Source organism: Globicephala melas, chromosome 2 (genome assembly GCF_963455315.2).
Source record: "Globicephala melas chromosome 2, mGloMel1.2, whole genome shotgun sequence".
NCBI lineage: Eukaryota > Metazoa > Chordata > Mammalia > Artiodactyla > Delphinidae > Globicephala > Globicephala melas.
In genome coordinates this window covers 19,071,041-19,215,219 of record NC_083315.2, presented here as the reverse complement: position 1 = coordinate 19,215,219, position 144,179 = coordinate 19,071,041, and the positions used below count along the sequence as shown (strand labels likewise).

At 43.6% G+C, this 144,179-nt stretch overlaps 1 protein-coding gene and 1 pseudogene across 1 annotated transcript; one reads left to right on the top strand and one right to left on the bottom strand.

Moving 5' to 3' along the window:
- Nucleotides 1-27,583: 27,583 nt before the first annotated feature.
- LOC115842245 (coiled-coil domain-containing protein 3) lies at nt 27,584-129,187 on the bottom strand. Its single transcript, XM_030836977.3, has 3 exons — nt 128,691-129,187; nt 124,285-124,459; nt 27,584-29,493 (listed from the first exon to the last, which is right to left on the bottom strand). Exons 1-3 carry the CDS (start codon nt 129,062-129,064, stop codon nt 29,218-29,220), a joined length of 825 nt encoding a protein of 274 aa, XP_030692837.1. The 5' UTR covers nt 129,065-129,187; the 3' UTR covers nt 27,584-29,217.
- Nucleotides 103,067-103,529, top strand: LOC115842336 (large ribosomal subunit protein uL24 pseudogene; annotated as a pseudogene).
- Nucleotides 129,188-144,179: the final 14,992 nt, after the last annotated feature.

The following is a 144,179-nucleotide window of genomic DNA, read 5'->3' as shown; positions in this document are numbered from 1 at the left end:
TCTCCATTGTTTTTCCGAGGTCCTGGATCATCTTCACTATCATTATTCTGAATTCTTTTTCTGGATGGCTGCCTATCTCCACTTCCTTTAGTTGTTTTTCTGTGGTTTTCCTTGTTCCTTCATCTGGTACATAGCCCTCTGCATTTTCATCTTGTCTGTCTTTCTGTGAATGTGGTTTTTGTTCCACAGGCTGCAGGATTGTAGTTCTTCTTGTTTCTGCTGTCTGCCCTCTTGTGGATGAGGCTATCTGAGAGGCTTGTGCATGTTCCCTGATGGGAGGGACTGGTGGTGGGTAGAGCTGACTTTTGCTCTGGTGGGCAGAGCTCAGTAAAACTTTAATCTGCTTGACTGCTGATGGGTGGAACTGGGTTCCCTCCCTGTTGCTTGTTTGGCCTGAGGCAGGCCAACACTGGAGCCTACCTGGGCTGTTTGGTGGGGCTGATGGCAGACTCTGGGAGGGCTCACACCAAGGAGTACTTCCCAGAACTAATGCTGCCAGTGTCCTTGTCCCCATGGTGAGCCACAGCCACCCCCCACCTCTGCAGGAGACCCTCCAACACTAGCAGGTAGGTCTGGTTCATTCTCCCCTGGGGTCACTCCTCCTTCCCCTGGGTCCCACTGTGCACACTGCTTTGTGTGTGCCCTCCAAGAGTGCAGTCTCTGTTTCCCCCAGTCCTGTCGAAGTCCTGCAATCAGATCCCACTAGGCTTCAAAGTCTGATTCTCTAGGAATTCCTCCTTCAGTTGCCAGACCCCCAGCTTGGGAAGCCTGACCTGGGGCTCCGAACCTTCACTCCAGTCAGTGGACTTCTGTGGTATAAGTGTTCTCCAGTCTGTGAGTCACCCAGCAAGCAGTTATGGGATTAGATTTTGCTGTGATTGTGCCCCTCCTACCATCTCATTGTTGCTTCTCCTTTGTCTTTGGATGTGGGGTATCTTTTTTGGTGAGTTCCAGTGTCTTCCTGTCGATGACTGTCCAGCAGCTACTTGTGATTCTGGTGTTCTCACAAGAGGGAGTGAGAGCATGTCTTTCTACTCTGCCATCTTGGTTTAGGCCCTTTCATTTCATTTATTATTTAATTGAGTTTTTTTGAATTGGAGTATAGTTGCAGATAGCACTTTCTTGATTAGGTTATGCAAGACTGTAACTTACATCTTACTTGGGGACTTTCCCTATTGCCCTCTTGGCCTGTATGCTTTGATGAAGTAAACAGTCATTCTGGAGCAGCCCATGTGGCAAGGAATTGAGGGCAGCCAACAGTCAACTGCCAGCTAGGAACTAAGGACCTCAGGTCAACAGCCTGCAAGGAACCAATCTTACCAGTAACCCATGTGAGCTTGGAAATAAGGTTGAGCCTTCAGATAAGACCCCAGCCCTGGCCAGCTGCTCACTTGCATCCTCGTGACAGTCCCTGAAGCAGAGAATCCAGCTAAGCCATGCCCAGACACACCTGACCCATGGAAACTGCGAGATAATAAACATGTCTTGCTTTGAGGCAATGAAACGTGTATTATCTCACAGTTATTACTAAGTATGTGGTACTTTGTTACACAGCAATAGATAGCTAACATAGTCTAAGCTATTTGCATTTGGATCAGTTTACCAATATTCAGAGGTGCTCCAAGTACCTCAGTGTATATCTTCTTACCCAGGGGGCTCCCCAAGATAAAGTGTTTATTCTGAAGGTAAACAGCCTATGTTACCCTCAGAGCAGTGACTTCTCAATTCTTCCTGCATATTCTCATCATAGGGAAGGTGTTTTGTTTTGCTTTGGCTTGATTTGATGTTTTGCTTTGTTTCTAATGCCTTTGTTGCTGCCCCATTCAGGTAAGAAGGGGGCAGACTGGCAGGCATCCTTTTATTTATAGCTCCCCCGTTGTTCCTAATGGGCTGCCAGGGTTGAGAATCACTAGTTCAGACTCAGATTATATAACTGTCTGGCACTTCTAGAATGGTAGTTCTATCACTGTTTCCAGCACTCAAAGGTTCAGAAATATTGACGTTCACTCTCAGAGTGCCCAGCTACACACTTAAGCAATGTTTTTAATACAAGAAAAAGGGCATTTCAGTGTCTGGTTTGAATTTTCTCATGTTACTGGACAGGAAGAAATGAAATGCCAGGCCATCCGGTTCATGCCCGGCCATCTGGCAAATGGATATTCATCACTTAGGGACAGAGTGATGCAGCCAACTCATGATCCCTTAGTGGGGAGCAAGATTAACTGGAAAAACACAGATGATCAAAAAGTTTCATTTTGGTTTCTTTGTTCAGCCTCCTCTCTTAGCCTTTAGCAAAAGCTGAAGAAAGCAGTAGAAAAACTCACAGGACTTTACTCCTATGTTAAACCTCTACTTCCAAAGACAACAAGTTCTGTAGACATCAAGGCGGGGGCAGCAGGGTTGAAGGGGCAGGAGAGAAGCAAGGGGCTTTTTAATCCCTTTTCTGGAGAAATAGTGTCTGGATAACCCCAAAATGATTTTGCCACATGGTTATTTTCTTGTGTGTTAGTTGTATGAGGTGGCGAGCAGGTGAAGATGGTGAGAAACATACTCAAGGATGTTTCCTATGGTCCTAGAGTCCAGGATAGCTGGATGCTAGAAAGAGACTGAATCTTCTTCATGCACAGAACAGTTAGCTTTGGATAATGGCAGTTCAGCTGCTGTGGGACATTAACATGGAAGAAACTGTTCTGGAGGTAAAAAGTTTCCTTGAGGCCAGCAGCTGACAGGACCCTGGAACACATGGAGTGATTCCCGTGGTCCCTGTTGTTGGCCAAGACTGAGCAAGATGTTAGGCCCGGATGTACAGGAAGAGGAGGAAGCCTGGGTGATGAACACAGTCATCCTTTGCTTCTCTTCCTTCATGTCTCCAGTCCTTACCATTTTGGGTACAGGATTCTGTCTTCTTCAACTCTTAATTTTTCCCTCGACAAGCATTCAGTTAGTGTCACTCAGAGATGAAGTTGCCATAAGCCCTGCCCTCAGGGAGCTCACAAATTAGTGAGGGGGACAGAAACAAGAACTAACCAGAAAGAAATGTGGTCAAACCCTAGAATGGGAGTATGCCCCAAATGCTATAGGATCACAGAGGGAGGAGTGATTGATTCCAAATAGGGGGTTGGGGAAGACTTCACAAATCAGGGTTTAGTGCTGCTTAGCTATTATGCAGTGTGCATATAACTAACACTACTGAAATGTACGCTTAAAAATGGCTGAGATGGTAAATGTTACATGTGTTTTTTACCAACCTTTTAAAAATGATCTTTCCCAAAACTTTCCAGTTGAGATTAGACTGCTTAACCCAAGGTTTCTCAATAGCTACCCACTTCCACACTATAAAATTTTGAAGAATTGCAATAGTTGCTATGGGAATGAGAATCATGACAGGCTTTGAGCAGATTTTGAAACTTGAATAAGATTTTTTGAGATAGAGGGGACAAAGAGAGACCAAGGCAGAAGGCATGGGAATAGTATAAGCAAAGAGATTGGGCGCTGAGTGAATTGGATCCAGTGTGGCTTAGGATGCGGGCATATAATGAGTGTGGGCAGACAGGAGGAACTGAGATGATGATTTCTTTTTATTGAAGTAAAGTTTATGTAATGAAAAGTTCACTATTTTAACCATTGTAAGGTGTATAATTAAATGTTTCTTTAGTATATTCATAATGTGCCAACAACACCACGATCTAATTCCAGAACATTTTTACAACCCCAAAAGAAACTCCTTGCCCATTCACCCCAGCCCCTGGCAACCACTGATTTAAGTTCTGCCCTTTTAATCCTCTCCTTCTGGAATTCTCATTATGTATAAGCTTCATGGTGCCTTGCAGGCCTCTTAGACTCTGTTCATTTTTCTTCGTTCCTTTTTATTTCTGTTTCTCAGACTGGATAATCTCAATTGAACCATTTTAAGTTCACTTATTGTTTATTCCGTCTGTTCAAATCTGCTGTTGAGCCCCTCTAGTGAATTTTTTATTTCAGTTACTGTGCTTTTCAATTCCAGCATTTCCCTTTGGTTCCTTTTTATAATTTATTTATAATTTATTTTTTTGATATTCCCTATTTGGTAAGATATTGTTCTCATGGATTCTATTTTGTTTACTATTTATATCCTTTTGCATTACTTAAGAGGAGAAACTTCAAGGTTTCCTCTTGACCTTCCTTACCATACTAGCCTTAACTGCATGGTTCAGGGATCCAGTGTGGGCATCTGTCAGACACCAAGGATATCTATTCCAACTACATACTCGGGAGCTGGGGAGAATAATTGCAGAATGGGTTCGCAGACCCATGAGACTTACTGTGACATGCATTTGGGCCAGAACACCATTCTCTATGGGACCTCCCCCCACCATAAGCCTCCCCTTTGACTGTTAGCTCAGGGATAGCTCAGTGCCACTATCCAGTCCTATAAAGGTTTCAGGATTTTCCTTTCTCTGGTGCACATTTACACTAGTGAGCACCTGTAGACAACTAGGAAGATATATAGCATCCTGTAATGTTACCACAGAGTTTTCTTCAGGGTTTCTGACCACCCTCCCTCCCCTTTAATCAAGGGGTCCTGTGAACTGTCTCAGGTCTTAGAATCTCTGTTGAAGGACCATTACTAACCCATAAGTAGAGACTCGAGGCAGACCTCTGGTTGATATATATATATGTATATGTACACACACACACATACACAGCAGCGTGATGAGAATAAGGGTCGTAATAATGGGTATTTTATTTCATGTATGTGATAGTGATAGTGTGGTGGTGGCTGAGCTATAAATGAATAATATAAATATGGTAAGTGTTATTATGATATAAATTAGGTTTGGGATTGTTATACTTGGATTATACCATATAATGACTGTTTTTCATCCTATATGGGCAATTGATGTGTAAGCTATGATTTTCCGTAATTGGGTTTTGTTTAGGCTGCCTTATCCCCCAATTATAAATGATAGTAGTAGATAGTATTAAATTTAGGTTAATATTATAGTACAGATGTAGATAGTATTAAATTTAGGTGAAATTTGATATAATACTGATGGGGTGTAAGTTTTTGTCAAGTTAATAAAATTAAGCCTGCTATTAATGAGATGCCTTGTGTGACTTCAGGTACTCAGAAGTGGAATGGAGATAGTCCTAGTTTTATGATTAGGGCTACTGTTATGATTATTGATGCCATTGGGCTAAAGATTTCTGTAACAGTTCATTGGTTGGAATATAATAGATTAATGATAATAGCTATTATAAGTAATATTGATGTAGTGACTTGTGTCAAAGTATTTAGTGGATGCTTCTGTGGCTTGTGGATTAAACTTTTTTATTATGATGGAATAATGGTAGGTATATTTCAAATCTGATTCAGATAAGCAATCAGTGGGAGCTGGTTATTACAATTATGGTTCCTGAGATGATGGTTGTTAAGATAATGATAAAGGTGATAGGATTTATTAGTACGGGAAGGATACAAACCAACATTTTCGGGGGATGGGCCAGGTAGCTTATTTAGCTGACCTTACTATAGAATGTAGTGTAATGCGGTAGCATAAAGAATTTTGAATTCTTAAGGGTAGGTTCAATTCCCATGATTCTAGAAATAGGAGGGTTGAAACCTCTGTTATTTATTCTATCAAAGTAACTGTTTTATCAGACATATTTCTTATGTTGTGGGGTTATGCTTGATGTTATGATATGTGGTGAGACGTGTCGTATGCATAGGGATAGTGTTAGCCGTAGGAAATTGTTTCAAAGCAGATGTACAGTATAAGTTGATTGTATTCGAATCAAGGCTAGGATGTTCGGATTCATAGGAAAGAAATTGTTAATAATAGTGTTTTGATAATAAAGTTGGTTGTATATCCTTCTGGTGTGGGAGGGTTGTGGAATGCTCCTAGAAAAAGGATTGTTTTGAAAATATTATGATGATGTTGGCATATTCTCCTAAGAAAAATATAGCGAATGGGCCTGCATATTCTACTTTGAAGCCCAAGTTCATATTCTCCTTCTGTTAGGTCGAAGGGGGCTCGATTAGTTTCTGCTAGAGTAGAGATAAATCATATTATGGCTAGGGGTCCTGATGGGAAGATTCTTCATAAATGAGGGTTGAGAGAGTCAAGGATCCATTTATTATCAATAAAAGGACTGATAGAAGAGTAATCGCTAGTGTTAGTTCATATGAGATTGTGCTACCGCTCATAGAGCTCTGATTAGTGCATATTTTGAATTGGAAGCTCATCTGGATCATAGGATAGTATAGACAGCTAGGTTTGACACAGCTAGTATAAATAATACTCTTTAAGTTGATATTAATGAGGGGGTAAGGTAGAGGGATTCGTATGGTTAGGTCTAAAGTTAGGACTAGAATGGGTGCTATGATATATATGGAAATGGAAGATGTAGCTCGTTGTAATGGTTCTTTAATGAATGATTTGACTGCGTGGCAATAGGTTGTAATAGGTCATATGGTCCAGTGATATTTGGTCCTTTTCAAAGTTGCATGTAGCCTACAACTTTTCGTTCAATTAATGTGAGGAATGCCACAGCTAGAAGAATAGGGATAATAAATATTAAGGTGTTAATTATAAACATTTTGTTAGGGAGAGGATTTGAAACGCTGGTTATAAAGGTTTAAGTTTTATGCAATTATCAGGCTCTGCCACTCTAACAAACCCTGTTCTTGTGTAAGATTTGTATATATTAATTAAGATTATATCATTAATTGGTTTTAAGATGCTTTTATAAAGTGAGCCTCATTTATCTTTTCATCCTGGGAGAAATATATAATAGAAACCAACCTGTATTACTCGAGTCCGAGATCAGATCACGTAGGACTTTAATCATTGAACAAATGAACCTTTAATAGTGGTTACACTATTGGGGTGTCTTCATCCAACATCGAGATGGTAAACCTTTTACAACAAATACATCATCGATATGAACTCTAGAATAGGTTTGCACTGTTATACCTAGGGTAACTTGGTCTGTTGGTCAATTTTTGGAACAATAAGTGATCATATATTTTGACTAGTATGTCTAGACTTTAATCACTCAGAGACTTTTTTGTTCTCCAAGGTCACCCCAACTAAAATTGTCAACGCAGTTAGATAGCCTCATCCACCAGAGGGAAGACAGGAGAAACAAGAAGAACTATGATCCTGCAGCCTGTGGAACAAAAACCACATTCACAGAAAGACAAGATGAAAATGCAGAGGGCTATGTACCAGATGAAGGAACAAGATAAAACCCCAGAAAAACAACTAAATGAAGTGGAAATAGGCAGCCATCCAGAAAAAGAATTCAGAATAATGATAGTGAAGATGATCCAGGACCTCGGAAAAACAATGGAGACAAAGATCGAGAAGATGCAAGAAATGTTTAACAAAGAGCTAGAAGAATTAAAGGACAAACAAATGAAGATGAACAGTACAATACCTGAAATGAAAACTACACTAGAAGGAATCAATAGCAGAATAACTGAGGCAGAAGAACGGATAAGTGACCTGGAAGACAGAATAGTGGAATTCACTGCTGCGGAACAGAATAAAGAAAAAAGAATGAAAAGAAATGAAGACGGCCTAAGAGACCTCTGGGACAACATTAAATGCAATAACATTCGCATTATAGGGGTCCCAGAAGGAGAAGAGAGACAGAAAGGACCAGAGAAAATATTTTCAGAGATTATAGAAAACTTCCCCAACATGGGAAAGGAAATAGCCACCCAAGTCCAGGAAGCGCAGTGAGTCCCATACAGGATAAACCCAAGGAGAAACACACTGAGACACATAGTAATCAAATTGGCAAAAATTAAAGATAAAGAAAAATTATTGAAAGCAGCAAGGGAAAAACGACAAATAACATACAATGGAACTCCCATAAGGTTAACACTGATTTCTCAGCAGAAACTCTACAAGCCAGAAGGGAGTAGCATGATATACTTAAAGTAATGAAAGGGAAGAACCTACAACCAAGATTACTCTGCCCGGCAAGGATCTCATTCAGATTCGATGGAGAAGTCAAAAGCTTTACAGACAAGCAAAAGCTAAGAGAATTCAGCACCACCAAACCAGCTCTACAACAAATGCTAAAGGAACTTCTCTAAGTGGGAAACACAAGAGAAGAAAAGCACCTACAAAAACAAACGTAAAATAATTAAGAAAATGGTCATAGGAACATACATATCGATAATTACCTTAAACATGAATGGATTAAATGCTCCAACCAAAAGACACAAACTTGCTGAATGGATACAAAAAACAAGACCCATATATATGCTGTCTACAAGAGACCCATTTCAGACCTAGGGACACATACAGACTGAAAGTGAGGGAATGGAAAAAGATATTCCATGCAAATGGAAGTCAAAAGAAAGCTGTAGTAGCAATACTCAGATAAAATAGACTTTAAAATAAAGAATGTTACAAGAGACAAGGAAGGATACTACATAATGATCAAGGGGTCAATCCAAGAACAAGATATAACAGTTATAAATATATATGCACCCAACATAGGAGCACCTCAATACATAAGGAAACTGCTGACAGCTATAAAAGAGGAAATCGACCATAACACAGTAATAGTGGGGGACTTTAACACCTCACTTACACCAATGGACAGATCATCCAAAATGAAAATAATTAACGAAAAAGAAACTTTAAATGACACAATAGACCAGATAGATTTAATTGTTATTTATAGGACATTACATCCAGAAACAGCAGATTACACTTTCTTCTCAGGTGCGCATGGAACATTCTCCAGGATAGATCACATCTTGGATCACAAATCAAGCCGCAGTAAATTTAAGAAAATTGAAATCATATCAAGCATCTCTTCTGACCACAACGCTATGAGATTAGAAATGAATTACAGGGGAAAAAATGTAAAAAACGCAAACACATGTAGGCTTAATACTACGTTACTAAATAACCAAGAGATCACTGAAGAAATCAAGGAGGAAATCAAAAAATACCTCGAGACAAATGACAATGAAAACACGACAATGCAAAACCTATGGGATGCAGCAAAAGCAGTTCTAAGAGGGAAGTTTATAGCTATACAACCCTACCTCAAGAAACAAGAAAAATCTCAAATAATCTAACCTTACACCTAAAAGAAACTAGAGAAAGAAGAACAAACAAAACCCAAAGTTAGCAGAAGGAAAGAAATCATAAAGATCTGAGCAGAAATAAATGAAATAGAAACAAAGAAAACAATAGCAAAGATCAGTAAAACTAAAAGCTGGTTCTTTGAGAAGATAAAACTGATAAACCATTAGCCAGACTCATCAAGAAAAAGAGGGAGAGGACTCAAGTCAATAAAATTAGAAATGAAAAAGGAGAAGTTACAGCAGACACCGCAGAAATACAAAGCATCCTGAGAGACTACTACCAGCAACTCTATGCCAATAAAATGGACAACCTGGAAGAAATGGACAAATTCTTAGAAAGGTATAACCTTCCAAGACTGAACCAGGAAGAAATAGAAAATATGAACAGACCAGTCACAAGTAATGAAATTAAAACTGTGATTAAAATTCTTCCAGCAAACAAAAGTCCAGGACCAGATGGCTTCACAGGTTAATTCTATCAAACATTTAGAGAAGAGCTAACACCCATCCTTCTCAAACTGTTCTAAAATATTGTGGAGGAAGGAACACTCCCAAACTCATTCTATGAGGCCACCATCACCCTGATACCAAAACCAGACAACGATACTACAAAAAAAGAAAGTTACAGACCAACATTGCTGATGAATATAGATGCAAAAATCCTCAACAAAATACTAGCAAACAGAATCCAACAACACATTAAAAGGGTCATACACCATGGTCAAGTGGAATTTATCCCAGGGATGCAAGGATTCTTCAATATACACAAATCAATCAGTGTGATACACCATATTAACAAATTGAAGAATAAAAAGCATATGATCATCTCAATAGATGCAGAAAAAGCTTTTGACAAAATTAAACACCGATTTATGATAAAAACTCTACAGAAAGTGGGCATAGGGGGAACCTACCTCAACATAATAAAGGCCATATATGACAAACCCACAGCAAACATCATTCTCAATGGTGAAAAAATGAAAGCATTTCCTCTAAGATCAGGAACGAGACAAGGATGTCCACTGTCACCGCTATTATTCAACATAGTTTTGGAAGTCCTAGCCTCAGCATTCAGAGAAGAAAAAGAAATAAAAGGAATACAAATTGGAAAAGAAGAAGTAAAACTGTCACTGTTTGCAGATGACATGATACTGTACATAGAGAATCCTAAAAATGCCACCAGAAAACTACTAGAGCTAATCAACAGTGAATTTGGTAAAGTTGCAGGATACAAAATTAATGCACATAAATCTCTTGCATTCCTATACACTAATGATGAAAAATCTGAAAGGGATATTAAGGAAACACTCCCATTTACCACTGCAACAAAAAGAATAAAATACCTAGGAATAAACCTACCTAGGGAGACAAAAGACCTGTATACAGAAAACTATAAGACACTGATGAAAGAAATTAAACATGATACCAACAGATGGAGAGATATACCATGTTCTTGAATTTGAGGAATCAATATTGTGAAAATGAGTGTACTACCCAAAGCAATCTACAGATTCAATGCAATCCCTATCAAATTACCAATGGCATTTTTTACAGAACTAGAACAAATCATCTTGAAATTTGTATGGAGACACAAAAGACCCCGAATAGCCAAAGCAGTCTTGAGGGGAAAAAACGGAGTTGGAGGAAATCAGACTCCCTGACTTCAGACTATACTACAAAGCTACAGTAATTAAGACAATATGGTACTGGTACAAAAACAGAAACTTAGGGCTTCCCTGGTGGCGCAGTGGTTGAGAGTCCGCCTGCCGATGCAGGGGACACAGGGTCATGCCCCAGTTCGCGAAGATTCCACATGCCGCGGAGCAGCTGGGCCCGTGAGCCATGGCTGCTGAGCCTGCGCGTCCGGAGCCTGTGCTCCACAACGGGAGAGGCCACAGCAGTGAGAGGCCCGCGTACCGCAAAAAAACCCAGAAACATAGATCAGTGGAACAAGATAGAAAGCCCAGAGGTAAACCCACGCACCTATGGTCAACTAATCTATGGTAAAGGAGGCAAGGATATACAATGGAGAAAAGACAGTCTCTTCAATAAGTGGTGCTGGGGAAACTGGACAGTTACATGTAAAAGAATGAAATTAGAACACTCCCTAACACCATACATAAAATAAACTCAAACTGGATTAGAGATCTAAATGTAAGACCGGACACTATAAAACTCTTAGAGGGACACAAAGGAAGAACACTCTTTGACATAAATCACAGCATGATCTTTTTTGATCCACCTCCTAGAGTAATGGAAATAAAAACAAAAATAAACAAATGGGACCTAATGAAACTTAAAAGCTTTTGCACAGCAAAGGAAACTACAAACAAGACGAAAAGACAACCCTCAGAATGGGAGAAAATATTTGCAAACAAATCAGTGGACAAAGGATTAATCTCCAAAATATATAAACAGCTCATGCAGCTCAATATTAAAAAAACAAACAACCCAATCCAAAGATGGGCAGAAGACCTAAATTGACATTTCTCCAAAGAAGACATACAGATGGCCAAGAAGCACATGAAAAGCTGCTCAACATCACTAATTATTAGAGAAATGCAAATCAAAACTACAATGAGGTATCACCTCACACCAGTTAGAATGGGCATCATCAGAAAATCTACAAACAACAAATGCTGGAGCGGGTGAGGAGAAAAGGGAGAAAAGTGCAACTCACTTGCGCTGTTGGTGGGAATGTAAACTGATACAGCCACTATGGTGAACAGTATGGAGGTTCCTTAAAAAACTAAAAATAGAATTACCATATGATCCAGCAATCCCACTACTGGGCATATACCCAGAGAAAACAACAATTCAAACGACACATGCACCCTAATGTTCATTGCAGCACTATTTACAATAGCCAGATCATGGAAGCAATGTAAATGCCCATCGACAGACAAATGGATAAGGAAGATGTGGTACATATATACAATGGAATATTACTCAGCCATAAAAAGGAATAAAATTGGATCATTTGTTGAGACATGGATGGATCTAGAGACTGTCATACAGAGTGAAGTAAGTTAGAAAGAGAAAAAAATATCAGATATTATTGCATATATGTGGAACCTAGAAAAGTGGTACAGATGAACCGATTTGCAGGGCAGAAATTGAGACACAGATGTAGAGAACAAACATATGGATACCAAGAGGGGAAAGTGGCAGGGGAGGGTGTGTGTGTGATGAATTGGGCAATTGGGATCGATATGTATACACTAATGTGTATAAAATTGATGACTAATAACCTGCTGTATAAAAAAAATAGAAAAAAACTATTTGTTAAAAAAAAATTGTCGGGCTTCCCTGGTGGCGCAGTGGTTGAGAGTCCGCCTGCCAATGCAGGGGACGCGGGTTCGTGCCCCGGTCCGGGAAGATCTCACATACTGTGGAGTGGCTAGGCCCGTGAGCCATGGTCGCTGAGCTGCGCGTCCAGAGCCTGTGCTCCGCAACGGGAGAGGCCACAACAGTGAGAGGCCCGCGTACCGCAAAAAAACAAAACAAAACAAAAAAAATTGTCAACCCATGTGAAAATTTTGTTATCTGTTGGGGGTTTGTTAGTTTTGGGGGGTTAATAAAGCTCCAGAAGGCCTTCCTGTCGTATTTTATTCCTGCCTCTTCGTGGGAAGGTCAGTTTCACTGATTGAAAGTAAGAGATAGTGAAACCCTTGTGTGGCCATTCATACAAGTCCTTATTTAGAGAACAGATGGTTATGCTACCCTTGCATGGTCAGGATGCTGCGGTAGCTTAACAGTTGTCACTGAGCAGGCAGTGTGCCTCTAATACTAGTTATGCTAGAGGTGATGTTTTTGGTAAACAGGCAAGGTTTGTGTTTGCTGAGTTCCTTTTACTTTTTAAAATCTTTCCTTGAGTGCATGCCTATGTTAGGTTAACAGTGTACTTAATAAATAATTCAATGTTGAATTGTGTTTATTTGCTGTTAGCTACAGTAACTGATGTAACCTTATGCGAGGAGAAATGGTTCTTGTTATTCATGTTAACATTATTGCTTCTATTGGTTAATAGATTATGTCAGTGTAAAACTAGGGGTTGATTTGTTTATTGTTGATATTAAGATAAAGTTATCGTTGAGTTTGAACACTTTTTAATTGGTGGATGATTTTAAGCCAACTATTGTGTTGTTTATTTTTACTCTCTAGATAAGGTTGTGCCCATTTCTATAAACTGTACCTCTGTAAAAATACCGTAAAATTTATAATTTGGGGTAATTTTTTAAAGTTGAACTAAGATTCTTTTCTTGGACAACCAGCTATCACCAGGCTCATTAGGCTTATCATCTCTACTTATAAATCTTCTCACCATTTTGCTACATTGATGAGCTTGTTCTAATAAACTGTTCATAAGTAGTTCGTTGGTTTCTGGGTATTTAACTTAATTTCTCTTTGTTAAATGTTTACTAGTTAAATCCTTGTGCAACAGGTAAAAGGGTAAACTTTGCTTTTCATTCCCTTATGGTACTTTCTCTGTAGCACCAAAGGTTGTTTTAAATTTCTGTCTTCTATACTTTGAATGTTGAGTGAATGATTTATTTAATTTGCTTGTGGTAGTGTGTGTGTGTGTGTGTGTGTGTGTGTGTACAACTGATTTTTGTGTATTGATTTTTGTATCCTACAACTTTACTGTCTATTCTAACATTTTTGGTGTGGTCTTTAGGGTTTTCTATATATAATAGCATGACATCTGCAAATAGAGACATTTTACTTCTTCATTGCTGATTTGGATGCCTTTTATTTCTTGTGTAATTGCCAGGTTAGTATTTCCAGGTTAGTATTTCCAGTTGAATAAAAGTGATCAGAGTGGGTGTCCTCGTCTTGTTCTTGATCTTGGAAGATAAGCTTTCAGCTTTTTACCAGTGAGTGTGCTCTTGGCTGTGGACTTGTCACACAAGGCTTTTATTATGTTGAGTTTCAGTCACTCTGTATCCACTTCATTGAGAGTTTCTATCATGAATGGATGTTCAATTTTGTCCAGTACTCTTTTTTTTTTTTCTTTTTTTGTGGTACGCGGGCCTCTCACTGTTGTGGCCTCTCCCGTTGCAGAGCATAGGCTCCGGATGCGCAGGCTCAGCGGCCATGGCTCACGGGCCCAGCCGCTCCACGGCATGTGGGATCTTCCCAGACCAGGGCACGAACCCGTGTCCCCTGCATCGGCAGGCGGACTCTCAACCACTGCGCCACCAGAGAAGCCCAGTCCAGTACTCTTTTATGCATTATTGCGATGGTCATATTTATCTTTGATTTTGTTAATGTGGTGTATTACATTGATTTGTGGGTGTTGAACCATGCTTGTATCCCTGAAATAAATCCCACGTGATCATGCTGTATGATCCCATTAATGTATTGTTGTATTTGGTTGAATATTGAATATTGTTGATTTTTGAGGCTTGTTGCATGTATTTTCATCTGGGATATTGGCCTGTAATTTTCTTTTCTTGTAGTGTCCTTGTCTGGTTTTGGTATCAGGGTAATTCTGGCCTAGTAAAATGTGTTTACAAGTATTCTCTGCTTTTCTCTTTTTTTTTTTTTGGAAGAGTTTGAGAAGAATTTGTATTAGTTCTTCTTAAATGTTTGGAAGAATACACAAGCAAAGCCATCTGGTACTGGACTTTCACTGTTTGGGAGCTTTTTGATTACTTATGCAATCTCCTTGCTTTGTCACATTTTCTATTTCTTCATGATTCAGTCTTGGTAGGTTTTATGTTTGTAAGAATATATGCATTTATTAAAAATTGTCCAATTTGTTGGCATATAATTGTACATAATAATCTCTTATGATCCTTTGTATTTCTGTGATATCTGTTGTAAATTTCTGTTGTAAAATTTCATCTTTTATTTCTGATTTTATTTATTTGAGTCCTCTCTCTTTTTCTCTTGTTGGGTATAGTTAAAGATATGTTTAATTTTTTTTACCTCTTGAAAGATCAGCTCTTAGTTTCATTGATCTTTTGTCATTTTAGTCTCTGTTTCATTTATTTCTGCTCTGATATTTGTTATTTCCTTCCTTCTACTAACTTTGGACTTACTTTGTTCTTTTTCTGATTCCTTGCAGTAGAGAGTTGTTTATTTGAGTTGTTTATTTGTTTATATTTCTTGTTTCTTAATGTAAGCATTTATCACTTGAACATCTCTCCCATAACTGCTTTTGCTGCACCCCTTAAGTTTTAGTATGTTGTGTTTCCATTTTCATTTGTCTTGTGTTATTTTTTTATTTCTCTTAAAATTTCTTTGACCCATTGATTGTTCACTAGTGTATTTTTTAACCTCCACATATCTGTGACTTTTCCAGTATTTTCTTGTAATTGATTTCTAGTTTCATACCATTATGATTGGAAAAGATGCCTGATATAATTTCAGTCCTCTTAAATTTATTGACTTGTTTTGTGACCTAATGTATGGCCTATCCTGAATAATGTTCCGTGTGCACTTGACAAGAATGTGTAGTCTGCTGCTATTGGATGGGATGTTCTTAAATGTCTGCCAAGTTTATCTGGTCTAACATGTCAGTTAAGTCCAGTGTTTTCTTTTCTTTTCTTTTTTAAAGATTTTTTTTCCTTTTCTTTGGATATGGACCATTCTCCAAAGTCTTTATTGAATTTGTGACGACACCACTTCTGTCCCATGCTTTGGCTCTTTGGCTCTGAGTCATGTGGGATCCCAGCTCCCAAACCAGGGATCGGACCCACACCCCCTACATTGGAAGGTGAAGTCCCAACCACTGGACCACCAGGGAAGTCCCAAGTCCAGTGTTTTCTTATTGATTTTCTCTCTAGATGATTGACCCATTGATGAGAGTAGAGTCAGTAGAAAAATAGTCCCTACTATTATTGTATAGCAGTCTGTTTCTTCCTCTAGGGCTGTAAATATTTGTTTTATATATTTAGGTTCTTCTATGCTGGGTGCATAAATATTTACAAATGTTGTATCTTATTGTTGGATTGGCCCCTTTATTGTTACATAATTACCATCTTTGTCTCTTATTGCAACCTTTGTCTTAAGGTCTATTTTATCTAATATAGATATAGCTACCCAAGCCTTTTTTGGGTTTCTGTTAATATGAAAGATCTTTTTTCCATTCCTTCACTTTTACTTTGTGTGTGTTCTTAAAGACAAAGTGAATCTCTTCTAAGCAGCGTACGGATGGGTCTTGTTTTTTTTTTTTTAACATCTTTATTGGAGTATAATTGCTTTACAATGGTGTGTTACTTTCTGCTGTAGAACAAGTGAATCAGCTATATGTATACATATATCCCCATATCCCCTCCCTCTTGCATCTCCCTCCCACCCTCCCTATCCCACCCCTCTAGGGGGTTACACCGCATGGAGCGGATCTCCCTGTGCGATGCAGCTGCTTCCCACTAGCTATCTATTTTACATTTGGTAGAGTATATATCTCAATGATACTCTCTCACTTCGTCCCAGCTTACCCTTCCCCCTCCCCATGTCCTCAAGTCCATTCTCTACGTCTGCATCTTTATTCCTGTCCTGCCCCTAGGTTCTTCAGAACCATTTTTTTTTAAGGTTCCATATATATATGTTAGCATACGGTATTTGTTTTTCTCTTTCTGACTTACTTCACTCTGTATGACATTCTCTAGGTCCATCCACCTCACTACAAATAACTCAATTTCATTTCTTTTTATGGCTGAGTAATATTCCATTCTATATATGTGCCACATCATCTTTATCCATTCATCTGTCGATGGACACTTAGGTTGCTTCCATGTCCTGGCTATTGTAAATAGTGCTGCAATGAATATTGTGGTACATGACTCTCTTTGAATTATGGTTATCTCAGGGTATGCCCAGTGGTGGGATTGCTGGGTCATAAGGTAGTTCTATTTTTAGTTTTTTAAGGACCCTCCATACTGTTCTCCATAGTGGCTGTATCAACTTACATTCCAGCCAACAGAGCAAGAGTGTTCCCTTTTCTCCACACCCTCTCCAGCATTTATCATTTGTAGGTTTTTTGATGATGGCCATTCTGACCGGTGTGAGATGATACCTCATTGTAGTTTTTGATTTTCATCTCTCTAATGATTAGCAATGTTGAGCATCCTTTAATGTGTTTGTTGGCAAGCTGTATATATTCTTTGGAGAAATGTCTATTTAGGTCTTCTGCCCAATTTTGGATTGGGTTGTTTGCTTTTTTGATATTGAGCTGCATGAGCTACTTGTGTATTTTGGAGATTGATCCTTTGTCAGTTGCTTCATTTGCAAATATTTTCTGCCATTCTAAGGGTTGTCTTTTTGTTTTTGGTTTCCTTTGCTGTGCAAAAGCTTTTAAGTTTCATTAAGTCCCGTTTCTCTAAGAGGTGGGTCAAAAAGGATCTTGCTGTGATTTATGTCATAGTGTTCTGCCTATGTTTTCCTCTAAGAATTTTATAGTATCTGGCCTTATATTTAGGACTTTAATCCATTTACAGTTTATTTTTCTGTATAGTGTTAGGGAGTGTTCTAATTTCATTCGTTCACATGTAGCTGTCCAGTTTTCCCAGTACCACTTATTGAAGAGGCTGTCTTTTCTCTATTGTATGTTCTTGCCTCCTTTATCAAAGATACGGTGACCATATGTGCATGGGTTTATCTCTGGCCTTTCTGTCCTGTTCCATTGATCTATATTTGTTTTTGTGCCAGTGCCATATTGTCTTGATTACTGTAGCTTTGTAGTATAGTCTGAAGTCAGGGAGCCTGATTACTCCAGCTCCGTTTTTCTTTCTCAAGATTGCTTCGGTTATTCAGGATCTTTTGTGTTTCCATACAAATTGTGAAATTTTTTGTTCTAGTCCTGTGAAAAATGCCACTAGCAGTTTGATAGGGATTGCATGGAATCTGTAGATTGCTTTGGGTGGTGTAGTCATTTTCACAATGTTGATTCTTACAATCCAAGACAATCGTATATCTCTCCATCTGTTTATATTGTCTTTAATTTCTTTCATCAGTGTCTTATAGTTTTCTGTATACAGGTCTTTTGTCTCCTTAGGTCGGTTTATCCGTAGGTATTTTATCTTTCTCTTGTAATGGTAAATGGAAGTGTTTCCTTAATTTCTCTTTCAGATTTTTCATCATTAGTATATAGGAATGCAAGAGATTGCTGTGCGTTAATTTTGTATTCTGCTACTTTACCAGATTCATTGATTAGCTCTCGTAGTTTTGTGGTAGCGTCTTTAGGATTCTCTATGTATAGTATCATGTCATCTGCAAATAGTGACAATTTTACTTCTTCTTTTCCAATTTGGATTCCTTTTATTTCTTTTTCTTCTCCGATTGCTGTGGCTAAAACTTCCAAAACTATGTTGAATAAGAGTGGTGAGAGTGGGCAGCCTTGTCTTGTTCCTGATCTTAGAGGAAGTGGTTTCCATTTTTCACCATTGAGAACGATGTTGACTGTGGGTTTGTCATATATGGCCTTTATTATGTTGAGGTAGGTTCCCTCTATGCCTGTTTTCTGTAGAGTTTTTAATCATAAATGGGTGTTGAATTTTGTCGAAAGCGTTTTCTGCATCTATTGAGATTATCATATGGTTTCTAGCCTTCAATTTGTTAATATGGTGTATCACATTGATTGATTTGTGTATATTGAAGAATCCTTGCATTACTGGGGTAAATCCCACTTGATCATGGTGTATGATCCTTTTAATGTGCTGTTGGATTCTGTTTGCTAGTATTTTGTCAAGGATTTTTGCATCTATGTTCATCAGTGATATTGACCTGTAGTTTTCTTTTTTTGTGACATCTTCATCGGGTTTTGGTATTAGGGTGATGGTGGCCTCATAGAATGAGTTTGAGAGTGTTCCTCCCTCTGCTATATTTAGGAAGATTTTAAGAAGGATAGGTGTTAGCTCTTCTCTAAATGTTTGATAGAATTGGCCTGTGAAGCCATCTGGTTCCAGGCTTTTGTTTGTTGGAAGACTTTTAATCACAGTCCATTTCAGTGCTTGTGATTGGTCTGTTCATATTTTCTATTTCTTCGTGGTTCAGTCTTGGCAGGTTGTACTTTTCTAAGAATTTGTCCATTTCTTCCAGGTTGTCCATTTTATTGGCGTATAGTTGCTTGTAGTAGTCTCTCATGGTTGTTTGTATTTCTGCAGTGTCAGTTGTTACTTCTCCTTTTTCGTTTCTAATTCTGTTGATTTGAGTCTTCTCCCTTTTTTTCTTGATGTGTCTGACTAATGGTTTATCAATTTTGTTTATCGTCTCAAAGAACCAGCTTTTAGTTTTATTGATCTTTGCAGTTATTTCCTTCATTTCTTTTTCATTTATTTCTGATCTGATCTTTATGATTTCATTCCTTCTGCTAACTTTGGGGGATTTTTGTTCTTCTTTCTCTAATTGCTTTAGGTGTAAGGTTAGGTTGTTTAATTGAGATATTTCTTGTTTCTTGAGATGGGATTGTATTGCTATAACTTCCCTCTTAGAACTGCTTTTGCTGTATCCCATAGGTTTTGGGTCATCATGTTTTCATTGTCATTTGTTTCTAGGTATTTTTTGATTTCCTCTTTGATTTCTTCAGTGATCTCTTGGTTATTTAGTGGCATATTGTTTAGCCTCCATGTGTTTGTATTTTTTACAGTTTTTTCCTGTAATTGATATCTAGTTGTATAGCGTTGTGGTTGGAAATGATACTTGATACGATTTCAGTTTTCTTAAATTTACCAAGGCTTGATATGTGACCCAAGATATGATCTATCCTGGGTAATGTTCCATGAGCACTTGAGAAGAAAGTGTATTCTGTTGTTTTGGATGGAATGTCCTATAAATATCAATTAAGTCCATCTGGTCTAATGTGTCATTTAAAGCTTGTGTTTCCTTATTTATTTTCTGTTTGGATAATCTGTCCATTGGTGAAAGTGGGGTGTTAAAGTCCCTTACTATTATTGTGTTACTGTCGATTTCCCCTTTTATGGCTGTTAGCACTTGCCTTATGTATTGAGGTGCCCCTATGTTGGGTGCATAAATATTTACAAGTGTTATATCTTCTTGGATTGATCCCTTGATCATTATGTAGTGTCCTTCTTTGTCCCTTGTAGTAGTCTTTATTTTAAAGTCTATTTTGTCTGACATGAGAATTGCTACTCCAACTTTTGATTTCCATTTTCATGGAATATCTTTTTCCATCCCCTCACTTTCAGTCTGTATGTGTCCCTAGATCTGAACTGGGTCTCTTGTAGACAGCATATATACAGGTCTTGTTTTTGTATCTATTCAGCCAATCTGTGTCTTTGGTTGGATCATTTATTCCATTTACATTTAAGGTAATTATCAATATGTAAGTTCCTATTACCATTTTCTTAATGGCTTTGGGTTTGTTTTTGTAGGTCTTTTCCTTCTCTTGTGTTTCCTGCCTAGAGAAGTTTCTTTAGCATTTGTTGTAAAGCTAGTTTGTGGTTGCTGAATTCTCTTAACTTTTGCTTGTCTGTAAACATTTTAATTTCTCTGTCAAATCTGAATGAGATCCTTGCTGGGTAGAGTAATCTTGGTTGTAGGTTTTTCCCTTTCATCACTTTAAATATATTGTGCCACTCGCTTCTGGCTTGCAGAGTTTCTGCTGAAAGATCAGCTGTTAATGTTATGGGGGTTCCCTTGTATGTTATTGGTTGCTTTTCCTTGCTGCTTTTAATATTTTTTCTTTGTATTTAATATTTGATAGTTTGAATAATATGTCTTGGCGTGTTTCTCCTTAGTTTTATCCTGTATGGGACTCTCTGCTTCCTGGACTTGACTATTTCCTGGCCCATGTTAGGGAAGTTTTTGACTATAATTTCCTCAAATATTTTCTCAGATGCTTTCTTTTTCTCTTCTTCTGAGACCCCTAAAATTCAAATGTTGGTGTGTTTAATGTTGTCCCAGAAGTCTCTGAGACTGTCCTCAATTCTTTTCATTCTTTTTTTCTTTATTCTGCTCTGTGGTATTTATTCCCACTATTTTATCTTCCAGGTCACTTCTCCGTTCTTCTGCCTCAGTTATTCTGCTGTTGATTCCTTCTAGAGAATTTTTCATTTCATTTATTGTGTTGTTCATCATTGTTTGTTTGCTCTTTAGTTCTTCTAGGCCCTTGTTAAATGTTTCTTGTATTTTCTCCATTCTGTTTCCAAAATTTTGGATCATCTTTACTATCATTACTCTGAATTCTTTTTCAGGTCGACTGCCTATTTCATCTTCATTTGTTTGGTCTGGTGGGCTTTTTCCTTGCTCCTTCATCTGCTGCATATTTCTCTGTCTTCTCATTTTGTTTAACTTACTGTGTTTGGGGTCTCCTTTTTGCAGGCTGCAGGTTCGTAGTTCCTTTTGTTTTAGGTATCTGTCCCCAGTGGATGAGGTTGGTTCAGTGGCTTGTGTAGGCTTAGTGGTTGAGGGGACTGGTGCCCATGTTCTGGTTGGTGGGGCTGGATCTTGTCTCTCTGGTGGGCAGGGCCACGTCCGATGGTGTGTTTTGAGGTGTTTGTGAACTTAATATGATTTTGGGCAGTCTCTCTGCTAATGGGTGGGGTTGTGTTCCTGTCTTACTAGTTGTTTGGCCTGCGATGTCCAGCACTGGAGCTTGCTGGCTGTTGGGTGGAGCTGGGTGTTAGCATTGAGACGGAGATCTCTGGGGGAGCTCTCGCTGATTTATATTACATGGGGCCGGGAGGTTTCTGGTGGTCCAATGTCCTAACCTTGCCTCTCCCACCTCAGTGGCTCAGGCCTGACACCAGGCCAGAGCACCAAGACCCTGTCAGCCACACAGGTGGAAATACATTTGCTTTTGATTCTTGCATGTTCCTGGCCTGTGAACGTAAGAGTCTTGTCTCCTGCAGCTGTTAAGATGAGTAGTTCTCTGCACCTGCCCACCAGAATCTTAAAAGTTTATATAGAGGCCGGTTTCAGTCGCATATTCAGTGCCGATGGTCTCAACCCTGCCTTACTCTCTCAAAAGTTGCATCCTTGGAAAAGCTATATTTGTTTGTTTTTTGTTTTTTAATCCATCCAGCCACTGTATATCTTTTTGTTGGAGAATGTAGTTCACTTACATTTAATGTAGTTATTAATAGATATGGACTTATTGAAATTTTGTTAATTGTTTTCTGGATGTTTTGTAATTCCTCTGTTCCTTTCTTTTCTTGTTCTTTTCCCTTGTGATTTGATGGTTTTTCTGAGTGGTATGCTTAGATTTCTTTATCTTTTGTGTGTTTTCTGTAGGGTTTTGCTTTGTGATTACCATGAGGCTTACATAAAACATCTAAGAGTTATAACAGTTTATTTTAAGCTGATGACAACTTAAGTTTGAATGATTCTAAAACTCTACATTTTTACTCTCCCCTCCCAGCACATTTTATGATTTTGATGTCACATTTGCATCTTTTTATCTTTAGTATCCATTAACAAATTATTGTAGTTATAGCTATTTTTACTATTTTGCCTTTTAACCTTTATATTAGTTATATAAGTGATTAACCCACCACCATTGCATTAGATTATTCTGAATTTGACTACATGTTTACCTTTATCAGCAAGATTTATACTTTTACATATGTTTCCTGTTACTGATTAGTGCCGTTTTATTCCAGCTTAAAAAAATCTTTTTAACAGTTCTTGTAGGGTTAGTCTATTGGTGCTGAACTCCTTCAGTTTTTGCCTGTCTGGAAAACTCTCTCTCCTTCAATTCTGATTGGTGTATATAGATTTTGCATCCTGCAACTTTACTAAATTTGTTTATTAGTTCTAAGAGCTTTTTCTGGTGGAGTCTTTAGGGTTTTGTATATATAATATGTTCTCCTTCAAATCTGAAGGACAACTTTGCTGGGTAGGTTATTCTTGGTTGGTAGATTTTTTTTTCTTTCAGGAGTTTGAATACATATCCCAGTCCCTTCTGGCCTGCAAAGTTTCTGCTAAAATAATCTGATAATTTTGTGTGTGTTCTCTTGTATATAACAAGTTGTCTTTCTCTTGCTGCTTTTAAGATTTTCTCCTTGTCTTTATCTTTTGACAGTTTAATTATAATGTGTCTCAGCGTGAGTCTCTTTGTATTCATCCTTTTTGAAAATCTGGGCTTCCTGGATCTCGATGCCTGTTTCTTTCTCCAGGTTAGGGAAGTTTCAGCCATTATTTCTTTGAATTAGCTTTCTGCCCTTTCTCCTTCTCTTCTTCTGGCACCCCTATAAATGTGTATATTGGTCTGTTGGATAGTGTCCCATAAATCCCTTAAGTTCTCTTCAATCTTTTGTCTTTTGCTCCTGTGATTAGATAAATTCTACTGTCTTATCTCAAGTTTATGGATCTTTATGATTGATCTAGTCTGCTGTTGAAACCCTCTATTGAATTTTTCAGTTCACTTATTATACTCTTCAGCCTTGTGATCTGATGGGTACTCTTTAATATTTTCTATCTCTTTGTTGAAATTCTCACTTTGTTCATGCAAATGATGATGGAGCAAAGATGCTTCTGACCACACTGAGCATCTTTATGTCTGTTAGTTGAAGTCTGTTAGATAACTTACTAACCTCTGTTTTATTAAGATCTGTGTCTGGAGTTTTGTCTTGGTCTCTAGTTTGGAATATATTCTTCTGTTTCTTCATTTTCCATGACTCTGTGTTTGTTTTTGCACATTAGATAAAGCCGTCTCCTCTCCCAGTCTTGCTAGAGTGGTCTTGTGTAGGAGATGAACCTTATCTATCAGGCTGGCTCATGCTCCTGTAACCTTGGTGATTGTCCAAGCCACCTTTTTTGTTCCTAGTACCTCCCAGTAGTTGAAGGTGTGCCAACTTGACAGGGTTCCAAAGGAAATGATCACAGCACCTACGTGAAGGCTGGTTGGTAGCTGGGCCCTCAGGCAGCAGCTGGGAAAGTATGTAGATAGGCATCTTCCAGAAAGAAATGGGAGCTGGGTGTTTTGGCCTACTCCCTCTGCACTGGGCCCAGGTGTATAGCTTTGTGGCCAGGGTGTGCTCTTGAGCCTTTTAAGAACTTCTTTGTTTGCTACATGAATGTAAGTCCTGTTTGCTATCAGAACCAAGCAATTTGGGTGCCTGCCCCTGAGGTGGCAGCCACAAAAGCTGGGGCACAGATATGTATACAAGTTCCTTCCAGGGAGATAACTAGCAACCTGGAGCAGGCTAGAAAAAGAGGGAGGAAGAGGTGTCTTCGGGCTTCCCTGGTCTTTGGAGAGGATCAGGGAGTCAGGCCCTAGGTGCATAGTACATTAGAATGCTGACCCTCAGGCGGAAACTTTTGAAGTATGCAAAGAGACCCCTTTCAGGGAAAGACTGGGAGCCTGGGCATTTCTCTTTGCTCCTTCTATGCTGATCCCTGGGGTGATGGCCAGTTTAAAACTGCCTCTGTTTTCTGTAGTCCTATGGGACTTGTACATGGAAGCACTGGTGACTGTCAGAGCCAGGTGATCTGGGGACCCATCAGCTACCAGCAGCCACAAAAGCTGGGGTGCAGACTTGTGTACAAGTTTCTTTCAGGGAGATTCTGGCAACTTGGAGCAGGTCAGAGAGAGAGGACAGGGGTGGTGTCCACTGGCTTCCCTGGTCTTTGGGGAGGATGGCAGTCAGCCCCTAGATATGGGCTCAATTAGAAGCCTGACCCCCAGGCAGCAGCTTTTAAAGTATCCAAGTAGACCCCATTCAGGGAAAGACTGGGAGGTGAGTGTTTTTTCCCTGCTCCCTCTGCACTGACCCCGAGGTGATGGCTGAAGTGAGTGCTTGTGCCCTTTAACAACTGCTTCTTCTTTTGCTATAGTCTGTGGATCTCATGGACGCAAACCCCATTGGCTTTCAGAGCTAGGTGTTTGGAGGCCCACCCCTCGGGTAGGAGTCTTAAAACCTGGGGGATGTAGATGTGGGGTCCAAACCCTTCACCCCTCAAGGAGAAGCTAGCATTCAGGGATTTCCTTCCACAAACTGTACAGTCTGTGCCAGGGCTGGGGTTTATGGCAACAGCATGTCTCAGCCTTTCCTACTCATACATAGGAAAGACGTAGGTGTTTTCTTGGTCCCTCATTGTATAAGAAGTCCTTAGCCAGTTTGAGTTTCTTTCAGAGGGAGTTGCTCTGTGTGTAGCTGTTCACTAGGTGTGTCCGTTGGAGGAGGGGGCGTCCAGGAGCCTTCTGTGTCACCATCTTTAAACACAGCTTCAATACTTTCTAAACTGTTTTGTTTTTTCCTGGGATGGATAAATCTGAGCATGGCTGGAGGATAAGGGCAGGATTCCCCAACGAAGAAAAGATTTATGATAAAAGAGGGAACATTGGTGGAGCCGGGTTTTGAGAGGAGCGATATGAACTCAGGATAACAGGGCAGGGGTTTGACCCTGGATGTGGCCCAGAGGGATGAGCCTTCGAGTTGGAAGGGAGGAGAGAAGGGGGGCAAACTAGACAGTGTGAGTGACAAGCTAGTATGGATGAAGAATGTCCTCTGCCATATCAGTAAACAAAGGATGTTGCGGCCACCAAGCTAGCAGCCACTGCAGCGGCGCTGACTGTGCACCCTGAGGGGATTCAGGATGGAGAAAAACAGGACACTGGCCCTAGCTAGTTAAGGTGCATATCAAAGGAATGACTTCAATAAGCCCCGACTCTCGCATCTTCCCATATGTAGAAAATTTGTGAACTTGCGATGTCTTTTTTTTTTTCTTTAATTGACCGCCATCTTTCAGTGTTTTATGTGGTTGTGTTTTGCTTTGTTTCTGCAAAAGCTCCCGCGTACCCTGGCTCCTCGCTCACCTCTTCAGAGCGACCTGAGAGGCACCTCCCGGGCTGAAGTCCTCAGTATGTCCACCGAGTAAAACGCAATGCTCAACCTTTAGCTTTTTTTTTTTTTGCGGTACGTGGGCCTCTCACTGTCGTCTCTTCCATCGCGGAGCACAGGCTCTGGACGTGCAGGCTCAGCGGCCATGGCTCACGGGCCCAGCTGCTCAGCGGCATGTGGGATCTTCCTGGACCGGGGGCACGAACCCGCGTCCCGTGCATCGGCAGGCGGACTCTTAACCACTGTGCCACCCGGGAAGCCCTAGGCTGTGCATTCTTTAATTCGACCCTAAGAAGGTGAGCAAACACATTTCTGATGGACTATATTTTCTTGGTAAATTTGCAGGAACAACCCACGACTGAATGTGAAAGAAAAGGAGGTAGTTCAGAAATAAGGAAAATGGAAAGGAGCTGGAGTATTGTACGGCAGTTGGACGGGAAAATGACATGGAATCCCACCAGACACTCTTATTTCTGACATGCATTGGGCTTTTCTGGTGAGTATTTATCACTATAATATAGATGATGATTGTGAGTAATATTATTGAGTACGTGTGGGGTGTCAGGTATCATGCTAAGCATCTCCTCACAGCCTTTACAGTAGGAGTGATTATCCCCATTCTACAGGTGAGCTCGTGCAAAGAGAAAAGAAGATAGGGTTGGAGGTCTGACTGGCCACCTGTCCTAGTTGTGTACACGGGGCAGGTTAATCTGTTGAAGCCCCAGATTCCTCTTGGAAAATGGCGATCAGAATCACTATTATGAAATTGTTAGGAATATTAAGTGAGATGTGTGTGCGAGAGCCTAAAGCATTCTGTGTACTTAGTTTTGTTTTTTTAAACGATCATAGAATGTGGACGTTGCTGAGCCAACAGCTGATCCATAGTCCTTGTGATTGGATTTTGCGTTCTCCCTCCCCGAAGGAAGGTGAGGATTTGCACCCCAGAAGTGGGAATCCCTGTTAACTTCTGCTGCCAGGCAGGTACCACAAATGCATGATGTGTGTTAAAAAAGAAACAAAAAAAACAAAAAAACCCAAACGGGGGTGGGTGCGATAGTAGCAGAGACAGCGGCCTGAACCGTAGTCCAGTGAAGGTTGACATTCAAACACAGAAACCTCATCCCCACGTGAGGTGTGGCCCACATGCCACCAGTTTGTAACTCCTGGGGACCCTGGTTTAAAGATGCTAGATTCTGTCAGCCTCTTGCTTATTATGTAACTTTGACAAAGTCACTTAGCCTCCTTGAACCGCTGAGTGGAACTCAACCATGGCCCACAGCTCAGAGATAGTGCTACGACAGGTCGGCCAATGTGTGTCAAGTTCTGAGCAATTCTTGGGTTTTTCTTGCATGAACAACTCCTACTAGTACGACGAGCGGGTGGCGAGGGCTGCCGTAAGATGACGACGTAGCAGATAATGGGGACCTGGGAGTTCCTGTTGGCACAGATCCTAATGTACCTTTGAAGACACTGATTAATGAAGCTGTGTGTCCCGCGTGAGGTGAGGTCAGGATAACACTGCTTGTCTGCAGGTGTGTTGAGAGATGGGAACCTGGGGAGAGACAGGGTTAGCCTCATCCCAACGGGGAAAGCAGAGGCGGCTTCAGCTTAATCTCCTAAATGCCTCAGGTGTGACCCACAGATGCTTCCCCGAGGATCTAAATGGCCTTTTCAGGCCAAAGCTGGAAATCCTGCAGGCCCCCTGCTCCAAAAGATACACGCATTGCTCTACTGCTGTGGCTGAACTACTGGCTCACGTTTATTGAAAAGGCAGAACATAATGCATCCGAAGAGATCCAGCTTCCACAGTTCTCCAAACGCTGGCTGTAAATCACCGTTAGGCTTGTCATTCCCTTGGGTGGCAGCAAAACTGCTGTAATGAAACGTCCCTGGGAAGAATAAACCACAAGACGTGCCTTCTATTGTACAAGACCATGCAGATTACAGCTGATACAGTGCTGGCAGAAGCTTAGCGGTAAAGAGCCCTTGAGCAAAAGTCCCCATGCTGTGCAGTCCAGGGCGTTGGCTTCTCCTCTGAGGCCATCGCCTACCATCAAGACCCAAGTGTCACAAGGCTCATGCCCCAGGCACGCTGCCAGAGCAAGAAGGACATGGTTTTTCTAAAGACAGGGGATGGAAATCTGACCCTAACTGCCATTTCCAATGGAGAGGACGGCATTGTCGGGCCCTCCTGTATCTGGGGTGGTAAAGGGGCAGCTTCTACCTAAAACAGTGGGGAAGGGATACTGGTTGGTTTGGAGAACCATCATCAGAAGATAACCAAGGGATGGGCGCTTCTTAGTCACACAGCTGGGACGCGATCACATGTGGCTAAGTGAAGGGCTCAAGTGTTAGGTATTGTGACTATCTTTTACTTGCAATACTCTCTCTAGAGGTTTCTTCCCAAAGAAGGTGAAGCGATCGTACAGAGGATCTAATGCAGTGAGAAGCGGGCTGATGTGCAAACACTACTCCCAGGGTCTGTCTGGACAGTCCAGGTGGGTGCAAAGCATTTGCATAAAGAAGCCAAGATCGGAACGCCCTCAACAAGCCCTTTTGGGAGCAGAGCAACGAGGCAAGGTCCCCAGACCCCAGTAGGTAAGGAGGTGTCTTTGCACAACAGAAATTCACAACATACTGGGTCAGCTCACCTCGAATTCAGAGAAGTTGGAAGTAATCACTGAGCAAACAGTAAGTCAGAATTTAGTAGGGGGCTGAGATACTGTTCGAGCTCCTCCAACTTAGAAATGTGCTTTCATGAAACAGGACAGGACCATAAAGGCAATTCCCCTTTAAAGTGGCCCATGGGAAACCTCTGTAACTCTGGATAGCTGAGGTTGGAAATCAGGTATAATTCTTCTTACTTAATTACCTGCCACCTCTAGCTCCACTCCCTGACTTGTGATGAGCTCCGTAAGTCTTAATGACACCAGAAGATTCCACGACCTATCATTCCTTCAAACCAACGGTTGTCCTGCTGCTGAGAGCTGGGACCACACTCCCTTTCTTCGGAAATGGAGGCTGAACCCCTTGAGTTCTGTACCTCTAGAGATTCTAAAATGTTCTTTCTTTCCCCAATAAGTGCACTTTTTCCAAGCTGCTCCTGGAAGCCAGGGACAGGCCCCAGGCAAGCATATGGCACTGCTGGCATCAGAGCACTGGGTCTGGGACAAGGGAAGGGCAGGAGGCCGGCAGCCAAGAAGATAGGAGACTTGCCCTGTAAACCAACTAGACGCTACCCAATGCACAGTAAAAATATCATCATCTACAAGAGTTCTTGAGCTACGTGCACGTCTAAACCCAGTGTCCTTTTCCACTCCCCGTGAGAGGCCTCAGCGGGTACCAGGTGAGGCCAAGGCTCCATCCCTGCTACCCCCGCAGGTAGGCGGCGCCCGCGGGCTCGCGGCCCAGCGCGTTGATGTGCGGGAGCGCGCCTGCCGCGGCCGCCAGCTTCTCGCTCAGCTTCTGGTTCAGCAGCTCCAGGTGGCGGCCATTCTTCCGCGCCTGCCGCAGGGACCTCTTGACCTTCTTCACCCGGTCCCGCAGCTGCTTGTTCCGCTTCTCTAGGGTGGCCACCTTCTGCTGCAGCTTCTTGACGTGGTCCTCCTCCTCAAACAGGGCCTTCTGCACCGAGGAACACATAAGCTGGGGAGGAAACACCAGGAGACGCAGGTGAGTTTCAGAAAACCTCCCCAGGTAAGCTTCCTGGTGCTGCCAGCCCGGCAACACAGACCCCGATGTCACCAATGGCCCCAACCCGGGATAAGGACAGTCCTCATGCCCCCTTCTTGTTTTCACCCTGTGGACCCCAAATGCAGAACACCCCTCTTTTGCTTTCTGTGTTTGGGTACCCTAGATAATTTTGTTTTCAAAAGATACTCCATGGTTTTGTCTTCTTACGTGCCTACCGATTTGCATCCTGTTGAGTCCCTGTTGGATCAGGTCACTCTTCCCTTTTTGCTCTCATTCAGCAGTTTCGCCTGTTCAATTCTAATCTGACTCTAGAACATTTTACAGTAAAGCCCAAGCTTGAGGACCACCCACTTGGAAGCGAAACTGGATCCACTGAGGGCCTTCAGCGTATTTCCACGAAAGGGCTTTGCCTGTGCTGAGGTGCAAATACCCTCATTCTGGAAACATTTCTAGTCATCGTGGGATGGGCTGGAAGTGAGTGTCTCTTTTGAAAAACTGAGTTTTTGTTTCTTACCTAAGCCCCCTTGGTTTCTTACAGAAAAAAAAGATATTCTAAATATGTCACTCTAGCAAGGACAGAGAGCTCTGGTGACCCAAGAAGTAAGAGAACAAAACCCGAAACAGAAAGATGCACAGAGTATATGAATAGTCTACAGGAAGGTAACATACAAGTATCTCTTAATCTCTTATAGGAAAAACTTAATAAGAGAAATGCAAACTAGATCCACAATGGATTGCTTTTCTTTTAACAAAATGAAATTTTGATTTTACCCTTTGGTAAAATCAGAATCAGCATTTGGGGAAATAGGCATTCTCCTGTAGGCATTCTCATATACTGCGGGTAGAGTGTAAACTTCTATAAAGAACGATCTGTGTCAAAATGAAAACTGCTTATACCCTTTGATCTAGTCATTCTGATAGAAACACTCCCATATGTGCAAATGTATATTTATATATTATATATAATAATATAATTGTATTTTATTTATACACACACACACACACACACACACACACACACACACATAAAACAACTATAAGAAGGTTGAGGAATGACATTAGCATCATGGCCATATGAGACATCCCTCTTCCCACCCCCAACAAAAATGGCATCATGAACAAAAGTGACTTTAAGAGAACTGTGGGATCCACCAAGGGACCCAGGAGGAGTCTTGCCCACGCATGGCATCTGTGCATGCCTGTCCTTCTGATTGCTTGCCTGTCTCTAGTATTCTATTGTGTCCACAGAACCTATTTTTCCCTGTATATGCAAATTGTATGTTTATAAGTGAAAATGTTAATACATTAAATGATTGTTCATTTTGAAGCATAAGAAAAAAAGACGAACATCAGTCCTGGCTGTGGACCCTTCAGTGGTCCGCGAGCTTCCTCCAGCCCCTCTCAGGCAAAGAACCTCAACAGATATTCCTCAAAGGAGATATACAAATGGCCAACGAGTATATGAGAAGGTGCTAGACATCACCAGTCATCAGGAAAATACAAATCAAAACCACAGTGAGGAGCAGGCAAGCAAAGGAACCTGTTGTTTGTTCTCCCTGCCCCCCACCCCTGCTCTGCTGCAGCAGGGGTCCCAATAAAGCCCTGACTGAACTTGGCCTCTGATCAATTTCTATTGATTAAGGAGGCCAAGAACCCTAGTTGGTAACAGATTTTGTGGTGCCCAACGCGGGGCTTGTCCCTGCTGCAGGAGAGGATCTGGGCACCTCCGGGACCACCTAACGCAGCTTCCCCGCGGGTGACAAGCGGCCACCTGAACCTCCTGTTTCAGCATCACCTCGTCTGGTAAGTCTGCCTTTCTGGCCCCCGAGGGGCCTCAGTACCCTCATTCAGGCAACGCTTCTCCCCTCCCCTTTGTCCCTCACCATTTTCCCTCTCCTGAAATCTCTCTGCTTCTCTCTCTGTCCTCTCCTCCTTCTGTCCTTCCGAGAGAGTGGACGTCGGGCAAGCTACAGCTCCCTGTGGCCGGCAGTGGCTCACCGTGACGGGCGACAAGCGGAGGAGGGAGAGGCTCCCTTCACACCTTGCAGACCTTGGTCCAGCGGGCTCTCCCTGACTGACTGGAGATTTATGAGTGATAGAGGTTCAAACCTCATATCGTGTAGTGGGCTGTAAGTCCGATCATCCCCATATTCTCACCTTTATTTTCCTGCCGCCAAGAGAAGTCCCGTTGGGAACGAGCTGAAGCGGCAGATTTCTATATACTGGTGCATGCGTGGGTGAGAGTCCCACCTGTGGGTCGGGGACCCACAGACGACATACAACTGGCTGGTTTCCGGGCTTGATCACCACGATGGGCAGTGGACAGGGTGCTCCCTCCTTCACTGGCCCTTTCTGGAAGCATGCAGATTGGTACCTGAATAGACAGCCACAGGGGGCGGGCTGAAAAGGCAACCTCTCTGTCTCTTTCTCATTTTCAGTCTTTTCTGTCCCTCCTCCCTTTACTTCTCCCTTGGTCCTTACCCCTACCCTCCCATCCCCTTAATCCTGAAAACTTCTTGTTTGTGTCTTTAAGTTTTGCGATTGCTTTCTTTGTGATGTAGTTTTTGTCTGTCCAGCTGTTCCTGGAAGTCACTGCCGACATTGTGAGCACATACAAACACAGCCCGCATTGCCTGAGACTCCAGCCTTGGGTTACTTAGTGGGATTTCAAAGAACAAAAAGAAAAGACAGGGGCTTGCATCTCTCTCCTCTGCCTTTGCGATGTAACTCTTCTGCCTGAGCTCTCAGGAACTACCTGATTCATCTGTAGTCCCCCAGACTGAGGGGGGAAAAAAAAGGCCATTTTAAATTCAAGCAGGAAAACTATGAGATCTCTGCTTCTACAGAAATTAACTTGTCTAGCTTAAGCTATGGGTTTAATTAATACAGCCCCATCTTTGGAGTCATCAACATAAAGTACAATACTTTCATTGTATCTAGGGTTACTGGAAGTCAATAAGTGCATATTGTTCCTGTTGTAAAAATCTGTCAACAGGGACAATAACCTGATATGATTAAATTTTTAAGTAAATGTAACTGGGATAAGAACTTTTTGCTAAGCTACATAGGAATAATTATGTTTTGGAAACGTCCATCTAAGAAGCTAAAGTAATTAAGATAGGAATTAATTGTATCTGCAGGCCATTTCAAATAAGATAAACTATTGGAACATTAATTGCTAAACAGGTCTAAATTTACCTGCTTTTGTCTTCTTGTGAGAGAGAAATTAAGCTGTTTGGTGCCACCTTGAGATGTTCGCTACCCATTTATGGAATGCTAACGTGAAAGACAGTTCATGGTGGCTTAAGGAAAGTAGGATGCGTTAAGAAAAGAAGGTACGAGGAATGGGAATATATTTTGTTGAAAGGAAAAAGGATGACTTTGTCCTACAGCTGGCTGTTTCTGAAAGGGGAAAGAATAAGGGACAAGTATGGCTACAGAAAGTTGCAGGTTTGCGGAAGAGGAAAATTAGGAACTTTGGTCAGGATTTTCTAAGGTTGGATTAAATTTAATTAGGTAAATGGATTTTATTAAGAGTAGGTTGATGCAAGACTGGGCTTGGTTTCTCTCTCTCGTAAAAAAACAAAGTTTTCCCGGGATCGGGTTCAAAGTCAGCCCCCACCTTTCCCCCCTTCGGGAAGTAGCGATGGCAACAGAGGGATTATTAGAGTGCACAGCCCCTTCTCAATGGGAGACTTAGGAAACCCATAAGGCAGGTTCTCAGAGAACCCTGACAAGTTTAGGGATGAATTTATCAGGCTGGATTGACATTCTCTCTCACCTGGCAGGACATCATGGATTATTCTGGCCCACTGTTGTACCCCAGATGAAAAGGAGCGTATACTGAGAAAGCCCAGGGAACACGCAGATGGCCTACTGGCCACCAGTCCACATGGCCAAGTTTATCAGGTAGGTGGGACGCAATCCCAGAACATGACCCACGCTGGACTGTGAAGATTGTGTAGGCCAAGCTAGGATGAGACATTAGATTACTTGTGTGTCAGAAAGAATGAAAAGGTGTGTGGTGAAGCCAGTAAATTACGATAAGGTCTGAGAGGTTACACAGGAAAAAGATGAAAGCCCAGCAGGCTTCCTGAGCCGGGTGACAGAGGCATTCAGGAAGGACACCAACACAGACCCTGAGTCCGCAGAAGGGAGGACACTCTGGGCCATGCATTTTATCACCAAAGCTACTCCTGATATCTGGAGACAGTTCCAGAAGCTTGCGGCTGGGCCCCAAGCCCCGCTGTCAACCCTGAGGAGGCCTTCAAGGTCTGTAACAACCGAGATTAACAGAGGAGGCCAATGAGGATAAGAGGCTAAATAAAGAAAACGCAGCCTCTGGCCGCTCTGATCCACCCACCACCTCGAGGGGACCCTGGAGGGCCGAGAAGGCTGGACAGACCACCATGAAGCCCCTTGGGCCCAAACCAGTGTGCCTTTTGTCGGAAAGGGGGGCACTGGGAGGTGGAATGTCCTGGGCGCCCTCCTGTGGGATGCCCGAGCGCCTCCCCGGCTCCAGATCCATCCTCGTGACTGCAGCAGAGCCTCGGGTCACCCTCGATGTGGCAGGTAGGAGAACTCTTGTAGACGCTGGAAACGCCTGCTCTGCTCTGACTTGGCCAGCTGGCCCCCTCTCCAGCCATGACTGTGCTGTGATGCGAGTCGATGGACAGCCAAAGGAAAGGCGATTTACCATCCCCTCTTGCCTGTGGAATCGGGTCCATTATTATTATTCACTCCTTTTTGTACATGACAGAATGCCCTGTCCCTTTCCTCAGGAGAGATTTGCTAAATAAGTTAGGAGCTAGTATATTCTTAGGTCAGGGTGAATCCAAGAAGGTAATCCGAACGGAGAATGCATCTATTAGTCCCAGATGACCCACCTGTTGGGCATCAAAATATGCCCCAAGACATCCCCCAAGAAATTACAGAACAGGTAGATCCTGCAGTTTGGGATACCTCGGTGCCAGGAAGGGCAAAACGTGTTCCCCCAATAAAAATAAGGTTAAGGCCTGGGGAAAAATACCCCTGGAAGACACAATATCCTTTAAAGCCTGAGGCCCTGAGGGGAATCCAACCACTGCTCAGCAGATTACTGAGACACGGACTCATTAGGCGCTGCCAATCCCCTTGCAGCGCCCCGAACCTCCCCGTACAGAAGCCTAACGGGGAGTGTCGGTTTGTGCAAGACTTACGAGCATTAATGAGAGCTTTGCAATTAGGGAAGGATAAGAAATTAAATATTTTCACTGACTCTAAATATGGGTTCACACGTGCTACATGCTCATGTTGCCAGATGGAAAGAAAGAGGAATGTTAACCACTAGAAGTTCCCCATAAAACATAAAGATCTGATTCTGGTCTGTTTGTTAGAAGCAGTGTAGCTTCCTACCCGGGTAGCAGTAATGCACTGCAGGGGCCATCAGAGGGATGGATCTTTTGTGATCTTTTGCGAGCCAAGGGAACAGCAAAGCTGATCAAATTGCAAAACAGGGTGCACAACTGCAGGAACCTGAACAAGGTAAGGCTCTAGTGATTGGCCCCCCCTGAACTCCTAGCCTTCCCCAGTTCTCCCCCCAGGAACAAGAAAATGCTGAGAAATGGAGCTCTGAGAAGGGAAGCACAGGCTGGCATCAAAAGGAGGATGTTTCTAATCCCTGAAGCCCAACAATGGAGACTCACCAAGAGCTTACATGACGCCACCCACTATGGGAGGGATGCACTATGGGACTTGAGGCAAAAGGCTTTTTCAGGAAAGGGGCTTGAAAGAACAATAAAACAAGGAACGCTTGCCTCGCCTGTAATAACCCGCAGGCCCATCCAATCCCCCCTTCGTTACTCAGGCCAATTCAACGCCGAGGGACATACCCGGGGGACGCCTGGCAGTTAGATTTCACCCAAATGCCCCCACGATCAGGATATAAATATCTTATGGTGTTTGTTGATACTTTTACAGGATGGGTTAAAGCCTTCCCCACCCGATCTGAAAACGCCCTGCAAGTCTGTAAGTCCCTTTTAAAAGAAATAATTCCTCGGTTTGGACTTCCAAAGTCCCTGCAGAGCAATAACGGGCCCTCTTTTTATAGCCAAAATCACAGAGGGGCTCACAACAGCCCTAGGGCTAGACTACAAGCTACACACCTCTTGGCACCCCCAGTCTTCAGGGAAGGTAGAGAAAATGAACCATCCATTAAAGAAAACCTTAGCAAAGCTCTGCCCAGAGACTCATGCACCCTGGACCAACCTGCCTCTTATTGCTCTCCTCAGGGTCCGTGTAGCCCCCAGGAGTGGTCTGAAACTTTGTCCCCTTGAAATGACCTACGGGAGGCATTTTCTTACTACTGACATTCTACTGGATGAGGAAGTGAACCAGACCCTGAGATATATTATTCTAGGACAAGTTCAGAAAGCAATCCAGGACTATGCCTACAAGGCACTGCCAGCTCCCACTAAAAATACAGAGGAAGGAGCAGTTCCTTCACAAATAAACCCCGGGGACCCAAGTTCTTCTCAACATCTGGAAAGAGAGCTCCCCCAAAGGCCAACTATTGCCAACTATTACTGTAAAGTAATTTTAACCACCCCCACTGCTGTCAAACTGCAAGGCGTATCCGTTGGGTTCATCTGTCCAGACTAAAGCTTTTACTTCCAGAAACCCCACGGGTCACAACAGAAGAACAATGCACCCGTGAGCTAGCGGAAGATCTGAGATGCCTATTCCAAAGACAGGTACCATCAACAGGTAAGTAAAATGATGTAGTGGGTTGGCTCCTATCTCAAGCCTTAATGGGACCTGGGACGTCTCGTTTCCTTGGCTGATGTAGTTCTTGACAATCGTCTGGCCCTTGAGTACCTTCTGGCAGAGCAAGGCAGAGTTTGTGCGGTAACTAATACTTCCCGCTGCACTTGGATCCGTGCAACAGGACAGGTAAAAGTTGATGTTAAGGAAATATAAGCTCAGGCAGAGTGGCTTCATAATTGTGGCGGGGTGATATCGCCTTCCTTGTCTGGTGGTCAACAGTCAAGGAAGCCCAAAGTTAACCTGGTTCCTTCCCTTTCTAGGTGCTTTAATGGCAATGGTTGTTCTCCTTTTTAGCCTTTGTTTTGTTTAACCTTTTGGTTAAGTTTGTGTCTTTTAGGCTCCAACAGTTTGAAGTAAGGCTCATGATGGCTCAAGAAATTCAGCCCATTCCAGCGGAAAGTGGCCCAGGTCCCTACAGGTCCTTGGAACAGTCAGGTCCTTCTCCTCTAGGGGAGGCTGGGGTCTTTCAGAAGAAGAGACCTTCAGCCTCTTACCCCTTAATAAATGTGTCGAGTCTCTCGGGGGAAGGAGACAGGCTGGGACCTGGGAGCCTGTGCTGCAGGGCTGCAATGCTTGCACCTGGACACACCTCTCCTCAAGCAACAAATTAAAAGAAACTGTATGGGACTGAAAATTACTCTGTGCATGCTCAGTTGGGGCAAATTCTAGACAGAAGATACAAAGAGACCAAAAAAACCCAGCTGCCATTTTGAGGAGCCTGGAGCAAAAGCAGGGCACTGCGCATGCCCCCGGCACACAACACCACCTAAGGGGTGGGCAAAACACCTAAGCTACCCCTTCGGCCCAACCCCTGGACACACCCCTACCCTCACCCCATATAAGGAACAAGCTCGCCCCCTCTCAGGGCGTGGGCAAGCAAGGGAACCTGTTGTTTGTTCTCACTCCCCCCTGCCGCAGCAGGGGCCCCAATAAAGCCTTGCCTGAAAAAACAAACAAAACCCACAATGAGGTGTCACTCACACCTGTCATCAAAAAGACAAGAAATACGGTTCCAGTTCAAGATGGTGACATAAGAGGATTCTGAGCTCACCTCCCACCATGGACACACCGACTCTACAGCTACATACAGAACATCTTCCCCTGAAAGAAACCCCAAAACTACGAGTGACCCCTACATACCAGGCAACCGAGAAAAAAACGCACATTGAAGCAGGTAGGAGAGGCTGAGACAATCTCATCCTAAACCCGGTGCAGCAACCTGCAATCAACAGGGAACTGACAACTGAGCTTATCCCCGAGGAGCAAAGGGGTTGAACCCCACATCTGGCACCCCAACTTTTAAGACCTGCACCTGAGAGACGAGCCCCCAAAACTTCCAGGTTTGAAAGCCACTAGGGCTTCTTGGACAATCAATCACAAAGGTTTGAGAGATATCCAAGAGCTAGGGCAGAGTTGAACGATAAGGTTCATCTCCTACACAAAGCCACTCCTTCAAGACTGGAAGAGGTAGTTGTTTCATCTAACGCATATAAGCCATAGACTGTCAAGGAAAAATGAAGAAACAGAGGAATATTTCCAAAGGAAAGAATAAGATCAAACCTCAGAAAAAGACCTTAATGAAATGGAGATGAGTAATTTACCTGATAAAGAGCTCAAAAGAATGGTGATAAAGAAGCTCACAGAGCTCAGGAGGAAAATGCATGCATAAAATGAGAATTTCAACAGATCAAAAATATAAGGAAGTACCAAATAGAAGTGACAGAGCTGAAGAATAACTGAACTGAAAAATACAGTAGAGGTGTTCAACAGCAGACCGGATGAAACAGAAAAAAAGGATCACTGAACTCAGAGACAGGGCAGTGGAACTCATCCAATCAGAACAGCAAAAAGAAAAGAGAATGAAGAAGAGTGAAGACAGCCTAACGAGACAACATCAAGCAAAAGGGGTCCCTAAAGAGGACGAGAGAAAGGGGCAGAAAACTTAATTGAAGAAATAATGGCTGAAAACTTCTCTAACCTAGATCCAGATCCAGGAAACCCAGAGAGTATTAAATAAGATGAACCCAAAGAGACCCACACCAAGATACATTGTAATTCAAGTATCAACAGTTAAAAGACAAGGAGAGAATCTTAAAAGCAACAAGTGAAAAATAACTTATGTACAAGGGGAACCTACAAGACTATCAGCAGGTTTTTCAGCAGAAACTTTGCAGGTCAGAGGGAGTGGCGTGATATACAGATATAAAGAGCTGAAAAAAAAAAAAAAACTGCCAACTGAGAATACTCTACCCTGGAAAACTGTCCTTCAGAACTGAAGGAGAGAGAAAGAATTTTCTAGACAAGCAAAAGCAAAAGAATTTCATCACCACTAGACCAGCCTTACAAGAAATGTTAAAGGGAGTTATTCAAGCTGAATAGAGAAGGTGCTAATTCGTAACAAGAAAACATTACAAAGTAGGCATCTCACTGGTAAAGGTAAATATACAGTAAAATTCAGAATAATCTAATGTCATAAAGGCAGTGGGTTAATCACTTGTAAAGCCAGTATGAAGGTTAAAAGATAAAAGTAGAAAAATAACTATATAATTTGTTAGTGGATACACAAGATAAAAATGTATTTGTGACATCAAAAGCATTGGAAAATAAGTTATTAACTTAAAATGGACTGTTGCAAGTTGTTTTACATAAACCTCATGGTAACTACAAAGCAAAAACCTATAGTAGATAAACAAAATATAAAGATAAAGGACTCTACCACTACAGAAAATCATCAAACAACAAAGAGCAAGAGAAGAGAAAGGAACAGAGGAACTACATAACAACCAGAAAGAAATTAACAAAATGGTAATAAGTACATACCTATAAGTAATTACGTTAAATGTAAATGGACTATCTCCAATCAAAAGACAGAGTGGCAGGACTTCCCTGGTGGCACAGTGATTAAGAATCTGCCTGCCAATGCAGGGGACACGGGTTCGAGCCCTGGTCCAGGAAGATCCCACACGCCGCGGAGCAACTAAGACCATGTGCCGCAACTACTGAAGCTTGCGTGCCACAACTAATGAAGCCCGCACGCCTAGAGCCCGTGCTCCACAACAAGAGAAGCCACCGCAATGAGAAGCCCATGCACCACAACGAAGAGTAGCCCCTGCTCGCTGCAGCTAGAAAAAGCCCGCGTGCAACAACGAAAACCCAACGCAGCCAAAAATAAATAAGTAAATAAATAAAGACAGAGTGGCTGAATGGATATAAAATATGACCCATCTATATGCTGCCTAAAAGAGACTCACTTCAGCTCTAAGGACACACAGAGACTGAAAGTAAAGGAATGGAAAACGATATTCCATGCAGATGGAAACCAAAAGCAAGCTGGGGTAGCTGTACTTATACTATAAGACAAACTATAATAAGAAACAAAGGTCATTAATATAATGATAAAGGGATCAATTAATTCATCAAGAGGATATAACATTTGTAAATACTTATGCACTCAACATAGGAGCATCTAGATATATAAAGCAAATATTAACAGACCTAAAGGGAGAAATAGACAGCAATACAATAATAGTAGGGGACTTCAGTATCCCCCATCAATAATAAATAGATCATACAGACAGAAAAATAAGGAAACACTGGACTTCAACTACATGTTAGACCAGATAGACTTCACATTTACAGAACGTTCAATCTAAAAGCAACAGAACACAGATTCTTCTCATACGCACAGGAAACATTCTCCAGGATAGATAATATGTTCAGTTCCAAAACAAGTCTTAATAAATTAGAACGCTGAGATCTTATCAAGCAGCTTTTCTGACCACAGTGGTATAAAAGTAGAAATCAATTATAGAATAAAACTGGAAGATTCAAAAATATGTGGAGATTAAACATGCTCCTGAACAACAAATGGTCAAAAGAGAAAATCAAGAAATAAAACATACCATAACTTGCGGGAGGCAATAACATCAGTTGTAAGAGGGAAGTTCATAGTGATAAATGCCTACATGATAAAACAACAAAGATCTCAAATAAACAACCTAACTTTACACCTCAAGGACCTAGAAAAAGAAAAAATAAAGCCCAAATTTAGTAGAAGGACTAAAAGCTGGTTTTCTGAAAAAATAGTAATCTTCAGCTAGATTCAGTGAAGAAAAGAGCCGTAAATAAAATCAGAAATGAAAGGAGGTATTACACCTATTACAGCAGATCATAAGAGACTATGAACAATTATACACCACCAAACTGGACAATTTGAAGAAATGGATAAATTCCTAGAAACATACAACCTACCCACACTAAATCATAAAATAAATAGGAAATCTGAACAGACCAAGTACTAGTAAAGAGATTGAATCAGTAATCAAAAACTTCCCAAGAAACAGAAGTCCAGGACCATATGGCTTCAGTGGTCTTTCTTTCTTCGTTTAAAGAAAAATTAATAGCAATCCTTCTCAAACTCTTCCAAAAAATAGAAGAGAGAACACTTCCAAACTCATTTTACAAGGCCAGTATTACCTTTAATACCAAAACCAGACAAGGACACCACAGAAATCAGAAGCCAGTATCCCTGATGAATACAGATGCAAAGATCCTCAACAAAACATTAACCAGCTCTTTTCAACAATATATTAATAGAACCATATACCATAATCAAGTCGCATTTATTCCAGGGGTGCAAAGACGGTTCAACATCTGCAAATCCGTTAATGTGCTACACCACATTAATAAAATGAAGGATAAAAATACTATCGATAAATGCAGAAAAAGCATTTGACAAAATTCAACATCCATTTATGACAGAAACTTTGGTGGGGGATTAGGCCTCGAGGGCAGAGCTCTCATGAATGGGATTAACGTCCTTATAAAGGAGGCCTGAGAGCTCCCTTGCCCCCTCTGCCACGTGAAGATACAAGAAGTCTGTGACCTGCAAGAGGGCCCTCGCCTGTCCACGCCGGCTCCCTGACCTTGGACTTCCAGCCTCTAGAACCTTGAGAAAAAAATTTCTGTTGTTTATAAGTCCCCCAGTAGGTGGAATTTTGTTATGGCAGCCCAAACAGACTAAGACCCCCTGGTACATAGTAAATGTCCACTAAATGTTGGTCATTATTATGGTATAGAGTTCAATCTCTTAAAACCCTTAAGACCTTTGTGACTGGACCCAGCCTGCATCTCCAGTCTTACTTATCATCCTTCTGTTCACACACTTTATGCCCAAAGCAACCTGGCTCTAGTTGTTCACCAGTATGTCTTGTTCTTTCCCATCTCGGCCTCTGCGTGCTCTTCCTTCCTCCGGGAGGGCTGGTCGACCCCAGCTCTGTCTGGCAGTCCTAGAACCATTCTGCAGGTGCACCCCCACGACACTTTCCATAGGTGTCTCTCCAATTACACACAACGTTTCCTACTCCCCCATCTCCACAGCACGCAGAGCTATTCATACAGCACACACCAAGCACCACACAGCCCCGGGGGTACGTGCACTACCCTCGTCACACCGCGAACTGCCGAAGGCCTATTTCACCATGGTCTTTGTAGCCTTGTTGCCCTGGCCATTTTAGGCATACACTAAAACATCTGAATCAAGTTTTGTGTTCCAAAAATATCTGTCATTTAACAAAGAGCTTTTGCCACTGTTAAGGGGGTTGGGGGGAGGGAACATGTGCCACACTGCACTCTTCTGGCCAAAATGAGCCCCTCGAAGAGAAGGTGCTACAGGAGACTCTAGAGAACTCATTATTTATATAGTATATGACCAGATATCATCTATATAACTTTCTGATAGTTTAATATGGCCACGTACTAGGCTCAGCACTTTATATCCACTCTCACTAAGTCACGATCATTCTCTAAGTTATGACAGATCCTTGAACCAAGAGCAAGATAAAAGAATCCAAGCAAAGTCTATTAAAAGAAGAGGACTGGGTTTCGGGGGGGGGACTGACATGTACACACTGCTGTATTTCAAATGGATAACCGGGGCTCCCCTGGTGGCGCAGTGGTTGAGAGTCCGCCTGCCGATGCAGGGGACATGGGTTCGTGCCCCGGTCCGGGAAGATCCCACATGCCGCGGAGCGGCTAGCCCCGTGAGCCATGGCCACTGAGCCTGCGCATCTGGAGCCTGTGCTCCTCAACGCAAGAGGCCACAACAGTGAGAGGCCCGCGTACCGCAAAAAAAAAAAAAAAAAAAAGATAACCAACAAGGTATTGCACAGGGAGCTCTGTTTGATATTATGTGACAACCTAAATGGGAAAAAGAATAGATACGTGTATATGTATAACTGAATCACTTTGCTGTACACCTGAAACTAACCCAACATTGTTAATCAACTATACTCCAATATAAAATGGAAAGTTAAAAAAGAGGACTGGGTTTTAATATGGCTGGCTGTTCATTTTGAAAGGACAGAATCCAATAGTGGGTTGGAACATAACATCAAAGAGAAGGCTGAGTTACATTTTATGACGTTCTTCACACGCTGCATTTTAAAATAATAAATGAGAGCAAACATGGTGGGATGCGATAAGCTCTGTGCTCTTGGTGGAACGTTAGTGCACATCTAAGACATCAACACTCTTCATAGGCATCCCTCAGACCCAGGGCCCAGCTGTTCCCTACTCTAGGGAGCTAGAGCAAGAGGAAGACCACCTTGACAATGGCCTGAAGAAACCAAGATGAAGCAAAGGGACAGCCGGAAAGTGTGTCTGCGGGGGTTGGGGGTGGGGGGGTAGTTATTAAAATGGGATGAATGGGATGACTGGAGTTCCTTGGTGAATATGTCACTCTCAATCTCTTAGCCTCTCTTTGACATGGGTAGGGTTTGAGCTGGAGCAGAAAGACATAGAAGGACTCTTGTCCAATGTCACCAATAGCAAAGCTGTGACCCAGGACCCCTTACCAAGTAGAAGGTCTTTATCTTTGTGGAAAGTGGGCTCTGCCTGCAAATGGGAAGGGCTTCGGCCCTAGGAATAAGAGGCTAACCCCATAAAATCATGAAGCCACTGTCACAAGTGCCTCAAGCAGGCCTCCTGAATCCTGGCCTTCACCTCTTGAGAAGCATGAATTTCTACACAACACCTGTGCTTTCAAATATATGCTTCCTTAAAAAACTATCCTTTCTCTGAAATGCTTTCCAAATGAAATCAATCTCTTTAGAAACTGCTTTTAAAATATACATATAAAAGGTCAACACACTTGCTCATTTAATTTTGTGTGCTTTATAAGAGGCTGAGAAGAGGAGGGGTTTAAGGCCAGACCAAGAGGAAACACGTATTGCCACGTGCTCTTTGAAGAACCAAAGAGAAGCAAATGATCATTTGGGGCAACCGCCAAGCAACTGATTGCTAATGGGCAGCCCCATCCTCAGGACCACATCATACCAGCCCTGACTGGCTACAGAGGAGAAAGCCCTTGCCTGTCAGATGTCTAAGCCCCCAGCATCCACCTGTGGCTGAGTCGCTTTTCTCTAGAAAGCTCCAGTGCTTCAGGGTGGATGGGAAGGCTGTCATAGGGGAGCCTGCCCTTTTATTCTCAGACAAAAGGTAGGCTGGGATACCCATTCTTTACCTTCTTTTTAAAGTAGCGTCTTTTTAAACTATAAAAAGCAACATACTTTATTGTACAAAAACTTTTTCAAATTGAGACCAAAAAAAGATCATCTGTAATTCTGTTGCACTGAGATAGCCGCTGCTGACATTTTAATACATCTCTTCCTAGGACTGTTTCTATTGGTATACATAAATATTTAAACGAAGTTGGACTCATGCCATTATTAGACTTTCTGATGTGATTTTTTCCCTTTGCTATTTTATCATGATTATTTTCTGGACACTTTTACACTTCCATGGAGCATTTCAATGGAAGCTGGGGGAGGGGGAGTCAGGTGGTTCTGCCCAGCTGCCGTGAACTGAAAAACTCATCACTAGTTGTTAATCTTCCTCCATCCTTATAACCACAGGTCAACAGGGAAGGATGCCAAGATGGGCGTTTTTGCATCTGTGGGGCTGAATGATCTTAGGGTGGCCTTTTGGGTGGTCACCAGCCTCCAATGACAGGACAAACCCATGAGAGTTTCTCACCTGTGCTCTACCTAAAACCTTCCCATGTTATCTCTGCTGTCCCCAGGAATCTCAGGTGCTGTGGGAAAGTTTTGCAATCAAGATCTTGAAGGGTTAAGGAACTGAAGCCATGTTACCATATAGAATCCATATACAATACAGAATCACCTCTAAATGATTAAAGACATCATTTCTAAATGGTTTCCACCTCCATATGTTCGTTCATTCCAGCAAGAAGCATTTATTATACCGTGCCTGGCACTGTACGGTGTAGAAAGTTCTCCCTGAGTTATTCCGCAATACACCACTAAGCTCTGTATCTACTTAACAAAAAGTGCATTAAAAATTACTATTTCATGGCAGCAGACGTACCAAAGGCTCCCTGAGAGGATTCTTGCCTGCACAGCTGCTTTCAATTTAAATAACCCTATACAGACAAAACAAAACGTACTTTCTGAAATGTTAAAAATGAGGCAAGTCCCAAAGTGGTAACACTGACCAACAGCTTGCCTTTTTAACACTTTGCTCCTGTTCTTGAGATTCAAAACAGAGAAAGGAAAAAAAAGGAGAGAATTAAAATCTAGAACAGAGGCCAGCACAAACTGTGGCTTGTGGACCCGATCCGGCCCACCACCTGTTTTTGCTAATAAAGTTTTATTGGAACACTGACACGTTCCTTTGTTTACATACGGTCTGTGGCTCCTTTCCCACTACAATGGCAGAGTAGTTGCAACATAGACTGTGTGGTCCAAAAAGTCTAAAATGTTTAGTACCTGGCCCCTTGTAGGAGAAAATTCTGGAACCCTCATCTTGAGAGAAGCTCAAGGCAAATGGAGATGCAAAGGCCACAGCTGACAACTGGATGAGTTTGGAGGGAAAACAGCCAATAAGGCATGGAAGAGGGCAAAGGATGAAAAAAGCATCGGGTCCCAGAGTTTGCCAAGACCCTCACTGCCCACCCTTCACCCTTTTCACACCACTTTCAAACACTGATGTGCAATCACTGCTTCGGGCTGCCAGGTCGCAGCTCAAGTTCTCAGTGATTCTTGTCAAGGAGCCTTTGACTCCCAACAGACTGCTGCCAATTTCAAACCTCCAGATGGAAGTTCACAAAAGAGCTCTTTCCAAAATGGTTATCCCACTGTTTCTAAAGTGCTTCCCCAGTGACACTGGAAATACACGCTTTCTGGAACCTACCCATGTGCACTGCCCAGGAGCAGCCAATCTCAGAGTGAGTTGCACTCTGAAGTGGGTCGCCGGTCACACAATTTGTCAGTTCTGAAAAGCTTACACTGCATGGTGCCTTCTGAGCCAGTCAAGGCCAGAGGCTAAGACTCCTTCATTCTCCGTGTGATGCAGGAACTCCTGGAGGGTTGATGGTGAGCCCAGAGGCCTCAACCCAAGTTCTTGCCAGTTCTCTCTCACCCTGTCTCTTCGTTCCACCATTGTTTTAAACCTCTTAGAGACAGAGGAATGAGGAGGCGAGCAGCAGAGTCAAGTCAAAGCAGAATGGTTTCCTAAATGATTCGACAGCAACAGTTTGGATGACACTCAGCACTACCGAGAAAACTCCCAAGCCACAGAAGTGACAACAGCGTGCTGCTTCTGCGGACTCTCTGGAGAAACAACCTGAGGTTCCTATGACTGTATTTGACTTGGCATCTGGTCCTTCCTGTGCTCCACCCAAAGTCAGAGTTGTCTCCCTGTGCCAGGAACCCAGCAGAAGCGAGAGCAGATGCCCCAGACAGGCTGTGGCTGAAGGCGAGGGGTGTGGAGGATGGGCAAGTGGAGGTGGGAGCAGGCAGGCAGGGGGTCAGGGGACAGAGCTGGGGCAGCAGCACCCTTCCTACTGGGCAGTACTGGCTCAAGGGCTCCCCCAACCCTCCCTTCCTGCTCCCTTCCCCCCACTCTCCCCAGACAAGCCAAGGCTGTCTGGCCTCCTGGGTAGGAGCCTGGGCTTCAGAAGCAGGCAAAACTGGGATTGCCTCCTGGCTGCTCCTTCACGTATGGCAGGGCCTCCTCACCTGCATCAATGAAGCTGCCTTAGTTCACTCTCTTTTTTTTTTTTTTTTTTTTTTTTTTTTTTGCGGTACGCGGGCCTCTCACTGTTGTGGCCTCTCCCGTTGCGGAGCACAGGCTCCGGACGCGCAGGCTCAGCGGCCATGGCTCACGGGCCTAGCCGCTCCGCGGCACGTGGGGTCCTCCCGGACCGGGGCACGAACCCGCGTCCCCCACATCGGCAGGCGGACTCTCAACCACTGCGCCACCAGGGAAGCCCTCACTCTCCTCATTTACACAACGGGGGTAATAATGCCTCCACCATCCACTTGCTTTGAAGATTAAAATCACATAACAGATGTAAAAGCATCTGACATAGCGCCTGACATACAGTAAACATACAGTAAATGAATCTTTGTGACTGTTCCTCACCTGAACTTGAGCTTTCCTGATTGAACTACTCCTTCATAACCACACTGGGCTCCCTCAACTATCTGTGCCTTTGCATGTGCAGTTCCTTCTGCTTAGAAAATCTCCACCAACTACCCCCCACATCCTTATCCAACTGACAAAATTCTACTTATTCTCCAAGCCTGGGTTCAAGGGTCACCTCCCCTGTGAAGCCTTCCCTGATTCCTCCAGAAAGAGCCATGTAATCTTTCCCCAATTCTATTGTCAAGTTTATCACACTGTGAGTCTGACTCTCTCCTGGACAGTCAAAGCCCCTCAAATGCAAGGGTTCCATCTTTTCATCTTTGTATCCAGTACCTGGCACTTAATCAAGGAAGGGATGCAGGTTGAAATAAAAACAAGTTCAGTGACTTAAAAATGAGCAACAGGGCTTCCCTGGTGGTGCAGCGGTTGAGAGTCCGCCTGCCGATGCAGGGGACACGGGTTCGTGCCCCGGTCCGGGAGGATCCCACATGCCGCGGAGCGGCTGGGCCTGTGAGCCATGGCCGCTGAGCCTGCGCGTCCGAAGCCTGTGCTCCGCAACGGGAGAGGCCACAGCAGTGAGAGGCCCGCGTACCGCAAAAAAAAAAAAAAAAAAAGAGCAACAAACGGAGAAGCAGGAGCCACCTTTGGAAAGTAGGTGCAGGGTTCATTGTGATCCTTGTGAAGTCCTATCCCAAGTCTGTTCTGACTCCCTGTTCTGGTAAGATCAGGAACTGGCTTTAATGATCCCTGAAGTTAATGCATTTTCTTTTCTGATTCTCTCCCAGGTCCCGGTGACTAGGTTATTTTGTGTATCCTACACCAAATCCATGAGAGCTGCAGGACATAATGGAGGTGAAAAAAGACTGAATTTTCCCGGGGAGATGCTGGGTTACAGGAAGCCCAGGTAAACTCAGGACACAGATCACGTTTCAGAAAGACTCCAGAGATGGCAGCAGAAGAGGACAGGGTCTTCAAAGGCCAGGGCTTAACTCTTGAATCGACCATGATTAAAATCAGGAGAGACTGCGCCGCCTTGGGTCCATTCTGCGCCATCACAGAAAGGGAAGTTTACCGATCACGTTCGGTTACAGAGAGATAAAGGTAAATCTTCAGATCAATGCACCGGAAAGCACTGCCAAGGTGAGGTCTACATAATGCTCATCTCACGATGCTCGCATGGGGACAAAAGGGGGTTTTTTGGTCAAAGAAAGTTCAAAAATCCTGCATATTATGTCTCCCTCTTTGATACGATACACATTAACCTATCAACCATACACGTTGGTCCTGCATTAAACCAACCTCCGTAAATGTTTTACACCCATTCTCATGTGACTGTGGCAGATCCCCCCAACAGGCAACAAGAACGGATTTCACGTGTTGGGGGGATGTCCATCTTCTTAGGCCTGGAGGCAGCCAGTCCACTCAGCTATGAGCAGCCTGCTACACGGTCCTCAGGGCTTTTTTTTTATCAATGTCCATTACAAAAATCCTTTCCTGTTATGGTTGGAAAAGGCATCATGGGTCTAGGAGTTCAGTAACTTTTAAAATAAATTTTGAAGATAATTAATGATATTTTAATTACCACTCATACATAAATGAATAAATGTCCTCATTGCATCCCACTACACACTCTCTCTCTCTATATATATCTATATAGAGATATAGACATATATCTCTATAAAGAAAGAATATTAATCACTCAATTGTATGCACGTGGACCTTGCTGATGGGAACTGAACTTGTTCCATTCTGTGACACTTGGATCTAGGTTCTAAGCGTCTCGCGGGGGAAATCTGTATCTCCCCAGGGAGTTTTGCAAACATCATTTTCCACTGTCCATGATGGGAGGATGACTGGGAAGCACTAGGTCATGGAAGACTGATTCCAACCCCCGAGGCTTTTCTAGACCTACCAAAGGAGGTAAAACTGAAACCACGGATCCTTGCGTGAGAAGGCTGCTAGCGGCTCTTATTCAGTTCCGAGCACTTTCCACGGTGCAAGGGAGAAAAGACTCCCCGGTAAGGTGGAAAGGAGGGTGTGATTTTTGTAGGTTCCCAGAAATTCATTCCACACAGTGGGCATCACAGTAGAAGGATGGGCACCTCCATCTAGTCCCAATCCTGCCACTGATGAGTTGGTGACTTTGGCAAGTCATGGTCCTCCCTGAACCTCAGTTATAGCCTCAAAGACATCTTCCGATGCCTCTGAATGTTTGGTCCAAGCCTCCTTGGGCATTTTAGTCCCTAGTTGTCCAGTTCTGGCCAGGGCTGGGATGCTCCCCCATGAAAACAGTGGGAGGAAAACAGACCCACAGTAGACTTGCCAGTGCAGGAGTTCCCTTGGGAGGCATGGGTGCTATTCATGGTCACTGGGATCTCAGGATTTTATTTAAAGAACTGACCACTGGCCTTCTGATGTGCGTGCTCAGCCTTCATGGCATCTCGGGCTATGCGAGAGGAAGAATGAAAGGGCCTGATGGTGTGGGCACCTCCAAACCCAGCAGTCAACAGATGTGCGACTACTGGCGATGGGGGCCAAGTTCATTCCTGCCCCAGCCATGGGTGTGCAGACCACTGCTGAGTGGTCTGCACAGAGCCACCGACTGGCTCCTTAAGCTCCAGGCCTCGGGTCACTGCTGCTGCCCAAGGGAAGAGCAGGCTAAGGTGAAGCTTCTCCCTCGCCCTGCGGACCTCTGAACTCAGTCCAAGGTGACCTAAAGGCAGCTCCTCTGATCTCAAGGCATCCGGGTAAGGCTGCTGAGAGTAGGAAGGCTGAACCACGGATCACGGGGGTCCCACCAGGGAGGGGAAGCCTAGAGCAGAAACTGGCCCAGAGGCAAGCCAGCCTGCTCTCCCCCTGCTCTCTCTCCAAAGGCATCACTGGCCTGACCCATCTGGGTCCGAGGCTCATTTCCCTGGGGCCTTTCACACTCACAGGTTTCAAACATTCAGTATTGTCTCCAGCCCTTCTGAAAAGGGCAGCTAAGGACCAGGCTCTACTTTTCCTCCTGATGTGTGGTGTATTTTCCTGGCATCATCCGTACTGGCTGAAAAACCCAAAGGGTTCCTGCCACCAGCCCAGCCCAACTGGGAAATGCGACAAAGATTTATAAGCTGTGAGCATGCTCCTATTTACTTCCCAGAGACTGATGACTGGTCCACGGCCACATCCAGGCTCTGACTCAGTCCAAAGTCTGTTTGCTCGGCAGAGTTCTTCAAACCCAGACACAGGATTTTCTGCTACTGAATCAAGACAGATAGCCCCGGAGCCACCTCTCCTTAGAGGAGAAAGAGCTGGGGGTGGGATTCAGTGAGAGCAACTTCAAACTTAGCTCAGGCTACGCAGCTATTTTTTCTTCTTTCAGAAAGTGGAGATACAGATAATGGTGAGACTGTGCACGGCGGTATTTGGGAAGCTGTCCATCCACTAAATGTTGACCATTATAATCACATACAGCCTCGGTCCATAACCTCATGTCCCAGAATCAGTTCTCAGCTAATATTTTAATAGGTAAAAATATTGGAAAATCCTTAAACCACAGATGACAAACAGATACTCAAGCACAGTGATGTGTTTCTGCCAACTTTCAAGGGCGTCCTTCCTGCCTTGGTATCTGGCACAAGTCCCTGCAAACTTGAAAGCTTCAATAACATGGTCAGGGCAAATTTTACATGTGAAAGGCATTAGGTTACAGAATCCTACCCACTGCATGGTTATGGCCAGATTCTATGACAAATGAAAAAGGAATATTAGCTCTGAGAAGAAAATTTAAATATGCCTTAATTATTGTCCCATTATACAAACAACCAGTTATTCCTAGCCACCTCTTTAACAATTTGCTGTTCCACCTTCCTGAAATGCTGTTCCATGACTCTGCACATCAGGCTCATTGTCGTCCTTCTGGTTCCTGTGTCACCACCTCAGATGTCTTTCCTTACCACCTTGTAAGTAGCCTCCCCTAATGACTACCTCAGCAACCTGCTCGTGCCCCTAATAGCATGATCAGTTGACTAAATAATGATTAATTATCTCTTTCTTCCATTACACTATAAAACAGGGACTCTGTTTCTCTTTTTTACTGCTATTACCCTAGTGCAGTTATTACCCTAATACAGTGCCCGGCATACAGTAAGTGCTCAGAAGAGTTTTGACTGAAATAACGAATTATAAAGCTATTACACGCTAATTATTTTAAAAATTGGAAACTACTTAAAAACAGAAAAAACAAAGTCACCACTCAAAAATGACTTCTTTTACTGGCATCATTTTTTTTTAACCTAGTTATAAACTACACTGTATTTTCAATTTTGAATTTGGCTTTCTCAAGCTTTCATTTCATAAAAACCTTACAATCTGAGAGTTTCACTATTCTGATGGCTGAATCTATTTCATTATAAGATTACTCTTTAATTTATTTAGATATATTCCTTTGGTTGGGCACACAGGCTGTTTCTAAACATTGTACTATTTTAAATATTATTCAAGACAATAACACGCCACATTTTTCTTTATCAGGATTATTTCTTTAGGGCTGACACCTGAAAGTGAAATTCTTAGGTTAATAGACTGGAAGTAATGAACATTTCTAAGAATTTTGCTCTGTGTTGCCAAATTGTTTTCTAAGAGTATTACACTGATTTAAGGTTTAAGTTTTCATATTTCTTTCTTTGATTTACCTAGAATCTATTTGGGTATATGGTATGATGTGAGTACATAAATACATTTTTTTCCAAAAAGCAAATCAATTATTCTCCCACATTTTATTAAATACTCCTCCCTTAAGCTGGGGGGGTGGGGGTGTGTGTGATGAACTGGGAGACTGGGATTGACATATATACACTAATATGTATAAAATAGGTAACTAATAAGAACCTGCTGTATAAAAAATAAAATAAAATCCAAAATAAATAAATAAATACTCCTCCCTTTCCACAGATTATATTACCTCCTTCCTCAGGATTCTAACTTATACTAAGGTCTGATTGGACCTACTTCAACCTGTTTAGCTGTGGGTTAGTACAGCAGTGTCATGGGGCTTTTATGGTCTATCATGTGATAGGATATTCCTCTTCTTTTTCAAAAAGTCCTTGGCCAAACTTTTAAAATCCAGATGGATTCTATAAGGATCTTAAAACACGGTATGAACCCATAGAGCTCTATACATATTTTGAGTGTGTCAAAAACTACAGACTAGTATTTATTACCGAACTTTAAAAACTGCTTCAAAGTATATGCTTTTCTGATCTGTCTCCCTGCCCATTATTTTTTCTTAAATACACCCTTGATTCATCTGTCTGATTTCTACTCAGGGAATAAAGCCATGAAAGTTTTATGTTTTGTTCTGGATTTAACCTATAAAAGTTATATGTTCCCCTCTTCTCATTACCCATCTAGAAAAATACGCACAGATGTTCCTAATGGGAATAAAGAAGGACGGTCACAGCAGAATTATTAATAAGATTGAAAAAGTAGCAACAACTTTCATGCCCGTCAGTAAGGGAAGGGCTAAATAAACTACAGCCTGTCCACCCAATGAAATACTATGCGAAATTAAAGGGATGAAAACGGAAAAAATCTCCGACATGTATTATCAAGCGGTAACCTTCCCCCAGTTGTAGACCCATTCATATAGTATTACACCACTTATGAAAAAAAAAAAAAAGCCCACCAAACTATATTTTAGGGTCCACATGTATGCATGTAAAACCCTGGTCTGAGGTCTGGAAGGGTCTTGACTGTTAACAAGGTTGCCTCCGGGGAGGGGCCTGGGACTCAGAGTTGTAAAGGAAGCTGTGCTTTTATCTGTAGCGCATACATTTTTATACAAATACATTTTTATACAAATACATTTTTATACAAATACCATATGCATGCGTGTTTCACTTGCGCAATTGGAAATGAGTACGTGTTTTTCAAGTCATACTCTTGGAAGGGATGATCAGCTCTTAGGTGCATTTCTCTTGCACATGCCTTGGTGCCATGAGGTTCCTTCCGTAGGTGCTCAGCACGACTTAGCCCCAGGGAGCACCCAGGGCCTCAGCCCCCAGGGATCCTCACCCAGCAGGAATCACAAAAGACTCTGCAGTTGCCATTTTAGGTAAAAAAAAAAAAAGCCACTCTCGGGCAAGGGTGGGGGGAGCTTGATGAGGATTAGCCTAGCAGCCGAGTCACGGGTGACACTCCCCAACCACAGTCATAAAGGAGCAGGTGCTAAGCATGGAACTGGCTGGGGACATCACACACGACCCATTGGATCCAGTTCCCGGCTGTGGAAGGGGGCTGTTATTTCCTTGATGCACCAAGATCCCCACACTTGGGACTTTATCACCCCTAGATTCTGGCGTTGGAGAAAGAATAATAACTACCATTTATCAAGGCATCCACGTGCCAGGCACCGTACTACCCGTTTTGGACACATTCACGTATTAAATTCTGACATTTGACCCACAAGGTAGGTTGAACTATTTGTCCCATTTTAGAGATTAGAAACACGAAGCTCAGACAGCGGAAGCAACTTGCCTAAAGCCCCATGGTACGTGATGGAACTTGAACTTGGAATCAGACCATCTCTCTTCAAAGGCTGTGTGCCCTTTGCTCTTAAGCTCTGTGACAGAGGTCTTCAAATACGGAGATTTCATCTGCAAACCAACAGCTCAAGTGGAGGTTTCTAGGGGCCTGGCTCTCCTCCCTGGCCGTTGGCAGTGCACACAAGGCCATTCCCCTCCCACCACCTTCCACCTACTCCCCACTCCTCCGCCCGCGCCCCCCCCCGCCCCCCAAAAAACCAGGCGCAAACTAAACATGACAATATTTGCCTGTGACACAGTGGTTTCAGTTACCAAAAGAGAAAACTGGGAACAAGTGTCCCAGCCGCCCGCCTCCTCACCTGCGTCCGTAACCCCACTTGCGAGCAGTCTGGATACTCAATCTAAAATGAATTAAGGAGGCAACTTTAGTGAAGAAGGACATCAGCTCAGCTTTTATTTATTTATTTATTTATTTGGCTGGGTTGGGTCTTCATTTCTGCGCGACAGCTTTCTCTAGTTGCAGCGAGCGGGGGCCATTCTTCATCGCGGTGCACGGGCCTCTCACTGTCGCGGCCTCTCTTGTTGCGGAGCACAGGCTCCAGACGCGCAGGCTCAGTAGTTGTGGCTCACAGGCCTAGTTGCTCCGCGGCATGGGGGATCCTCCCAGACCAGGGCTCGAACCCGTGTCCCCTGCATTGGCAGGTGGATTCTCAACCACTGTCCACCAGGGAAGACCCAAGCTCAGCTTTTAAAAACTCAGTTAATGAACATCAAATTCCACTCTAGTCCCTGAGAAGGTGACCTTTTGACTCATAAACTTTGTACATCCTGTGGCCAGAGCTGGAATCCTGTCCCAAAGGCTGGGCGTGTGCATCTGCTGTGAGGTCTGCCCAGAGGCCCAGGGTGGGCGGCCAGCTCCCCACTCACCCCCTCCCTGAGCTGGAAGCCAGGAAGCCCCGCCCACTGATAGACTTGACTGACCCGGGAAAAGCCAGGCCTTATGCTTTTTTCTCTTTTTATTTATCTATCTATCTATCTATTTTATTTTTGGCTGCGTTGGGTCTTTGTTGCTGCGCGCGGGCTTTCCCTAGTTGCGGCGAGCTGGGGCTACTCTTCGTTGCGGTGCGCGGGCTTCTCACTGCGGTGGCTTCTCTTGTTGCAGAGCATGGGCTCCAGGCACGCGGGCTTCAACAGTTGTGGCACGCGGGCTCAGTAGTTGTGGTGTGCTGGCTTAGTTGCTCCGTGGCATGTGGGATCTTCCCGAACCAGGGCTCGACCCCGTGTCTTCTGCATTGGCAGGTGAATTCTTAACCACTGCGCCACCAGGGAAGTCCCTCTTTTCTTCAAATCATTTTTTTTTATTGTGGTAACATACACAGAACACCATTAATGCACCATTAATGCATCCATGTTTACATGCACGGTTCCGTGGCATCACGTGCATTCCCACGGCTGTGCAGTCCCCCCTGCCATCCGTCTCCAGGCCTCACCTCTGGGCTCCCTAAGCGTTTCCACCCCACCCTACCTTGCCCTGTCATCGGCTCCGCTTCGGCCCTTACACACTGTCCTCCACTTCTCCAGATGGTCCTTTGCTTTCTGCAGCAGGGCCATTCTGGGGAATGAAGCCCGCACCACAAGCAGCCCACACAGCACAGGCTCCTGAGCGGCCCCGCTCTGATGGCCTCCGGGGCCTCCTTCCAGACCCGGGCTGGACCTCACTGCCCAGACGGCTCAGGACCTGCCCCCTGAGCGGACCCCCGAGCCTCCCCCTTGGACAGCCCTGCATCCACCCGCTCCTCCCTCCAGGCTTCTCCGTGTCAGGAGATGCTTTGGAACCCTGGCACCTCCTTGGGCAGCTAGGTGACCCTGGGCAAGTGGCCGAACCTCAAGGAGACAAAACACCCCTCTACAAAATGGAGCCCCTGTATCTAACTGCTACAATGGATGTGAGGACTAAAAAAGAGTCTTGTCAAGGGCCCAGGATGTGGAAAGCTCTGTTAGATGCTGACAGGCTCCTTCTATAAGATGATACTGACTCCTACTGATTCCTACTTCAGCTCCCTCTGTCTCTCCATCACCCTCCTCCTCAGTTCTCACTTCCCTCTTCCCACAACACCCCTGTCCGCCCACTCCTCACTCTCTGCCTTTGGTGGGAACCCAGAAGGTTGCTGTTATCCCAGCATGTGGTAGGCTCCCTGCTGTCTGAATCCCAAGGAGCTTCTGTTTCTAACCTCTTCCCTCGGCTGAGTCTGGCAGAAAACATGCCCACTTAGATGTCACATCTCATAGGAGGGAATGTACAGAAAGAGACAATTCCCCAAATGCCAATTTACAGCCTGGAAAGGGAGCCCAGAGCCTTCTGGGCTCGGAAAACATACCCTTGCTCTGATGCTTGCCAAATGTTCGATATACGAACACAGGACATCCTTTCCTTCCCTTCTACTCTGTGAGCGAGATAAAGACAATCCCTTGATAGATTTGAAGAATAAATTACTTATTTCTAAAAGTCACTGGGGGGAAGGAGACCATCTGGATGCTCTGAGAGCCTTAAACACGGGAAAGAAACCAAGTAGACAAAACCAGATTGGAATGGGCTTCTACAGACATCCCCTGGGCCTGTCTGTAACTTTAATCTCCTAGAAGAGAAAGTAATATGATTGTTCCCCTGCAACCCCCTGCTTGTGCCAGGGCACTTGTATTACATCACTTCTCTGCTCAGAAACCTTCAAAGGCAACCAGAGCCCATCAGGAGGTGGTCCTCACTTGGCTTCCCTATTTGACATCATAACTCTTTTCACAAGCACTAAATTACAAGCACCCTTTACTAGTCTTGCTGTTTCCCAAACATACCCCAACCGTCACTTGTAGAGTCTTTATTACCGATGCGTTCTCCACCTGGCATGTCTCCCCACCCCCACCCACTTAAAAGGCACCCTCTCCAAGGCCAGCCTCTGATGCCACCTTCACAAAGCCTTTCCTGGGTCCCTCGGCTGCATGTAATCCACCCCCTTTGGCCTCCCATGGTGCCTGGAACCTCCCTTTTTGCATTTATCTTGCGGAGGCAAGAATTAAAACCCATTATGTGACATCTTATCATAAGGTACATAGATAGGTTCACCCCAGGGATACATCACGGTCATGTACACACTTGTCTTTACCTCTGTGCTTGATGATGAATCTTGGGAGGCAACACCTGTGTCTGCCTCCTGGTCTCCATCACTCAGCACCCCTGCTCCATGCCTGGAACTCTCCGGGTACTCAGTAAACATTAGTCTATTAAGCTTTACAAGTTGATAACACTTCTCTAAGCATACAGCCTGTGGACACAACCTCCACTGCCATGTGGATCTTGGAACTGTTTATAAGGAGCCTGAACTCAGCAGTGCACATATCCCCATGGAACAGCTGTACTTTGCAGCGAAACCAAGGGAAAGTGGAATTCCCTCCCTTTGATAGGTTGATGACACACTAGGTCTGGTCTGAGATTCATCTATGAGCTCAGTTCTGCACCTTGAAGGAGACTGGTTTCAGATGCGACAGAATGATCATCCCCTCAATTTCCATACCAGCTTAGGCTATGCAAATTTCCAGGTGAAGCTCTGAGTTTTTAGAGCCCTTCCCAATCTCCCGGAAAGCTGTGAAGCAAAGAGCTTAACATTCCCTATTTCCCTATTCTTGAAACCACCTTCCCACACAGTGTGGCTTAAGACACAAAAATCATTGCATTAGGCTGCAGACTTGCGAGCACAAACGAGCTCGTTAGGTTCTCCTGACCTGTTTCAGGAAATCCTACACTTGCGGGTTGAAGTAGAAATCCTAGAATGCCTTCTGAACTGGAAATTCATTGCCGAAAGGGAACTTATAACTGTGTTGCCATGGCAGCCAACCTGTCACATTTCACTCAGCCTAAGAATATCTAAACCCTGATGGTTCTGAGAACAGGCTAAGTGGAACGGCCAGAGGCGATCTCCACAGGGACCTGGGGTAAGAGCCATTTTCCTGGTCTTAACCCACTGTGCCTCTCTGTGGATCTCTAAATGCCCCGACTTCCTCTGAGTGTCACTGTGGGGATCCAGGCTATAGCTCCTGCTTCTCCATCACGTTCTGTATGTACACATGTGTGAATGTGAGACTCCCCAGAAAACACGGTCAATGTGGGTCTCCGGAGTGTGAGGCACCATGGAGAACAGTGCGAGAGAACAGACAAAGAGAAGCTAGAGATTTTCAAGGGAGACTGGCAGTTCCCCAAGGTGGGAACCGGATGTGACGTGGCGAGCAGCCCCCGGGGATCACTGAGCCCAGGTGGAGGGGATGCAGTAAGCCTGAAGTTCTAGAAGCTTCTGTGTGCTGAAGGAGAGGGCACCACCCATAACTGTTCAGGGGGAAGGCAGATTTGGGAGGCAGAGATGGTCCGAATGAAACACAGGGTCCCAGGAGAGCCCAACTGGGGAGCAACAGACCTCGGTCAGACCAGTGGGTCTCCATCAGGAAGCAGGTAGGTGGGAAGGGGATTCCAGAGAGGAGGATAGGCAGCAAGGCCTGAAGGGATGCCTCGAGGTGCTGAGAAATCCCGCCAGTGGGAGTGCTGTTGAGGTCACCAAACTAGGGTGTCCTCTTTGCCTCACTGGCTCACATTCAATAGGTTACTACTGATCCTAGTCAAAAAGTCATCCAGTCACCTTTCCCCTCCTTAAAATCCCTGGTGGCCCACTATTAATCAAGAATAATTTCAAAGTTCAGAGCCGCTGAATCACATTTCGAGGTCCTGCAGGCAACCTCTCACCCAGTGAAGGCAAACACTTCTGACAAGTGGCCACTGGGGAAAGACACTCTGACCACACCTGGCACCCAGCTCACTTTTTTTTTTCTAGCACAACTACCTATCCCAAAGGTAAACATACTTACATACCTTATAGCAAAATATAACATAAATGGTTTCAATTCTTGCTCTGGAGTCACGCAGAATAAAACCATTTCCTCTTCTCCAAGGTAGCATGCCAAAGGTTTGCATATACAGAATCACGCCTTCTTTAAGTCCTCTCCATCCCAGGGTAAATATCGCCAGCTCCCTGGACCATTTCTCACGTTACATTTTTCAAGACTCCCTCATGGTCTAAACTCTACATCTCAAGAAACCCTCCAATCGATCCATCCATCCACGCATCCACCCATTCTACCTAATGTGGTGTCCAGAGCTGAGCACTGTGCTTAAGGGATGGTCTGATCAGGGCTGTTAAAGCCCAAACCTTATGTATGAGGCAAGAAGGAGCAGGGAGGGGTAGAGTTGGAACTCCCATACAGCCAGCTCACTAAGGTGGGATAGGCCTGCGGAGGCCTTACCGAGCTGTAGAGGGAGACTCTGCAGATGCAGTGGGGTATTTGAGGTGCTGTGCCCAGGAGTAGAGAAGGACAGCTGGGCACCCAGTGATACATCTGGAGTGCTGGACAGTGTTCCAGTCCTGGGTGGGGTCTATGACACTGGGTAGGGTGGAAACGGCTGGACAGTCAGGAGTAGAAGCCAAAACAACAATCAATACCAATCCTTGCTATGGACTGGGGAACACAGGTGGAGTGTGAAGACAGCTGTAAATTAGTGATAATAGGCTGGTCTCTGCTCCATACACCGGGCTGTGTGCAACAGGTAGTGATCATCAAATTCTGAGCCTAAGAAACGGACATAACCCTAAGATCCACTGGATGGGGTACCAAAGCCATGTACTTAAAGCCATTAATGTATTTCTCATATATGCCAAGAACTGTGGCTAAATGGAAAAGGATGGCAGGCAACAGTAGCCTTAGCTATGAGGCCCAATGAAAGGATGGCAGGACAGACATGCTGCCCTGGCTCCAGGATGCCTCATTCATGATGTATTGGAACTGTGATCCAGCAGCACTCTTTTCAAGATTGTGATGTGAATGATCACACAGAGAGGGCCTACCTTCTTTGCTCTGCATTCTGTTTTTCTATTAAGGTGGAAACAAAGATCGAATAACAGGTAAGACATAGAAAATGATAAATAGCAAGATGGTACACTTAAACTCAACCATTAAATATGGTTGGACTAAACACTAATTAAAAGGACAGAGATGATCTAACTGGATAGAAAAGCAAGACCCACTACATGCTATTTATAAGAAATGGACTTTAAATACACAGACACAGATATATCATGGAAACATGCAGCACAAGAAAGCTGGTGTGGCTACACTGATATCAGGCAAAGGAGACTTCAGCACATGGAGTCTATTACTCGAGATAACAGAGGACACTTCATCAAGGGTCAATTCATCATGAAAACATTATGATTATATATATATTTACCCCTAAGAACAAAAAATGTAGGAAGTAAACTAGGGGAATATTTCTTTAATGCTGTGAGCATTAAAAAGATAAATAAGATACAGCCACTGCCCCCAAATAACTTCCATCTTGTAAATAAACAAGTATTTAAAGATTTTCAGAGTACAGCAGGAATTCTGTCCTCTGACCACCATTCCATCCCTGGAGCAGCAACTGGGAAGTCAGTCCCTTTTGTGTAGCAAGTTCTGATGTGGCAAAAGGCTCTTGTTCCACTGAAGACATGTCTAGTCCCCCAACATCCAAAGTGAGGGGACAGAAAGGTCTCTATCACAGGACTGTTGGCAAGACCAGCTTTGCAGACACCTGGTTGACCTCAAGTGGAGATGACTGTGATGATTAATTTTATGTGTCAACTTGACCAGGCTAAGGGATGCCCAGAGAGCTGGTAAAACATTTCTGGGTGTGGCTTTGCGGGTGTTTCTGGAAGAGATTAGCATTTAGTTCGTAGACTGAGTAAAGACGATCCCCCTCCCCAATGTGGGTGGGCATCATCCAATCCCTTGAGGGATAGAACAGTAAGGTGGAGGAAGGGTGAATTCTCACTCTGCTTGAGCTGGAATATCTGTCTTCTCCTGCCCCCAGATATCAGCACTCCTGGTTCTTAGGCCTTCAGACTCAGGGCAAGACTTACACCATTGGACCCCTGGTTCTCTGGCCTTTGGGTTGGGACTGGAACCATACCACTGTCTTTCCTGGACCTCCAGCTTGCAGATGGCAGATGGTATGAGCCAATCCCTCATAAGAAGTCTTTCTGTTTTCCTACATTTATCCTCTTGGTTCTGTTTCTCTGACTGATACAGTGAAGATCCAGGTCATCTGGGGCCATCAGACTAAAAGATGACATCTATTGGAGTGTAATTGGTTTACAATTGGTGTGTTAGTTTCTGCTTTATAACAAAGTGAATCAGCTCTACGTATACATATATCCCCATATCTTCTCCCTCTTGTGTCTCCCTCCCACCCTCCCTGTCCCACCCCTGTAGGTGATCACAAAGCACTGAGCTGATCTCCCTGTGCTATGTTTCATTATGTTTAAAATGAAAGTCCTGATGCCAGTCTGATAGAATTGGGGATTACCATCATGCATGAAGACGTATACGGAAGGTCTTTGTAAACTATAAAATGCTATACAAAAGCAAGCTAAGAAGTCAAAGTGGGAGGGGGTACAGTCCTATCCTGCAGGGCACAATAACAGAAATCCTAGAATGAGAAAGAATTTTCTGGGCTTGCTTTAGCCACTGAAATTTCTTTTTGTAGTAAGTAGATGAAAGGTGAAGGGTATTATAAGGTAGTCCGCAAACATAAAATGGGAAAGACGTGACAATTAACAGCTGTGTACTGTTTTAAAGTAAAAGTACTGTTTACGCATCTATATGTTATAATGGGAGATGCTAACTTGGGAGCAAGTTATGATGATGGTTTTTAAAAAATTAACGTATTTATTTTTGGCTGCGTTGGGTCTTCGTTGCTGCCCACGGGCTTGCTCTAGCTGCGGTGAGCGGGGGCTACTCCTCGTTGCGGTGCACAGGCTTCTCATTGAGGTGGCTTCTCTTGTTGCTGAGCACGGGCTCTAGGCGTGCAGGCTTCAGTAGTTGCAGCACGCGGGCTCAGTAGTTGTGGCATGTGGGCCCTAGAGCACATGGGCTTCAGTAGTTGCGTCACGCGGGCCCTAGGGCGCAGACTCAGGAGTTGTGGCGCACGGGCTTGTTTGCTCCACGGGATATGGGATCTTCCCAGACCAGGGCTCAAACCCGTGTCCCCTGCATTGGCAGGCGGATTCTTAACCACTGCGCCCCCAGGGAAGCTCCAGTGATGATTTTTTTCGTTCATTTTTTTCCTTTCATAATTGCACAGTTGGAACAGAATTCCAGATGTCATCAAGCTCATGCCCCGGGCAGAACCTCAGCCAAATCACTTTCATCAAATAGGTCTCTAATCCTTTTGAACAAGCTTCCCAGGAGAAGAGACTGTGAAGCTTCTCTGTGAATGGCTTAACGTTTTTCACTTTCTCTTCTAATCAGTGATAATGGGTCACCGATTTGCAATGTGCCCTCAGAAAGCATATGTGTCACAAAAGCAATCTGTAGACATTTAGCAGAGCGGTGAGTATACTTAGATATTATTTTGAGGGAAAGTATTACCCAGTTTCTAGTGGCAAATATTGTGAGCAATGGAAAATGTTCTCTTCCCATGACTGGGATGAGAGTTCCCTGCAGTGTGTGAATGTTTCTCTGTATTATTGGTAAGAGGTCAACCTGACACTGAGGGGACAGGATGCCGTTTTGATATGTGAGGTAGGGTTGCCCTCCTGTGCAACGGACAATGGCCGCAGCAGACAGTGGCTGCTACTATTGGGTTAACAGCTGAGACCACATTCTAGAGCAATTGTTCTCAAATGGGGTTGGGGGCATTTTACCTCCCAGGGGACATTTGACAGTGTTTGTAGACATTTTGCTTGTCGTGACTTAGGAGATAATACTACTGCCATCAGTGGACAGAGGGGGCGGGGATGCTGCCAAACATCTCACAACGCCCAGGACAGGCCCCCTCAACAGAGAAGTATCCATCCCGAAACGTCAACAGTGCTATGGTTGAGAAAGGCCGTTCTAGAAGGAGACCTGGAGCACAGAGCACAGGAGGGGCTTGTAAGGATGGGGCTTCAGTGGGAGCTCCAATGACATGTGTCTGTCCCAGGCTCTGGTCCAGACCTGACTCTACACAGTGAGGGGCACAAATCCATTTAAAGCTCTGACAAGTGTACTGTGTTCACAAACCTTTATGAGTGAGGTCCACGCATGAGTACAACAATTATCAACTTTTTTAGGCAGACATGGTGGAATGGGAAAAGCCAGAAGTCCTAAACTGTCTGCATTTTAAGAATTGGGTCCTATGTGTACGTTTCTTCTATGGGGGTTCTTATTCAGGGGTTCCCACCTGCCAAAGGTCTGTGAGTAGAATTCAGAGGCTCTGTGGATTTGGGTGGGAAAATATTACATGTTTATTTTCACTAATTTCTAACTGAAACATAGCATTTTGCTCTATTCTGAATTCAGTCAACAAGCCACAGCAGTATTAGCAACACCTGACGTTCTGTCACTGGTGGAAATCAGACACCTTCATCTCACCTTATATCTCAATAAATTACTGATGCTCATCATTACTTTGAAATTATAAATGTTATGAGACTTGCAGCTAGTTCTTATTCTATAATGTGTCAACAATAGAGCATGTGTATTTCGATATCACAAATTTGTTTTTTTATATTCTGATAACTTACGTACATAAAACTGGCTGCCTTTGTAACTCTGGGCATCTTATTTTCTGCCTTTAAAAATATTACTCTGAAAAGGGGTCCATAAGCTTCACCAGACTGTCATAGAGCTCTACGGCACAGAAGAAGTTTAAGAATCCCTCTTGGTGATATAGTGAACAGACCTGTGGTTGCCAAGTGAGAGGAGGGGTAGGGAGGAAAGGAATGGGAGTTTGGGATTAGCAGAGGCAAACTACTATATATAGGATGGATAAACAATAAGGTCCTACTGTACAGCAGAGGGAACTATATTCAATATCCTGCGACAAACCATAATGGAAAAGAATATGAAAAAGAATATCTATCTATATAACTGAGTCACTTTGCTGTATGGAAGAAATTAATACAACATTGTAAATCAACTATACTTCAATGAATTTAAAAAATAGAAGACTCCCCCTTGGATAGGGACAGACTATGACTCAGAATAAGCCCATTCACAAATTGTTGCCACGGCTAAAGGAAAGCTGATGGTCTGTAGAAAGCATGTTCATTGGCCTGGCTCTGATGGAAGGCCAACCTGGGCCCTTTGGACAGTGGTCACAACCTGGGGCCTTGGCCGGCTGGAGGTCCATGCAACTCCACACCAGGGCTCCACTTGGACCCCTGAAGGCAAACAGTCCGCCCCGGTCTGTCATCACCCAAAATGTTGGCCCCTTCCATCTCCCATCGGCCCTGCTCTCACTCCAACTTTCTCTGTGTTGTTATGCTTTGATCCAGGCTGCCCACACCCTCCTCCCTCCCAAGTCGCTGGAACTCTGCAGTATAGAAAATAAATCCTCAAACATCTTCATCTCACGGGGAGAATCCTCCTTCCATCTGCCTGCCTGGTTGAAGCCTCGCTCTTCCCCAAGAACACAGCTTCCCAGTCCCTCAGGCTGCAAGGGTGGGAGGAGGGATTCGCTTTTTCCTCCAACAATGGCATTTCCAAGCTATTCCTCCTCCACTCACATATAATAACCCTGGAGCTTTCGGACTCAGGCCATCCGATTGTATCACAATCTCCACCTCTTCATTTGTCATCCACTGGTCTTCTAATCACCTGCCTACACTCATCAATGCTTTTAGCCCAGACTTCTCTCCCACCAGGAATCCCACGGATAATGTACCCTTGAGCTTGCCTCCAGTGACCTTCACCCACACCAGGCTTTAGCCACTTTCTCCTACGGATGTCTCCAGTAGTGAGTCATCACCTGGAACCACCCCACCCTTAACATTCTGCACCCATTATGCACCACAACTTCCTAGAGGCAGTATAAGTACAATGTGGAAAGCTTAGGCTTTGATGCTAGACCATCTGGGTTCAAATTCCAGTTCTGTACTAGTGGGGAGACTTTGGACAAGTTACTTAATCTCTCCATGCTTGTAAAATGTGAAAAATAATAGTCCTTTCTCATACGGTTGCTGTGAGAGTTAAATGAGTTAATTTGCACCAAGAATCTAGAATGATGCCTGGACACACAGAGAGCTATTTATACACCGGCTTCCACTCTCATCCTTCCAGATTGCTCATGCCATTGCTTCCTTTGTTGGCCCTTGACTTCCTGAGGTTTCTCATCTCCTGACCTCTCCATTTTCTCCAAAAGTATCCATTTACTCTTGTCTTCACCTCCTTCCCTATCCAGCCACCCTCTCTCCCATGGTTGCTTCATAAATATTTGCTTAATGGAAGCATTAATCAATGATCCATAACTTCAACTATGTTCTCGTCCATACCCTCAGCCCCGCTGCCTTCTTGTCCTTTTAATAAACACCCCAACAATACACCAGCCCCGGATCTAACCAAAGATCTAACTTCTCCCCTCCTACCCCCCGGATGTTGACTGCTTCCACTACAAATTTAGCATCTCCAGCTTCAACTCTGCCCAGTTCTTCCTTTATGTGTCTCAAGTCAACTCTCTTTGCTATCGCTCACAACAGTGATGCCAGCCTTCAGTGCTCCCTCAAAGCCCTCTTCTCCTACCACCTCCTTCTTCACTCCTGGCAGATGACTGCTTCCTGCTTTATAGAGAAATAAAGACTTCCGTGCGTGCGTGTGTGTGTGCGCACACGCTCACGTGTGTATGAGAGAGAAAGGAAGAAATGAAGTGGGGCAGAAGAAAGGTTCCTCAACTTTCTTCCCCATTCCTTAAACATATCTGCATCTTCTAATCTGCCGTTCCAGGAGAAAAGCTGCCCTTCTTTGGAGTCAAAGCTAAATTCCTACTCCAGTGCTCAACTTCCATCCAACCCATCCAACTGTAGCTTTTAAGCTGCCTGAGAAGGAAGCTTTATATTTTATAATGAAGATCACTACTAGGTAATAAATGGTAGAAATGGATCAATCCTGTCCAGATATCAGCTGGCCTCTAAGAATAAATTAGACACTCTGGGAAGGTCAGCTTTCTCACATGGGGCCATACAGAGACATACTGGAGATACCAACCAAATCATGAGAATTACCTAAAAGAACTATGAAATCAAAGCCTGAGCAATCCCATTAAGAGTGACCCAAATCAGTAACTTTTTACAGTCAGTGACTTAATACAGATCTTAACTAATTGGTAAACCCAAAGAACTTCCTGAAAACAGACTTAGGTACCAGCAGAGTTCGGCAACGTGCGATTGCAGGCCTTTAAAGATGGGATACACCTGGCTCAGATGGAGCAAATGCCCATTCAGGGCCTTCCCCGTCTCCAAGTTTACTTCTGTGTTAACATTATCAGACCTAAATATCTGAAAACAGGCTGTTTTTTTCCGACAAAGCAGAGAACCCTGCTGGCAGCTGTTTCACAGAGAAAAGAAAATAGCTTAAAATACATCAGACTATTTCAGTTAAAGAAGCAATGACACAAAAAGAAAAAATAAGGCATCTGGAAAAAGAGTAATTGAAAGAATTTTTTCCCCTTAAGCCAAACCCCAGTACACTGTTTCTCCTGGGAATGAAATTTTACAGTTGGGAAACATGATGTGCGGATAACTGCTACATTTCAAATATATTACTGGTGCACAGAAGGCTGCAATGAAATGGTCAGCAAGGATTTCAAAATTGTATAACCCTTTGAGAGTTACGCTAATAAGATCCATGTTATGAACGAGCTAGATGTCTGCAGAAGTCACCTTTGGGTCTCATCCCTATTCAAAGGGATGAGAATCAGATGTGGCTTAAGGAAGGAAGGTAATATACATACATGATGGAGGAAAGGGCCACCTTCAGCCCACATCCCTTCTTTCTCTCTCTCTCTACTTGCAGGACTTTTCCTAGAATAGCAGGTCTCTCTCTTCAACCCTAATTTGAAGGTCATTGTTGGACAGGATTTGCCCTTCTTAGATCCTAGGTCCAATGCCTTAAATCACTGGGAGCACTAAATAAATACCTGGTGACCAACTGAAGACCAACAGGTCTGGTCAGAACTCAAGTCCTTGTCCTTAGGCCCGTTCACATATATCTTGTGACATTATGAGAATATCTGGGAAGCTGTGGGGCTGTGAGCAGACTGCGACATCACATTTGATTTTTAGGGCCCCTGGAAGACTCTTTTGGTTATTTAAATAGCAGAGGAGCCAAACACCACTGCCAACGGTCCCTCGATATGGGTTCTCTCTTTTCCTCAGTAACAGAATCCTACGAGAACTGTGTAACCGGGCACTGGGTTGCCCAGGTGAGAACCCAAGTTTCCCAGCCTGCCTTGAGCCAACTGCAGCCATGTGAACAAGTTCTGACCACGGAATATGAGTAGAAGTGGTAGGTAGAGTAGTATAATGTACAACTTCTAGGAAGTGCTTCATAAAGGTAAAAGCATGTCCTTCTCTTACCCTTTTTTCCTTCCTGCTGGCTGGACTGCAGATGTGATGGCTGGAGCTGGAATGGACATTTTGGGCCATGAGTTGAAGTTAGTCACAGAGGCCATGCACAGGGGAGTAACCAGATGGAAGAACCAGACCCCAGGGCACTCCATTCCAGTCTGGCCTGCCTACGTGACTTTCACACGAGTGAGAAACAAACCTCTACCTAAGCCTCTTGGGTTTTCTGATCCTTGACCTGAAACTAACCCTAGGAATACATACTGATTTATATAACACGGCAGGACTGGGCTAGTTGTCATGCTCACTGGGAAAGAAGGTATAAAACAGACTCGTGCTTCTAACTCCATGGAAGTAATAACCTGGCAGGACTCTGAGGAGGTCACATCAGATTCTTGGACAAAGACTCTTCCTTTAATACCAACATATCTGGGTTTTCTGACCAGGGGAACCATGGACTTCCCTGGCTGTATATCACTATGAGTGCAGCCTGTCAAGCAGTCAGGTGCTGACGTTAGGCTGAGGTTGTACACACGTGGTGACTGTGCAGGCCCATCGGAATGGCGGGACATCCAATGGAACGGACATCCATTGGAATGGCTGGGCATCGCACTGTTACCTTTTTCTGAGCACACTTTAGGGGCACACACCTGTGCTCTCTCCTGGCTACTGCTACCCCTCACCCCTCATGCACCATCACGTCCTGCGCTCCCCTGGCTGTCTCCTCTCCAGGGCAGCCCCCTTCCCACATCCACCATTCTCCTTACGACACAGATCCAGCCCCACCCCCTCCTGGAAGCTGGTCCTTTCTTCCTCCAGCTCTTACCTGCACACTGACTAACGCAAGGGCTCCCCCTGACAGGTCAGGGCTCAAAACATACGTATTGAATGAATAAATAAACTAAGTATGTTCAATAAGGCTCAGGCCTGAGAGTTCAACCTAACAGGAAACTCTCCAAAGCAATCCCCAGAAGCCAGAAAGCAGTGCATATTTAAAAGAAAGAGAATCAGCCTGAGTCACCACTAGGCTGCTCTGTCCACAGGATTGTTTCACTTGAAAAAAAGAGGGGACAGTGCCTGCTGGAATGCTAAGCAAGACTCTATGGCGCCCGAGATCAGCTTCGGAGCAAACAGAATGAGGTGAATTGTTCTCTATTAAAATAAACAACATGGGGGGCTGCCCCGGTGGCACAATGGATACGAATCTGCCTGCCAATGCAGGAGACACAGGTTCGAGCCCTGGTCCAGGAAGATCCCACACGCTGCAGAGCAACTAAGCCCGTGTGCCACAACTACTGAGCCTGTGCTCTAGAGCCGGCGAGCCACAACTACTGAATCCCACGCACCTAGAGCCCGTGCTCTGCAACAAGAGAAGCCACCGCAATGAGAAGCCTGCATGCCGCAACGAAGAGTAGCCCCCGCTCGCTGCAACTAGAGAAAGCCCGAGCGCAGCAATGAAGACCCAACGCAGCCAAAAATAAATAAATAATTTAAAAATAATAGTAAAATAAAATAAACAACATGAAATGCTTTAACACGCTGGGGTTGGTGAACCTCAGAGAAACATGCATTTGATTGACATTTTCTCCCCTTATCCTGGATTTTCTGGCTAAATCTCCTGTACGCCATTAGAAAAGAGAAGATAAACATTTCTCAACTTCCCACCTCATCGCCCACATCTGAAACCCTTAGAAGAAACCACACACCCCAAGCAGAGCCAACTGCACAAGTTCAGACCCGCAGTCCTGCCCAGGGAAGATGTCGGCCATGATCGTTTTTTCACAGCTGACAGCGAGATCCTCTATAAGGAAGGGTCTGACTCCATTTAATGCCCAACTGGAGTAATTAGGACCAGGCAGCCTGGGTCACCTCAGGAGGGGCAAGACGTGCAGGGGGCATGTATGGCGGGGCTGCCTCGGTAACACAAAGACTGAGTGATCTACGGCTCAGTTTGTGCGCAGTTGCTTGGATATCAAAGGCCAAGGAGGAGCTGAAACAATCCATCAACAAGTACTTAGTGAGAATTGGGAGAAATAAAGACAGTTGAAAACCCTGCGTCAGCCAGCAAGGAATGTTCACCTTGACACACTGATTCTTAGCCTGGAGGCCATGACCCAGTCACGGTGGGTTGTGAAATCAATTTAGCGGGTCTCTACCTACATTTGTAAATAAATCAGGACAGAATAGGAAGTATCAGGGCAACACTTTCATAACTGTGTGAAACTTCTGTTTTGGTTCTAAAATGTTCTTCTTGGTGGGAGCTCCAGCCAAAAATGTGTGGGAGCCACTGCCTGAATAAACGATGAATAGTTCACGTTCTTGTGGGAACTCCTCTTTTATGTCTCGTGCACTCGCCTTCCGTGGAATTCGACCCCATCTGCACAACCCCCAATATCGTTCTTCCAGTGTGTTCGAAGATGGCCACAATTATACCCTTTAATCAGATAATGGATGCAGGTGCAAAACAGAAAATGACTTCCAGTGGCCACTCAGAGGACACGGCCACAATGGCTGTGGCCAAGTCACGTAAGACCCAAAGGCAGGCTTGTGCGGTCCTCCCCAAACCTCCTAAGTAGCCAGCCGAACAATGAACGGCTGCAAGTAGCTAGTGGGCGCCAGCTAGAGCAATTCGCTGCTCCGTCCCCAGTCCTGGAAACAGTCCCTGGCACAAAGCTGGCCCTCAATAAATATTAGCTGAATGAATAACTCAATGAAGGAATGAATTAGGACAATCCCCAAAGCTCAAAAATCATGATGTAGTGACATGGACATTTACCTAACCCTGCAAAGAAATCGTGTTTCACTGAGGTGCAATAAAGATACTCAGCTAGACTTAGAGAACTGAGTTAGAACCAAGATTATTTAACTCCAGCTTGAAATGCTCTGATGGCATCATTTGGACTGAACACTAACCTGGCCTGGGGCATCACTTCATACCCGAGCTCCCTCCTAGCTTTCTAGCTACAGATTCTTCTTCGCTCTCAGCCCATCTTGAAACTTCTTCTTTAGCAATAATGAACTAATTGAAATTCTCCGTCTCATGGGACTGTTTTATGATTTGGTGACATTGCATGTTCAGTGTCCTTTGCCTGAAATGCTAGTCGTCTTTGAGAGCCCAGCCAAATCGTCCCATCCTCCTTTAAGTCCCAGGTCAGGTATGATCTCCTCAAAGCCTGCCCTGATCACGTGCCCTTAACCCCAGCCTCTGCAGAGTAAACCAAGCTCTCATCCACGCTACCTCTGTACTGCAGACAAATCCCGTACAATCGTTGTTTGGCTAATATCCTGTTGCAATTTACCTGGTTAGGTGTTTTACTCCCGGACTGGATTCTGAGCTCCCTGAGGTCTGCAGCGGCTCTTATTCAGTAAGTGTTTAATGGAGGTATAAATGAATACACGAATGAATGAGTAAACCAGTCAGTCCTCCTGGACCCCTCTTGCCCACCTTCAGCCCATCTCATCCTATCCTCATAAATTACGAGAAAATTAAAAAGATGAAAATATGTACATGCAAATAAAATACTGCTATGGCCCGAAGCAAAAGAAAAATAAAATTTAAAAAAAAAAAAAAAACGGCTAATGGTGTTTTCACAGGTAGACCACGGAGAAGTCACTGGTCTGTGACTCTCGCACCACCTGCTTGAACGTGGGCAGGGAACATTCTCTCCCGAGCCCCGCTGCTCACTCGCTGAGGGACAAGCTGAGACGGTGGCTCGCTCAGGTTTAACCCTGTGGAATTGCGACTTAGGAAGAGCCTGGGGGGCTCGTGGGTACTCAGCCCAGGGAACGCGGACCCCGAGAGGAAGGACCTCTCACGTGGAAAGAAAAAAACAAGGGAAGTCATGAAAGGGTCCAGGGCAGGGGACGACAATCATTTTTGATAAAAGGCCAGTGAATAGGTAGTTGGGGCTTTGGGAACCACACGGCCTGGGACAACACTCATCCAGGCCATTGTAGCCCAGAAGCAACCACACACAATCCCTGACACCGACCAAGGCTGTGAGCCACTAAAACTTTATTTATACACGCTGAAATGAGAATTTCGTGCAATTCTCATGTCGCAAAATATATATATATATATATATTTTACATGTGAAAACCATACTTAGCTCAGGAGCCATACAAAAACAGGCAGTGGGCCGGAGGTGACCAGCTAACCAGATGTGGTCTGAGGGCCGAAGTTTGCCGAGCTCTGGCCTAGTGTGGAGAAGTCGTGCTAGGTAATAACGTCTGCAAATCTTCACTCAGAAAACAAACACTGCTATGTATATGCATAACTGAATCACTTTGCTGTACACCTGAAGCTAACACAATATTGTAAATCAACTACATTCTAATATAAAATAAAAATTAAATTAAAAAAAGAAAAAGAAAACAAATACTGTTGTAGTTTAACCCAGAATGCCCGTGATCTGACCTATGCCAAATTATCAGTATCTCCAGAATTTCTATATTTTAAGTCCAAACAAACATGATGCTCATAAGAGACTTCATCCAACTCAAATGTTTTTGATTTTGAATGAGCTTATGCTTCATGACACAGATTACTGAATGGGGTACTTACTATATATTCGCCCCATTAGAATCCAACACTCCAAAAAAATGAATATAACCCATGAAAGCAAATAAGGGACCCAGACAATCACAATGCATGTGTCACCTGGGAGACTCCCAGGAGAGCCCTGCAGACGTCCATCGCCTTCTGCCTTCCCGTCTTCAGCGCGTGGACCAGCCCACCTAGACATCACCAGCTGTCACTCACAGCCCAGCACTTCACGCAGTCACCACACACTGCCCACAGCAGCAACCTGTGCTTCAATTGTTTTCGATGACTCATCATCTATTTTTTAAACGTTTAGAATAAGTGTATTTTTGTTCAGACACATCTGATATTTAGACTCCTCAGTTGGTATACCAAAGGGAGTTACATGTTCCCACAATTGTGTACTTTCACTTCCCTAAAGAGTCACTGTAAGATTTCGTTAAATACTAAGCTCTCCTAATTCAAATAAAATATAACTTTTCAAGGACACCTCTGTTAGGCAACCTGTAGAATTTCACTTAAGAAAATCTTACTACCCGCCCTCTGATTGGGATTCCATACCCCCCGCCCCCAATCCTACTCCATCCATCACTTCATTCCTGTCTGAAAACACCACCTTTCTGAGGCAAAGCCCAGTTATTTCTAAGCCTGTCCACGGTTATTACAGGGCAGGACGTTGGGAGTGAAGAGGGAGAAAAGTTTCAAGGGAGACCCTGTGGATCATCTGGTTTGTAACCAAGATGCAGATTCAATACCTTCATCCTTGTTTCTGTGACTTGTGACCACTACATGTTGCTGTTCTGCCAGACCACCACAATCAGAAAGAAAACGTCCTCATCCATCATTCTATGCCTCTCAAGATATCCTGAGCTATTCGTAAAACTCAGTATTATACTCTTCAGGCCAAGTTTCCTCCATCAAGCCTGTCTATGGAGCAGGAATATGGTTAAGATGGACATTAACGGGCCCTCCACCCAGCACAGCTGGGGAGTCAGCACCCAGACCCAGCGGCAGACCCGAAAGCCACTCCTCACCCCCTTTTTCCTGCCCATGGAACCCTGATTTTATTCACCTTCCTCCTGGTTCCAGGCTCAGAGAAAAGGGATTTCCCACCTCCAGGAGATGTACCTTGATGAGTCTAAGGTTAGACTCTCCACTAACAGGGGAAATTACACTTCTTTTGCCACAGTAGAAGCCTGGAGCTTCCGGTGGATTGATTATCACGGGCCAAGAACACAATTCTGGCCAAGGAAATGACAAAGACCTCTTCTTGACGAAGCTTTAGTCAAGTTCCTCGGAGTCTTCTTCTCCACCAGGCCTCAACCTTGTGCTGAAAGGACTATGACCCTCGGCACAAACGATCTTACCCACTGCACCCCACTAAGGGGCTCAAACAAACTCACACGGCTTCGAGCAGCCTGTGGTCATGGCCCTGGGTTGAACCAGTGCCCTGTGAGTTCCCACCAGAAAACACCTCAAAGCTGCCAAATCAATTTACCATTTGTTCCAGCCAACAGCCTGATGGGCCCCTGACTCCCTTTTCTTAAAGCATTTATTTAAAAAACAAAACAAAAAACCTTACAATTGTAAATCCTTCTTCTGTCCCTTTGAGATGTATATGTGTCTTTCTCAAGGACCTGAGAGCCATTCCTTTCAAATGTAATCATCAGGAAAGATAGCACCCCCCCCCCACACACACACACACACCGTCCCAGGTCTTCCGGGCTCTATGGGAGGCAGGAGCCTAACTTCTATTAGCACCAGTCAGTAAACCCACATGGCCTCATCACACTGACTAACCAGCGTGCTTTTTGTGATTTTTCTGCCTCTCTGTCTGTGCTTGAGCCTCTGCTCATTCTCCTCTTAAAACTCACAGCCACCTCTACCCGGATCAGAGTTCAGCCCAGCTCTCCACGTCCTCAAGTCTCTTTCTCCTACTGCCACAGTACTGCGTGAAATCTGTCTTTACCTCCTTTACCTAGTGTCAGGCTCTGTCTTCCTTTACCAGAAGCATAAGGAAAGCCTGCTAAAGAGCTGCTACAAACTCCTTCTTTCTGATCAAAAACAAAATGAAACCAAACCAAATGAAACAAAAACAAACAAACAAAAAACCCCCAACCATCCGAGACTCTGAAGGAATCTGGAGAAAAATTTCCATTTGGGATAAAGCAGCTGTGTGAGGAGGTGATTCCTAAGGCGACAACCTTGAACCACAAGGGGACAAATTCAAAGGCCAGGCTGAGAGCCACAGGTGCCAAGACCCTGACAGCCTGAGCCTCCCATGACACTAGATACCAACCCTGGACCTGCACGGCCCTGGGCTTCTTGTTACAGGAGACTGATAAACGCCCTAGCATTTAGACTGCTTTGGGGACAACCCTGAAGTCAAACACATCCTAACTGATTCAATCCACAGGGTCTGCTGCCCAGAGGGTGCGGCAGAAACACAGCAGTGCCCAAAGAGCAATGGTGATCATGACAATTACAGGTAACACGAATGCAGCCCAAAGCTCCAGTAGGGAAAAAGGAGTCTTTGGTCTATGAAACTGACAAGTCCAAGACTCACTCTAGGTCCTGGCAGAGCTGGACTCAGGTATGCTGACGATGCCATCGGGAGGCTTTCCTGTCTCCTCTGCTCTGCTCTCCCCGGCATCAACCTCATCCTCAGGAGCTTCGCCCCATGTCGTGGGGAAGATGCCAACAGCATCAGGTGTACATTCTTCCTATCGGTAACCCCAAAGGGAACGGGGAGCCTTTGTCCTTACAGTTCCCGCAAACGTCTCATTAGCCTGGCTTAGGTGTCTGCCCATTTCTTAAACACGGACCATGGCCAGGGGAGATGAAATCTACTGGACCAGGCCTAGATCACAGGGATGCAATCAGTTCAATGAGAAAGGGTGGCCACGGGAAGGTCAGGATGCCACTGCCAAAAGCGAGAGTCAGGCCGAAGCAGCAGGTAGCCAAAGATGACAGGATTGAAAGTTAAACCTTAGACTCTGACCTGCCCGGCTAGCTTAGTCTCTTAAATCTTAGACTCTGATAACTACCCTACAACTGCCCTAATTCACTGTAACCTGGGAAGGGCTACCACTGCCATCTCACCCACGTTAGTAGTAGTATACAAGCTACAAAGAGTAGGACCATGCCTTATTATTCCTTAGCACAGTGCCTGGCTTGTAATAGACACTCAGATACTAGTTACCCAAGTGTTCTATCATTTGCATATACAGGGGTCAGGGTTAGCCCAGGACCAGCCCATAGGAAACCGTCTTTATGGACTTAGTATCTCCTCCACTCAAAAAATAGGATGCCAGGGCTTCCCTGGTGGCGCAGTGGTTGAGAGTCCGCCTGCGGATGCAGGGGCCGCGGAGCGGCTGGGCCCGTGAGCCATGGCCGCTGAGCCTGTGCGTCCGGAGCCTGTGCTCCGCAACGGGAGAGGCCGCAACAGTGAGAGGCCCGCGTACCGCAAAAAACAAAAAAACAAAAAAAAGCCCCACAAAAAAATAGGATGTCAGAGCTGAAAGACACCTTCTAAATCATCTAGTCCAAACCCCTAGGATTACAGTCAAAACACCTGAGCCTCAGACAAGGTTAGTGGTGTGGCCTAGATCTCAAGGCTGGTCAGGGTCAAGGTCAGGGCTAGGGCCTCTTGCCAGCCTGGTGTTTACCATTGCACCACAGACTACCCAAAACACTTACAGGTGAGTCTTCAGGAAAATTAAAATGTTCCCTCCTTTCTTAAGGGTTTTCTCAGCATAACGGTACTGTCCTTGAGAGGGCAAAGCAATGAAAATAACAGACATAAGATTTCTGAATATCTGTTGTGTTTTTATCCTCCAGTTCCACAGACCTTTGGGATTACTGTATTGTTTTTTAGTGTTTCATTTGCGTGTGTGTGGAAAGAGCGGGGTGGGGGTGGGGGGGAAGAGCCAGGATAAAGAAAGATCACTGGGAGCGAGAAAGATGTGTCTGGGTCCTGGTGCAGCAGAGGATGGAAATTCCCTAACCTTAGGTTCAAGACTTGTCTGCTTATTGGCCCGGAGAAGGCAGCTGCCAGGCGCGGCAGATTTATGTGACATTCCAGCCCTGATCTCTGTGGAAGAAACAGGCCAAAGCCCACAGTACTCAGTGTACGTCTGGTGCTTTTGTACTGAGCTCAACATCTTTTCCCCACAATGGCAAACTATGCGGAGTGGAAACACAGGGTGGGCGGGGGGAGCTGCGCAGCGGGGAGAGGTGAGAATTGTGGGAGATGACGCTGAGGCCCCTGAAGGGGGCAAGGCTGCACAACCCTCCCTACACCCAAGGGCGTGGAGAAGGCCACACCTTTCCAGAGTAACTGTGCTGCCCGAACTCCGCCCGCCACATCCCAAGCTCGGGATTTCTGCCCTGACACCCAGAAGCAGCCCTGCTGACCAAACCAATCAGGATGGAAAATGGAAAGTTTTCTATGGGGTATAAAGCTCTGTGCAGAAACGCAGGAGAGATCTTAGTGGTCTTCAGGCTTGGTCTGCTTAGAATGTGACATCTCAGTGGAAGAAAAGTAGGCAGGAGGGGGGACAGAAGTGCCTAACAGCAGGGAGGAGCCCACAAATAGCACCACCACACCCTCGGCAATACGGATGCCCCCTAAGGTGCTGGCAGAGAGCGTCACCATCCTGAAACAGCTCTGCGGTAAGCACGGGCTTGGGATCCCCTACACCCAGGCCCTGGCCCAGACTCTGCCCTCACCAGCTCGGTGGTTTCAACAAGTGGCTTCAGCCCACCCTGTCTCAGTGTCCACGTCTATGACAGGAGAGTCCTAAGAGTACACACGTCGCAGGGCTGTTGTGAAAACCTAGTGTCACCAGAGCCTGCCGAGTGACTGTCACCCACTTTATCTACTGTTCCCAAAAATGAGTTAGGAAAGGAAACGGCAGGTGGATCGACTCCTTGCTGAAGACCAGTATTTCCTTCAAAGCAAAGAAGAACCATAAGGCCAAAGAGCATGAAATGTGCAGAGAGGGAAGACGCTTCCATCAGTCTTAAATTATCCGAGCTACAGTCTATGTAGCAAATCTATTCATAGAAATGGTCCTTGTGAATGTCGGGAAAGGCGTTGGCATACATAATTGGGGTGTTTTTTCTGTTGCTTCTTCCTCAAGGCTCTGGGACTACCATACACCTGTAGCCTAGCTCCCCGCTCCGTGTTTGCTCTAAAGCCTGGAGCAACTCAGGACAAAGGAGGGCTTTGCATTAGGAAGTTAATGGAAGCACCTAGGCTCAGAGAGCTGGGGACGCACAAAGATCTGCCACTCCAAAGAAATCAGCTGAAATCAGTACAGTTTCCATTTCAACGTTGGTGATCCAGGTTTGCTCTAAAGACCTCCTTAGGAGGCTTCCAAATAGTTACTTGCGGTCTCAACTTCAAAGAAAATACTCCCGCCACGTAGAGGAAGACCCTCTGACCCCTCTTTGAGGGCATGAGCGTAAGGAAACAGCTTCTGAGAAAGAAATGACTATTTGGATTTGTGGATGCTAAGTGTCAGACCAGATAGATTGACAAACATCAGACTTCAGGAGGTTGATGATAAATAATGGAACATAGCTTTCTGAGATTCAAAGTCAAATTTGATAAAAGCCCAAGAAGAAAGAAAACAGAAACTGCTGTTTTCACACCAGAGTAAGAGCTCCAAAATTTCTCCCTGCCTTCTTTGGCTTCCCTGAAGTGGAAGGATTTGATATGACAGGTTCTACTGTCAGATGGACACCTATCCTTTAAAGAGATTTGCTTTGGATCTAACAAAAATACCGAACCATCAGCAAACCCCCCAAATCTCTTCCAGCTGTAAGAATGAAATGATGCATTAACGTGAGTGAGCTTTCCCATTTAGAACTGGTTCTTCCTTTCTTCTTCTAAAGACCTGTAGCTTTGCAGTTGTCACCTGTTACATCTAAAATGCCATATCAAGTGGCCAGCACAAAAGCCTCAGTCCCAAATGACATAAAACATCATCAGATACAACAGGGAGTTTAAGTCACATAGTGTGAAAATGAACTCCAGAATCGTTTGGAATACACAGAATAAATTTTTTCTTGAGTAATGTATCAAACATGGACTAGGAAGAATATTTTTAGTTCTAGTTAAAAGCTTCAAGAAGCCAAGATTTTTCTTTTCCTTTTTCTTGGCTAGAATTGCCATAGCTTTTATATGTTTCTTACAAGTGTATGTGTATGCTTTTCATAAATTTACACACAGATACACAACACACTATTTTCCAACTCCATTCTCCCATCAAGAGTAATGGAATCTAAGCTTTTTATTTGGTTAAGAGACCTCCAGCTATGTTAAGAATACTTCTGCAGTTAAATACCACTTTCAACTAGTGAAGGAAAATAGCTGTGGGAAAGAGGAGACTTCTGAGACTGGAATTCATTAACACATTGGACAATAGTATTTTTCCTTTATTTAGAAAGCTGCTCTAACTCCTCCCAAGATAAAGACGATGACCAAATATAGGCCAAGGGCTCACTCTGTCTCCTCTTTGGCTCTGAGCACCAACTAGATTTCCTTTCTTGTTTACCTTCGGCTCTCTCTCTTCGTTTACCTCTAACAAAACAATACCATTCATAATGCTACTTTTTACTGGTATGGCACTCAGACTCATCACATTCATATATTCAGCACAATAAGCAAACACACACAGAGTGGTGCCCACGTCCTAAGCACTGTTCGAAGAGTTTCGTATGTGCTTCACTCATCAAACCACGTTACGTCAACATTCCTCACGATAATCTTACAGGCTTCATGGTGATGGCTACCCAAATCCTTCCTCCCTTCCCGTTAAATCCCAACTTTGTTAAAGTTCCACCCTTTTTCACATGGCCATTACTTCAGGAGGGTGTCCTAGGGGGTGGGTCCTTACTGGTCTAAGTTAAGTGGCCCACTGGGTACAGGTCTGTGACACACTTCTGGCCAAAGACACACGAGAGAAAGTCTGCCGGCTTGTGGGGAGGGGAAGTTCATGAGGATAATTTTTTTGTTCTTAATAAAAGCGACACAGGAAGAGAGAATGCCTCCCTCTTTTGGATCTTGCTGGGCCTGGAGTTGATGCCTTGAACTGCTGCAGCCTTCTTGCAACCGTGAGGAAAGCTAGCCTGAGGACAAAGGCACCACAGAGAGAAGGCCAAGCCAAGAGAGTCACCCAGAGGGGTCCGAGAGCCCCGACCGTACTGTTTCCGCAGCTGCCATAGCTTTTGATTTCTTGTCTCATGTGATGAGACATTTCCTCATTGTTTTATTCTTCTATAAAGTATTTAATCTAGTATTAATTTTTTATTATTATTTTAACATTTATTTATTTTTGGCTGCGTTGGGTCTCCATTGCTGCACGCAGGCTTTCTTCGTTGCGGTATGTGGGCTTCTCATTGCAGTGGCTTCTCTTGTTGTAGAGCACAGGCTCTAGGCACGTGGGCTTCAGTAGTTGTGGCACGTGGGCTCAGTAGTTGTGGCTCGTGGGCTCTAGAGCGCAGGCTCAGTAGTTGTGGCACACGGGCTTAGTTGTTCCGCGGCATGTGGGATCTTCCCGGACCAGGGATTGAACCCATGTCCCCTGCATTGGCAGGCGGATTCTTAAGCACTGTGCCACCAGGGAAGTCCCTTTCCTCATTGTTTTAAATTAGCTGAGTCCAGAGTTCTCTCTTACTTGTAGCCAAAGGCATCCTTAATTGTAAATTAAGAGATGAAGAAAGAAATAAAGAGTAAGAGGGCAAGTGACTTACCTAAAATCACACTGCTAGTAAATGTCCTGAGAACATGCAGGCACTAAGGGACTACGGTTTATACACAAAACCTAAGAAAAAGGGCTAAGAGAAAGACTTCCAAATACCAATGTTTTATAAATTATATGTACATATACTTTCATAATCACACACACACACACACACACACACACACAGTCTTTCTCTCTCCCACACACAAGCACATCACAACTAATCTTGAAATTATGGTTAGCAAGTTCATTAACTAGAGCTCAATATATATCTCTGACTCCTATCCCCAAAGATTATTAGATTTTGATGTTGGGTGAGAAAGAGATTATAGGTGTAAGTCACTGACAGTGTCACAGGCACACAAGAAGGCAAATATATTCTTTTTATTAAACTCCAATGGTTTTGACTCTTGACAGTTTATCTTAGTAAAATCAAGGGATTAGCCACCATAGTCTAAGAATATAAACCAGGCAGTGATCTGTTGCTCACTGTTAATGCTTCTTTTCTCCCGTGATCCTGAGTTACTGACTCCTGGATGCTAGCTGTGTGGGGATTTCGGCTAGAAGGAGGCATCATGCAAAAGAGAGCCCAACGCTGGCTCTCCCCAGGGAGAAAGCTTCATTACTACAGATGCCATAGAATGACACATGGAAAAGGCAGACTCCACACAAGCGGGACTCGGCATAGAATTCACTCTGGATGATAAACCACTGAATTCTATGAAGCAAATTATGAGTTCACTCTTGGGCTTCCCTGGTGGCGCAGTGGTTGGGAGTCCGCCTGCCGATGCGGGGGACGCGGGTTCGTGCCCCGGTCCGGGAGGATCCCACATGCCGCGGAGCGGCTGGGCCCGTGGGCCGTGGCCGCTGGGCCTGCGCGTCCGGAGCCTGTGCTCCGCAACGGGAGAGGCCACAGCGGTGAGAGGCCCGCGTACCGCGAAGAAAAAAAAAAGAGTTCATTCTTAGTGACTGCCCATCAGTAAGAGTCCCCAGCACAGAAAGCGAACCCTCCACGCAGGCATCAGACTTCCAGGTCCTTTGTAAGCCTTTCCCCAGAGCCTCCTAAGGCGATGTCTCAATAAATCTGTCATGGTCTGTGAACAAGAAGCCTCTGGGAGCGAGGTAAAAAAGCGCTAATGAATTCAAAGCCCACAGCATTAGTTCTGGGACGAGTTACTTCTAAATGCTAGTATCTGTTGGGAGGAGTCTCCTTCCCTGCTGTCTAGTTTCTGTGTAGAGGGTCCTTCAGTGGAGGTACGTTCCTGGTCTATCCAGGGCTCCTCACTCACGCCCCCCCAGGGGCGGGGAGTAAATTCTGATTGGTTTATTTGAGAACGGAAACTGCGCCTGCCTCTCTTGGTCCCACCCTCTCCCCTTACCCTTTCGGGAACTAGTTGACCACAGGGGACTCCCTGTCCAGTCTTCTTATCAAAGTTGAAAACAGTAGGGCACCACAGCCCACAGACACAGGCTGGGGTTTTCCAGAGCCATCTGTGCCTGACTGGGTGGGCAAGTCCATCGAATCCTAAACTGGGGAGACAGCCCTCTCACCTGCAGGTAGGATCACATTTTCCTACACCATCTTGATCCGTTAAAGAAAAAGCAATCTTCAACTCAATCTAGAACATGGCTGACGAAGCTGGCGGCTCTTTATGGAGCACACTCCGACCCCGACATTTTCCAAAAGGCTTCACCACCCTTGACTGTGTGTGTATAGTGCCTCATGGCGTTAGAAGCACTCTCCCATATCCTCTCTCTTTGGGCCTTTTCAACAAACCGGGGAGGAAGACAGCGTTTATCATCCCAAGTGGGCTCCAGTGTGGAAACAGGGACTCGCAAATTTTAAGTGATCTGTCCAGAGTCCACAGCTCTGCACAACGTCCCAGATCGCTAGCTCCAGGCTTCTGTGCTTTGCGGAATACCTTTCCCTCCCAGCTTTCTCCAAGGCTCTAAGAACCATGAGCTGCAGCATGGGGCAGCAGCAGACGGGGCAGGATGTAGACCAGGCCTCTCTCCACCTCCCCCGACGTGGCAGTCCTGCCTTTTAAAGGCTGCTTCAGTACACCACCATTTATTGATGTGGGTTCTGTTTAATAGAGAACTTAATTTACAGGAAGCCCCAACTTTAAATTTTTCCTCGCTTCAGAGGCTTCGACCGGGCACAGAAGATAATTAGATGAATTCTTCTGTTATTTCAGGGACCTATTTTTCATTCTGACAAAGAGCGTGTCTCTCCCCAGATTAGAGGCTCTTAAAAACTTCCTTAAAAGCCACTCCACAAACTAATAAACTAAGCAACTAGAAAGCACTCTGTAAAGGCAGGCGCGTCATCAAACCGTCTACTTCTCAGGGTCTACACCCTAAAGCGGGAGCCTGTCTACTTACAGGTGCAGTGTCAAGGCAGGTAATCACTCTAGCACATACACCTGCAAAGTTGTAGTATTCTGAAGGGAAGAAAAGTCCTTGACTGTCATGATGTGGAATCAGATCCCGAGCCCATCAGCTGCCCTCGGAAGCCTCCCTCCCTCCCTCTCTGTCCCGGGGGACTCACAGACTACACTTACACGGTGCAGCAAAACTCTGCCTCACGGAAGCTGGCAGGAGAGGAGCCTTGGCTGTCAGCCGAACCAAGGCCTGAGCAGAAAACACCATGGCTGTTACCCTTCCTCCCATGACCAACGATGTTTTCTTGCCTTAACTGGTCCTGCACAGTGAACACAAGTGACTCTGAGGACCTCAGGTCTCCCACTCAGAGCACAACTTCCCAACGTCGAGCATGGTAGGCGGCAACGTGGATGAGCAGGAATGGACACGCTGCAGTCCTACAGGAACCTCTTTCTTGCCAAATCCAGCATCTTTCCGCCCCTTGAACTTCAGCCCTTGGCACCGCTGCCCTCCTGGTTGTCTCTGCGAGAGGGTCCCGCCACACTGCAGTCTCCTGCTCTCCCACCCACATTCCTCATGGCTGGTGGTCTGTCCGCCGGGCTGAGTCTTGTCCCTCTGTCCTCCCTCAACTGCAGCCAAGCCCCAAGGCGTGGTTCTCAACCTCAGTTCTCTCCTGTCTCCTCCGAGGTGGCCTCATTCTGCCTTGTGGCTGCAACCATCACCTCCCAGGCCAGGCACATCAACTTCTCTCTGCCTCTCATCCCACTGCCTACAGGACAATAATCCTCACTGTCAAACCATGACCTCGCGCCATCCACAACCCAGACCACCCCCTACCCAAGCAAGGCCTCCAGTGCAACCTCTCTCCCCAACTCTGCTTGTGGTTTTGCTTGTGTTATTCTATTTTTGTCATGATACTCGCAGTCAAGCAGGCTTCACCTCCAAGAATGCACAGCATCCTTGGACCTCACTGGCACCTCACCCCCAATTTCTAAAGCTGGCCAGAGGCAAGCATCCCCTTACCTCAGCCACAGGTCCAGGCCATACAGTTAGTTGGTTTCTGCCATGTCTCCAGTCTGGCATCCTGGGTTTCCTGCTGGACCAGACCTCCTACCCTAAGCCACATCCCATTCTAAGCTGGAGTCCTGATACGTTCCTAGTTCCTGCCAAGTCGCCATCCACCAGGGCTGGGGGATGCCCTCTAGATCACATTCCAGATGCCTCTAAACCTCCAGTATGGAGGTTCCTTAAAAAACTAAAAATAGAACTACCATCTGATCCAGCAATCCCACTCCTGGGCATATATCTGGAGAAAACCATAATCCGAAAGGATACACGCATCCCAAAGTTCACTGCAGCACTATTCACAATACCCAAGACATGGAAGCAACCTAAGGGTCCATCGACGGAGGAATGGATAAAGAAGATGTGGTACATATATACAATGGAATATTACTCGGTCATTAAAAAGAATGAAATAATGCCACTTGCAGCAACATGGATGGACCTAGAGATTATCATACTAAGTGAAGTAAGGTCAGACAGAGAAAGACAAATATCATACGATATCACTCTTATGTGGAATCTAATTTTTTAAAAAATTAAACAAATGAACTTATTTACAAAAGAGAAACAGATTTACAGATATCAAAAACAAACTTATGGTTACCAAAGGGGAAACGTGGAAGGGAGAGATAAATCAGGAGCTTGGGATGGACAAACACACACTACTATATATAAGACAGGTAACCAACAAGGACCTACTATACAGCACAGGCAACTCGATTCAATATTCTGTAATAACCTATATGGGAAAAGAATCTAAAAATGAATGAATATATGTATAACTGAATCACTTTGCTCTACACCTGAAACTAACACAACATCATAAATTAACTATACTGCAATAAAATTAAAATTTTTTACAAAATAAAAATGAGGAATTCCAGAAGACAGCTTGGTTTGGGGTAAACAGCAGAGCAGAGGGAAGTAGGGTGGTATAGTAGAAAGAATCCCAACTTTGGGTGCGGACAGGCCTGGGTTTGAATCCCACCAACTCACCAACTGTGACTAGGCAGCCTTCTCCTCTAAGCCTGGACCCTTCACTGTGAGGTGGGGACACCACCACCTGGTTTTTGGAATTGTCATGAGGAATAAAGAAGTTCAGAAGAACAATGACAGGAGCTACCATTTATGGAGTCTTCAGGGGAAGGAGACCAGATGAGACCAGCCCTTAGGGCTGCAAGAAACAGAACATTCACACTCCATCTTGCGAGAGCACCAGAATCACAACTAACTGCTAAACAGTCATGACAGGAAGACACTGGATCTCACCAAAAAAGATACCCCACGTCCAAAGACAAAGGAGAAGCCACAATGAGACAGCAGGAGGGGCACAATCACAATAAAATCAAATCCCATAATTGCTGGGTGGGTGACTCACAAACTGGAGAACAATTACACCACAGAAGTCCACCCATTGGAGTGAAGGTTCTGAGCCCCGCGTCAGGCTTCCCAACCTGGGGGTCCAGCAACTGGAAGAGGAATTCCTAGAGAATCAGACTTTGAAGGCTAGCGGGATTTGATTGCAGGACTTCGACAGGACTGGGGGAAACAGAGACTCCACTCTTGGCGGGCACACACAAGGTAGTGTGCACATCAGGACCCAGGGGAAGGAGCAGTGACCCCATAGGAGACTGAACCAGACCTACCTGCTAGTGTTAGAGGGTCTCCTGCAGAGGTGGGGAGTGGCTGTGGCTCACCATAGGGACAAGGACACTGGCAGCAGAAGTTTGGGAAGTACTCCTTGGCGTGAGCCCTCCCAGAATCCGCTATTAGCCCCACCAAAGAGTCCAGGTAGGCTCCAGTGTTGGGTCGCCTCAGGCCAAACAAGCAACAGGGAGGGAACCCAGCCCCACCCATCAACAGTCAAGGGGATTAAAGTTTTACGGCGCTCTGCCCACCAGAGCAACAGCCAGCTCTACCCACCACCAGTCCCTCCCATGAGGAAACCTGCACAAGCCTCTCAGATAGCCTCATCCACCAGAGGGCAGACAGCAGAAGCAAGAAGAACTACAATCCTGCAGCCTGTGGAACAAAAAAGACACAGGCTTACTGAATAGATACGAAAACAAGACCCATATATATACTGTCTACAAGAGTCCCACTTCAGACCTAGGGACACATACAGACTGAAAGTGAGGGGATGGAAAAAGAGACTCCATGCAAATGGAAATCAAAAGAAAGCTGGAGTAGCAATACTCATATCAGATAAAATAGACTTTAAAATAAAGAATGTTACAAGAGACAAGGAAGGACACTACATAATGATCAAGGGATCAATCCAAGAAGAAGATATAACAATTATAAATATATATGTACCCAACATAGGAACACCTCAATACATAAGGCAACTGCTAACAGCTATAAAAGAGGAAATCAACAGTAACACAATAAGAGTAGGGGACTTTAACACCTCACTTACACCAATGAACAGATCATCCAGGCAGAAAATTAATGAGGAAACACAAGCTTTAAATGACACAAGAGACCAGATAGATTTAATTGATATTTATAGGACATTCCATCCAAAACCAGCAGATTACACTTTCTTCTCAAGTGCACATGGAACATTCTCCAGGATAGAGCACATCTTGGATCACAAATCAAGCCTCAGTAAATTTAAAAAACTGAAAGCATATCAAGCATCTTTTCTGACCACAATGCTATGAGATTAGAAATGAATTACAGGGAAAAAAAACATTAAAAAACGAACACATGGAGGCTAAACAATACATTACTAAGTAACCAAGAGATCACTGAAGAAATCAAAGAGAAAATCAAAAAATACCTAGACACAGATTACAATGAAAACACAACGATCCAAAACCTATGGGATGCAGCAAAAGCAGTTCTAAGAGAGAAGTTTATAGCAATACAAGCCTACCTCAAGAAACAAGAAAAATCTCAAATAAACAATCTAACCTTACACCTAAAGGAACTAGAGAAAGAAGAACAAACAAAACCCAAAGTTAGCAGAAGGAAAGAAATCATAAAGATCAGAGCAGAAATAAATGAAACAGAAACACAGAAAACAATAGCAAAGATCAATAAAACTAAAAGCTGGTTCTTTGAGAAGATAAACAAAATTGATAAACCATTAGCCAGACTCATCAAAAAAAAGGAGAGGACTCAAGTCAATAAAATTAGAAATGAAAAAGAAGTTACAACAGACACCACAGAAATACAAACCATCCTAAGAGACTACTACCTGCAACTCTATGCCAATAAAATGGACAAACTGGAAGAAATGGACAAATTCTTAGAAAGGTATAACCTTCCAAAACTGAACCAGGAAGAAATAGAAAATATCAACAGACCAATCACAAGTAATGAAATTGAAACTGTGATTAAAAATCTTCCAACAAACAAAAGTCCAGGACCAGATGGCTTCACAGGTGACTTCTATCAAACACTTAGAGAAGAGCTAACACCCATCCTTCTCAAACTCTTCCAAAAAATTGCAGAGGAAGGAACACTCCCAAACTCATTCTGAGGCCACCATCACCCTGATACGAAAACCAGACAAAGATACTACAAAAAAAGAAAATTACAGACCAATATCACTGATGAAAATAGATGCAAAAATCGTCAACAAAATACTAGCAAACAGAATCCAACAACACATTAAAAGGATCATACACCACGATCAAGTGGGATTTATCCCAGGGATGCAAGGATTATTCAATATACACAAGTCAATGTGCTATACTATATTAACAAATTGAAGAATAAAAACCATATGATAATCTCAATAGATGCAGAAAAAGCTTTTGACAAAATTCAACACCCATTTATGATAAAAACTCTCCAGAAAGTGGGCACAGAGGGAACCTACCTCAACATAATAAAGGCCATATATGACAAACCCACAGCAAACATCATTCTCAATGGTGAAAAACTGAAAGCATTTCCTCTAAGATCAGGAACAAGACAAGAATGTCCACTCTCACCATTATTCAACATAGTTTTGGAAGTCCTAGCTACGGCAATCAGAGAAGAAAAAGAAATAAAAGGAATACAAAATGGAAAAGAAGAAGCAAAACTGTCACTGTTTGCAGATGACATGATACTATACATAGAGAATCCTAAAGATGCCACCAGAAAACTACTAGAGCTAATCAATGAATTGGGTAAAGTTGCAGGATACAAAATTAATGTACAGAAATCTCCTGCATTCCTATACACTAATGATGAAAGATCTGAAAGAGAAATTAAGGAAACTCTCCCATTTACCACTGCAACAAAAAGAATAAAATACCTAGGAATAAACCTACCTAGGGAGACAAAAGATCTGTATGCAGAAAACTATAAGACACTGATGAAAGAAATTAAGGATGATACAAACAGATGGAGAGATATACCATGTTCTTGTACTGGAAGAATCAATATTGTGAAAATGACTCTACTACCCAAAGCAATCTACAGATTCAATGCAATCCCTATCAAATTCCCAATGGCATTTTTTACAGAACTAGAACAAAAAATCTTAAAATTTGTATGGAGACACAAAAACCCCATATAGTCAAAGCAGTCTTGAGGGAAAAAAACGGAGCTGGAGGAATCAGACTCCCTGACTTCAGGCTATACTACAAAGCTACAGTAATCAAGAGAATATGGTACTGGCCCAAAAACAGAAATATAGATCAATGGAACAGGATAGAAAGCCCAGAGATAAACCCACGCACCTATGGTCAACTAATCTATGACAAAGGAGGCAAGGATATACAATGGAGAAAAGACAGTCTCTTCAATAAGTGGTGCTGGGAAAACTGGACAACTACATGTAAAAGAATGAAATTAGAACACTCCCTAACACCATACACAAAAATAAACTCAAAATGGATTAGAGACCTAAATGTAAGACCGGACACTATAAATCTCTTAGAGGAAAACGTAGGAAGAACACTCTTCGACATAAATCACAGAAAGATCTTTTTTGATCCACCTCCTAGAGTAATGGAAATAAAAACAAAAATAAGCAAATGGGACCTAATGAAACTTAAAAGCTTTTGCAAAGCAAAGGAAACTACAAACAAAATGAAAAGACAACCCTCAGAATGGGAGAAAATATTTGCGAACAAATCAGTGGACAAAGGATTAATCTCCAAAATCTGTAAACAGCTCATGCAGCTCAATATTAAAAAAACAAACAACCCAATCCAAAAATGGGCAGAAGACCTAAACAGACATTTCTCCAAAGAAGACATACAGATGGGCAAGAAGCACATGAAAAGCTGCTCAACATCACTAATTATTAGAGGAATGCAAATCAAAACTACAATGAGGTATCACCTCACACCAGTTAAAATGGGCATCATCAGAAAATCTACGAACAACAAATGCTGGAGAGGGTATGGAGAAAAGGGAACCCTCTTGCACTGTTGGTGGGAATGTAAACTGATACGGCCACTATGTGGAACAGTATGGAGGTTCCTTTAAAAACTAAAAGTAGAATTACCATATGACCCAGCAATCCCACTACTGGGCATATACCCAGAGAAAACCACAATTCAAAAAGACACATGCACCCCAATATTCTTGCAGCACTATTTACAATAGCCAGGTCATGGAAGCAACCTAAATGCCCACAGACAGATGAATGGATAAAGAAGAATGGACAATGGAATATTACTCAGCCATATTAAGGAATGAAATTTGGTCATTTATAGAGACATGGATGCATCTAGCGACTGTATACAGAGTGAAGGAAGTCAGAAAGCGAAAGACAAATATCTCATATTAATGCATATATGTGGAACCTAGAAAAATGGTACAGATTAACCGGTTTGCAGGGCAGAAATTGAGACACAGATGGAGAGAACAAACGTATGGACACCAAGGGGGATAGCGGCGGGGGAGGGGGAGTGGTGGTGGTGTGATGAATTGGGAGATTGGGATTGACATATATATACTAATATTTATAAAATGGATAACTAATAAGAACCTGCTGTATAAAAAATAAAATAAAATAAAAAAGAAAGAAACAGAACATCCTAGCACAGTGCAAGTCCCTCTGCCAATTATGAGTCCTGATACAGGGCCACTACAGCTGCCCACCCTACGGGGTAAGTCTCCAGGATAAAGGGAAGAAGGAGGAGGCCCTGGAGAGAGTCCAACCAAGGCGGGAGGCCTGAGCCATGGAAGAAGGCAGGGAGGCAACCTGGCCTCACGCCTGAGTCCTTGGGGGATGCCGCCGGCTCTCACCTGTGTAGACCAGCACTGTCCACCTCTGGGAAGGGTTGGGGGAGACAACCATGCTCTTCCAATGTGACCTCCAAGAGGTCAGAGGCCGAGATTATTTGCTGGGTTCCCAGCGTCACCAGAAGGCCATTGCTGCCTCCGAGTCAGTGAGAAGGGGTAAGTTTCCCTCTCGCTCATGCACGTTACCCAATTTCCACTGCACTTAGGGCTTCCAGGTAAACCCAACCCCAGTCCCACACCCCCAAGGCCTCTTGCATATAACCCCAGCTTTTCTCCCGGGAGCACGATGTAGTTTTAAACAAAAGTCACTACACCAGACATTTGGGGACCTGAATTATTTTCCTACCTGCTAACAACCTCTGTGACTTTGCATTGGTCACTTACCCACCCCCCGCCACGTTCTCATCTGTAATGACATCTGTGGTTGTGAAAATGACATGAGAAATAAAAGCATCCCCAAACTAGGCAGCACTAGAGAAAGGTCCAAGATGATCTTTGGAAAGGTCAAAGACATAGACAGTAGCCCCTTTAATGGTAGGAGATTTAAGGGGCGATGGACAGCGTCCCAAATCTGAGATACCTAGGCCTCCATGATGAAACACATTGGATAGGAAATACCTGCTGGGTACAGTGAGAAAAGCCTCATCCCATGCAGAAACCATGGCCAGGTTTTCAAACTTCCTGTCTGGACTTTCCATTTATGAGACAGGCTGCTTTCAGAACCTGGCCAAGCCAGCGTGTTCCATACGTCATCAGCAGAGCACAGGAACAGGGCAGTTCGGTGCAGGCCAGAGGTCTCCACTGCCACCAAAATGATGATCCTGCTGGCAGGGACTGGCCACATGCCTCTCCTCCTGTTTTCCTCTCAAAGTGTGTTTTTATAGCTGTTATCTTTATCAGCAGAGGGGACGGAACTGCCTGATGGTAGATTGATATACTGAAGTGATAGCAATTATATAGAATTTGGAAATCATGCATGTGGCTCTTTTATCCACCTCACCTCGGCCTCAGAATACCCTACAGAAGGGGAGGGAGGGGTGGGATGGAAAGGGAATTACGGCCCAGACAGAACACGAGGTACTGGGAAGCAGAGGGCATGGGGCTGAAGGCTGAGTGAGCTCTGACTATGAGTCACAGTGGAGCTGGGAGCCGAGCTCAGTCAGGAGACCCAAGGTGCGCTGGACCCCCAGGCCAACAGGACACCCCCGTCTTTCTAGGAGAAAGGAGAGGTGGGTGAGTGGATCAAAAAGAGACCTCATGTTTCCCAGTGACGTCATCTGCATCCTTAATCCCAGAAAAGGGATCAGGAGGGCGTTTTATGAGAGTCCTCTGTGCAGCCCAGAGAAGCCCCACGGTCTGCTCACTTCCTCTCTGTCCGGAGGCCCATCCTTCAAGGTCGGATGAGGACACTCTCTCGCCAGCTGCTGCAATGGTAGGAACCAACCTTACTCAGAGAAAGACCCGATTTCTGCCAGGCGCAAGGGAAGAAAACAGGGCTGACTCAACCCATCCGAATGGAAGTGGGTGGGAGGAGGCGGGTAGGATGAACCCAGCTTCTCAAGACAGTCCCGACAATCCCCTGCCCTTCCTGGAAACTTCTTGGAACCCAAATCAAAGGCAGGAGACGGAAAGAGAGGCTGGAGGTGTAGGAGGAGAAGATGGAATACAGAATAATCACAGTAAGAACGACAGAACCAATATTTATCGGGGCTTTACTCTAAGCGTATGAAGTATATTAACATGAGTTAATACATTTAACTCCTAACAACCCTATGAAGTCAAGTCTATTATTGTCCTATTTTTTTTCATGAGGAAACTGATCCCACAGCTGTTACTGTTCACTTTCATGCCAGGTGTTTGAAAAATGTCCCGAAGGCCTTTAAGACACGAGTTAACCGTCACTCCGAGTAGCCAAGCAGCAAAGGGCAGCATGGCTGGGAAACGCCGTTCCACGTGGCGAAACAGGAGTGTGGCGTCCTGTTGTCGAGAGCTTTTGTGAGAGTGTAGGGAAGAGAAACAGACGCAGCTCTCGGAGCCCTGGACGCTGACCCACCGGCAGAGGCACCCGCCTTTCTGAGCAGCTGGGTCCTTGCTGCCGGCTCCACGGGGGGCTTCCACCCCCCTCCCAGGTCACTGCCTAACTGTGGGGTGGGGGGGCAGGGCTCTGTGAAGCTTTGTCCCTTCAACATCTCGAATTCTTCAATGGGTCTTATTTGAATCGCATCCAGGGATGAAGGTGGATGGCCAGATCTGGATCTCCTCAGGAGAGCTCTAATAATGTGTTCTCCCAGTTTAACAGTTACCATTTTTTGAACACCTACTGTGTCAGAGACGTGTAGTAGCTAGGGTTTTATATACATTATCTCCTGAAATCTTGACCTCTTCAAGGTAAGTAATGCCTACCCTGTACATTGTGCCATGACAAATGAAGAATCTGAGACCACCCTCCTGCCACCACCTCCACGATACAGGGATTCCCAAAGGTCAAATGTCCGGTGAGGCCAGGAGTCAAATCCATGCCTGACTGACTGAGCTCATGTCATCATGTGGGCTTCTCTGGCCTTCATTATTAGGTCTAAATTGTTTTAACACCATGGACTTCGACCCTGCCATCTACACCCTCTTCCCAAGCCCCTGACCCAAGCAGGGAGCAGAGGCATCTCTCCCTCGTAAATGTCCTCCACCACACACACACACACACACACACACACACACACACACACACGCATGCACGCGCACACACACACTCACTCTCTCTCTCCCTCTCTCTGTCTCTCTCTCTGTCTGTCTGTCTCTCTCTCTTTCTGTCTCTCCCTCACCCTCTCTCTCTCTCTCCTGGCCTCCCACACCTTCCTTTTGGGCCTAGCTCCCAGCCCAAGTTCTCAACAGACAGGAACCTTCCCATGTTGTACTCAATTCCAACCCCACCTACTGCACACAGGTCAGCCTTGTAAGAGAAGAACTTGAGTTTCAGCAGCCTTTCACAAGAAAGGCTGCAAGTAAAAACTCCACCAAGCCAATTCACCCCTAGTTGTTTTTCCAACTAGAAGAGAGATGGGCAAATCAATACTCAACAACCCCTCCCACGGCCTACAGCACTCAAGTCTCTCTTTGTGCACAAGGCAAGGCCTGCAGCCAAGGGCTCTCAACAAGCAGCTGCCCACCTGCTGAGCATTGGGGGACAAGTCCTGCTAACAGTCCTTCTGTTGCCAGCGCCCTCAGTCACACAAGGGATGCCCCTGGCAAGTGACAAGAAATGGACACACTGTGCATGTAACCAGCAACTCTTACAGACAGCCTTGAAGCATTTCACTCTTATCAACCTTTAACCTTGTTGCCAAGGGTGGTAGAGTTATCCCAACCCCAGTTTGCAGGTGCTAACCTTCATTTCCCCAGGTTTCAATGAATTGAGTCAGGCTAGAAATTCAGGACACAGCACAGTCATGGGACCCTGCGCCCCAAGATGCACCCTTCCACATTGCATCCTACTGACTTAAAGACAGGAGGTGAGAATCCCTGCAGGGGTAAGATGGCTGTTATTCGCATCTCAGCCTCCAGGTCTCCCCAGATGGGGTCCAGACAGTGGAGCAAGGCCACCTCAACCAGCCACAAGCCCGGGCTTGGTGAGAAGCATGTCTCTGGAGACCAAGGTCTCTGCCCCATTTCCCTCAGTTGGATGAGTAGAAAGATGAGCAGTAGCAGCGGTGTAAGTGAGGGACAGGTGGTCAGCAGAAGCTCCTGGACCAGCATAAATGAAAGGAAGTGGTGTTTCTGGAGCTGGTACTTGAGCATTCATTCTCCCATTCGCTGAGCAATTTCTGTGTGTTAAGCTACAAGGATGATGAAGACATGGTCCCTACCCTCAGAGTAGCGGGTATAATGGAGAAGCATAGGGATGGGGAACAGGGGTAGCCAAGAATTCTAAGTGAATTCCACCACATAAGATTGAATTGTCAGGACACGAATCCACAACCACAAAGAAATGTATGTTATAGAATTTATTTTTCTACATCTGATCCTAACCTGCTTCTAACTTACGATCTTATGATATAAGTAGATAAAAACAGACGCGTGCACCTCTACACATGCCCTGTCCCATATGCAAAATAATGTAATTCTCACTGAAAATCCAGTAAGACTAGCGGGGAGGGAGGTATGAATTGGCAGAGCACGAGGGAATCTCAGGGCGGCGAGACTACCCTATATGACACTCTAATGGTGCACACATGTCATTATGCATCTGTACAAACACATAGTACGTACAACACCAAGAGTGAACCCGAAAGTAAACCGTGGACTGGGCGATTATGATGTATCAACGTAGGTTCATCAATTGCAAGAAATGTACCATCTGGAGAAGGATGTTGATAGTGGGGAAGGCCATGCATGTGTTGAGGCAGCGAGTGTATGGGAAATCTTTCTATCTTCCCCTCAATTTTGCTGTGAACCTGAGACTACTCTAAAAAATAAAGTATTTAAAAAATAGTTCGATAAGACCACCACCAGATCATAATATAGACGGGTATTTAGTCCAGTCGGGCTGCTAAAACAAAGTACTATAGACTGGGTGACTTGCACATAACAGAAATTTACTTCTCACAGTTCTAGAGGCTAAGAAGTCCATCAAGACACTGGCAGATTCGGTGTCAGGTGAGGGCAGCTTCCTGGTCCACAAGCAGCCATCTTCTTCGCTATGCCCTCACATGGAGGGACAGGGATCTCACTGAGGTCTCTTCTATAAGGGCACTAATCCCATCCATAAGGCTCCACCCTCATGACCTAATCACCTCCCAATCCCATCGCACTGGGGGTTAAGGTTTCAAGATATGAATGGGGGGAAGGGCACATAAACATTCAGTCTGCGGCAACAAGAGCCCTGGGCAGCCAGCCAGCCTACCCACCCTGAGCCCTCTCTCTGCTCACAGCCTTCTCCATGGCAGCAACCAAAATGAGACATTATGCAGTATGCCAGGCATTTTGAGCCTCTATGGCCACCCTTTAGGGTCCAAGATTTAAAGAGACGTCCATTTGGAAGCCCAGATTTCTCAGTCTGCAAGCTCTGCCTTCACACACCATCCTGAGATAGAAGTTCAGTGGGCCAAAATGCAAACCATTCGGGGATTTGCCAAATTACAGAGCTCCATACAGCAGCTAGCCACTTCTTAATCTGTGCCAGAGTCTCTGCATACATAGCTCATTTAAATCTTAAAATAGCCCTGTGCAAAGAGATCATTATCCCACTTTTACAGATAAAGCAGCAGAGACTCAGAGAGGTTGAACGTCTTACCCACAGTCACAGAATGAGTTTGGAGCAGTCCCAGGATTCAGCCCCCAGGTCTCCCCAGGCCAACACTCAAAATGGTATCCACCACTTTTTAGTGTCCAGAGGAGAGTAAGCAGTGCCTTTGACATATTTCCTTGGTGTCCCTAAATGACTGTAGATACCAGCGTTGATGAAGCCTTTCAAGGGAAAAGAGCAAACCTGCCACCCCTGCAGAGTTAGTAAGCTGATTGCAATGCTGACAATGACAGCATCTCAAGCAAATTTCCTTGGATAGGTCTCTCCAGAAAGCATTCAATTCCAGCCATGAGAGCAACATGTTTGCAACATGAATTGACTAAAGGGAGAAGAAATGCCCTTCACTTAAGGGTTTCAGTTAGTGTTTCTCATAACAAAATCCAAGTCCTCAAAGGGCCTTTCCAATAAGGCCTTGTAAATGGTTTTCTAACCCTAAGAAAGACTTACTGCTGACTCCTTCAGGCTTATTAATATTTCATCATTAACAGATACATATTAAGTTCCTATTGTTCATGAAAAGAATTGGATTTAAACGAGAGGATTCCTTCTCATTAGTAGCTTATGATCTTATTACAGACAGATAAAAACTTACAAAAGACACGTCAGGGGACTTCCCTGGTGGCGCAGTGGTTAAGAATCTGCCTGCCAATGCAGGGCACACGGGTTTGAGCCCTGGTCTGGGAATATCCCACATGCCGCTGAGCAACTAAGCCTGTGCGCCACAACTACTGAGCTTGCGCTCTAGAGCCCACGAGCCACAAATACTGGGCCCTCGTGCCACAACAACTTAAGCCCGCATGCCTAAAGCCCGTGCTCCGCAACAAGAGAAGCCACCGCCATGAGAAGCCTGCACACCGCAACGAAGAGTAGCCCCTGCTCGCCGCAATTAGAGAAAGCTTGTGAGCAGCAACGAAGACCCAATGCAGCCAAAAAATAAATTAAATTAATAAATTAATAATAATAATAAAAAAGACACATCTGGAATAAAGGAGGTTTAATCTTCCTTAGGAACAACTGGACAGAGGAACGAACTCAGGCCCGGGCTTGTTCATGGTTGGTGTCTGGATGGTATCAACTGTGTGGTTTGAGTGACCCAATGTATTGTCTAGAAAAGAAAAGCTATTTTCCCACTCTTGCTTGAGTACCCTGTTCCACTCATTTTTTTTTCAACTGAAGTATAGTTGATTTATAACATTATATTAGTTGCAGGTTTACAACACAGTGATTTAATATTTTTATACAGTATACTCCATTTAAAGTTATTATAAAATATTGGCTATATTCCTGTGAACATTACATCCTTGTATCTTTTTATTTTATACATCTCTATTGGAGTATAATTGCTTCACAATACTCTGTTAGTTTCTGTTGTCCAACAAAGTGAATCAGCCGTATGCACACATATATCCCCATATCTCCTCCTTCTTGTGTCTCCCTTCTACCCTCTCTATCCCACCCCTCTAGGTCTCCACAAAGCACCGATCTGATCTCCCTGTGCTGTGCTGCTGCTTCCCACTAGCTATGTATTTTACATTTGGTAGTGTATATATGTCAATGCTACTCTCACTTTGTCCCAGCTTCCCCTTTCCCCCCACCCCATGTCCTCAGTTTCATTCTCTATATCTGTGTCCTTATTCTGTCCTGCCACTAGGTTCATCAGTACCATTTTTTTTAGATTCCATATATATGCATTAGCTTACAGTATTTGTTTTTCCCTTTCTGACTTACTTCACTCTGTATGACAGACTCTAGGTCCATCCACCTCACCACAAATAACTCAATTTCATTTCTTTTTATGGCTGAGTAATATTCCATTGTATATATGTACTACATCTTCTTTATCCATTCATCTGTCGATGGACATTTAGGTTGCTTCCATGTCCTGGCTATTGTAAATAGAGCTGCAGTGAACATTGTGGTACATGTCTCTTTTTGAATTATGGTTTTCTCAGGGTATATGCCCAGTAGTGGGATTGCTGGGTCGTATGGTAGTTCTGTTTTTAGTTTTTTAAATATCCTTGTATCTTATTTTATACCTAGTAGTTAATACCTCTTAATCCCCTTCCACTATCATGTCCCTCCCCACTCCCCTTGACTCATTTTTGTTTTTAAGAATTAAAGGATCTAAAGCTTTAAAATGTCAATGTTTACGGAAGGCAATAAATAATGCCACTCATCTCTCTTACCACTTTACCCTGAATTAGTCTATGAGATCAGCTTCAACTGTCTAGCAGAGCCTTGGGGTTACACAACACAGGCAGGCAAAGGACAGGTTGGGCAGAAGAAATCTCTGGGGTCTGGAGAATGGGACTCTAAGAAAGAGACAAGGTGGGAGCCATGGGCACCAGGCAGGTGGCCAACAGGGGTCTGCAGGGAGAGCCCAGAGATGAAAACAAAAAGACAAACAGCACATAGAGACTAACCCTGGTCTCCAGATGCAACTACGACCATTTCCCAGAAAACTGAGAAACCAACCCTTCTCTCTGGCCACAGAATAAGGAAATGAAAAAAAGGGCCCTTTTCTCAAAGCAAACAAATAGAAATGATTTAGAAAGCACCTACAGGCTTGCCACCTGACACTGTGCAAAAATGTCCTTCCTTTACTTTTTATGTATGTATGTATGTATTTATGCACACAGGCATTGGTTTATTATATTCCTTTGACCTGTACTTATGACCATTTTGCTTTACTACAAAGCTACGACAGAGGCTACACACTTTTGGAACCCTACGCTAGCTTCTACTAATATTTTAATAGTTTTAGGGTTGGAATTACAGTTACCGTATTTAAAATCAAAACAGCATCACTCGGCCACATGGTAAGAGCTGTAGCTGTGGGGTGGGTCTTTGTTTTCCTATAAAATTCTTCCGCGATGTTGCATTAAGGGGTTGACTAGATGACTCTTCAGCTCCCTTCTAGCACCGACATTCTTCTCCTTGTGTCTGTGCAGAGTAAATGGACTGGCCTTGAGTGCACCCCGGGGACAGAACAGGCTGGCAGCATCTGGGTTTGCCTAGGCCCCCAGGGGAAGCATGGCTCTGCCAGGTGTCACAGCTGATTTAACTAAAAGAAAGATAAAAACCAGCCATGGGAACTGAAGCTTGACAGCATTCCCTGAGGGTCTGGTGAGTGAGAACCAGAGAAGTATGGAAGAGACTAGAGGAATCTCCTCTGGCCCAAGACTCCCAGGCAATGTTTGCTCTAACGACTGAGATCCATCCCCAGAAATGTCCCCAGCTGTGTGCAAAACCACAGCGCCTGCTGAGGAAGGTGAGAGCTGAAGCTGCTAGTCAACTCCTGGGATAGGATGATGCAGAAGCAAAGGGCCAACTGGGAGAAGGGGATGTGGGGAAGAAAAAAGGATAAAGGCAAAGATACGTTTTCCGGTCTGCATGAGCTAATATCTCCACAGGGAGAGCTCAGATGGTGGCAGATTTTTTGTTTCCAAGACAAGAAGGGGATAAATGATCACCCTGTCTTATTTAAGACCACAGCTTGATGGCCAGAGATTTCTCTTCCAAATTTCTCATGCTGCTTTGTAAAGGACAAGGACAGTCAATACATTCAGCCTCCGTGTCCACATGGGAACAATGAAACACCGAGAAAGAATGTAATGAAGAAAGCAACTGCAGTAGGCTTTGGGAACAGACGTCAGAACGTCCACTTCCTAGCCTGCAAGACTCTCAGAATGCTTTATTTCCTTTCCTCCTAGTACCAGAGCACATTTCTATAGCAACTCCCAGAGAACTGGGTGCCTCATGGGGCCAGGTGGAGGATGGCTTAAAGATCCTCTTCTTTGGGGGCACAGAAGACCCTTAACGAGAACTAGATCCCTTGTTGGATCCTCCCCTTTCAATTTCAGGATATATGTGCTGAGATACTCTGGAATGATTTGGGGATTAAAGGGTGAACATTATGCAAGAAGAGAAATTAAAAATTAATGAAGAAATGAGGTCACTCAGTGAAGCCTCTTCAACAAACCAGGATGAGAACCTTCTGCTCACTTCTGACTTTTTGGCGAAGACACATAACTGCCACCTGTGAGGCGGTCCACAGGATGAGAGTATGGATTACTCACAAAGCTCTGAGTTTAGTTACCAAGTTCTATGCCACTATGACCTACTGTTATCCCTTTTGCAGAGGGAGAAACTGAGTCATGGTGAGATCACATGGTTATTAATGAGATAAAAATGAGCACTGGCCTCGCATGGATCCAAATCTACAGCTTGGCAGCTCTATTCACAACAGTCAAGACGTGGAAACAACCTAAATGTCCATCAACAGATGAATGGATGAAGAAGATGTGGTGTATATATACAACGGAATATTACTCAGCCATAAAAAAAAGAATGAAGTAATGCCATTTACCACAACATGGATGGACCAAGAGATTATCATACTAAGTGAAGTAAGTCAGAAAGAGAAAGACAAATACCATATGATATCACTTATATGTGGAATCTAAAATATGACACAAATGGGGGATTCCCTGGCAATCCAGTGGTTAGGACTCTGCACGCTCACTGCCGAGGGCCCAGGTTCAAACCCTGGCCGGGGAACTAAGGTCCCACAGGCCACGCAGCATGGCCAAAAAATAATAATAATTTAAAAAATGACACAAATGAACTTATCTATGAAACAGAAACAGACTCACAGACATAGAGAACAGACTTGTGGTTGCCAAGGGGTGGGGTGGAGAGATGGATTGGGAGTTTGGGGTTAGCACATGCCAACTATTATGCATAAAATGGATAAACAACAAGGTCCTACTGTACAGCACAGGGAACTATATTCAATATCCTGGGATCAACCATAATAGAAAAGAATAAGAAAAAGAATGTATATATATGCATAACTGAATCACTTTACTGTACGGGAGAAATTAACACAACACTGTAAATCAGCTATATTTCAATAAATTTTTTAAAAAATCTACAGCTATGGTCATATACTACAACATGGATGAACCTTGAGGACACTACGCTAAGTGAAACAAGGCAGTCACAGAATGACAAATAATGCATGATTCCACTCATTTAAGGTATCTAAAGCAGTCAATCTCACAGAAGCAAAAAGCATAACGGTAGTTGCCAGTGGCAGCGATATGTGGGGAATGGGGAGTTACTATTCAATGGGTCTAGAGTTTCAGTTTGTGCAAAATGACAAAGTCTTAGAAATCTGCTTTCAACATGTGTATAGTTAATATTTGCACTATACACCTAATGGTTGAGGGTAAATTCCATGTTGTGTTTTTTAATCACAATTTAAAAGATCTATAGCTATGAGCAGCTTAACAGCTGCGTCTCATGCATCTTAGTGCTGCTGCAAAGAAGAGTTTGAAGACATATATACTATAAAGGAAAATGTCTACAGCCATAGCTCTAGTAAGAGGAATGACAAACATGGGCAAAAGATATGAATAGACATTTCACCAAAGAGGCCATACAGATGGTAAACCTGCAGATGAAAAGACGACCAACACTGGCAGTCATTAGGGAAATAGAAATTTAAACTACAGTGACAAGACAGACCACAGAATGGGAGAAAATATTTGCAAATCATATACCTAATAAGGGCCTAGTATCTAAACTATGTAAGGAACTGTTACAACTCAACAATAAAAAGACAACCCAATTGAAAACTGGGCAAAAGCTTGAATAGACATTTCTCCAAAGAAGCTACGCAAATGGCCAATAAACACATGAGAAGATGCTCAAATCATAACTCGTCAGGGAAATGAAAAATCAAAACCACAATGAAAGACCACTTCACTCCCAGCAGGATGGCTAGAATCAACAAGACAGATAATAACAAGTGTTGACAAAGATGTAGGGAAACTGGAACCCTCATACACTGCTGGTGAGAAGGTAAAATGGCACAGCTGCTTTGGAAATCAGTTTGGCAGTTCCTCAAAAGGCTAAACATAGAATTACCATACGACCCAGCAATTCAACTCTCAGGAAAATACCCAAAAGAAAACACACATACATACATACAAAAACTTGTACAAAAACGTTGTTAGAAATATTATTCATAACAGGCAAAAGTGGAAACAATCCAAATGTCCATCAACTGATGGATAAACAAAATGTGGTAATCATACGATAGAATATTATTCAGCCATACAAAGGAATGAAGTGCTGACTCATATTACAACATGGATGAACCCGCGAAACATTATGCTTAGTGAAAGAAGCCAGTCACAAAGGGCCATATATTATAAGATTTCATTTCTATGGGCAAATCCATAGAGACAGAGGATAGTAGTTGCCGGGGGCTGGGAAGAAGGCTGAATTGGGAGTGACTGGTAATGGGTACCTGTCACTCTTTTTGGAGGGATGAAAATGCTTTGGAAATACAGATAATGACGATAGTTGCACCTACATGAGAATATACTAAAAACCATTGAATTATATACTTTAAAAGGTTGAGTTTTATGGTGTGTGAATTACATCTAAAAAAAATTTGAACACAATGAGAACACACCTATCAGAATGGATAAAATTAAAAATAGTGATAAGAGCAAAGAGTAATGATGCAAAAAACTGGATCACTCATACATTGTTGGTGGGAATGTAACTGATTCAGCCACTTCAGAAAACAGTTTGCAAGTTTCCTTTAAAATGACAAATGAACTCATCAGATGACCCGGCATATGACACTCTTGGCCATTTACTGTAGAGAAATGAAAACTTTTTTTTTTTTTTTAAGTGGCATACCCTTTTTTTTTTAATTTATTTTTTATTTTTGGCTGCAATGGGTCTTCGTTGCTGCACACGGGCTTTCTCTAGTTGAGGCAAGCAGGGGTTACTCTTCCTTGCGGTGCTCGGGCTTCTCATTGCGGTGGCTTCCTTTGTTGCGGAGCACGGGCTCTAGGTGCACGGGCTTCAGTAGTTGTGGCACGCGGGCTCAGTAGTTGTAGCTCGCGGGCTCTAGAGCACAAGCTCAGTAGTTGTGGGGCATGGGCCTAGTGGCTCCGTGGCATGTGGGATCTTCCTGGACCAGGGCTCAAACCCGTGTCCCCTGAATTGGCAGGCGGATTCTTAACCACTGTGTCACCAGGGAAGTCACCTTTTTTTTTTTTAAATTTATTTTTGGCTGCACTGAGTCTTCGTTGCTGCGCGTGGGCTTTTCACTGCGGTGGCTTCTCTTGTTGTGGAGCACGGGCTCTAGGCGTGCAGCCTTCAGTAGTTGTGGCGCACGGGCTTAGTTGCTCTGTGGCATGTGGGATCTGCCCGGACCGGGGCTCGAACACGTGCCCCCTGCACTGGCAGGCAGATTCTTAACTACTGCGCCACCAGGGAAGTCCAAGAAATGACAACTTCTGTCCACTCAAAAACCTATGCATGAATGTTCAGAGCAGTTTTCATTATAGCTGATAACTCAAAACCAACCAATGTCCTTCAGTGAGTGAATAGTTAACCAAATGATGGTCCACCATACCATGGAGTATTACTCAGCAATAAAAAGAAAAACAACTTTGGATGAACCTCAGGGAAGTTATGCTGAGAGAAAGAAAATAATCTCAGCAAGTTCCTTAAACTGTATGGTTCTACTGATATAACACTTGAAATAAAATTCTGGAGATAGAGAACAGATGAGTGGCCACCAGGGTTTGGGAATGGACAATGGAGAAGTTGTAGCTATAAGGAGTACCACGAGGGAGCCCGAGGTGATGGGACGGTTCTGTATCTTGACTGTGCTGATAGCAACAGGAAGCTACACACACACAAACAAGTGCATTATGTATAACTGGGGACTCAGCTCTGTGCATTTTACCAGTGTCATTACCCGGTTTTGCTATTGCACTAGTTATACAACATGTTCAACTGGGACGAATGGGTGAGGGGTACCAAAGACTTCTCTCCATTTCTTTGCAACAGCCAGCGAATCTATATTTATTCCAAAATAAGAAGTGTGTGGGGTTTTTAAAGTAACTACATGGGGTATTAGTCAATGCTTAAAAGTAATGACTGTGTTTCAATAAAGGTCAGAATTGAAGGCAGGAGTCAAGAAGAAATGACAGCCTGCACAGTACGGCCACAAACCATCACCTCTACAACATGTCAGGGGAATCCTCCTTTTAGTGTGAACTGCATACACCTGAGAACAAGTCAGGAACTTCCGGTGCAGACCCACTAACTTGTGTGTTCTCACTTGTCCTCTAATCCCCCGCGTGCAGCTCTGCTATCCTAACCTACCCTCATCCTCATCTCCGGGCTTCCATTCATGCTCTTTCCTATCTGAATTCATCTTCTCTCCACTTATCCAAATCCTTCCCACTGGGTCATAAGGCCCTGCAGCAGTATCCATCTTTCCACATGGGTTAATTGTATCTCTCTAACTAGATGCTTGAGTTCAGACACCAGGTCATCTTCCTCTACCATATCCTCCATAATACACCATACAATGCTGAGAACGTAAGGAGTATCAAAGATCTCTGTTGATGGAATAAAGGCCTGCCTGCCTCAAGATCTTTTATTATCACTCTTGCAAGCTAGGTGATGGAGAACGGGTACACACAGGGGCATGAAAGCCAAGACAACGTTTCACACGTAATTGCAACTGTGTACTTTTAAAATCATCATCTCAGTTGCTTTTTTTTTTTTTTGCGGTACGCGGGCCTCTCACTGTTGTGGCCTCTCCTGTTGCAGAGCACAGGCTCCGGGACGCACGGGCTCAGCGGCCATGGCTCACGGACCCAGCCGGTCTGCGGCATGTGGGATCTTCCCAGACCGGGGCACGAACCCGCATCCCCTGCATCGGCAGGCGGACTCTCAACCACTGCGCCACCGGGGAAGCCCCTCAGTTGCTTTTTATTACAGGGCTATGAATGATGCATAGGAGGCATAATCTGATCCATTTTACGGATAAGGAAACTTAGTTCAGAGTGGCTAAGTGATATACAAAATCACAATTGGTACCGAGTCAGTTAGAAACCAAGACTCATCCTAAAACCTTAACGAGACGCAAATTGCCACTTTAAACTTTGTTTTTAAAAATTACTGCTCTCTTCCCTTTTGCGGCCATTGCTGAAGCACCAGCGGCCAAAATGAAGTGCAATCCCTTTGTGACTTCTGACCCAAGCGAGAACAGGAAAAGGCATTTCAATGCGCCTTCCCACATTCGCAGGAAGATTATGTCTTCCCGTTTCTAAAGAGCTGAGACAGAGATACAATGTCCGATCCATGCCCATCCGAAAGGACGATGAAGTTCATGTTGTACAAGGGCACTACAGAGGGCAGCAAATTGGCAAAGCAGTCCAGGTTTACAGGAAGAAATATGTCATCTACGTTGAACGAGTGCAGTGGGAGAACGCTAACAGCACGACTGCGCATGTGGGCATTCACCCCAGCCAGGTGGTTATCACCAGACTAAAACTGGAGGAAGACCGCAAAAAGATCCTCGAACGTAAAGCCAAGTCTCACCAAGTAGGAAAGGAAAAGGGCAAATATAAGGAAGAAACAATTGAGAAGATGCAGGAATACAGTAATCTTGAATACAACTTTCATTAAAAACTGTTAAAAATGAAAAAAAGGGCAAATTATTAGTAAATTAAGATGCAAATATTCCCAAAATGAAGTGTAACTTTTGCAACCCAAAATATGGTACTTAGCCGACACCTTGGGGTGGCTGAGGCCCTATATGAAGAGGAAAAAGGAAAAGCCTTAAAAAGCGGGGATAGAAGAGCAGACTGTGATCAGGGAACAATTGGAGGAACACAGGAAAAGCCCCACTTCCAAACATATCCTGAATCCAGCCATACCTCTCCAGCACCACCGCTGTCCCCTAGACCCTGCCTCCATCACTCAGAGCACATCACTCCACTCAACAGCTCCCCGAAGCATAACGATCTAAACTTGACCTTGCTTAGAAAGCTCTAAATAGTCCGGGTCCTGCTCACCTCTCTAGACTCATCTCATTCCATTCGTCCCCACCAACAATGCTCCCTTCACACCTTTCCATCCCTCAAGCATGCCTAGCGGGGTCTTGCACAGCGGCACTGGCTTCTTCTCCTGCCTGGAATGCTTTGCCACCTGACCTTTGTACAGCTTGCCCTGTCATTCAGACTTCAGTGTAGGTGTCACCCCCTCAGCCTAAAGTAGTTGCTAATTCCTCTTTGTCACTTACCACCCTCTTAATTCTTTGCCAAACATCATTAACTGACATGTTTCTTATTGACTGATGTATTGATCGTCTCTCCCTCATCCCACTACAGTGTAAGCTCTAGGAGGGCAGGGAACTCTTTTCTCTTTTTTTTCTTTTGTATTCCCAGTGCCTGACATATAGCAGGTATTCAATAAATATGTGTACAGTGAAGGTCTGAATGAACGAATGAATGAAAAAGACCACCACCCTACCTCCTTCACAGTTCTGGTTCTACCTGGCCAATGAATGACCTATTAATGGCAATCTAAAAGTTACTAACATTCAACTAGAGGATAGGTAAATAGCATGACCCTTGATATCACAAAAGGTACTTTGAAAACAGTAAACCGCTGACCCTTGAACAACACGGGGGTTAATCCACGTATAACATAGTTGGCCCTGTGCATCCTCAGACTCAACTAACCATGGACCATGTAGTACTGTATTTACTACTGAAGAATATCTGCATATAAATGGACCCGTGCAGTTCAAACCTGTGTCATTCAAGGGTCAACTGTATTACAGATCATCTTACAAGGTCCAGATCAAGCCCCCTCTCTTCTCTGAAATCTTCCTGGGATACTCAAGCCCCATTGATCTCCCCTTTCTCTGACTTCCTAAAGCTTTTACTGCCTACACGACTCATGTGATACTTTACAACCCTCTTCTTCTTTTTCTTTTTTTTTTTTTTTGCGGTACGTGGGCCTCTCACTGCTGTGGCCTCACCCATTGCGGAGCACAAGCTCCGGACGCGCAGGCTCAGCGGCCATGGCTCACGGGCCCAGCCGCTCCGCGGCATGTGGGATCTTCCCGGACCGGGGCACGAACCCGCGTCCCCTGCATCGGCAGGCGGACTCTCAACCACTGCGCCACCAGGGAAGCCCTACAACCCTCTTCTGTATTTTGGTACCCATGCCTACCATGTGAGGGAACCATGCTAGGTCCTGGGAATACAACAACCAGTAAAAAGGAGTTTATACCCCGGTTGGGGGACATGAATAGTGAACCAGTATTTTCATAAACCATTGTATTTGTGATAAGTGTCACACACACACACACAAAAAAGTGTGCACTAACAGCATAATCAAAGGACAAAACCAGACCAGCTGCATAAAGGAAGGATAGCAAGTAGGAAGTGCGTCAGGGAAGTAACAGTCTATGAGAAGAAAATCTCTCAGCTTTGGGAGGCAGGAGACCAGGGAGCAGGCAGGATGGAGAACATAAATAGTATGAACTTGAAGCCGGGAGACCCTGATCCCACTTCCGGCTCCATCACTGTCCACCCACATTCCTCAGTTTGTCTGAGTTTCAATTGACTCCACTGTGATAAGAACAGAATCACGTTCAGTGTTTACAGAACCCTCAGAGAAATAAAATATAACCCCTTCGTTTTCCAGAGATGAAATTATTTAATTTCAATGAACAAGATACCTATTGAGCATATATTAATTACGTGTTAAGCATAAACATCCATCAAAGTAAATGGATTTGCCCAAGATTAACATTAGTCAGTGGGCACAGACCATATTAGAATCCACATCTGCTGAATCCCAGGCCCTGAATTCTTCTCATAGGTATCCATCACCCTCCACAATCTGGTCTATGCAACTCCCACTACTCTCACTGCCAGAAGCCCATTCCAAGCTGAAATGCTGAAACCATTCCAAGCTCCATGTTGACTCCAGGCCTTCTGAAATTCTGGGCCCCTTTGCGAGGTCACACATCCCCCCTTCCCAGATCAGAATGTGAAGTGTCCCCCATCCACACTCAGTTCAGGTAACACCTCCTAGTTTGCCATTCACGTAGCTGGTCTAGAGCAGTGGTTCTCCAAGTCTGCAGATTCCTGGGGGATCCAGAGATCCTTCAGGGGAGCCCATGAAATCAAAACTATTTTCAGAACAATACTAAGATGTCTTGTTCACTGTGCTGACATTTGTACTGTTGGTGCAAAAGCAAAGGTGAGTAAAACTGCTGGCACCTAGTGCAAATCAAGGCAGCAGACCAAATGACACGAAGAGGCATTATATTTTTCAGTGCCTTGTGTGGGCAGAAAAGAAAAAGGCAGTTTAAGAATGTCCTTGATGATGGGACTTCCCTGGCGGTCCAGTGGTTAAGACTTCACCTTTCAATGCAGGGGAAGATTTGATCCCTGGTCGCAGAGCCAAGATCCCACATGCCTCAGGGCCAAAAAACCAAAACATAAAACAGGGCTTCCCTTGTGGCGCGGTGGTTGAGAGTCCGCCTGCCGATGCAGGGGACGTGGGTTCATGCCCCGGTCTGGGAGGATCCCACATGCCGCGGAGCAGCTGGGCCTTTGAGCCGTGGCTGCTGGGCCTGTGTGTCCGGAGCCTGTGCTCCGCAGTGGGAGAGGCCACGGCAGTGAGAAGCCCGCATACCACAAAAAAAAAAAAAAAAAAAAAAAAAAACCCATAAAACAGAAGCAATATTGTAACAAATTCAATAAAGACTTTAAAAATGGTCCACATCAGAAAGTCTTTAAAAAAAAAAAAAAAGAACGTCCTTGATGAAGCAGTAAAAACCATTAATTAAATCCTGGCCCTTGAGTACACACGTTTTTAATATTCTGAAGAAATTCAGAAGCACAGAAAGCACTTCTGCTGCTTATCAAAGTACAGTGGTTGTCTCAAGGAAGAGTACTTAGGTGACTGAGTTCTGAGTTGAACTAGTGGCTTTCTTTGTGAAAGACTATTTTTACTTGAAAGGATGAATGACAGAAAAACTATGGATTTGAGTATTTGATAGACATTTTCTTGAAAATGAATAAATAAGCCTCTCACTTCAAGGAAAACTAGCAGTATTTGCTGCCACTGATAAAATTTGAGCTTTCACGCAAAAATTAGAATTTCAGAAAACTTGCCACTGCATGCTTGACATTTTTCCATTGCTTCAAGACTTTCCTGATGAGATCAATGGTGATAATGATGAAAAGGGGTTTTTAATATTGTATAATTAAAAGTCTCAATGTTTTCAACATCTGTATAACTCCGAACGAGTATTTTTCACATGGTCAATTCATCATGTTACAAAAATCATGCATGGATTAAAAAAATCCATTCAAAGCACAAGAAAGACTATTGGATTTTCATGTAGGAATACAAAAAGTTCATTGATAAGGTTTCTGATTCTGCACTGTAACTAACTTTTAAGAAACTATCACTTTTTGAGTTTTGATGAGGTATCAAAGAAGACTAAATACAGAAAAAGTACTTAACTTACACTTAACAAGTCACAAATACTTGTTAAACTGACGTTATACTCCTCCATCCCTAAGGGATATCTTTGTTCTTGAACAAATAGTGTGGTAACCTAGACTGCCTAAGCAAAGTTCCAGGGACATTTTAAATCAAATACTTCTAGGGCTTTATGAAAGATTTGGATGAACTGAATTATGATTTTCTTGACCCATTTGGGCTCGAATTTCACTTTAAAAACTACAGATCCAGAGAGTGGCATGGACATATATACACTACCAAACGTAAAATAGATAGCTAGTGGGAAGCAGCCACATAGCACAGGGAGTTCAGCTCCGTGCTTTGTGACCACCTAGAGGGGTGGGATAGGGAGGGTGGGAGGGAGGGAGATGCAAGAGGGAAGAGATATGGGAACATATGTATATGTATAACTGATTCACTTTGTTATAAAGCAGAAACTAATACACCATTGTAAAGCAATTATACTCCAATAAAGATGTTTAAAAAAAAAAAGGACAATCCTCTTTCCCATTCCTATTTGCTTTTGATCATCAAGAAATAAATACTGTTCTTTCCCCCCCTGCAGTATGTCCTATGCAAGATTGACCAGATGTTCTTGATGGGCCCAGTCAAACAGGAACATCAGCTTCCAGTAGCAGTCAAGATGAAGGAAACTGCATGTAGCCTATGAGTCCTGCTGATGTCAAAATCTCTGCACATAATACACAAAGCAACTACCTGAAGACTCTGAAAACTAAACAACTAGAGGCTATGGGACTTGAATCAAAGAGGGCAGAATCATTGAACTATGCAGCAAAAACTCTAGGAGAAATCTCCTATTTCTATCTAGAACATCAAGTAAAGGAGCCCCAGTGTACTACACAGTAAGGGGGAAGTCCCTGGTTTTCTTCTCTTTTTCTTTTCCTTCCTCACCTGGCCTTGCACTACACCAACCCCAGTCTCAGATCTGCATTGCCGCGGTGGCACAAGAAAAACAGACACCCTAAAGAGTCCTATCTATTAAAGAAATTGAATGAGTAGTTTAAAACCATCCAACAAAAGAAGACTCCAGGCACAGATTATTTACTGATAAACTTTACGAAACTGTTATGGACTGAATTGTGTCCCTCCAAAATTCATATGTTGAAGCCCTAACCCCAGTACCTCAGAATGTGACTGTATTTGGAGACAGGGCCTTTAAAGCAGTCATTAAGTTAAAATGAGCCTGTTAGGGTGAGCCCTAATCCAACCTGACTGGTGTCCTTATAAGAAGGGGAGATTAGGACAAATGGAGAGCCACTAAGGATGCTGACACACAGAGCGGGGACCCTGTGAATAGGCAGCAAGAGGGAGGCCATGTGCAAGCCACAGACACCTCAGAGGAACCCAACCCTGCCAGCACACGGATCTTGGAATGCTGGCCTCCAGAACTGAGAGAGAATAAATTTCCGTTGTTTAAGCTACCCATTATGTGGTATATTGTTTTCCACAGAAAGCTAATATACAAACATTTAATGGAAAAAATACCAATTCTACACAATCTCATCCAAAAAACAGAAGAGGAAAGAATACTTCCCAACTCATTTTGTGAGGCCAATAGTATCCTGATGCCCCCTTTTTTATTATAAGAAAACTACAGGCCAATATTCCTCATGAACATACATGTATCAAATCCTCAACAAAATATTAGCAGATTAAATCCATCAATATATAAAAAATGGGATTTATCATGAGAATATAAGGGTGGCTCAAAAGTTAAAGACAAAGAGAGTTTTGAAAGCAGCAAGAGAAAAGCAACTAGTTACATAGAAGGGAACCCCATACCCACTCCAATGAGACTATCAGAGGATTTTTCATCATAAATCTTGCCAGGCAAAAGGAGTAGAATGATATATATATTTAAAATATTGAAAGAAAAAGAATTGCCAACCAAGAACACTATTCTGTCAAAATTGTCCTTCAAAATCAAAGGGGAAAAAAAGGGGTGGGGGGGAAACAAAGGGAATGTAATTGATATAACCACTGTGGAGAACAGTATGGAGGTTCCCTAAAAAAAGAACTACCATATGACCCAGCAATCCCACTATTGGGCATATACCCTGAGAAAACCATAATTCAAAAGGTCACATGTACCCCAATATTCATTGCAGCACTATTTACAATAGTCAGGACATAGAAACAACCTAAATGTCCATCGACAGATGAATGGATAAAGAAGATGTGGTACATATACACAATGGAATATTACTCAGCCATAAAAAGGAATGAAATTGGGTCATTTGTAGAGATGTGCATGGACTTAGAGACTGTCATACAGAGTGAAGTAAGCCAGAAAGAGAAAAACAAATATTGTACATTAACACATATATGTGGAATCTAGAAAAGTGGTAGAGATGAACCTATTTGCAGGGCAAGAACAGAGACACAGACGTACAGAACGGACATGTGGAGACAGTGGGAGAAGGGGAGGGTGAGACGAACTGAAAGATTAGGATTGACATATATACACTATCATGCATAAAACAGATAGCTAGTGGGAACAAGCTATAAAGCACAGGAAGCTCAGCTCGGCACTCTATGACAAGCTTACTGGGTGGGATGGGGGGAGTGGGAGGGAGGTCCGAGAGGGAGGGGATATAGGTATACTTATAGCTGATTCACTTCCTTGTACAGCAGAAAATAACACAACATTGTAAAGCAATTATACTCCAATAAAAAAACAAAGGAGAGATAAAGACTTCCTCAGACAAAGGCTAAGAAACTTTACCACCTGCTTTATAAGACATGCTAAAGGTAGTTCAAGTTGAAATGAAAGACACTAATTAGAAATATGAGAGCATAAGAAAGTGTGAAACTAGTTGATAAAGGTAAATATAGAGACAAAAACAATATTTTATTACTATATACTATAAAAGACAAAAGTATTAGAAACAACTAAAACTGAATGTTAACAAATATATAAAGGTCAAAGTAAACTGTGACATCAAGAATATATAATGTGGTGGGGAGGAGAGGGAAAAGACAAGATTTCTTGTATGCAAGTGAAGTAAAGTAGTTGTCAGCTTAAAACAGAATGTCATAACTATTCGATACACGATATATTACTTAAGCCCTTAGTAACCACAAAGAAAATATGTATAGAAGTTATACAAAAGAAAAAAGAAAGACATTTCCACTAAGATCAGGAAAAAGACAAGGTTGCCCACTCTCACTACTATTATTCAACATAGTTTTGGAAGTTTTAGCCACAGCAATCGGAGAAGAAAAAGAAATAAAAGGAATCCAAATCAGAAAAGAAGAAGTAAAACTGTCACTGTTTGCAGATGACATGATACTATACATAGAGAATCCTAAAGATGCTACCAGAAAACTACTGAAGCTAATCAATGAATCTCGTAAAGTAGCAGGATACAAAATTAATGCACAGAAATCCTTTGCATTCCTATACACTAATGATGAAAGATCTGAAAGAAAAATTAAGGAAAGACTCCCATTTATCACTGCAACAAAAGGAATAAAATACCCAGGAATAAACCTACCTAAGGAGACAAAAGACCTGTATGCAGAAAACTATAAGACACTGAGGAAAGAAATTAAAGATGATACAAACAGATGGAGAGATATACCATGTTCTTGAACTGGAAGAATCAACAGTGTGAAAATGACTATACTACCAAAAGCAATCTACAGATTCAATGCAATCTCTATCAAACTACCAATGGCATTTTTTACAGAACTAGAACAAAGAGACTGCACAATGTGTATGGAAACACAAAAGACCCGAATAGCCAAAGCAATCTTCAGAAAGAAAAACAGAGCTGGAGGAATCAGGCTCCCTGACTTCAGACTAGACTACAAAGCTACAGTAATCAAGACAGTATGGTACTGGCACAAAAACAGAAATATAGATCAATGGAACAGGATAGAAAGCTCAGAGATAAACCCACACACATATGGTCACCTTATCTTTGATAAAAGAGTCAAGAATATAATGGAGAAAAGACAGCCTCTTCAATAAGTGGTGCTGGGAAAACTGGACAGCTACATGTAAAAGAATGAAATTAGAACACTCCCTAACACCATACACAAAAGTAAACTCAAAATGGATTAAAGACCTAAATGTAAGGCCAGACACTCTAAAACTCTTAGAGGAAAACATAGGCAGAACACTCTATGACATAAATCACAGGAAGACCCTTTTTTTTTTTTTTTTTTGCATTACGCGGGCCTCTCACTATTGTGGCCTCTCCCGTTGCGGAGCACAGGCTCCAGACGTGCAGGCTCAGCGGCCATGGCTCATGGGCCCAGCCGCTCTGCAGCATGTGGGATCTTCCCGGACTGGGGCACGAACCCGTGTCCCCTGCAACGGCAGGCGGACTCTCAACCACTGCGCCACCAGGGAAGCCCGCAAGACCCTTTTTGACTCACCTCTTAGAGAAATGGAAATAAAAAGAAAAATAAACAAATGGGACCTAATGAAACTTAAAAGCTTTTGCACAGCAAAGGAAACCATAAGTAAGACGAAAAGACAACCCTCAGAATGGGAGAAAATATTTGGAAATGAAGCAACTGACAAAGGATTAATCTCCAAAATTTACAAGCAGCTCATGCAGCTCAATATCAAAAAAACAAACAAACAATCCAAAAATGGGCAGAAGGCCTAAACAGACATTTCTCCAAAGAAGATATACAGATTGCCAACAAACACATGAAAGGATGCTCAACATCACTAATCATTAGAGAAATGCAAACCAAAACTACAATGAGGTATCACCTCACACGGGTCAGAATGGCCATCATCAAAAAATCTACAAACAGTAAATGCTGGAGAGAGTGTGGAGAAAAGGGAACCTTCTTGCACTGTTGGTGGGAATGTAGACTGATACAGCCACTATGGAGAACAGTATGGAGGTTCCTCAAAAAACTAAAAATGGAACTACCATACAACCCAGCAATCCCACTACTGGGCATATACCCTGAGAAAACTGTAATTCAAGAAGAGTCATGTACTACAATGTTCACTGCAGCTCTATTTACAGTAGCCAAGACATGGAAGCAACCTAAGTGTCCATCAACAGATGAATGGATAAAGAAGATGTGGCACATATATACAATGGAGTATTAGTCATGAAAGGAAATGAAATTGAGTTATTTGTAGTGAGGTGGATGGACCTAGAGACTGTCATACAGAGTGAAGCAAGTCAGAAAGAGAAAAACAAATAACCTATGCTAACACATATATATGGAATCTAAAAAAAAAAAAAAAAAAAAGGGTTCTGAAGAACCTAGGGGCAGGACAGGAATAAAGACGCAGACATAGAGAATGGACCTGAGGATACAGGGCAAGGAAGGGTAAACTGGGATGCAGTGAGAGAGTGGCATTCACATATATACACTACCAAATGTAAAACAGATAGCTAGTGGGAAGCAGCCGCATAGCACCGGGAGATCAGCTCGGTGCTTTGTGTCCACCTAGAGGGGTGGGATAGGGAGGGTAGGAGGGAGACGCAAGAGGGAGGAGATATGGGAATGTATGTATATGTGTAGCTGATTCACTTTGTTATACAGCAGAAACTAACACACCATTGTAAAGCAATTATACTCCAATAAAGATGTTAAAAAAAAGACAAAGGAATCAAAACCTATCCATACAAAATAAAACACAGCACAAAACACTGAAGACAGCAAGAGAGAAAAACATGGGAAAAGGAACTATAAGACAAACAAAAAACAGTGAACAAAATGCCAATAGTAAATCCTTATCAATAATCACTTTAAATGTAAATGGACTAAACTCCCCAATAAGAAGACATGGGATAGCCAAATACATACAAAAATTAAGATATAATTGTATTGGGACTTCCTTGGTGGCGCAGTGGTTGAGAATCCGCCTGCCAATGCAGGGGATACGGGTTCAAGCCCTGTTCCAGGAAGATCCCAATGCTGCAGACAACTAAGCCCGTGTGCCACAACTATTGAGCCTGTGCTCTAGCTCTCGCAAGCCACAACTACAGAGCCCTCACACCACAACTACTGAAGCCCGTGCACCTAAATCCCATGCTCCGCAACAAGAGAAGCCATCGCAATGAGAAGCCCACGCACCTCAACGAAGAGTAACCCCCGCTCGCCGCAACGAGAGAAAGCCTGCATGCAGCAATGAAGACCCAACACAGCCAAAAATAAAAAAATAAATTTATTTTTAAGAAAAGAAACAATTGTATTGTATCTAGAAGAAACTCACTTTAGATTCAAAGGCACATTGACTGAAGGTGAAGGAATGGAAAAGGATATTCCATGTGAAAGATAACCAAAAGAAAGTAGGAGTGACTATCCTAATATCAGACAAAGTAGGTTTTAAAAACTGTCTCTAGAGATAAAGGTCAGTACATAATCATAAAGTGGTCAGTTCAATAGGAAGATATAATAATTGTAAATATATATGCACTCAATGTGAGAACACCTAAGTATATAAAATATTGACAAATCCAAAGGAGAAAGTGATAGAATACAATAATAGTAGAAGACTTCAGTATCCCACTTTCATAATGGAGGTAACATTTAGATGCAGAATCAATTAAGAGTGGACTTGAACAACAGTATAGACCAAAAGGACCTAACAGACATATAGAAAACTTTTCACCCAACAGCAGGAGAGTACACATTCTTTTCAAGCGCACACAGATATGCTCCAGGATATATCACATGTTACACCACATGTTAAGTAACAAACAAGTGTTAACAAATTTAAAAAGATTAAAAGTATACCAAGAGTCTTTTCTGAACACAATGGAATAATCAATAATAGAAGGAAAAGAGGGAAATTCACAAATACACCGAAATTAAACAACACACACTTGAATAACCAATGGATCAAAAGGGAATTTTTTTAAATCTTGAAACAAATGAAAATGAAAACACAACATACCAAAACTTATGGGATGCAGTAAAAGCAGTACTAAGAGAAAAGTTTATAGTGATAAATGCCTATATTATAAAAGAAGATCTCTAATAAAGAACCTAAATTTACACCTCAAGGAACTACAGAAGAACTAAACCCAAAGTTATCAGAGGAAGAAAATAATAAAGAACAGAGAAGAAATAAATCAAATAGAGACTAGAAAATAACAGAAAAGAACTAAAAGTTGATTTTTTGAAATAAATAAATAAAATCAATAAACCCTTACCTAAACTAAGAAGGAAAGAGAGGAGACTGAAATAAATACAGAAATGAAAGCAACATTACAGTAGATACCTCAGAAGTAAGAATGATCATTAGGGACTATTTATGAACAATTATGTGAACAAATTGGAAAACCTAAAAGAAATAAATTCTGAGAAACATACAAACAACCTGTCAATACTGAAACAAGAAGAAACAGAAAAATTAAACACACCAGTAACAAATAAGGAGATTCAAACAGTAATAAAAAGACTCCCAAAAGCAAAGAGCCTAGGACCAAATGGATTCAAAGCTGAATTCTACCAACATTCAAAGAAGAATTAACACCAATCCTTCTTAAACTCATCCAAAAAATAGGAGAGGGAATACTTCCAAACTCATTTTATGACAGCAGCCTCACCTTATATCATAGCTAGACAAAGACACTGCAAGAATAGAAAACTACTGACCAATATCTCTGATGCACGTAGATGCAAAAATCTTCAATAAAATACTAGCACACTGAAATCAACAATGTATCAAAAAGTTTATACACCACAACCAAATGATATTTATCCCTGGGATGGAAGGTTGGTTTAACATATGCAAATCAAGGTAATACAGCACATTAACAAAATGAACAATTTGAAACACATGATCATCTCAGTAAGCAGAAAAAGCACTTGACAAAGTTCAACACCCATTCATGACAAAAACTCTCAATAAAATAAGTATAAAAGAAATTTATACAACACAATACAGGCCATTTATGAAAAGCCCATGGCTAACATCATAATCAATGGGGAAAATGTAAAGCTTTTCCTACTCTTGCCAATTCTATTAAACATAATGCTGGAAGTACTAGCAAGAAAAGACATAAAAGGCATCTAAATTGAAACAAAGGAAGTAAAATTATCTCTGTTTGCAGATGTCATGATTCTATATGTAGAAAACCCTGAAGACTCCACACACACAAGAATTAGAATATATGAATCCAGTAAAGTTGCAGGATACAAAATCAACATATGCCAAAAAAAGCAGTTGTATTTCTTTACACCAACAACAATCTGAAAAGGAAATGAGGAAAACAATCCTATATATGATAGCACCAAAAAGAACAAAATACCTAGGAATAAATTTAACCAAGGAAGTGAAAGATCTATGCACTGAAAACTTTATAAGATTGATGACAGAAAGACAAAAAAAATCAATAGAGAGGTATCCCATATTCATGGATTGGAAGAATTAATATTGCTAAAATGCCCATATTACCCAAAGTGATGTAGAGATTCAAAGCCATCATTATCAAAATTTCAATGGCATTTTTCACAGAAATGGAAAAAACAATTCTAAAATTTGTGTAGAACTACAAAAGATCTTGAATAGTCAAAGCCATCTTGAAAAAAGAACAAGCTGGAGGCATCATGGTTGCTGATTTCAAATCATATTACAAAGCTACAGTAATTAAAACAGTATGATACAGGCATAAAAACAGACCAGTGGAATAGAATTGAGAGCCCAGAAAGAAATCCACACATGTACAGTCAACTAGTCTTCAGGAAAGATGCCAAGGACACACAAGGGGGAAGAATAGTTTCTTTAATACATTGTGGGGCTTCCCTGGTGGCGCAGTGGTTAAGAATCTGCCTGCCAATGCAGGAGACATGGGTTCAAGCCCTGGTTCAGGAAGATTGCATGTGCTGCGGAGCAACTAAGCCCGTGCACCATAACTACTGAGCCTGCGCTCTAGAGCCTGCGAACCACAACTACTGAGCCCATGCACCACAACTACTAAAGCCCACGTGCCTAGAGCCTGTGCTCCGCAACAAGAGAAGCCACCATAATGAAAAGCCCGCGCACCACAACAAAGAGTAGCCCCTGCTCGCCTCAACTAGAGAGGGCCCGCGTGCCACAACGAAGACCCAGTGTAGCCAAAAATAAACAAATAAGTTTATTTTAAAAAGATACAGTGTGTTGGGAAAACTGGATTCACATGCAGATGAATGAAATTGGACCCTTATCTCACACCATATACAAAAATTAACTCAACATAAAGACTTAAAGGTAAGACCTGAAACTAGAAAAAAAATCTTGACATTGGTGTGGGCCATAATTTTCTAGATAGGACCCCAAAAGCACAGGCAACAAAAGCAAAAATTGATAAATTGGATTGTATCAAAATAAAAAGCTTCTGTACAACAAAGGAATCAATAAAATGAAAGGGCAACCTATGGATTGGGAGAAAATAATTTGCAAACCATCTATCTGGTGCCAAATATACAAGGAACTCATACAAGTAAATAGCAAACAACCTGATTTAAAAATGGATGAAGGAATTGAACAGACATACAAATGGCCAACTAATCATCAGGGAAATGCAAACCAAAGGCATAACAGGATATCACCTCATGCCTGTCACGATGGCTAGTGTCCAAAAAATGAAAGATAACATGTGTGAGCAAGGATATAGAGAAAAGCGAACACTTGTACACTGTTGGTGGGAAGGTAAATTGATGCAGTCATTATGGGCAACAGTCCAAATGGAGGGTCCTCAAAAAATGAAAAATAGAACTACCATCCAGCAAACTCTCTTCTGAGTATATACACAAAGAAAATGAAATCAGTACCTTTAAGAAATCAGTACCACGTTCATTGAATCATTAATCACAATAGCCAAGACATGGAAACAACCTGTGTCCATCAGCAAGTGCATGAAGATACATGTGGTATATACACATAAAATGGAATATTATTCAGCCATGAGAAAGAAGGAAATCCTGCCACTTGTGACAATACAGATGGACCTTGAGAGCATCATGTTTAGTGAGATAAGTCAGAAAAAGACAAATACTGTTTGGTCTCACTTATATGTAGAATTTTTTTTAAACTCACAATGAGATAGCACCACACACCTATTAGAATATCCTCTTTTTTTTTTTAACTGACAATACCTAGTACTGATGAGAATGCAGAACAACTGGAAATCTCATACAGGGCTAATGCAAATGCAAAATGGTACACTCACCCCGGAAAACAGTTTCACATTTTCTGATAAATTTAAACATACACTTACCTTATGGTCCAGCAAACCCATCCAAGGTATTTATCCAAGAGAAACAAAAATTTATTTTCACACAGAAACCATACATCTCTATTTAGAACAGCTCCAGTAGCCTAAAACTGGAAACAACCTAAGTATCTCTAACTGCTGAATGGATAAATAAAACTGTGGTACAGCCCTATAGCAGAATATTCCTAAGCAATAAAAAAGGAGTGAACTACAGATACATAAAACATAGACAAATCTCAAGTGCTAAATAAAAGAAGCCAGGCTAAAAAAAAAAAAAAAAAAGCAACATACATGATTCTATTCACATGACTTTCTGGAAAATGCAAAACTAGTTGGAGAAGCAACCAGAGGTTCCCAGGAGTTGAGGTTGGGGAAGGGTCTGACTATATGGCAGCAGCTCAGGGGAGGGTTTTGGCAATGATGGAACTTTTCTATATTGTGGTTGTAGTTGTGATTATACAACCATGTGTATCTGTCAAAACATAACGGTACCTGAAAAAGAGTAACTTCTGCTACATGTGGATTTTAAATATTAATTTAGAAAGTAGAAATAGAGAGGGAGAAAGAGGAGGCCTCTGCTTACTAAGGCCTCAGAGCTCCCTGAATGAGACATAATACATTCAACAAATGTGTAAGACACCATAAAAACATACCAAATATACAATAGTGAATAAAACAGATATCCCTGCCCTCGAGTAGTTTAGTCTACTTGGGAAGACAGCATCTGATGACTAGGCAAACAGGGACCAAGAGGCTTTGAACAGGATGGCTGCCATCTTTATTTATTTATTTTGGATGGCCGCCATCCTTAAATACAACAGCCGCTCCCCACCCCCACCCAGCTGTTCTCCCGCCTTCGCCTGCAGCCTCATCTGTATTCAACCCTCCACAGCCAAACGTCCTGAAGGCGTTGCCCACTCCCACTATCTCCATATCCTCTTGTCCCACTCTCTCCTCACACCCCACAACCTAGATTCTCCTCCCTCACTCTATGGAACTGTCCTCATCTCTGCCACCAAAGTCGAGTGGTTATTTGACTTCATCTTACTTGACTTCTCAACAGCTTTTGGTTCTGTCGATCACTTATCCTTCCGGAGATATTCTGTGCCGTTGACTCTCCTAGTTTTCCTCGTACCGGTCTGACCGCTCCTTCTCCACCAGTGTTAGCATTCTACACCACTCAGTCCTGCCCTAGGGCTTCTGCTCTTACTCTAAGCCCTCTCCCATGGAAGTCTCATCCGTGTCCAGTTTCAGCTGATACCTAGTTATCGATCAGACACAAAGGTATATCTTCTACTCAGAGCTCTTCTCAAAGCTCCAAAGTTACAGACACAACCACCCATTCAAGATCTCACATGGATGGCTCAAGGGCACCTCAACTCAACATGTCCAACCCTAGACTCATGAATTCCCTACCACCTGTCCTGTCCCCATTTATCAGTGTTAGTCCTGGCATGCAGGCAGCCAGGAACACAGGAGTTATCTTTGACCCTCCCACCTCTTGTACCACCCAAATCCAAACCGTCATGAACATCTACTGATTTTATTTCCTAAATCTCTCTCAAGTTTGCCTACATCGCTCCACCCCCATTGCCTCCACCCTGGTCCAACACCTATCTGGTAGCTTTCTAACAACCACTACCTGTTCTTACTATATCACCTGGATCCCCTCCTATCCAGTTCCCTACTCGTGCCACTTTGGGTGGGTTTTTTTTGGTGTGTGTGTGTGTGTGTGTGTGTGTGTGTGTGTGTGTGAGAATTTGTTCCCATCACCCCTTGCTTTCAAAACATCAAGGGTTTCCCATTACTGTAGAACAAAGCCCAGTCCTCACCAGGATCTATCAATCCCTGCATGGTCTGACGCCACCTACTGCTCTGGCCTCATTCTTCTCACTCACTCCCTTTCCTCCAGCCACAGGAGCTTTCTTTGGTTTCCTCAAAGGCACCATGGACCCTGCTACCACAGAGCCTTTGCACAGATTCTTCTCCCTCTCTGGATTGCTCTCATTTCCCAGTTACCCCAACATTAACTAAGATACCTCCTCATCCATCAGATTTTAGTCTCATTATCAATTCAGCGGAAAAGGCTTTCTTTACCCCTAAGTCTAGATCAGACACCCTGATAATTTCCTTTCTTTTCCTTGGAGCATTGATTTCCATTTTAAATTATAAAGTCATTAACGTGGTCTTTTGATTGTGTCCACCATCAACACTAAGACTATAAACTTCATGAGATCAGGAACTCTCTATTTTGCTCAACACTGAAACTCTTGTATCTAACACAGCAGCTGCCTCACGGTAGGCACTCAATAAATATTTGCTAAAGTTTGGACTTGGGACTTCCCTGGTGGTCCAATGGTAAAGAATCTGCCTTACAATGGAGGGGATGCAGGTTCATTTCCTGGTCAGGGAACTAAGATCCCACATGCCACGGAGCAACTAAGCCCGAATGCCATAACTACTGAGCTCGTGCGCCTCAACTAGAGCCCACGTGCTGCAAACTAGAGAGCCCACGCACTCTGGAACCTTTGTGCCACAACTACAGAGCCCACACGCCCTGGAGCCTGCACACCACAATGAAGAGCCCGCGCGCCACAACAAAAGATCCCGCATGCCTCAACGAAGATCCCACATGCCGCAACTAAGACCTGATGCAGCCAAAAATATATAAAATAAAATAAATAAGTAAATAATAGATCTTAAAAAAAAAGGTTGGACTCAACAGTCCCACAAAATGAGGTATGTATAATGTTACACATGTCCGCGCTCTATGTAATATCAATGAATTGGAAACAGCGTAACTACCTATCGACAGGGGACTTGATTAAATATATACAGTGAGGCGTTCATACAATGGAACACTATGCCGCAATTTAAAGCAACTTACATGCATTGATATGGAAAGATTTTAAAGATCTACTTATGAATAAAACGGCACAGCAAAGTGTGCATAGTGCAGTGCCACTGGTGTCAAAGACAACAATAAATCATGTTTGAATTGTTTGTTGGATGAGAATACTCATCGAATGTTTACAAGAAACTGTTAACAGTGATTACTTGTTTGGAGGGTAGGGGGGAACTGGGTGGATGGGTGTCAGAGGTGGGAGAAAAAAACTCTACCAACTACCATTTTGTACTTTTAGATTTGGGAATCCACATGAACATGGATTATAATTCAGTAAACGATTTTTTTTAAGTGCTCCCTGGCTGGAACCCAATAAGTTCTATTGAATGAATTACAGCACACATGACAGCTTCCCTATCACTGTTCCCATCTCCAACACATATCCCTGTCACCACTGCTGCCACCACTCTGCCACTGCCCTGGGAAGAAGCAGGAAGCTTTTTTAAAGCTACATATCCTTTCAATTTTAAAGCCCTACTTTCGAATTACCAATTTACAGTCATCACTCTTTATACTTGACAAAGTGCTTTCAAACATGTGCTCTAATTAGGTCCTCATAACAACCTGAGACAGTGTATATGTTTTTCGCCCCATTTTATAGATGAGAAAACTGAGGTTGTGAGACATTAAGGGTCCTGCCTAAGGTCACGCCTCTGGAAATGGCTGAGCCAATCTCAATCTCCTGATGAAAAGTCGACGTTCCTTCTGATGCAGCTTGGAGGATGACAACTCCCCCACCATCCTTCCTGACTCCAAAATGGGAAAAAAGAAAGATGGCAGCAGGTCTTTCACAGATTTTACTTCATTCCCATGACATTCTAGAACAGTGTGGAGCCGTCTGGGTGTTGGTCCTAGGGGACAGGACTTGCTGAGAGGGGAAAACAGACAACTTCTGTTTTGATTGTTACACTCCCCCAGCAGGGAAGAAAAGAAGGAAAGTCTTCTTGGCTGGTGTGGAGAGAACCCTGCCAGAAAATGGGATGGATGCTCTCACTTGCCAAAGACATCCCCCGCGGTCCCATTAACACCATGATACTGCACCAGAGAGACGCTAAACAGGAGCAAGATTGTGTTTCTACCGTCTGAGGCATGGGTGGAACGTTTGAGGACGGAACTAGAGAATGGGAGGATCTGGCTGCTGAGGATGAGTTGCGGGTCACCCTGGGTGCGCATCACAAAAAGTTTCCCTACATAAGATTTTCCTCTGGTTCCATTTCTTAACCTCCAGATGGACCCTAGAGTCCCACATTCACGTGATGCTCCGAGTGAGTGAGAACTAGGAGAGAAAAGAAGATGTGCCCTTCACAACCAGAGCCTAGATCCACCGTTCAAGCTGACTGGGGGCGTAGAGAAGAGCAGCAGCAACAGTGGAAAGGACAAGAACTCCGTGTTCCTCCGGGATTTATCATCGTCTAAGATACAGCACGTAATTCAAGAAAGCCACGTTAACGTGTGACATCCAAGGCCGTTCATAAAGGTCTCAGAACAAAGGAAGGATTCATGTGTTCCGATTAGCAAGAGTCTAACTGGAGTAAAAAGGTGACCTGCACAGCTCCTCTGATCCCTCCTAAGACCGAGAACCCACCACCTTAGGAAAAACATAGCTTCTAATGTAATAGGCTGTGTTTATCCTGCATAGGAGAGAAAAGAGCATGCTCACCTTCAGACAGAAAAGGCAGAGAATTTTTAGCCTTTTTTGGAAGAAAGGAGCAAGTAATTGTCAATAACTCTTCATCTAACTCTCAGATCTTCAATTCACAGCTACTTTAGTCACTCCAGAGGCCATAAAAATTTCTCAAGGAGTGTCCTAAAATGTAAATGCTAACATTTACCAGAAAGCCAACTTAGTTTTAGTTTAAACCTAAATTCTCAAATGAACTAGCTAATTTAATTTAGCTCTAATGTGGTACATTTCAAAATGGACCATGGATAAAAATGGAGGGAGCCAAGGTGTTGAAAAGTACAAGGTCCATAAACGCCTTCAGCTACACAGCAGCTCAGCAATCTGGAACAATTAATTTTCCTCCCCAGAAGCTTCTGACTCTTAGAGCAAATGCACACGCCCACCCTTTGTTGTCTAAGAGACCAGGGTGATGAAAGGGAAAAGGAATTCTCCCCAAGATCAACATCTGACCACCAGAAATAGGACTGCCTTCACACTGAAACAATTCTCCGTGGTCCTATTGTTCTACTTTTTTCTAATGATGGAAAAATCTAATTCCAGGGAAATGCTAATAGCTTCATTATGTGACCACAGAGCTAATCAGTTATACAGCTAAAGAGTTTGGGGGCTAAGCTATAAGGTATTTTTGGAACAACATCTGATCTCGTGAAATAAATCTATTGTTACCAAGGATTTAGTAGTTTAAGCAAAACTCTCACAGGATGGAGACCCAAAGGACCAAGACTAAAAGGATTTCATTCGGAACATGCTAAGGACTGACCCAGGCTGGGGATTCTCAGGCTGATACGTGGTAGGTCCAGTTCAATGCAGGGTGGGTGCCGGCACGGATGAAGAGCAGAAAAACAAACTAACAAACAGGTGCTTGGAACCATGCTGGGAGCAAAATATAAGACAAGCACTCAGAAAATTCTGGCAAACCATGGAGGAAGGGTCAGAGGAGTCTAGATCTCTGTCAGTAGAGTAGGCCTAAGGAAGGAACCCTTGGTCATGTTAAGGAAGTAAGAATCAACATTTTTCCTTAGTTGGATGCACCTGCCCTTCATGAGAACAGTTTCTGGGCAAAGAACATGAAGAAAGCCTCCAGGTGCCAGGGAGCGCTGGGCAGAAGGTAAGGAGGTTTGGGCAAACAAGGCCGCTCCCCTGGCCAATTCACCAGACAAGAGAAAGTCACATCCCCCAAGGCCACCCCAGATAGGACAAAAGAAGGAAGCCACCTAACATGTGCAAATTTACCCATGAAAAAAGTCCTTGTTTCAGGGGACACCCACATCCCCACATCAGAACTCTCTCCAGTGGTCTGTCACACGGTCCTAAAAACATCTCAGATGGGAGACTGGGAGCCATGGGCCACCACCTCCCCTGACCTGGTCCCACAATCACCACAGGTCTATTGTGGCAATGCCACTGCTCTGGGAATGTGACAATCCTTAAAATGTCCCCACAACTCTGGCAACTGCCTCAGATTGAAAGATCCCTTTTATACTTTCATGCCCAAAACTACCCGACCCTTACATTCCACAATTACCTTGGTCACACTGTACCTCTACGTCTTAGCAACTATAGATAAGAATCATAGAAGTGTTAGCTATGATAATTATTTAATTCCATTTCCTTAAGGGCTTTTTCTTTCCTCTTAGAAAATTCCTTAGAGCCCTGTGCTATCAATAATAATGATAATAATAGTGGTAGTAGTCATAATAGCTCGCGTGTATTGAGCACTTACCGTGCTAAGTACTGTGCTAAGGGCTTTACACATTTCCATTTCCTGCCTAGTTAAATCATGTCCCATCAGCCCTCCGGGGTAGCTGCTACTATTGTTTCCATTTTACAGAAGCGGAAACTGAGGCACAGTGTGCCAACCTTCATCCCATCTTGTTCCCTCACTTTGTGAGGAACCCCACGCCAAACAGTAAAGCCTCAGAAATCCGAAGTTTATAAGCAGTGTTTGTTAACTGCTGGCAGGGAAGGGAGGAAAATACTCTTTGGTTTGGGTTTTTGGAAGAGGACTCTTGACTCCCTTGGTCACAAAATGCACACAAGATGCAACTCTTCTATTATTTTGCTGTAGCTCAGGGTACAGCCAATTCTTACCCTAGTGTCTTCTTGGACCTCCCAGTCACTGGAGAAAGTTGCCAGTTGCTGCCCTTGGGAACAGTTTGAAAACTGGAAAAGGCTGGAAAACATCCTTCTGTTCTCTTGAGTGTCTGGAAAGATGGCATCTTGGAAATTGACTCCATGAGGCAAGAGGTTATAATTTTCATCCATCCTAATGGAAAAAAGGAAAAAAGCAGAGCTGTAGACTGGGTCCATATGGGGTGTACCATCCTGAATCAAGAGTCAACAGAAGACTGTGACAGCCAATTTTATGACTATGTCTTTTTTTTAATTAAAGTATTGTTGATTTACACTGTTGTGCTAATTTCTGCTGTATAGCAAAGTGACTCAGTTATACACGTATATGTACTTTTAAAAATATTCTTTTCCATTATGGTTTATCCCAGGAGACTGGATATAGTTCCCTGTGCTATACAGTAGGGCCATGTTGTTTATCCGTTCTAAGTGTAATAGTTTGCATCTACTAACCCCAAACACTCAGTCCATCCCTCTCCCTTCCCCCCGTCCTCCTGGGCAACAAGAAGTCTATTCTCTTTATCTGTGACTCTGTTTCTGGTTTGTGGACAGATTCACTTGTCCCATATTTTAGATTCCACATGTAAGTGATATCATATGGTATTTGTCTTTCTCTTTCTGACTTACTTCAATTAGTATGATAATCTCTAGTTACACTCATGTTGCTGCAAATAGCATTATTTCGTTCTTTTTTATGGCTGAGTAGTATTCCATTGTATATACACCACATCTTCTTTACCCATTCATCTGTCAATGGACATTTAGGTTGTTTCTACATCTTGGCTATTGTGAATAGCGCTGCTATGAACATAGGGGTGCATGTATCTTTTTGAATTATAGTCTTGTCCATGTATATGCCCAGGAGTGGGATTGCTGGATCATACAGTAGTTCTCATTTTAGTTTTCTGAGGAACCTTCATACTGTTTTTCATAGTGGCTGTACCAACTTACATTCCCACCAACAGTGTAGGAGGGTTCCCTTCTCTCCACACATTCTCCAGCATTTGTTATTTGTAGACATTTTAATGATGGCCATTCTGACTGGCATGAGGTGGTACCTCGTTGTAGTTTTGATTTGCTTTTCTCTAATAATTAGTGACGCTCAGCATCTTTTCATGTGCCTACTGGCCATCTGCATGTCTTCTTTGGAGAAATGTCTGTTAAGGTCTTCTGCCCATTTTTTTGATTGGGTTGGTTTTTGTTGAGTTGTATGAGCTGTTTTTAGATTTTAGAGATTAAGCCCTTGTCTGTCACATCATTTACAAATATTTTTTCCCATTCCATAGGTTGTCTTTTCTTTTTTTTTTTTTTAATGGTTTCTTTTGCTGTGCAAAAGCTTGATTTTGATTAGGTCCCGTTTGTTTATATTTGTTTTTATTTCTATTGCCTTGGGAAACTGACCTAAGAAAACATTGGCACGCTTTATGTCAGAGAATGTTTTGCCTATGCTTCTAATATTATGGTGTCATGTCTTATGTTTATGAGAGAAAGTCTCATAAAGGCACAAAGTCTCTAAGCCATTTTGAGTTTATTTTTGTGCATGGTGTGAGTGTGCGTTCTAACTTCACTGATTTACATACAGCTGCCAATTATACGACAATGTCTTCCATGGCTCTCATTAGAGAAGTGACTTTGTTTCTCTGCCTCACATCACATGAGTCTATTCTTAAGGTTTTCAAAAAACGTAAGTTGGGGAGTGGGGCAGTGTGTGCGTGTGTCTGTTTGTCTATTTGTGTCTCCCCAGTGGCCTTCCTTCTCAGAGTGTTTCTTGGTGAAAGGAAAGCCAGTTGTAATGAGCCGGGATTCAAGTCCTACCATTGCTACTTATCTCCTGTCTGACACAAAGTGAATTTCTTAAATTCTCTAAGCTTCAATTTACAATCTATAAAAAGAGGGTGACAACAGCGCCTTATTATTTAATGGTGGTGTGAGGATTGCATTTTAAACAGTAAGTAAAGCATCTGGCACAGAGTGAGAACAGTATGAAAGTTAGTTAACATTTTTACAGAGCCTCACGTAAAGTACCTGTTGGCAAAATAAAGTCAAGAAAAGGAAAAGGAGAGATGGGAGTTACCCTCCAGCCCAAAGGGGGCATTTAGAGGTCACCAGGGAGTCTCCACTGCCACTTTCTCCTGTGACACTGACCAGAATCTGTTCTCTTCTCAGTGGGTCCCAGAATAACAGAAGAGGAATGATTTGTATGCGGTTGTTAACACACATCAGGGCAACACAGCCCTGAGAAATAGAAATCTGTCAGACTACCATTTGACTCTATTTCTACCCTAACGTTTTATAAACATGTCAGAGCAAAAGATGAAAGGTTGGCTGACCACCGCAGAGCCAGCAGACAAAACCGTATTTCATTATAAAATCGGAAAAGAAAATAATGTCTTCTCAAGTACTCCAGCTCTTTTTTTTTTTCTTTTTTTTTTTTTTTTTTTTTTTTGCGGTACGCGGGCCTCTCACTGTTATGGCCTCTCCCGTTGTGGAGCACAGGCTCCGGACGCGCAGGCTCAGCGGCCACGGGCCCAGCCGCTCCGCGGCATGTGGGATCTTCCCGGACCGGGGCACGAACCCGTGTCCCCTGCATCGGCAGGCGGACTCTCAACCACTGTGCCACCAGGGAAGCCCCAGCTCTTTTTTCTTGGGAAAATAAAGTTTTATTGTTGAATAGTTTTATAGCTGGGTTCCCAGTGTTTTCCCTAAATAAAGGCATGAAAAAATCTATGTGAAGTTTCTCTGTATCAAGAAGATACTGTCTCACTTCTTGCTGACTTCATTTAGAAACTGTACTTCTCAAGCAATTAAAAAAAAACTCAGCTTAATCTAGCTAAACCACTCAAGCCAACACAAAGCACGCCATGTATTCTAAACTTAGCTATTCTGGCTTCAATATGGAAAACATGTGTTGACATGAGCTTACTGACGGCCCTCTGTGGAACTTACTGTTTTCTTTCTCAGTGACATGAAATCTCGAGAGCTAAAAGTGAGTCTGCAGGCCAAGGTCATGGTCATTCCATATACCCTTACTGCTACTCCAGGGGCTGGGAAGACTGGATCTCCTGGATCCCCTGAAGATCAAGATAGCGAGTGAATCCACGGCCCATCACAGCCGTGGATTCACTCGCCATCTTGATAGATACAGAACCTCAAAATGGAATCTAACTTATCAGTCTTCTCTTTCAACTGGAGACAACCAATGCATTTAGGGTTCCACCTGCTGCTTTTTATTTCAAACTTCAGTTGAACCCATCGTCTGAATTCTTATCCACACGCATTTCATCGTGACCACAAAACCAACTTTCATGGAACTGCACGAGGTTCCAGGAATCTCCTATCACACAGGGCGTCCTACCTAATTCACCTCTGTAACTTCAAAGCCCTGTGACACCCCGCCCCGAGCCCTTACCGCCCCCCAAGTCCCTCCTCCATAAACCTTTGCTATTTCGAAGAGCCTGGCATTGAGGTCTGCTGGCAGCTGATACGAGCTAACACGAGTGAAACAAGAGGACAACAGCTGGGTTGCATTCCACACCATTCCCATCTTGGCATTTAAGCAGGTGCGCAGAATAACTGTTCGTTCCCCATCTAACCTGAACCAGGTGTTTTGCATGAGTTACTGTGTTTTAGTCTCAACCAGCCTTGTTTCTCACATTATGAAGGTGAGGCTATTGAGGTTCTGGACAAGGTCAGTAACTTGCTCAAAATCATAGGGAGAGCAGAGCCAGAATTCCAGCAACAGTCTGATTTCAAAGGGGGTTTGTTTTGACCACCGCCCAGCCCAAACTACTCCCACCGAATCCAGTTTAAAATATAGGGTCTCACCTATATTAGAGTTCCACCTAAATTAGGGTTCCACCTGTTCTTTATTTCAAACTTGAGTCGAAGCCATCACCTGAATTCTTACCCACAAGCATTTCATCTGGACCACAAACCAACTTTCATGGAACTCAATCAGAGAGGGCTCCTGCCTGATTTACCTTTATATCCTCAAAGCACTGTGACCAGGGTCTCCCCACCCACACCCCGGAGCCCCCCCGCCGCATAAACCTTTGCTCCTGGAATAGGCTGACTACTTGTTGCTGGAAACCACTTAGAGCTTTTGCCTGAAACACTCTTCTGTCCTTTAAGCGGAGGAATCATCCCTCTTTTGCCAAGTCTTAGCCAGAGGTACCCAGGATGTTGTAGACACGGCGGGAGGAGCAGGAAAGAGTCGAGTACGGGAAGGAGCCCAAGGCATCATCTAACATCGCACGCACGGCCAGGATCCCGTGGGAGGTACTGATCCGGCTCCGAATAAAGGTGACCTCGGTTGGTCACACGCAAATGGCCGAGGGGGTGGTGTGGGCGGGAGGTGGCGGGCTCACCTGAGGAAGAAGAAATAGGAGTAATCCTGGACCACGGTGTGGGAGTGACAGGAGAAGTAGCCCAGGCCGGTGAGGTTGAGCCTGGAGCCCGCGGGCACCTCGAGCATGCTGCCCCACGCCTGGTCGCACAGCATCTCGATCTCGGCCGAGTAGAAGAGCCCCGCCTCGCCGGCCTCGTACTGCCAGGGCAGGTAGTTGTACAGGCCGTGCACCTCTTGGTGCAGCGCCAGCACCTTGGCATACACGATGATCTCGGCCAGCTCGGCGCGGCAGCCCTCACTCAGAGGTCTCCACTCCGAGGGCAGCTGGCAGCTGCGGGAGGTCCCCAGCCGGCCGGCCAGGCAGAGCGCGGCGAGCAGCAGCGGGCGCAGCATGCCGGCAGCGGGGCGAGCGGCGGGACCGGCCTGGTGGGCGCTGCGCCCGAGGCGCACTAGCCGGTGCGCATGGCGGGGAGGCCCGGGGCGGAGCTGGGGCGCCGGTGGCGTCGGGGAGCCCGGAGCGGCCGGCCCACGGTGCCGCCCCGCCGGCCGGGAAGCGCAGCCCTGGGCGCTCGGCGCGCCGCTCCCTCCGCCGCCAGAATCAGCCGGCTGGCCCTAGCCCGTGACGCTTTAAAAAGGGCGCGGGGAGGGCCGACCTCCGCCTCCTCCTGCCCCCAGCGGCTGGGGCGTGGACGGCAGCGGGAGGGGCGGAGGCGGGACGCGAGCCAAGGGCGCGCGAAGCTCGGGAGACGCGGGGCGCTGGACCCGTAGCCCCGGGCCAGACGTGGTGTTTGGGGAGCGCCGGGCTCCGCGGAAAAGCCAGTGCTGGGAGGGGCGGCCCAGCCCTGTTGCAGCGCCCCGCGGACCGACTGGTCGAAGCTTTCCAGGCGCAAAGCCTGTACCAGACGTGGCGTCCGTAGAATGATCGCTGTCAATTGCCATGATTAGGCTGTATATGTTTTTGCACTTTCTGTAGTCCATTTAGAGTCAAATACACAGGAATCTAACTTTACCATCGCAGAGGTCAACTAGGAAATTCAATGTGATATAACAAACTTTTCTGGATTCATTCGTTCTCTCTCTCCCCACCCCCCTTATTATTTTATTATTATTATTATTTTTTTTTTGCGGTACGCGGGCCTCTCACTGTTGTGGCCTCTCCCGTTGCGGAGCACAGGCTCCGGACGCGCAGGCTCAGCGGCCATGGCTCACAGGCCCAGCCGCTCCGTGGCATGTGGGATCTTCCCGGACGGGGGCACGAACCCACGTCCCCTGCATCGGCAGGCGGACTCTCAACCACTGCGCCACCAGGGAAGCCCCCCCCCTTATTTTTTAATAATGCTGTTAGGAAAGCCTTAAAGATTTGAAAAGCCAAAGCCAGACTGCTCTGATTTTCCTACAGTTACATGATTTCATGTTTTACATAATTCCTACATTCAGATTCTGAATACCCTTCACCTGAGAAATAAATTCAGCAGTAAACTGCAAACAGCTTTTCACAAGTCAATGAGTGGCTGTGAGGAGACCCAAACTCCACAGTTAAATCTTTATTCCTAAACTCAGCAGTTCCTTTTATCTCCAAATTGCCTTAATTGTTCCTAATGTAGTAAGAAGAAAAAAGAGGATATTATTTATAAATATGTATTATTTTATATAGGCAATACAAAATATCATGCATATAATTTACATATATGCATATGTCATACATATTATATAATATATATTTATAATAAATTTATAAGCAAAACTGCCTTAAAATGGAAGGCTCTTTGTTCTGCGAGCATATTAACCAGGGTATCTGCACGTGTAAATCTTAGAATCCAGCTGAATTCTTCTCTGTACTGAAGGGAAGAGTTCTTAGGGAATTCTGGAAGGAAAGGTAAAGAGAAAAGAGTGTAGAGAAGCAGGAGAGAAAATTCCAAGGCTGGGCCTCACCTCCCATGATCCCCAAATCTTCTTACTGTGATCCCTGAATCTTCGGTTAAGACAACTAAATTCGTCAGTGCTTCTTGTGACGGAAGTTTTTGAATGGCAACTCTGGGGCACAGATCCAGCCAGCGTGGGACAAGGAAAGGGGAGGAAGAGTTTGTGAAAAGGGCAGCCTCAGGGAACCAGAAGACGTCTTCGGGAGGGCTTTGGCATCCCAAGAAGTGGAATGACCAGGACTCCAGCCAGCGCTGCCCAGCTCCTGAGAGAATGGAAGGCTCCAGCCAACACTGGGTCACACTAATCCAGAATCTGATCAGTGACTCAATGGACCAAATTCTTATTCCTACAAAATCATCTGTGATGGGCCTAAAAGAAGAAAGAAATCAGAGTAAGAGCTCCTCACAAATAACTAACCCCTGCATAGCTAGTAGTCAGCCTGAGGCCTCAATTAATTTTGTAGAAAAAGTAGTTATATTGAGGGAAGCAAGTGGACAGTAGTCCCGATGGTATATGACTCCTCACTGCGACCCCCCCATGGTAGGTACCAGACTTTCCCAATGGTTTGGAGGATGGCATCACATGTTGTACTTCAGGACTGCTCGTTTGTCTCTCACTGAAAATGTGAGTTAAAACATTTCATAGTCACTGTCTTAGTCTGATCAGGCTGCCATAGCAAAATACCATAGCCTGAGAGGCTTAAACGACAGATATTTATTTCTCACAGTTCTGGAGGCTGGAAGTCCAAGATCAAGGTGTCAGCAGGATTGGTTTCTGGTGTGGTTGCTCTTCCAGGCTAGTATACGGCCGCCTCCCCTCTGCGTCCTCACACGGCCTTCCTTCTGTGTACCTGCAGAGGGAGAGAGATCTCTGGTGCCTAGTCCGTCCTCCTCTTGTAAGGACACCAGTCCTATCAGATTAGATCACCACCCTTGTGAACTCATTTAACCTTAATTACTTCCCTAAAGGTCCTATCTCCAAATACAGTCTCATTGGTGGTTAAGGCTTTAAGATATGAATATAGGGCAGGGAGGAGGGGGCAGGAACAGGGGACACAATTCAATCCATAAGTTATTTAGCAGGTGTTCTGCAGGTTTGCTAGAGAAAAAGAGAGAGAGGATATAAAAGGGTTTATATTCCTGGCAAGCCGACCTAGAGCAAGCATTGCCAAATTATAATATGAACAACTGCTAACATTTACTCATCGCTTACTATGGGCCAAGCACCATTGTAAGGACTTTGCATATTGTAATGCTCCAAACAACACTTTGAAGTAGGTACTGCTTATATAGAATAGATGACTAATAAGAACCTACTGAATAGCAAAGGGAACTCTATTCACTACTCTGTAATGACCTATATGGGAACAGAATCTAAAAAAGAGTGGATATATGTGTACGTAAAACTGACTCATTTTGCTGTACAGCAGAAACAAACACAACATTGTAAGTCAACTATAGTCCAATTTAAAACAATTAATTTAAGAAAAAGCAGGTACTGCTATCATCCTCATTTTAGAGATAAGGGACTTAAGAACAGAGAGGTTAATTGACTTACTAAGATCACAGAGCTAGAAAGTGACTGAGCCAGATTTCAAACCCCAGCATCAAATTCCAGAGTCCATGCACTTAACTACAGCATTAAAATATGGACAAAACAAGCAATGTTTTAAAGGCATGAGTGGGCCCTTTATCAAGAAGTAAGTAGAGTATATGAACAATAATAACCTTCACAGGATCACCAGTGATGGTTAAATGAGGGTGTAATTGGACTAACATTAATTTTGTTTTAACCAGCAGCCCTGCTCTATAAGTTATTAAGTTTATTTTAAGTTAGTGCTATAACTTATGCAGACAAGACAATAAGGAAGTTTTTCTTTTTAATTGTATCTTCAAGTGCTTCAGAGGCCTGGAAAACATTTGTCCATTTCTACAGACCTTAAAACCCTGACTTTTCTTTCCATTCAGATGAACAAATAAATAAAAATCAGTATGCACGGCTGATGTCTCTCTTGCTGTATAAACTTGACAGAATCAAAACTCTTCCAATGCTGCCCAGAATGTATTTTCCAGACACGAGGGCCTTTGAGAGGTTGTCCTTCTCCTGGATTCTTCACAGACACATCAGTCATGCTTTTCTTCTCTGCAAAGTCTGGCAGAGGGCCTCGCTGATTGGGGTTCTTCACCTGGAGCCCTGGGTGTGAGCGTCCCCTGGTGAGCAGCTCCTCTTTGGGGACTAAGAACTCCAAACAAGCAGAGCTCAAGGTAGTTGGGATGGGAAGCAAAAACTCTATGACTGAATCCATGGGTTCAGTGGCAAACAAGCCACTTCCACCCCTGGATTCCAAGACCCGTATATTCTGGCTATGGGGGAGATAGCACCATATATGTTTGTTTCAAACGTGTACAATATCCTTCACAGCATTTACAATATCCTTTAAGATAGCATCCCATCCTTTCAGGATGTTGACTCCCATCTGACACAGGAACTGAGTCTTCATAAGCCATTACATTGTACCAGTAAGCTTTCAAAATTTGCTCAGTTGCTTCTAGGTGATGTAGTCCATGGTTAGACCAGTTAATTCCATGGCCAAGAGCCCATTGCTGCATTCGCTTTGCTGTGAGAGAAGAGATGCTATGGAAGTCACTGATCAGAAGCAATGCTACGGAAAGTACCATGACGGTGAATAAGGTGTTCTTTGCTCCATAGATAGTGCTCCTGGCAGAAGCATCGTGGGGCAGGGAAGGCGCATCCACACCTAGAATGTATCTACTCCAGTGAGGACAAGTCTCTGCTCCCTCCAAGATGGAAGAGGTCCAGTGTAGTCAACCTGCCACCAGGGCATCAGTATTGATCTCTGGTGCTGACATAGTAAGCCCTCAGCATTGGTGTTAGCAGGGTCAGCCTTAGTAAGGTAAGTTCAGAAACACGAAGTGAGCAAATACTGTTGGAAAAATCGCACAGATAGACTTGCTCAACACAGGGTTGCCACAAACCTTCAATTTGCAAAAAGACATAATATCTGTAAAGCACAGTAAAGTGAAGCATGATGAAACGATATATGCCTGTATCCTAAATATATATAAATGTAGATATATCCTAACATATATATTATATATTCTAATATATATATACATATTTCTCGTATTGGTGATACATATAATATATATATTCATCTGTTTTTCTGGTGATGCCTAACATGTATCCAATCAAACCACTATCAACTGCCCAAGAGTTGGTATCCATCTGTACTGCTGGCCATCTCTCAGTCTGGACATTGTGTACAACTAAGTATGTTGCTCAGAGCTCTACCCATGGGAATGTTTTCCCTCACCCACGTCCTTCAACATCAACCCTGAGTGGCAGGCACTGAGTGATACCAGCATACAAGACAGAACAATCTGTAAACCAGGCTTATAGTTGATTCTATAGGTGGGTCCAAGTAGCACATTCAAATGTGATATATACAGTTGACTCCTGAACAACAGGGGTTTGAACTACATTGAGCTTGAGTTTCAGTCCTCTTATAAGGGGATTTTTTTCAATGAATGTGTTATGTTTTGTGGGACCTACCTCCCACCTTCTAATTTACAGACACATTACCAAGGCCTCTGAAGTATCTGCTACTTTATGAACATCAAATCTAATCATCAAAATGTCATCAGTGAGCTTGGAGTATGATGTTTTGTGGAATGTCAAGATAATCAAGATCTGTCCAGAATAATATGACAGAAAGTAGAATTGGCATAGCCCGGAGGCAAGACTGTGAAAGTGCACTGTTAGCCCTGACGAGTAAAAGCAAACTGTTTCTGGTGGCCTTTACAACTTGGTATAGAGAAAAGGGCATACACCAGGTCAGTAGCTGCAAAGCAAGTGCTCAAGAACATGTCAATTTGCTCCCGGAAAGATACTACATCTGGGGCAGCAGGTGGAGTTTTAGTCACCACTTCATTAAGTTTATAGTAGGCATCACTCATTCTTCAAGATCAGTGTGACTTTTGCACAGGTCAAACTGGTGAGTTCAATGGAGATGTGATAAGTGTCATGTTTTGTGCAGCTTTCAGCCTATAGATAACTAATATTGTGGCTGGACCGGCCCTGTGGTTCTTATAATTGTAAGATACCCTCAGCAATAACTAATAGGAAACTGAAAAAAAAAAAGAAAATTTTATTACTTTCAAGTCCTAGCAATTACATGGTACACATAGGGTCATACAGCAAAGTCACAGGTAGAGAGAGAGAGCACAGGCCTGATGTTCTGTTATCTAACTATCTATCTATTTATATTTATCTATTTATTTAGCTAGCTGTGCCAGGTCTTGGTTGTGGCACATGGGGTCTTCGCTGCGGCATGCGGGATTTTTTGTTTTTTTTAGTTTTGGCATGTGAATCTTTAGTTGCAGCATGTACGATCTAGTTCCCTGACCAGGGATGGAACCTGGGCCCCCTGCACTAGGAGCGTGGAGTCTTACCCACTGGACCACCAGGAAGTTCCTGGAGTTCTGCTTTTATTGGGGTTGAGGGTGGGCTGCCTAGGATTTTGCAGGCTCACTATTTATTGGTGAGTTTAAAATGTAAGAGCAGGACTAATAAGAACCTGCTGTATAAAAAAATAAGTAAAATAAAATTCAAAATAAATAAATAAAATGTAAGAGCAGGAACCTAAAGCACAAGAAGAGGAAAACCAGGAGCCTAGATGGTCCGTTATCGAAATCAACCAAGATCTCTAACAAAGGAGCTGCTGGGTTGGAGTAGGGACAGCCTGGCTTTTTATCTAGTCTTGCGGCTGGCACTGTGTTTATTCAAGATAGCTGACTTTGAAGAGGATGCCTTGGCAATCAAAGCTTAAATCAGGCACTTGCACTACGAAAACTAAACAAACAAACAAACAAAAAACTGTCAGGGCCTACACTACATATCATCACCCAGATTTCTTTCAAGTCTTTGATGGTAACATTAATTTTTGCACTCCTCCCAGGGATGCAGTACTGTTTCTGATTTACTCGCTTGATATGAATGGAAACCCTAGGGGCGTCTACTTAGCCCTTCCTACCATAGTTGCCATCACCCATGGGTCAGAGACCAAATGTGGGGATTCTGCCCCTTGTCAACTATGTCTATTCCAATGACACCTTCAGCAACTGGGGAAATAACCACTAGCTGAGTCCCTGGACTCCCTAAAGTTAACAAATGAACAAAGACTCCAGCAGCTACAATTCAGAGCCATCCTACCTGAATTAGGTTCAGAACGTTCTTTCACTTTTGCCTGTTATTTTAATATTGTACACATGGAATAGGCCCAGAAAGGCTGACCAGAGACCAACAAGTTAAAAATAAAGGACGTTCTTCCCATTATATCATATTTCCCAGTTGTACGGTGTCTTTCTTGGAGGCTGTCAATGTGCTATGTAAATATTAACTCATTCTTCCTTCTGGTTCCCTTGGAAGGCAGGAAGCCAATGTTATTTCATAGATAAAGAAGCTGGAGTCCCAAGGGGTTAAAAGCCTTGCCTGGGATCACATAACTACAGGAGCTGGGGGTGCTGGGAATGGGGCTTGGGGTCAGGAATCCCTGCCGGGTGTCCCCTGACTCCCAAATAGGGCCTTCTTCTTAAGAGACAACTTTGTGTGTTAAAACTCTGTGGGAATCTTGTTCTATAAAAGGAATGTTATGGGATGCTGAGATGCGACATACATTATTCTTCCCCACATTCATGCAGAGTACATTTTCAGGAGGCAGGTTTAGGACATGTAAGTATTGTCTATAATATTGATAGTTCCAATTCATCCAATTTGAGGACTAATATTTAGCCTAAAAGACCCTTTCAGTGCTGAATCCATGACAATTCTATTAAGAGAAGATAAAAATAAGGAGGCTTAACTCTTGACAGACATCTTAATCTATGTCATTTTATGCATCTGCATTCAGAAAAAGAATGAGCTAAGTTTGGGGTTGACAAGCACCCCGTAGGAATGCATGGCTCTCTGTTAGGTTTTAAGAACCATGCTTACTTCCTCACTCCACTGTCACAATGAAGACTTGGCCAGACCCCTTTTCACAGTTGGCAAAACAGAAACAGAGAGAGAAGTTGATTTTTCAAGTAATTGAGCTGAGGCTGTAAGGATTCCTGTTGTAATTTTAAGTACATCAAACCAAATTCCCAACATCCTTTTGTGTAAGTTTTTAGATGCTAAACGGAAATACGAGGCATGGATTGAGCATCTTGACACTCTAATATCATCAGTCGACACGTGCGTTTCAACAGATAACTTTCAACATTTACGTTTCAACTACCATGTGTCAGGCACTACTCTAGGCCCTGGGGATACAGCAGTGAATAAAACAGAGACCCCGTCCCTCTTGGGGGGTACATCCACCAAAAGTCAAGTTGGTGCCATTGGTAAGCTGGGGAGAGAAAGGCTTGCCTTTGAAGACATAGCCTTTACCTGGGAAAGAATGGCTTGAAAACCTCGTTCAACATCCTCTGAAACAACTTCATTTAAATGTCCAAGTAACTGACCAGGTTAAAATTCAGCACTCTGGGTCTCAGATAAGCCTCTGAGAAGCCAAGTTCCCCTTTCTATTTCAGAGTGTAACCAACCCTCAGACTGAGAGCAAGGTGGGTTTCATTGACATTAGTGTCACATCATTTCCTTCACATCATTTCCTTTCACATCAGTGTCCTTGGAAGGAAATGAAACCAATAAGCCACAGTTGAGGAAGAGGAGTGGAGAGAGGGTATCTGTGTGATTATCCTAAAGCCGCTCTGACTTTCCCTGAGATGTGGTTCTTTCCCATAGGAAGTGAAGTCTCGTGGGGAGGTGGTAGAAACCATGGTGGGTGGAGTGGAACAAAGTTCTTAAAAGGGAAGAGCCCTCCTGCTGAAGAGAAGACACACAGCTGGGCCCACTCAACAGACTGTAAATTCACAAACTATGCGTCCTGGACCAATTTTCACCTCTCGGCACTTGCCTGTTAGTTAGCTCAGCTTATCAGTTCCTGCTCCAGGAATGTATAAAACTGATAGAATAGCATGCATGGGAAATTTTATTTAGACCCAAACATATAAACCACTGGGTGTTTTCAATTTGCTGGTTCTATGTTTTTGCCAGCTGCATAGAAGAGTTCAAATCCTGTTGAAAAGCTTGCTGGAGAAACAGGCTTTTATTCCAGAGGAAGGCTCTCATAGGATTTTGGCTTGGTGGGACATTGTGATGACCACTGAGAAATGCATAGAAAATTTGGATTTCAGGTATTCTTATGTTTACTGTGAAAGCACTGCATTAAAAGGGTGAATACATATGGCTCTGAAACATACATAAAACTAGATTGCAGCCCTTTTTTTGGCATCAGGAAGAAGTCCAACGGATTCATTTATAGCAAAACCCCAAAGGCATCACAATTAGAGTCTTTTTTTTCCCTAAGTGATTTTTTTCACTTGCATTCTGCATTTATTAACCTTTCTATCTGTGCTCTCATTGCAAAGGCATAATGTGATCAGTATTTCAGCAACTTCTACCCCTAAGGTAAAGTACTTTGCAGAAGAATATCTGCTTTTTCCAAATTTTCCATTACTGATTTTGTTCCATTTAAAAATATTAGGACTTACTGCCAGTAACCCCACTTTATACGTTATAGCCTTTAAAAATAAGTTTTCCAAACCTGTGTTAATAATGTGAGCACTACGTGTAGTGACTAGCAGTGAGCCGGCACTACTGAGTTACATGAATGAATGAGTATATATGTTCTGTGTCTATAAATGTACAACTTCAGCTGAAAGATAATCCAACACTAAAACTATTTATTCGATTTAAATGTTCCCTTATCATGTATTTAATTTTTGTGTTCGAACTAAAAACTGTGGGCTTTGGGGGTGGATTATAGCTATAATATAATATGGCTCTAAATGTTTACTCATTATTTACAAAAATGAGTTCTTTGTGGGAATGGCTAAGCTTAACACTTAGCAACAGAAGCAGATAACTCTTCTGAAATCGTTTTTTTAAAGAAACCAATTCCAAGTACAAGAGGTTCCCTTCTATCTTTCTCTTCTTCTCAATCTCAGCTTAATCTTGCACGAATCTCCAGATCTTCGCTCAAGAGCTTCTCACTCCACTTCAATCCTGCCTTGGAGTCAACTCCCTTCTACTTCTAGTAACACACTTTGGGGGAAATTGGCTTTAAAAAAATCTTACAGCTTTTTTCAGCAATAGGTTCTGAACTTCAACTTGCATGAGAGCTCATCCCTGTGACCAGCTTCTATCAGTCTGTGGCTAAAGCAATTCTGCCCAGAAGTGTGGCTTCCTTTACTCAGCTCTCTTATCTCCGTTCCACGGGGGAAAATTAAGAGAGTGATCTGCTCTCAGAGTATAACACCTACCTCCCTTCTCTGCTTTGCGACTTTCCAACCTCCCATCACCTAATGGGTAGATTCTCTCCAGTAAGATGGACACTGTAGAGGGATGGGAATCTCCGGGCCTCTCTTCCTGCTTTTCTATTTCCCTACCCCCTCCTTCCTCCAACCTCTCACAAGAGATGAGGATTTCCTAACTTTATTGGTGAGAGCCCAGGACATTCATCAGGTCACATCTGCCAGTGAGCAGGTTCATGGTGCCTTTAAGGACAACACAGGTGGGCAGACCTCTCTCATCAGCCTCCTCCTGTAGACTATGCAGAAGCTGTCTTCTCAGAGCATTCATTTCTTTTCTCCACCTCTTCCACCTCTAATGGCATGCTAAAATGGGCCAGGGGATCCAGACTTCTTTCTAGTTTTCTCCCTCCCCGAAGTTATATCTGAGTGGCTTGTGCCAAGATTTAGATTCAGGATAAAACGCAGACGATCCTCTTAGACTGTGAGCCGAAATCACATGCTTCAACTCAGTTTCACCACAGAGTCAAGCACTGTCTGGTACTAGGGCCTGTTCAGCTATAAATAGAGTGGTACAGGGGGCCTCTCATTATATGAGAATCCATTGTCTGGGTTATTTAAGAGAAGCAAAGTTTTCTTAAAGCAAACCTATTCATTAATAAACTGACAACTTATAAAATTAATGTCCAACCAAAGACCCTTTCTTTCAAGACATTAGTATCCATCCTACCAGCATTATAGCAGATAATAAATTCAAATATAGAAGAAGTGAAGAGAACTTGTAAATATTACAAAAGATGCAGGATTTCATGAAGTTGATGAAAGCAATATTGCAAAACTGCTTGAAATATATGTCAAGCCAATAATAAACGGGGAGGCTTCCCTGGTGGCAGAGTGGTTGAGAATCCGCCTGCCAATGCAGGGGACACGGGTTCAATCTCTGGTCCGGGAAGGTCCCACATGCTGCAGAGCAACTAAGCCTGTGCGCCACAACTACTGAGCCTGCGCTCTAGAGCCCGTGAGCCACAACTACTGAAGCCTGCACGCCTAGAGCCCGTGCTCCGCAACAAGAGAACCCCCACAATGAGAAGCCCGTGCACCACAACGAAGAGTAGCCCCCGCTCACCACAACCAGAGAAAGCCAGCGCTCAGCAATGAAGACCCACCTCAGCCAAAAACAAAACTAAATTAAATAAATTTATTTTTAAAAATAATAATAATAAATGGGGATAATTTGACCAGTTAACAATTGAAGAAGAGAAAATAAACAAAGATGATGACATAAAAGATACAAAGCACGTGGAAAAATTAAATAAAATTTTTGAATATTTTTGCAAAAATAGCCCTTTTTCTGATTACATCAAAAGTCAAATGTGAAGTCAAAGATAGTTTATCCTACCATTATACAAGTGCCTCTAAAAATCATTAGCTCCCTGTTTGGCTTATCTATTGTTGCCTAACAAACCACCCATACATTTAAAGATTTAAAACAATAACAAGGGGCTTCCCTGGTGGCGCAGTGGTTGAGAGTCTGCCTGCTAATGCTGGGGACATGGGTTCGAGCCCTGGTTTGGGAAGATCCCACATGCCACGGAGCAACTAGGCCCGTGAGCCACGACTACTGAGCCTGCGCGTCTGGAGCCTGTGCTCCTCAACAAGAGAGGCCGCGATAGTCAGAGGCCCGCGCACCGCGATGAAGACTGGCCCCCGCTTGCCACAACTAGAGAAAGCCCTCGCACAGAAACGAAGACCCAACACTGCCAAAAATAAATAAATAAATATATATAAAAAAATAAAATAAAATAAAATAAAATAAAACAATAACAATGTAACATTTCTCACAGTGCTATTGGATGATCTGGTAGCTCTTCTGCTTCACATGGTACTTTGAAGATTCTTAGAAGTCTTCTTGTCTAGCTGAGAGGATCACTGAGGTGGCCCTTAAATCTTTCTGACGCCTTAACAGAGGCATTGGCCCGGAGGTCATATTTTACTAATAGTACCCCGTATTTCATTCTCAAACCAAGGCCATTTTTTACTTGGAGAGACTAAGGATGGAAGCAATTTTATTATCAAACCCACAAGTTCTAGTGCCTTTTTAGTTCTTCTAAATTCTGCTTGAAATCTAAACAGTTCCTTCTTTGCTTCAACTGGCTCTTCCTGGACTTTACCATAGGCATCTAAAAAGAGCCAGATTTCACTTTCAACACACTGTCCAGAACTCCCCTCAGCCAGATCCCAAGTTCATAAGCTACCCTTTCTATTTATTTCACATATTTCCACGGGCAAATAGTTTTGCTAATTGTTCTACCAATACATAACTCGGGTTCTCTCTCCTTCAGCTTCTAGTAGGGTGCTCCTCACTTCCCTTCAGTCTCCACTAACAGTCTCTTCGTCATTTCTGCAAATTTCTCCATTCTTCCACCAGACTCAACATCAATGCCACATGCGGTGGCAGGACCCCACTTTGAGGCAATAGTTTCTGTTTTAGCTATCTATTGCTACATAACACACCACCCCAAATTTAATGGCTTCTCACAATTTATTATGACTTCTTACAACTCTGTGGGTTGACCAGGAGGTTATTAGGCTTCACATGTTGTAGGCTTGGAGTTAGATGCCTATAAGATCTAAAATGGACTCACATACATGGCTGGAAATTGGTACTTGCTACAGGCTGGGAGCCCAGTTGGACTTGGCTAGAGGCCTTGATTCTCCTCCAGGGAGGCTTCTCTACATGGTTGCTCATGCTTTCTCACAGCATGGTGGAAGGTTTACAAAATGAAGCATTCTAAGAAGACAAGGTCCACTGTGCAAGGACTAACCAGTCTTTCACTTGCATCACTTTTGCTAATGTTCTATTGGTCAAAGTTAGTCACACGGCCAAGCCCAGAATCAATGTGTGAGGGGACTCACAGGGATACAAATAAAAAGAAGCTTGGTTCATTGAGGGCCACTAAAGTCACAGTCTATCACATCCTTCAAATCAACACTCCATTTATTTTTGGTTGAGCAAATGATTTAGTGCACAATTGTCATTATAAGATCATTTTGTTGATCATGAAACAAAATAAACTAATTTTTCTAAATTTGCCTTTTATTTATCAAAAATCATACCTGTCAAACCTGTTTTACATTGTCTACTATGAAATTTTGGTCCTCACTTTAAGTGAATTCCGTTTGAGTGGCCTTTTTCTAGTATTAGTTATCTTCGGATATAAAGAGTCCTGTATTTTGTTTCGCATTTAGTTTTTGTGCCTTGAGTCTCACTGTCAGGTCAAGAACTCTTTGCAGAAAAGGAGTGAGTCACAAAACAGAATTTGGGCCATCACTAGTCCCTGGAAATATCATAATAGCACCAAAACATCACCCCTCATCCTGACATATCTTTTTTTCCTTTACTCATAAAGAAGAATTAAATGGTCACTTTCCCACCAGTTTTCTAACTAGGCACTGATAACTAGGTGTGGCTTGAAATTATTTACAATAGTACTTTCCTTGTCAAGCCTTAAAAACCTACAGCTCTTACAAACTGATTCAGTAGGAGAATTCTACAGATATTCGTTCTAAAAGGCCTGGAGTCTTTATAAGGAACATTTTGAACAAAGATATACTTTTTAAACAGAGGTTTAATTTTGTGCTCTGATACATGTTTAAGCTTTGAAGGAGACTTTAACGAATAAGAGTACTTTATGTTTCATAACGCTATGGAGTCTACACTTAGCATTGAATACCTGGGATATGTCTTCTTTATATAGAGACAGAAAAAAATCTAAAATGTTTGAATTCACTGAAACTTAGGAAACGCTCTACCTTCTTATTTAATCCTTGAGGAAACGACAGGTAATTTTTTTTTAAGGGATTTAAAATCTAGCCAGGAAGCATGTATGCTGACCATTTTGATTTCCTCCCCAGAGATTCTCAGTTTAATCATATAGTAGTCAATGTAACACAAGATTTTTTTTTACGCCAGCATGAATCTGAGAGGTAATGTAACTGAAACTCTCTAATCAAATGCTTCCACAGAGCCACGATTTCAACAGTACTGTGTGGGGCCTCCCCAAGAGTGTTGTTCCCTATTCTTTCATCTCCTCCTCTTAGATAGATCCGTCATTTTTCCAGGCCTGCACTTTCTGTTCCTTTCACATACCTTCATAAGCACTTAACAAAGGATACACCCCAACCTTGGAGTTTTGTCATTTTGCCTTCAGTTTCCATGACAATCTGGGTTGTTTTTAAAGGAACTATAACTGCTGCTTCAATACTAGCTCTGTTTCCATCAAACTTGAAAACAAAACTGCCAAAGGCCAGTGAGCTGGTCTATCACCAACCTGGAAGGTAGGGCCATTATTAGGGATGAGCTTATGAGAAAGGGTCAGGGTCTGGGTCCATGGGTGAATTTCAATAGCAATTCCTCTGCTAACAGACATTTCCCAGAACCCAAAGTGCACCTCAGGAAGTAATCCACCCTATAGTGAACTCTTTCAAGAGATGGAGTGTCCTATTTTAAAGAGTCTAGTGAGAAAGAGATTCAACGGCTTCCTTCAGAAATGTGTCCCATTCATCATGCCTTATCAGGAATTCCTTCACATCCCATAATAATATGAAGTCTCCCCTTTGTCCCCTTTCTCTCTGACTCCTCACTGCGCTAAAACACTAACCGTTAACTCATTCACAGCTACCATTCGTGGGGCAGCCACCACCTGCCCACAGTACATGTCGACACTCTACCAGGGACTTTATCATTTAACCACTACAACACTACAAGGTAAATATTATTAGCCCCATTTTACTGATAATGAACTAAAGCAATAGTTCAGAGAGGTTATATTAACTTGCCCAAGTTCTCATGGTCATACAGCTAGTAAATGCTAGAGCCAGCATTTAAACCTCATATTCTTTATTCTCAGTTAGTGATGGAAACTAAGGAGATACCATGATTCCTCTTAGGGAGTTATCATGATTCTGCCGTAGAATGTTTACCGCATGTTTGACAAGGACCCTTGGTTTACAATGGCCAGGTTGACATAAGACACAGTGTCTCAATGTCGGTAAGTCAGTGAAATAGCTCAGAACAGAATTTGGAACACATGTAACCCAGACCACCCAGACACTTGAACCACCTCATTGGGATTTTAATTTTTTTTTCTACTTTTTTCTAATTTGCGGTTCATAGAGCACTCACAGATGCCAGAGCAGAATCAAAACTCTAGGGA

What these genes read in the sequence shown, in the direction of transcription:
- LOC115842245 (XM_030836977.3), bottom strand. Translation starts at nt 129,064, where the DNA reads ATGCTGCGCCCGCTGCTGCTCGCCGCGCTCTGCCTGGCCGGCCGGCTG. An exon ending in TCCTATTTCTTCTTCCTCAG is followed by an intron (nt 124,460 to 128,690) that starts GTGAGCCCGCCA and finishes TTTTTCCATTAG; the next exon opens with GATGGATGAAAATTATAACC. An exon ending in AGGTCCAAGAAGACACTAGG is followed by an intron (nt 29,494 to 124,284) that starts GTAAGAATTGGC and finishes TTTCCTCCCCAG; the next exon opens with CTTATGTGTTCCTCGGTGCA.